The sequence below is a fragment of the Vicugna pacos genome, chromosome 13 (assembly GCF_048564905.1).
Source record: "Vicugna pacos chromosome 13, VicPac4, whole genome shotgun sequence".
Classification (NCBI taxonomy): Eukaryota; Metazoa; Chordata; class Mammalia; order Artiodactyla; family Camelidae; genus Vicugna; species Vicugna pacos.
Window position 1 is genome coordinate 47,888,562 of NC_132999.1, and position 120,744 is coordinate 48,009,305.

Sequence of the window (120,744 nt, forward strand, 5' to 3'; positions counted from 1 at the left end):
ACACTATCACAGCCTACCTTGGATTGCTTTTTTCCATGTACATGTCTTATCTGATCCTTTTGGTTATAAGCTCCTTGAGGGCAGGGTTCAAATCTCAACATCTTTGTCTTCTGCCCTATGCTACCTACCACAATGTCCTGCCAATAACATGCCCCAGTTGACTAAATCTTCCTTTGAATTGAATTTCCCTCTAAATTCCCCTCTATTTCAGATTCAGCTTTCATTTTTAAAATCTACCCTGTAATGTCAGTTTAGATCAAACAGCTTTACTGGCATTTCATTGGCTACAGAATAAATGTCAAATACCTAGATTGACATTCACTATCTGCCAAGATCTGCCTCAGTTTACCTTTCCAGACTTATAACCTGCCACCTCCATGTTCCTTGGTTGGTCTTCAAGTCTTTCTGTCTGCAAATCTCTGCCCACTAAAATCCTACCCAGCATTCAATGCCTTCATTAGTGATTGTAGCCAGAATGAAGGCTTTAAAATACCCCATTCTGCAGAAAGTATTGCTTCTTCAGCTCAGCTGAAAATAATTTCTCCCACTCTTCAACACTCTAACACATTGTTTAAACCATCGGCCTTCAAATTTAATGCAGCCTTCTTATCATGTCTGCATGTCTTACCCCTTCCCTCCAACTAACAATGGAATGTTATTGATTGCTTTTGCAAAGTGAGGAAACCTGAGCTCAGAAAAGTAAAACTTCGTGTCAAGGTCATACAATATTTTCTTTTGACTGTGCCAAGACTGTGTCAGTGCTCCTTGAAGGCAGGAACTGTGTCTTATTGTCTCTGAATCCCCCACTGGTATGTAGTGAGTCCTCAGGAAATATTTTTGAGTGAATGAGTATGAGTTGATTTCCTCTGTAGAATGACCCTTTAGAATCTTCAAGGAAGTGACTAAATCATTCCTAAGGCTTCACTTGCAAAGTTAGTGATTTTGTGAAAAGCAAGAGCTACTGAAATTCTCATTAGATAAGCTTTTGTGACCCAATCTTCATGAAAGGAAAGCTCAGAAGAGGCACAGATACTGCTGTTTACTGGGCTTCAATAATAGCCCAGGATACACCTGTTGTCTCATGTAACTCTCACCACATCCTCATGAAGTAGGCATTATGCCCACATTTGACAGATGAGGGTACCGAGGTTCATGAGGTATGTTGGTCAAGGTCAGAAAGCTTAGTAAGATGTTGAATAAGGATTCAAACCCAGTCAGGAATGACTCCAAAGCAGAAACTCCACTGCACCACTGTTGAGAAAAGGCCTTGAATATGTAAGAAGCAGGCTGGTACAAGGAACTGATCTGTAAAGCAGAATTCAAATATACTAATTAGGAGTGAGAAACATGATTGTCAAGTGGCTATAATTGATGGGCTAGCACATCCCTCTTTATAGAACAGCCTCCATGAAAAGCCAAATTATCATTAAAAGGTGGCTGGGGCAATTGGAATCTGAGCAAAAGGAAGGAGTGAAAAGAAGATGAATCATTGAACCAGCTCCACTCAGAGCAAAATTGCTGGTTAGGGCTCTGGCTTCCGCCCTCTCTCTTTCACTCAGTAAACTTTTATTGACCATCTAGTGTGTACCAGGCACTGTGCTGGGCTCTGGATATCCAGTGGAGAAGATTCCAGCCCAGCAAGACGTGGCCAGGTGACACTGCCTGGACTTATTCCTCCCCTCCCCCACGCCTTGTATTTTTGGCTCAGGAAAGATCCACCTCCTGTTGCCATACTCTCCACTCTTGCATCAGCTATGTTGAGACCACTGATTGGCCAAAGCTTTTTCTATTCCTCAATCACATCCCAGTCCTGAAGATACATCTAGACTGGTTTTGAAATATTCTTGAGGTGGCTTCAACTTCAGACCCTCTCACAGATTTTAACCCTAATGGGAGTCTCATTGGTTCTGTATTCATTCTTCCTGAATTAATTTTCTGATCCCAAATTCTGGGATAATTTTGCCATAATAGAATAATCTTGTACCCTGATCATTCCTGGGGCTATGATTTATCAGCCCAGATATAATTTTCTGAGCTCTTATTGTTTGGCCGCACCCTCCCATCCCATCTCAGAATATAATTTCTGCCTTGGGGGAATTTTAGGAAAGAAACCCAACTCCAGCTGATTTATTTAATATAGCTAAAGCAGCCTCAACTTCTGTGGCTCATTGACACATTCATTCATTTAATTACTCATTAAGCAGGCATTTGGCTAGGTGCTGAGAGAGGTCCTTCTGGCTGACAGGTCCTGAGCTGGCAAGCTGTAGGAGCAAAACTGAAACTGTCTCCAGGAGTTCTGCATTAGGGGGTATAACAATCACAGACTCAGAAAACAGAGCCAACTATCTCCTAAGAATACTGCCCAGTACTCAGGCAACTAGAGCGCTAGTTTTTAGCTATGTAACTCAAGTGAATTTTTTTCAGCTCTTAGAATCTGTTTCCACATCTGTAAAACAAAGGAATCGAAATTAGCTCAACCACTCCAGAGGCACTGTGGAAAAAGCTGGTGTTGGGCAATAAATATAATTCAGGTCCGTCGACTGTATACTGAGCACAGAAAGCTTCAGGTTTCAAAAAGCTCACCTCTCTTAATAAATAAGTTACAAAAACTGAGGAGCTGGGTGCTTTTGGATAACTCTCCAAGAATTCCAGTTTGGCTTTGTCGGCTGTGAGCCCTCAGCGCACCCTGCAGGCAGGACCCTGTTATAGCTCAGAACAGACTGGCGAAAGGGTGCATTTTTGAGTTTATAGGATTGTCAGGTCCCGAAAAGAGGCCAGGCAACAGCTAAGTAAAGATTGTGTGGTTGCTGAGGATATCCCCGAGGCCAGTAGGATCCAGACCAGGCTTACTCTCTCGTCTTACAGGCAGGAAGCCTGATGTCCAGAGAGAAGGCATTTACTCAAGGTCCCCAGGACGTTGGTCAAAAAGCAGAATCTAGAACCTTGAGGTCCAGGCCCAGTCCAGGGCAACTTACACCGTAACGGACTGTCCCAGGAGCCTCACATTTCCAGAAAGAACTGTCATTGCTCTGGTGTTCTGCTCTCCCTCTCTTCTCCTCTCCTCCACGCCTAGAGGCCCCATATATTCCCATTCTCAGGCAATCACCCCGAGGCCTGCCACTAGAGCAATGCCCCAGGGCCTTGCTTGTTCCTCCTGCTAATACCCTGGAAAGACATTCGTACCCCTACCCCCCAGCCCCCCCCAAGTTGACCTAGTAAGCAGGATATCGGAATTGAAGGGTCCAGTGCTAACCCTTTATAGCTTTGTGAACCTGGGCAAGTCACTTCACCTCTCTGAACCTCAGTTTCCTGCTGTGTAAAATGGGGCGGTAACGTTTACCTTCACAGGGGCTATTGTGGATGAGAACTAATGTATACGAATCAGTTAACAAAGCTTGATTCAGATGAAGTGCTCAAAGAGCTGTAATTATCATTTAAATTGTTACTGTTGTTCTCATTTTAAAGTACCTAGCTCAGTTGCTGGCAGATAGTTGGGTGTTCAAGAAAGGTGGTTATAACCATTAAATTTTAAAGTTTGGAGCACGAAGTCTAGCATTTAGCAGGAACTGAATAAACGATGGTTCGTAATGTTGTCTTTTTTGACCGAAAGGCACCCCGTACGTTTGCAGTCCGAACATCTCTCCTGAGCAAAAGCTGCAGCCCTTACTTCTTTTCGCTCAGCAACAGGCTCCTCTTACGTAAACCACGGTGGCCAATGAGCAGGAAGATGGGCGGGGTTATCTGGCAGCCAATAGCAGCCGGCAGTGGTACGTAGGCTAGGCCCAGGCTGGTTTCCAGGCTGGTTGGGGAAGCTAAACCCCGAGGCTGTTTGCGGGGCGGGACGTGTTTCCAAATTCTCCTCGCTCCGGTTATCAACTGGTTTCTGATTGGTGCAGACTGTGGCGGCCCGCCCCCACCTCTGCCCGGTGCCGCCCCTGTGGGAGGGGGTGTGGACTTCCCCGTATGCTTTTCTTTTTTTCCGCCCCTTTTCCTTTTCTTCCTTTAATGAACTGTTTGTTTTAGCTCTTGTTTTCCCCTTTCCAATTATAAGTAACATATATTATTGCAGAAGATTTGGAATACACAGAAAAGTATAAAGGTACGAAAGAAATAACCCGAAATGATATTTTTCCCCTTTGTATATTTAATGTTTTTCAGGCTTTCTACCCTCAGCTGGTATAACTCCTGTTCATTGTTCTATTTCTGTGAAAGTGTAAAACTGGAAGCAAACAAAAAGCTCATCAAAGAGGACTGGTAAATAGATTCGTCGTCCACACAATGGAACATCACTCAGCAAAGAAGCGGGAGGTAGCTCTCCGTGCTGTATTGTAGGTGCTCTAAGTGAGATGAAAAGATGTGCTCGATTTAATACTAGGTTAAAACAAACAAACAAAAAAACCAAGTTGCCCAGTGATACATTTAGAATGATGTCATAGACATGTACGTGATGAGAAGCAACAAAAGTCTGCAAAGGTACAGTTTGCAACTAACTGGATCCAGTTACCTGTGGGATAAAGGGATAATAGAGAAATTTTAAGACTTTGTATACTATATGTATTTAATAATTGTTTAAAGCCAAGACGTATTATGTTTGTAACTTAAAAAAAAAAAAAGAAACCCTTTAAAGAGTGAGGGAGGAGGAAATCCCTTCAAAATTCTAATCCTACCACTAAGAGAGATTCGATGTTAACATGTTGGGTTTTTAAAGTTATATATATTATATAATATATTACTATTATATATTTATTCTTTAAATTATGTTTATATTAATAGTATATAAATTATGCATGGTTGTGTAGCCTGCTTTTTCCACTTGCATTTCTTTATAATTTTCAAAATATAAAGTATTCCTTAAACATAATTAAAAAATTCATAACAACATGTGATTTTACCAATAGGTCATGTTGTTTTCAGTAATTCTTTTTTTGATTGTAATTGGTTTATAATATTATATAAGTTTCATGTGTACCACATTGCAATTTGATTGCTGCATGTACTATATATAGCATGCTCACCACCACAAGTCTAGTTTCCATCTGTCACCGTACAGTTGACCCTTTTTACCCATTTTGTCTTTCCCCTATCCTTTTTCCCTTCTGGTAACCATCGATCTGTTCTCTATACCTATGTGTTTGTTTTTGATTTGTTTTGTTTGTTCATTTATTTTATTTTATTTTTTAATATTCCATATATCAGTGAAATAATGTGGTATTTATCTCTCTCCATCTGACTTAATTTCACTTAGCATAACACCCTTAGGTTCCATCCATGTTGTTGCAAATGGCAAGATTTCTTCTTTTTTATAGCTGAGTAGTATTCCATTATATATTTATACCAACAGACCCAATGGTGCGTCAAGTGTAAATGGCAGATAGGGATGCTGTTTGGAGTCTTAGGCAGGCCTCTACAGGTGAACTGTAGGATAGGCCCTTGGGATTTGGGGGCAAGGCCCTGCCATCCCCTGTGGACAATTACTCTTCTTTTGAGAAAAAGCTCTTGGCTTGCTATTGGGCCTTAGTAGAGACTGAATGCTTAACCATGGGCCTCTAAATTAGGGTACTGTGAGAACTGAAATGCCCATCATGAACTGGGTGTTTTCTCACTCACCAAGCTATAAAGTTGGGCATGTACAGCAGCACTCTATGATCAAATGAAAATAATATATATGTGATCAGACCTGGGCAGGCCCTGAAGGCACAAGTTACTTACATGAAGTGTCCCAAATGCCCATGGTCCCCACTCCTAAAATAGTAATCTGTTTCCAAGCCTACACCTGTGGCCTCACGGACAGTTCCCTAAATCAGTTGGCAGAGGAAGAAAAAATTCAGGCCTGGTTTACAGATGGTTCAATATAATATGCAGCATTATAGCCTCTTTCTTGGATACCCCTGAAGGCAGGGGTGAAGAGAAATCCTCCCAGTGGGCAAAACTTCAAGTGGTGCAAAGTTGTTCACTTTGTTCAGGAGAAGTGGTCAGAAATGCAATTATATACTGGTTCATGGGCTGTAGCCAATGGTTTGGTAAGGGAGTTGGAAGGAACATGATCAAAAAATTGGTGAAAAGAAAATTTGGGGAAGAGGTCTGTGGATGTCTCTGATTGGGCAGAAAATGTGAAAATATTTGTGTCCCATGTGAATGTCACAAGGGGTGATGTCAGCAGAGGAAGATAATAATTAAGTGGATGGGATAACCAATTGTGTGGATACCAGTCCATTTCTTTACCCAGGCACTCCTGACATCACCTAGTGGGCTCATCAATGAAGTGGCCATGATGGCAGGGATGGAGATTATGCCTGAGATGGAGATTATGCCTGGTCTGAGCAACATGGACTTCCAGTCACCAAGGCCCATCTGGCTATGGCTACTGATGAGTGCCTAGGGTGATCAGCCAGCCACCTCGTGGTGGGTTGATTACACTGGATCCCTTCCTTTATGGAAGGGGCAGTGTTTGGTTCTTACTGGAATAGACACCTTGGATACAAATTCACCTCCCTTGCATGCAGTGTTTCTGCCCAAACTACCATCTGTGAACTTACAGAATGTGTTATGCATCAGTATAGTATTCCACACAGCATTTCTTCTGATCAAGAAACTCATTTCACAGAAAATGAAGTGCAGCAATGGGCCTATGCTCATGGAGTTCACTGGTCTTACCATGTTTCCTACCATCCTGAAGCAGCTGGTTTGATATAATGGTGGAATGGCCTTTTGAAAACTCAGTTATAGTGCCTACTAGGTGGCAATACCTCCCAGGGCTGGGGCAAGGCTCGTCAGAAGGCTGTATATGCTCTCAATCAGTGTCTAATATATGGTGCTGTTTCTCCAGAAGTCAATATTCACAGGTCCAGGACTCAAGGGGTGAAAACAGGAATGACATCAATCACTATATCCCTACTCACCCAATAGCAAAATTTTTCTTCCACTTCATATATATATGTTTTTTCTCCATATGTATATGATTTGTTCTCTTCTCTCTCATTCTCTTCTCATGTAACAAAAATGTACTGACATTTTATCCTAGTTTTAAAGTATTGTCAATTTTACATAATAGTATTTAACTTTTGCGATATCAAGGAGAAGAGTAAACATCCTCAAAGACTTTTTCCTCTTCTAGGGAAGGGATTAGCGTGTTTCCAGTTGTTCTGTGGAGAACCCTGACTAACACATGGGGAGAATTCGATTTCCAGAGTCACCTTGTTATAATGTCAAAAATGTCTAGTTTTCAACAAAAAAATTACAAGGCATAGAAATAAATAGTAAAATATGTCCCATGCACAGGAAAAAAAAAACTTTCTCTGAGGAAGTCCAGACGTTGGACTTACCAGACAAAAGCTTTAAATATTATTCTTAAATGTGTCTACAGAGCTAACGTAAACCATGGATTAAAAAACTAAAGAAAACCAGGAGAATGATGTCTAAATAGGGAATAGTGATAAAGAGATAAAAATTATGGAAAGGAATCAAACAGAAATTCTGAGAGGTAAAATATATAATATAATATACAGTGAAATAATATATAATATAAATTGAAAATTTATAATATATAGTATAAGATAAAAATTTTACTAGAGCAGATTTGAACAGGCAGAAGAATCAGTAAACGTGAAGATAGATCAATTGAAATCATTCAGTCTGAGAAGCAAAAAGAAAAAAATGAAGAAAATGAACAAAACCCAAAGGACCTATGGGTCATTGTCAAGCATATCAACATGTGCATTATGAGAGTCCCAGGAGAGAGGTGAGAGAAAGGACACAAAGAATATTTGAACCCACAATGGCAGAAAACTTTCAATCCAAGAAGCTCAATGATCTCCAAGTTGGATAAATTCAAATCCACACCTAGACACATTATAATCAAACTGTGGAAAGCCAGAGTCTACAAGAAAATCTTGACAGCAGTAAGAAAGACACACTTGTCACATACATGGGATTTCAATAAGATTAACAGTCAATTTCTAATTCAAAACCATGGAAGCCAGAAGGCAATGGGATGACATAGTGAAAGTGCTGGAAAAAACAAACACCTCCCCCTCCCCATCTGTCAACCAAGAATCCTATACATGGCAAAACTTTCCTTTAAAAACAAAAGAGAAGTTAAGATAAAAGCCAAGGGAGTTTGTTGCAAATAGTTGTGCCCTAAAGAAATAAGGAGGGTTCTTAGGCTGAAAGGTAAAGGACGTTAGATAGAAAATTCAAAGCCATATAAAGAAATAAAGAACACTGGTTTTGGTAACTACATAAGTAAATATAAAAACTAATACTACTGTATTTTTGTATTTTTTGTATGTGTGTTGCATTTTGTATAATTGTATTTTTGGTTTTTATCTCCTCTTTTAGTTTCCTATCTGACTTAAAAGACAAATACTGAAAATGGAATACAATACACAGGATACACAGCAGTGCATATTCAAGAATAGTGGAATAACCTGGGGTCATCTCCAGTTGTCCAGGCAAGCCCTACTGTCCCAACCTGTCCCATCTGGAGAAGGGAGCTAACAGACAGCTGAATATACTGTTACTGCAACTCAAGATTGTGGGAGCAGGAGTTCTGACTCAGCACAAACCTGGTTGTATGACCTTGACAATGTTACTCACAATTCCCTGCTTCAGTTGCTTTGGTTATAAAATCAAGCTAATGGTATGGACCTATTTACCAGAAATATCATGAGATTTAATAATTGTAAAGTGCTCCATAAATACAAATTGTTGTGCAATTGTTAAATATCTCATTACGTAAAATTTCATGGAAATCTTTTTTTTTTTTTTAAAGCACCCCAGTGTTTCTGACACAGATGGTTACAAAGCTGCTTAGATAGATCTGCTCCTGCAGTTCTCAGAGCTTTTCTGGTCCCTGTCTTTCCTGAGTTTTGTTAATGTCTTCTTGAGATTGCCTGTTCTTCCAGTAAATTACTCTTTTTCTCCTTAAGCCAGCTATTGCTGGTTTCTGTTACTTGTAAACAAAAAGGATTTTAACTACTGCAATAAACCAGTGTAGCATTTTCCAAATTGTATTCTGGGGAATGCTGTGTTCTAAAATGCTAATATGTTTTGTACAAGAATAATTCTTAACACTTTAAGTCCTAAAAATAGCATTCATATAAAGAACGATATTAAATATGTAGTTATTCTTATTATACTTAATAACCTGCCTTTATGAAAGCATTCTGTACCAGAGAATGCCAGCAAATTTCATGAAAAAATACTTGTAATACAGTTGTCCTTAAACTTCAGTGCACATTAGAATCACCTGGGAGAGCTTGTTAAAACATATTGCTGGGTCCCACCCTCAGATTCAGTAGGTCTGTGATAGGGCTTGAGAATTTGCATTTCTAACAAGTTCCCAGGTGATGCTAATGCTGCTGGCTTGTGGACACTTTAAGAACACCTGCTGTAGTATTTTCCAAATTCTAAGAACCACCTGGGGGTGCTTCTGGGTCCCAGGTGAATCTGTGTCTATGGTCACTGGTACCTATCACATAAATTATCTTAGGATTTTAACATATATTTGTTTCAAAAAGTCTATTTAAAATATTTAAAACATATTTATATCTTGCTTTTACTACAGCAGATAGAAAAATTAACCACAGGTATGTCCTAACAAAGACTACCATTTTTATAAAGTTCAGGTGGCCTTAAATCAGGCCACTCCAAAAATTCATTTAACCTTTTTAAGAACTCAAACTTGTGATTCTCCATCTTCAAAGTTCCAACTTCTTGCTTGTTTTATTTCATGGTCATTAGACTGATTTTTATTTACAATAAAATATATGACAAGAGCAGATGGTACACCGCTGTTGAAGAATCAGCTCCAGAACATCACTCCCAGTAAAATGACTGATTACAAGATGTCACAAAAATACTGTCTTCTTCAAACTTAAGAGATTTTGTATGCCATTTTGGGGGGGTCACAAAAATGCAAAAGGCAAGATGTTACTCGTTCCTCAACCAATTTTTAAACTTTTCAAATTTTATAGTGTTCTAAATTTTTTTTTTATAAAAGGTATATAACTTAGTATGACCATTTCCTGCACTTCACTTTTGAGATCGTTTTGTTGCTGCTGCTTGAATCTCAGCACTCACACCTTGAGTATCTATAAACGACCCGTCAGCAGCGTCATGAACAAGTTTTTTGGAAACAGCCATCAAGTGTCTGGTCTGTAAGGGCAGGGTCAATGACTTGCCCAAGCTGTTATCACTCAATGGCCCTGAAGATTTTTGTGTAATAGGGTCTTATAACAAATGACTCATCACCATTCTGGGGCAAAAGATCTACTGAACTGGTGAACTGAAAATGTCTTTCCAATGGCCCAAATGTCACTTGAAGGTTTTTTTTGTCTAGAGGAGTTACACCACTAGTTTGTACAATAACTTGAGTTAAACAAGACCTTAAAACCTAATTTGACTTAAGAGCATACTTGGTGAGGTAAAATATAACCTAAGAAATATTTCTGATTCTGTGCTAAGACTTGATTAGGGGTCAAAACACCTGGACTCCAACTCTCAAATCCCACATACTCAGTGACCACAGGCAACGCGATTTCTAATTTCAGCCCTCTCAACCTGCATAAGGATAATTAGAACAAGGACAACTAGTTCATATGAAGAGTTCTCCAATCCATTTTATAAATGCAAAATGGTGTTATTACTGATGGTGTCTTGTATTACACATTTTTCAGCAATCATTCTTCTGCTTTCTAGGCTGCTCTTGACCTTACACTTTGGACTGGGGTTTATGCTTTAAGCTTTCTCTGAACACCTCTTGACTCGTGTCAGCAGATAAGGTAAGGGGCCTTTCATTCCCCATGTCAACCCTCCCCCGCCTTGTTGCATAGTACTTGTCACACTGTGCTTTGTCTCCAAGTTTCCTACTCCAGGTACCCTGTCTGATTCATTTTAGCAGTCCAGTACTGTCCCCCTACCCCTCTTCAGATAAAAGGTATCAGACACAGTTCATTGATGACAATTTATTGTAATTTGTTGGCAGCACACAGATCGATATTAATTAAACCAGAACTATGTCTACATAGAAGTGGGCAATAATAGGTAGCCATTCTATGGGGAACTGTGTGCACTTAATCATCATCATGTTGTTTTAGTTTCTTGATTGCTTGCTTGTGCCGCTCAATTTCTTTCTGCAGGTGCTCAATCTCCTGATGATGATGAGAGATCTCATTTTCATGGTGTTTCTTCAAGGCTGCCAGTTGTTCTCTAGTTCGAGCTCTAGAAGGACACAGTGTCTCTGGGTTTAATCCTAATCCTTTACCCCAAAGAGTTCTCTAAGCATAACCTGAAATACCTAAGGCAAAGAACAGGAGTCCCAGTCCAATGGGAGTCTTGCTGGTCACCCTCTTCTACCCTCTCAAGCCCCGCTATGAAAAAACACTCCATCTTAAGATGTATAATTTTTAGGAGATGATCAAAGTGATTCCATTTTCCTGGCACTAGTGCCTGAAATTCCATCACTAATGAGCTATTCCTTTCAGATTCCTCTTTAAGTAGAAAGCTCCAGAGTGTGACTAAGACCCTAATAAGGGGACTTATTAGAACAACTCAGAAACTAGAATCCCTTTTGGGGGGAATAAAGAGCAAAAATAGAAGGGCGGGGGGGAGGGGCAGCATAACAAAGGGGATAGTTAAAGGACACGTATATGTACCCTGTCCCAGTTTCTCTAAGGCTTCTTTGCCTGAGAAATGCAAGGCCTACTGTAAAGGTCAAAATGAAGGGGGGAAAAAAGATAGGGTCTCTTACAGTACTTGGCAGTCCAGTTTAGGTCTCAATAAGAGATGATTAAAATGTTGGTTCGGCAACATATGGGCCTCAGTTCTCCTTATCAGTAAAATGTAGGAGGCCAATTAGATGGTCTCTAAGGCTTGTACCTTGTCTCTCTGTTATGGTAGGTGCCATGGTGATAATTCTTAAGAGTGAGCAAGAGAGGGTGGAAGTGAAAAGATAACCCAAGGAGAAGCAGAAGCAAGATTAGTTCCAAGCTGCTCCCCACTGTGGACAGAAGTCAGTGTAAGATTACTCAGGGTTTGCCCAGCCCACTCCATACTCCTAAATGCTAGAGAAATCTATCCAGCCCAGAAGCTGAACTGGGCTGGGCGGGGCAGGCCAAATGTCTCCAAGAAGCAGGGGAGAGGGGGGTTCCAAACATGAGCAGCTGCCACCAGCTCCTAGACCCCCTTGCACAGGCGAGTTGGGGAGACGTGGGGGTCTTGAGACGGGCTTAAGAGTTAGGGGATCCATCCATGTGGAGTTAGCAAAACTAAAGTCTAGGGTGATGGCTGGGTGAGGGCCGAGGGAATCAGGCTCAGAGGGTCTGCAAGTATTGGAACCGTCGGATCTAGGTACTCTGGGAGGAATCTGGGGGGCTTTTCGCATGACGCTGAGAGAATTCCACGAGTGGGGATGGTAAATGATTGAGGAAGAGTTGAGCCCTGGTTTGCAAGTTCTGGAGACCTGCAGGTGGAAACGGTTTGGGGGCTTTGGAACGATTAGGCAGGGCACTGGGAGCGCCCTATAAGTGGCAACAATTGGGCCCTTAAGCATTAGGTGTAATGGGTTCTGTTGGGGTTGGGGCGCCCCAGGACACCAGGGAGGGATGGGTGGGGTGATTGGCACTTTAAGGATTAGAAGGTTGTGAGAGATCCAGAGCTAGGATGGGGGTCCCGTGGGCCTCACCGGAAATATCGCTCCTCTTCAGCCTGCTCTCTTTTTCCAAAGGCCCCACCGGCGTCCCGGACAGCACCCTCGCTGGGGCGGACACTATCTGGCTGCGGAGACAAGACGAGGGCATTGTTTAAAGGGCGGAGGGGGAGACCGGATCCGCGCTCAGGGTTGGGACAACGGGCGATGCCGCCGGCGTACCCGATCCGAGCTGAAGCCTCGGCCTTGCATGGCCCAGACGCTCCACACGCCGAACCGCGTCCTCACCGCCAATGCCGTGGTTGCCATCGCTGTCAGTGAAGCACCTCTCCAGTGACCGGACGTGCTGCTCCTCCGTAGGCGCTAGAAGCGCCGCTGTCTAAACAGCCAATCGTTTCGCTGGAGAGGCGGGATGACCCTAGAAATAGCGAATCATAAGAAGGGGAGGCGGGGTTCCTGTAGTTCTCAGCGAATCCTGAGCGAGAGACGAACCTATTCTTAGCCAATCCCTAGCAAGGGCTCCAGGGTCAAAGGACTGGAGAAAAATAATGGAGGATAGTGGGGAAAAGCTGGAGCTGAGGGGCCGAAGCCGAGGTTCGGCTCTCGGCTGTATCAGAATTAGGTGCGGCGTCCACCCCTACCTCAGATTTCAATCCTAAGGTTATTATTAAACCCCCAAAGGAAGCTTTCCCTTTCCTGGACTACTAATGTCAATAAAATGGGCAATATGGGGGTTGGGGACGGCTATGTCCAGGATACGCTGACTTAGTCATTTATAGCTGGGAGAAAAAAAATTTTTTTTAACATATATGCATATGATCAATGTTCTTTTGTTGCATTGACATTTCAGTCTCAAGTCTCAGCTTAAACATCAGCTCAGAGAAAACTTCCCTAACTTTGTCATTCTATCATAGCTTCTGTTTAGTTCCTTCTCTCTTTTTGCACCTTTGATGTTAAGTTATCAGCGCCTTGATCAGTCAAGTAGGCACTGAATATGTATTTGCGAAACACATTGACATGTTATCAACTGGGCTTGATAACGGGACTTTTGGCAATGTGGTGCAATGAAGTGGAAAAGAGCATAGGCAGGAATCTAAGGAAGGCTTGCCTTGACCTTCCTTTAGCCATCTGACAAATATGAACAAGACAGTAGTGGCTTATAGGTCATTTTCTTTATCTGGGTCCAGTTTTTTCTCCTTTAGATGCGAGGGTTGGGCCAGATCTTATTCATGATTGTAAAAATATCTTCTTCGCTGTCTATAAAATTGTAGAACAGTTTTTATTGATCATCTTTTGGTTGGAAAAATACTAGCCTTGGTTTGTATGATTTAAATGGGAGGAAATGGCTGCGGGGTACATTTTCAAATGTTCAAAAGAGAAAAAACACAAAAGCAGGATAGGAATAATGATCACTTATAAGCCCACCACCCACTGATAATAATTTGGTGTGTTTCTACATATTTAAGTGCCATTCCTTCTTCAGAAGATCTGTTTTTAGTTCTCAGATACTGCTGTTTCTTAATTATCTCCTAGCTGGGTATCCAGTGGAGGGTCTTGCTGGATGCAAAAGATCCATCTAGGCTGTAATTTTTTTTTTAAATGTAAAATAATAAGCATTGGTGAGGATGTGGAGAAATTGTAGCCCTCCTACACGGCTGGTGGGAATGCAAATGATTCAGCGGCTGTGGAAAACAGCTTGGCAGTTGCTCAAAAATTTAAGTATAAAATTACCATGTGACTCAGCAATTTCATTTCTAAGTATATATCCTCCCCTCCCCATCCCACCAAATTGAAAACTGGTTCTCACACATGTTTATAGCAGTACTATTTCACAATAGCCAAAAGATGGAAACAATCCAAATGTCCATCATCTGATGACTGAATAAACAAGTTGAGGTATATGCATACATGGAATACTATTCAGCCATAAAACATAATGAAGTGATGGTATTTGCTATGCCTCGGATGAACCTTGAAAACATTATGCTAAGTGAAAGAAGCTAGGTCACATATTGTACAATTGCATTTATATGAAACGTCCGGAATAGGTAAATCCATAGTGACAGAACACAGATTAGTTATTGAGAGGGGTTGGGAAGAATTGGGAGGAACTGCTTACTAGGTGCCAGGTATCCTTTTGGGGTGATGCAACCGTTTTGGAACTAGATAGAAGTGGTGGTTGCAAAACTCTGTGAATGTACTAAAGACCACTGAATTGTTCCTTTAAAATGGTTAATTGTAAGTCACATGTATTTTACCTCAATTTTAAAGAGTTTACTTAGGTTAGACGTCTAGCTGAGCTGCGAGCCCTTTAAGGGTCTGAAGGGAGGGGGCGGGGCTAGAGAGGCGGGCCTGTAAGAACCACGTGAGGTAGCGCCTGCGCAGAAAAGTCACGTGGTGGCTGGGCCGGGGAAATGGCGGCTCCAGGAGAGAGCGGGGCTTCGGGTGGCGGAGGCAGCACAGAAGAAGCATTTATGACCTTCTACAGCGAGGTGAACACAGAGTGAGAAATAGTGGCACTGGGGCTACCCCACCTGGGGCTACCCACCCAGCTGGCGAAGGCAGTGGCCCTCCTGGCCTGGACCGTTCGGCGGCCCCTCCTGTCTGGCCTTGGGGGCGGTGGGTGGCTGGGGGTGTGTGTGCGTCTCCTGATATTGCTGGGAAATTCCCTTCGCAACGAAAAAGGGGAGGGGGTCCGACGTCTGCGGGGCGGCGGCCAGTGTGGCCAACGGAGTGCCTGGGCGCGCGCATAGTTCCCCAAGTCCGCCTTGTCGAGGGGCTGGGGGGGCTGGGGGGGGTTGCTGGCGCGGGCTGGGCTTTCCTGGGAGAGACTTAACCTGCTTGGTCCTCATTTTTATTCCAAACGGAAGCACTCTCTACTCTTAGTCCTCGGTAGTGAGTTGTATTAATAGTTTGGGTTTTTTTTTGCTGTTCATGAACGCTAGGCACTATGCATCATGCCAGGCAGGCATTATTTCCGTTTTACAGATGACAAACCTGAGGTTTAGGTAGGTGAAATAATTTGTTCTAGTTCTTATGACAGGTAACAGCTTGATATCATGTTAAGTGGGTAGTAAATTTGGTCTGAGCCTCGTTTACTGTAGCATCTCCAGCGCCTAGTAAAAGTTGCTCAGTAAATATTTGTTGTGTAAATGAATGAATAAATTAAAGAAAAGCTTACCTTTTGGGGTCAGAGGAGCTCGATTTGGATTCATGGAAGGTAGTTAATGACTGTGATTGAATTCTTCCAAGGCATTGATTTTACTGATCCTCAGTTTCCACGTATGTAGAACAGCAGTTAACATTAAAGCAAGAGTTTTCATGAGGGTTAAAGGGTTTAATGTATAAGAAAAGGTTTCATTAAATATAAAGTAAAAAAATCTTTCTAAGAGTCGAAAGAAGGCTGAAAGTGGACTTCTTTAAATTGGCATGGATATGAGGAATGGAGTTGTTCATATCCATGGCTGTGAGCTGCTCAAATTTAAGCACCATGTCACATTGATTTTTTATCTCTGATATTTGTCTTTTTTTTTTTTTTGGTGGGGAGGTAATTAGGTTAATTAATTAATTAATTAATCGTGATACTGGGGGTTGAACCCAGGACCTTGTGCTTGCTTGGCAGGCACTCTACCACCAAGCTATACCCTTTCCCTTATCTCTGGTATTTGTAACAGTGCTTGTTACATTGTAGTTTCTCCAAAATATTGAACTTAAAAAAAGGAAATGGGTACCTCCATTATAGTCTGTCCTTTTGAAATGACTAATTCACTTGAAAGGGTTAATGGGCTGGTATCAATTTATTGGCTTCTAACGAGGACTCAGCAATTATAGTGGAATTTGTTTTAGTTAATATTTCTTAGTTCAGTTTTTTTTTTTTAAAGCAATCCTAGTTTGTTTAATTGGAGGAGAGAAAGTGCCTAAAGGAGGACTCTTTAGTATCATTCATCCACTGTTTATTGAGCCCCTCATATGAACTAGTATACAGTTTAGGTCCTGGAGATATGGTAGTGAATAACAGAAAAATCCTGTCTTCATAGAGCTTGCATTCTATAGAGAAGGATAAACAAACAGATGCACAGTGTACTGTCAAGTGGTGGTAAGTGCTATGAGAAAAAAATAAGTCTGGGGAAAGAGTATGCAGGGGAATGGCATGCTGTTTTATAGAAGAGTGAAGAGGGAATACGCTGAGAAACATTAGATGCTGAGGAGGGTTGACTTTTGTGTGTTACTGAAATCCTTTTCAAATTCGTTTTGACTATGGAAATAAAGATAGTGTGCAATATACCAGAGATTCATTCCAACTAAAATTCCAACTCTGACAGTGGCACAATGGATGTTTTCCTGGGATTACCTGGTACTTGTTCTCCTTAGCATTGTCTTCAGGTCAGGGATTTTTCTGTTACAAGAGTCAGATTGGCAGAGTTTTTTGTTCTCTCCTATGTACTTTTCTAGTGTTGCTTTTAGTGTCTATTTCAGTGTAATTGTATTTTTCCTTTCTTAAAAAGTTGTAAATATAAGTGTGAATACACACAAGTATATTTTCCATTTATAGAGTGGAAGCTCTTTGAAGGTAATGGCTATGACTTATCTTTGAATCTTCTTGCTGCCTTTTCTGTAGTTAGATTGATGGGGTTAAAATTCTAGTTTACAAGTTGAGTGATTGGGAACAAGTCAGTTAACCTCTCTACGTCTCAGTTTTTTTAATCTGTGAAATAGGAATAGTAGTGGTACCTACCGTATAGAATTGTTGAGAGGAATAAACACCTGTTTTTATATTAAATTTCAGTAAATGATAACTGTTGTAATTATTCCTCAAAATGTTTAGCAGAATACCTTGAACATGTAGATACACAAATGTTTGCTGAACATGTCAGTGAGTAACTTGTTAAGATGACAATTCAGAGTTTGTTATTGAGCTTTGCTAATGAAGTTGTTATCCTCTTTGTTTTAGGTGAAACAAATAGAGAAGAGAGATTCAGTTCTAACATCCAAAAATCAGATTGAAAGATTGACTCGTCCTGGTTCCTCCTACTTCAATTTGAACCCATTTGAGGTGAGCTGCCCAATGTTGCTGTGACCTGTGACAGGGACCTTTACATAGCTGTAGGCAGGCTGACTTTGGAACACGTACCTAATTTGTACTGTGCATAGTTGGAATTGCCTGTGGGTGATTTTATTGTGAGCAGAACTTTCGTCTTTTAGTAACCCAAATATATATGGATTTATTTTCAGATGTGGAGGGGTAGCTAGCCTTGATAAATTTAGGGTCTTTGATTTACTTTGCTTGTTAAAACTTTTCTGTTTTACCACAGTGAAAAACCTCAAATCAAAAAATGGTCACAAGATTATAGGCAAGCAAATACACTTCTGGGTTTCCTTAGTTTTATAACTTTAAACATTTCCTGTTTATAGTATCTAGATTAAAAAAAAATTTTTTGGGGGGGGAGGTAATTAGGTTTATTTATTTAGTAAAGGTACAAGGAATTGAACTCAGGACCTCATGCATGCTGGGTGTGCACTCTACCACTGAGTTATACCCTCCCCCCGAACATTTCCTGATTATAAAAACACATATTTCTTACAAAAAAATTTGAAATATAAAGTAAAAATAGTCATGTATAAGCCCACCTAAGAAAATGCCTGTTTATGTTCAAACTGTTTTATTTAGAAGTTTTATTTAGTGGGAGAGGGTATAGCTCAGTGGTAGAGCAGCTGTTTAGCACGCACGAGGTCCTGGGTTCAATCCCCAGCACCTGCATTAGCAAACAAAATAAACCTAATCACCCCACCCCCACCCCATAAACAAACAAACAAACAAACACATGTTTTATTTAAAAACAGAGGGTCATGCATTTCATGCTGTTTTATTTATTTATTTATTTTACTGAAGTACAGTCAATTACAGTGTGTCAGTTTCTGGTGTATACAACACGATGCCCCAGTCATGCATATACATACATATATTCATTTTCATGTTTTTTTCCATTAAAGGTTATTGCAAGATATTGAACATAGTTCCCTGTACTATACAAAAGAAACTTTTGAAAAAATCTATTTTTATGTATAGTGGCTAACATTTGTAAATCTCAAACTCCCAAATTTATCCCTTCCTACCCCCTCTCCCTAGTAACCATAAGATTGTTTACTAAGTCTGCATGTCTGTTTCTGTTTTGTAGATGAGTTCATAGTGTCCTTTTTTTTTTAGATTCCACATATGAGTGATATCATACGGTATTTTTCTTTCTCTTTCTGCCTTATTTCACTTAGAAGACTTCGTGCTATTTTAAATGCTATATGGTTATATAAATTACACTTTTTAAAAGTAATTATTTCAGTAATTCCTTTATTCTGTGATAAATTGGTTTCTAATTGTTCACAATTGTAAGTAACTTTGAAATGAATACTGTTGCATCTTATAAAAAGCACTTATTGAGCACTTACAAAAAACTTTTCCCCCCACTTTTTTTATTGTAGTAAAAATACATAGCAAAATTAAACATTTTAACCATTTTTAGGTGTAAAGTTAAGTGGCATTAAGTATTTCACAGTGTTATGCAAGCATCACCACTTGTCATTTCTAGAAATTTTCTGTCATTCCAAATTTAAAACTCCCCAGTCCTCCTACCCCCAACCTCTGTTCTACTTTCTGTCTGTGAATGCCTGTTCTAGGTGCTTCATGTAAGTGGAATCATACAATGTTTGTCTTTCTGTGGCTTATTTCACTTAGTGTAATAATTTTAAGGTTCATCCATTGTTTCTATTTTTTCAAGAGAATTTTTCAAGAAGTTTTTTCACTTTAAAACAATTCAAGAAATTTTTCATTTCAAAACAATCTTTGATTCGCAGAAAGAAGGATTTGCAAGTACATTATGAAGACTTTGTTGAATTATTTGAGACTAATTTGTCAATATGATGACCCTTTTCCTGGAAATACTTTCAGGATATTTTTTAACAAACAACATTCTCCTACTGAACCACAATCTAACCATCAAAACCAGGAAGTAAACATTGGTACATTGTTACTATGTGATCCTCAGGCCCCATTCATATTAGCTAATTGTCTCAATATCCTTTAAAGCAAATGGATTTGGTCCAGAATCTCCCATTACATTTAGGTGGCATGTCTCTTTAGTCTCCTTCAATCTCCTTGACTTTCCTGACCCTGGCTTTTCTGAAGTTTACATGCCAGTTATTTTGTAGCATCTTTCTCAGTTTGAGTTTGATGTTTCTTCACATTAGATTCAGTTTATACAATGTTGGCAGGAATAGTGCAGAAGTGATACTGTGTTCTTCTCTTTGTAACCTGTAAAGTGGTAGGTGATTTTGATTTATCCCATTACTATTGATATTAACTTGGTCACATAAAAAGATGCGTGCTAGGTTTATTCATGAAGTTACTTTTTACTGTTTGTAATTGATAAATGTTTTGTGAGGAGATCCTTTGAGACTGTGTGAATATACTGTCCTTATCAAAGTTTCAGTGTATTCATTTGTCAACATAGACTTGGGGTTTCCTATTTTATTCAGTGGGTTATAATTCGATATTTATTGTGATGCTCAAATGTCCCAAATTTGGCCAGTAGGTTACTTTCAAGCCAGCTCCTGTCTTTTTGATATGTCTTCATTCTTTGATTATTGGGCATTCTTGTACTTTTCCTGACCCAGCCTGGTATTAACCATTTAATTGAGAAGATTTGATTCCTTTTAGTGAAGAATAATGGTATTTAGAAATCAAACATGGGTGCTCGGTATATTCAGTGCCACTGGAATGTCACTACTTCCAGACCCTGTTGTTAGATAGGACTAAGGAAAGGGGTGGGGGTTGGGGGAGAGGGGGGGAGAGAGAGAGAGAGTGTGTGTGTGTAAATACACATATTTACATAGAAGTTCAATCTAACACCACAGAGTTTACTCTAGGTTTTTTTTCTTTCCATGTTCATAGTTCCCTTCTCTGATCATGAGAAATCTGCCTTCCACTATCTTTAATATATATATTTACTTAATTGATCCTCCTGTATGCAGCTGATCTCCCATTGCCATTCCTTCCCTCGTGTAAATGCCCTCTTCACACTGCTTTACTCTGACACCACACCAGGTTGCCTCACTGTGCAAAAACCCTTCTCCCCACACCTGAACTCTAAACTCCCCTGCCAGGTCACCCTTTGCTGTGGGTATGTGGCTCTGGCTCCCTGTGGCTGCCCTCCACCCCCTGGGAGTTCTTTTCATGCCTTTTGGGCTCCAGCATCCTCCTCACCAAGCAGGCATTCTTCCTTCCCTGCTCTGGCTTTTGACACCCTGAGTCAGGCTGCCTTCTTCTGGGAACACCCTCTTCATCTTGGGCTCTGACTCCACAATTCTGGTCACGTGGTACGTGGAGAGCCTCTTCATTCTGCTCAGGTTCCAACTCTCTGTGCCAGTTATACTTGGGCTCCTGCATCCAAGTTGGGTTGCCCTGTTACTTTGGATGCCCTCCTACATGAGCATCCACGTCACCATGCATAGGCTTCCACACCCCATGCTAGGCCACTCTTTTGTGGAGATGTCCTTGTTTGGGCTCCTGTACCCTGTGCTGGGCCATTTTCCCGTAGTGGACGTTCCCTTTATCCTATTTGGTCTCAAACACCCTTTGGGCTCTACTTCCATCTTTCATGGGGATACCTTCCTTATCCCTCTTGGGCTCTGATGTCCTACACTGGGCTACCTTCCATATTGACAGTGTCATCCTGCTTAGGTTCTGACAGCTTGTGGCAGGCTGCCTGTCAATGGAGAGGCCCTCCTCATCCCATTTTGGAATTTATTTTGGGTTACCTTTCTGTGGATGCTCTCCTCACCCCATTTAGGCTTCAGCACCTTGTGACTGGCCAGTACTCCCTGTGTGGCTTTTTGTCTTTGTCCCAGATGGGCTCTGACACTCTGCTCTGGGCCATCTTGACTTTCCACCCAAAGTAGATGTGTACTTTGCCTAGCCCCACTTAACATGTTTGGATTGCATTCTTTAGGAAGAGAAGAGGAAGATAAAAGGTTTAAAGAATATTTTGATATGATTTGGTGAGGGGGAGATGCGTAGAGGGAGATAATATGTTTGAAAGGTGATAAAGAATTTGGCGGTATGTTCTTTCTGTTTAGTCATACTTTTAAACTGAGATAGTATGTACCATGAAAAAGGGACACATGAGCAAATAACTTACCCATTTATTTGTTAAGATAATTATTGTTTCTTGTGGAGATCTGATTATGAAGAGTAATAGATCATTGGGATCAGTATGAATGCTAGGATTTTACTGCCCTACCAGTTGATGTGGCCCTGAAAGTGGAACTCGTTACCTTGTAGCTCCTGTCCGGATTGTAGAAGTGTGTTTGGATGTGTAAAGAATATGGTAAGGTTAGGGGGAGGGTATAGCTCAATGGTAGAGTGCATACTTAGTGTGAACAAGGTCCTGGCTTCAATCCCCAGTGCCTCCATTAAATAAATAAGTAAACGGATAAATACATAAAATAAGTAAACTTAATTACTCCCCCTTCCAAAAAAAAAAAAAAAACCCAAACAAGTGAAAAAAAAAAAATAGAGAAGGCGTAAGATTGTGTTTGAGTGGGCAGGACTCCATGACTGTCCCTTAAAATTTTTGTCTTTTCTATTTTATACAAATGTGCTGGCTGCTTTGTAGGGTGGGTGTCATTGTCTTATAAAGTTGCTTTTTGACTGTAAGTCATAGTTAGGTGTTCCTAGCAATTTAGGAAACTTTCTGTTGTTTCATACAACAAGTATTGAGACATCTAGGTGAATCAGACTTTTCTAGGAAGGGAAAGTGATGCAGTAATAGCTGTTCTCTCAGCTGTAAGTTGATACATGAGTAATCTTCCTATTTGTCGTCTTACTGAGCAGCAGGTAGAAAAGGGAGAAATTAGCCTGGGACTCTGAGGGGTCTTATTATAGGAATCCTAATCCAGGGGCGTTTTCCCCCCTTCCTGCCATCTCTGCAGCTCCCTCTTTGGATACATTTCTAACCTTCAGCCATTATGCAACGTCTTACGTAGCCTACAGTTGTTCTTAGGTTAAAGGCCCTCTCCCACTTCTTTCCATAAGCTTAGATGAACCTGTGCCCCTGCTCAATCCTGCCTTTTTCATGTTCCTTTTTTCGATTTAACTTTAAGGCCCCAGAAAGCAGTGTCACAGACTTTGTATTCTGTTTATCTTCTTTAGCACGTTGGAAAGAAAGGCGTTTACCTGACAGGACTCTGGAGCTTGCACATTATTAACAGATCAGAGAGTTCAGTTATGACTTAAGAGTGAATTCTTCTTAGAAGCAGAAGATCCCAGAGGAGACTGTTGCCCCTTATTTGAGTTCAGGAACTTATAAATGCCACAGTCAAGCATTTTTGTGTGATGATTGATTAATTCTTCGAGATCCAAGACTGGGTTTTTCATTGCAATATCTCCAAAGTTTGAGACATAGTAGGCATTCAGAAAAATCTTCCAAGGATCTGAACAGACCTGTGTGCTTCCTTAGAGCCATGTCAGTAATATGGCATTTATCATTTTGGTAGGAATTACTTGTGGTTTGTCTGTTCCTTCCATTGTGCACCTTAAATTCCATGAGAACAATAGTGAACACAGTACATAGCACACACAACCTCTGGCACAAGTTTGTGCTGTATAAAGGTGACTTCTAAGAGATTTGGGCCACAGGTATAGACCTATTGTCTTCACTGTTTCGTGGGCACATATGGCACCTCCAACTCTCAAGATAGAAAATAAGTTGGATTAGCTCGCTTTGAAGGCACTCAGTGAATATTTGTTGCCAGTGATTAGTGAACATGAGCTACGACTCTTGGAAAAATAACTTTTGGGGTGTTTGTGTGTGTGTTCAAGCACATGTATGTATTTATACATACCTCTTCGTTTTTGCCAGATCATCTGAAAGTAAGCTGCAGACATTGATGCTTCATGTGTAGATACTTTAGTATGCATCTCCTCAGAACAAGAACACATTTCCACATAACCACAACACCATTACCACACCTTGGAAAGACAACATTACTGTAATTCAGAAACATCATATAGAGTCCACACCCAAGTGGCCCCAGTTGCCTAGAAAACCCTCAATTATAGCTATATTTTTTAAACCTGGGAATCTATCAAGGTTTATGAATTACATTTGGCATGAGTATTTCTAGCCTACAGCTTTATTGAGGCTTTTTTTTGTGAAGGTGGGATGATTTTCATCCTTTCACATTCATTTTGAACACCTTGTTGGGTTTGGTGGACTTTGGTTTGCTCCAATACATTCCTTTTTTCCAGAAGCAAGGAAAAGTAAAGTTCTCTGAATATTTGTGTATGTACAGTTACCTTCCTTTGTCTGTAAATCTTACATGGCTGCATTTTTCCTCTTGAGTGACTTTTTCACAATTCCTTTCCCCCTTGGGAAGGTGTGAGGAGGCGCACTCACTCTTGAAAAGTCTTTGTTTTGAAGTTCCCTCACCCCCGATTATATGCCTGGCATTTGAGAATGGGTGTGCTCTTGTAAAACCTTCAGAAGTCTACTGAATGCAGGGGTGATTCAGCTTCACTGCCTGCCAGTAACTCTGCTGCTGTAGGTGGGCTCTTGAATGTTTTGAAAGCTTGCTATAAACCTTGACAAGTTTTCCTAAGACCCTCCCTGTAAGCATCTGACTAAGCCTGGCAGATTACTTTTCAGTTTTGATTTCTCTGGTATGTATTTTCCATTTCAAGGTTTCTTTTTTTTTTTTTTTCTCTTTGCCTCTCTTGATAAGTGATCGTCAGTTCTTCTGGCTTCAGATGCACTTACTTCTGACCTCCGTCATCATTCCTTACGAGTGCTGCTCAAACTTTAATATGATTCAGTCACACTGATGGGGGTCCTACTCTTCTGAATTTCTAACAGACCTCACCTGCTGCCCTTCAGTACTTTTCTCTGGCCTTGGATACTAAGTTAATAATAGGTGCTGTGTTGAATCCATGGACTACACACTATAAAGTCATCTGGTTTAAATGTTTATCATATAATACTCCCTTCTTTTAAAAACTAATATGGTAATTAAGAAAGTTTCCCCTGCTTATTTGTCTTTGCATTTCTAGTGTGTAGCCGCATGTTCGGCAGGTAGTAGCTGCTGTGTAAATGTTTGGATGAATGTGTGTGTTTGTGGTGATGGGGTCGGAATCCTTCATGAGGAATGTCAACTCCAGGATACCCAGGGTTTGAGAAGAATGATAAAACTTATTTTTATGGTGATGGGGTCGGAATCCTTCATGAGGAATGTCAACTCCAGGATACCCAGGGTTTGAGAAGAATGATAAAACTTATTTTTAAAGCACTCTTGCTCAAAAAATACAGATTTCCCTCCATTTGGCTGTACCCCAGTTCTGCTGAGCTGGAATCAAACTTTCCTAGAGTGAGCCCCAGGCTTCGCGCTCAGGTTTCCACAGGCGATTCTGATGGCCATTGAGAACCATTGGGTCATGTAAATTATAGCTGTAAAGTGGGGCCAAGTGGGCATTTCTGGATTGAGATGAAAATCGGGTAGCCAGCCTAATTTTTCCCCTGTTGAGTTGTGCTATGCTTTTTCCACACTTACAGAGATGAGTTGGAGATGGGTACTTTTCTTAATGAATGAAGGAGAAATGCAACATTTTTCTCATGTTCTGGAAACATGTCCCTGGGTGTAGGATAGTTTATTATTTTTCTGATGGAGTGAAATAACCATGGTTTTAATTGAGAACCCTAGAACAGTATAGCTGTTACTCTGTTATTAGTTTACTCATTTATATTTCCTGAGCTTTTTTTAGAACTGTGTGCCAGGCTCTGTTCTAGAAGGCTGAGTGGTGTTCTAGATGCTCATTATAATATGTATAGTTACTGAGCACCTCTACATTTACAAATCCTTTTAATAATCTCTTACAGTTTTGATTTTGATTTTTTTAGGTCCTTCAGATAGATCCTGAAGTGACAGATGAAGAAATAAAAAAGAGGTTTCGACAGGTATGGTACTATATTCTTGTAATAGATGGAGTTTGAACCTTTTGAAAATGTATTGAACACATGATTCTCTTAGGACTTGCTTTTATGACTTTTGGGCCAAAATTTAACTTTTTTTTTTTTTTAAGGCTATGTAACTCTTAAGAGGGAGGCGTACAAGGTAGAATAGTAGAGCTTACTTGGAGTCATACTTACCAAATCCCTTGGCTTCTAGGAGAGAACATGTCAAAAGATTCATAACGTTTTTTTATTTTTAAGACCCCATTCGTCAATAATTTTATCTTTTGCAAACTGATACCTTGTTTTCTATAAAGAGTGCTTTCTGAAAGTTCTGTATGAATGGAGATCCACAACCTCTGATTCTTGCCCATTCTAATTAATAACTCAAGCTACAAAGTTTTATAGTAGCCTTTTAAAACACCCTTCCAGTTTTAACAGCTGAGTAACCCCCAAGCCCTTTCTTCTTTGAGTTGAATAATCATATTCCCTATAATGTCTTTGCAAAGTAGGTTTTCTGTATATTTCATGTCTTTTTTTTTTAAACTCTCCTCTTTCTTATGTACTTCATATTTTAATAGAGCTGACCGGTGCTGAATATAATTCTCAGCTCCTGCATGGCAGACTTTTTAATTCCAATGTTACACTTGCTTTTTCAATACAGTCATTGCCCCCACATTGCTGACTCATAATCATCTTCTGATCTGCTGTTAAGCCAAGGTGTTTTTTACCTTTGCCTACTCCGTCATTTCCCATTGTATAACCGTATAACTTTTTTTTCTTCCTGAGTTCTACTCTGCACTTACATTCAACTTTTTTCCCTTTTTCTGAAATTTCAAGTTTTCTGATGTAATACATTAGTATTCTTTCCCAATTAAACAAGCAGTCATTCAGATTCATAGTCAAAACTTTTAAATAATTTACATAGCTATACAAAGAACTCAATAAGAGTTCCTATTTAGTCATTAATAGGGCCTAGTAGTTGAGTGTGAGTGTTGGAGCTGTATGACTTGAGTTTCAGTCGTGGCTGTGCCTCTTACAAGCAGTGTGAACTCTGGCAAATTACTTTCAACCTTTCTGTGCCTGTTACCTCATTTGTAAAATGCGCATAATAATGGTGACTCCCCTTGGGGTTGTCATAAGGATTTGAATGAGTTAATACACATAAAACACTTAGAGTAGGTCTTGGCATGTAGTATATCCTCTTTATATGCTAACTGTTGTCTACGTGCGTTAGACAGTATGCTAAGTTCTTTACTTGCATTATTTCATTTCATCCTTACAGCAACCCAGTAAGATATACATATATACTATTGTCCCATTTACAGAGGCGGAAACTGAGGTAGAGATAGATTAAGTGAATTGCTCAACGTCTCACAGCTAGTAGGTGATTGAAGTCGAAATTAGAACTCAGAAGTCCAGTTCCACTAATGCTGAATTTAGCATTAGAGTCCCACTTGCTATCTGTTCGAACTGTTTCTGTCAGTTGGCAATGGTAGGTCAGTGGTTCTTAATCCTGGCTGTCTGAAAGAATCGCCTGTGGAGGTTTTTATTTTTTTAATTTTTTTATTATAAGAAATTTTAATTCTATTTTTAGAAGAATAAAGCAATGAACTCTCATATACTCATCATCTATGTGCAACAGTTTGCTTCATTAACTGTCTATTTTTGGCTGAATTGTAAAACAAATTACAGACACCACAATACTTCACCCCTAAGTACTTCAGCAGGTACCCCCCCCCAATAAAAACAGACAATTTCTTGCATAACTACTTGTCACACCTAACAACACCAATTTCTTACTATCACACGATACCCAGTCTGGCAGAGGTTTGAAAAGTACAGATGTCGGAGACTGATGAAGAAACTCTCAGGCTAGAAATAGACCTCTGTATTTCTGAAAATCTTCACAGGGTTGGAGCACAGCCTGAGGTGAGAGCCACTGCTTGGTATTAGAAGTTCTTTGGGGAAAGAGATGATACCTCATAACTGTTTTATTTTCTTGAGTGTTCAGTATAAGAAATATAAAAGGAACTTGGTACTTTTCGTTCCCTTCCCTCCCCCAAATTATCACAACATCCTCGTGATGCTAGGCTTACATTTGTTCTCAACTAAATGTTTTCCACCTGTGTGTCTGGTTACCTTTTGGTACTTGAATTTTGTTAAGGACCAATACTTCTGGTAATTTTATGATATTTTTTAATTTTTAAAAAATGCTTCTTCTGGCTGACAGTTTTTGGGGTAATACCTTAGAGCTTTTGGCTTTCTGGAGAGGCATGGTGCAGGCAAAAAGTTACTAAATGTTTCTCTTATTGACAAACCTAACTTTTCTCTTATTATAGTTATCCATATTAGTGCATCCTGACAAAAATCAAGATGACGCTGACAGAGCACAAAAGGCTTTTGAAGGTATTTGTAAATTTACCTGCTTCTAAGTAATATATTGTCAATGCTAGGGACTAACTGTTCCTAATCCTGGATCAAGAAAAAAAATGTTAAACACTTTTGTCTTCTGGTCATGAAGAAGCTGTGGTTTTCATTAGAACAGCTGTCATTTCAAAGCAGAATGTTGCTGTTTAGAAGTAGACCTTAAATTAACTTTGCTTTGTTAAAATTTTTATGTGCCAACAAAGACTGTTACTGCATAGGATCATTTTTTTCCTTTGAACATAAAAATAATTGAGAGTATTTGATCACTGAATTAAATCTTGATGCAGTGTATTTAGCCTTGAGTGTCTATTTAATTTTTTCCAAGGCGCTCAAGGAAAGTCATTGTTATAGTTGTATGTTTTTAAATTAGTTTAACAACAGTAAATACTTTAACAAAGAAGGGAATGCTTTTAGATGGCACAAGTCCATTTACACTGCCTGAGTATAGTTCAGACTTTCAGACGGTGTTTGCAGAAACAGTTAATTTCAATGTTTTGCATTAGCTGTGGACAAAGCTTACAAGTTGCTACTGGATCAGGAACAAAAGAAGAGGGCCCTGGATGTAATTCAGGCAGGAAAAGAATACGTGGAACACACCGTAAGTATTTATAGTGCTGCTGTGTTTACAGGAAGTATTAGTAAGCCTTGGGCACCTTGTAGGAGGGTAAATGTTAACACAGCAACGCCTGACTGGCATGACTGCTTCTGTGGTCTCCTCCACTTTGCTGTGGCGGTCATGAATAGTGCGTGCTTAAAGTTATCCTTGACCCCTAGAGCTCAGGACGAGGAGTGACTAGGACACTGCTCCTGCCTCTTTCCTTACCAGTCCCAGGTTGTGGAAAGAGGACTTTTCTTGCCCTGTCATCGCATATTGTTGTATTACCCCATTCTCAGTGTGGAAAAGTGGAGTAACCATGGTGCTACTTGACCCTGAACTTTTATTCTTGCCTCTGTTGTGGGGTTGAACCATGGGATTAAGAAAGGCTGACAAGGGGATATGAGTAGTTTAAAAAAAAAATAATAGGAGAAGGTACATGTCTGTATTAATAACAGGTTTGGGGAGGACTCAAATGAAATAAAGTCAGTTATAGCTGGCTTTATTTTTTTGTGTTACCTAAATCTCCTGATTGGTGGGAAATGTTAACGTAGCTTCCTTGAGGTAAGAAAGGTCTTTATTTTAATTTTTTTCATGCTGGGATAAGAATCTCAAGGTTGTTTATAAGAGCTGTTTCAGTTGGGAGTGAATATGGATGTAACCTTTCCTCTGGAGAACTGTGGAATCAGAGACAACTGTATAACCAGTAATAAAAATGAGTCCAGTTTAGGTGAGGAAAATGAGTAGAGAGAGGAGACGGACTGCCATAACGGTATCTTGCTGATTGTGTGTTGGAAATGGCATCTGAGGGTCAAATTCTGGTAGAAATCAGAAAAGAACCTGCCAGCTTGTCCATGAATTATTGTGGTGGTTACCCTTCCTCTGTATTTTGCCTGTAAAGAGCCATCCTCAGGCTTTCAGACCACAGGGTGGCAGTAGGGCCTTTCTGAGCTTAGAAGGCACATGGCTTTTTGCTGGACTAAATGGTAATTTAACGGAGTAATGTCATTCTTGTGTGAATGGGTATATTTATTTTGGGGGAGGAATCTCAATGGTGGCCAAAGTGATAAAAACATCAGTTAATGTAATGTGAAAATTACTGGCTTAAGAAGGTTTCACAGTGAAAATTATCCAGAATGCAGTTCTAGAAATGCCAGAAAACAGTGATATCAATGCCACAAATTCTGTAGCTTCTTCTAAAACTTGACAAATATACTTCCTTGCTATAAACACATAACCACAGGCTATGAAAAATAAATCCATAATTTGTTCAGTGTATCAAAGGCTCTTTGGATCTGGCCTAGGATCTGATGAACTGGGGACAACTCCCCTGCTGGTCCCCTTGTGTTGGATTTTGGGTGAGGTTAGAGTAAGGACTCCTGGTTCCTAGTTTTCTTTGATTGCATTGCTGTTTTGGAGGGGAGGGAAGAGGCTTATCTTTTACTCACTGCAAACTTTTTGTATACCCATAGAAAAGTGCACATAGCATTTGTGTGCAGCTTAAAAATGGATATTCTCAAAGTATGAGTGCTCATTTTTTGATGGAAAAAAATTCTTTTTTAGGTGAAAGAGCGAAAAAAGCAATTGAAAAAGGAAGGAAAGCCTACAAATGTGGAGGAGGATGATCCTGAGCTGGTAAGTTAAACGTGGGAAAAGGCACTTCATCTTGTGGGACTGGGTTCAGTACTTGGGTGAAAGAAAGGGAAGCCTAAAGAATGATGCATATGTGCTAGAAACATTTTAATTTAAAATATTTAAATGTATATTCATTCACCTTTTTGAAAATTTTACATTTTTTTGGACATAGAGCTGTGGCCTTTTCTTCGAGGGTGTGTCTGGTCATTGGAGTTCACAGATGACTTTATTTTATAAAACACAAAGCATTATCTATAGTGTCTAATTTCTTTTGATGTGCATTGAAAACTTAGGTACCTGTGAAGCAAACCAAGAGCAAAATCCTAGGTTCTTTTTTCAGTCTTTTCCAGATGTCTCACCCGCAGTTATTTTTAGGGACTTAATGTTTATTGAATCTTTCTAAAGTATTCCACTTAGTTTTAAAAGAACCAACAAGCATTTATTTTAATAACCACAATCATCAATTTCTGTGATATTTACACCACATAAGTACACTAGTCATTGCAACTGGGATAGGCAGCTTTGGGAGTAACCACAAATGACTCTGGGTGAGCAGCTGTCTACTAGCCGCGGGTACTCACTGTGCTCCAGGCAGTGATGTGCTGCCAAGAAGTGGGGAGCATCGGGTAATCCCAGGGGTTCTTCAGTGGAGGCTGGTTAAGAGGGAGATTTTACTCACATATTTGTGTCTGATTGCCTCACTAGCTTAAAAAAAATATAAAGGCATATTAATCTTGCCTCAAGTTAGGTCAATAAGTAACCTATCCGCATACTTACCTTTTTTTATTTTTTTAAAGATTGGTTGAGGAGATGCTGTCTTGCTAGGGAAATCTCCTATCAACTTCTTCCTTCTGTGGTTTTACTTACAGTGTCTGGTGTTCTCTTCTGTGTAGAAACTCTGCTTGAGAACTATTATGTCATCTTTTCCACTAGCCACCTGTTTTGGGTTTACTCCATTCCAGTATTTTAGTTTTTTCCTCCTTAGTCCTACTTTCTCTTCTCTTTAATTATACTTTTTAGTCTTTTCTGAAAAACCTCTTATAAATACTCCTTGGTTCTCCTAAGTTATTGAGAACCTTAACTTTTTTTAGTTGTCTTTTTTCCTGATTACAAAGAAACATATGCTAATGATAGAAAATTTGGAAAAGGCAGGAAAATATAAAAAAGTAAAAATCACCAGTAACTGTTCATCTAGAAGCTTTTAAAACTATTGAAATATTCATTACAGATTCTTTCACCTCTTTGACATGTGTCCTTATTAGGGACTGGAATTTGTCAGCATTGCTTTCATTGAATAGTGCCTGGCAGGTAACAGTATTAAAGAGAAGTAACAGTAATTTACTTCCCTTTTTCTTCATATATCACTCTTTGCTCCAGTGTCTCTGATTTTAGCAAATAAACCCCATGAACTTAATGTGATGGGGTTTTTTTTATTTCTTTATTTAAAATACTTCATATTTGGGGGAAAAGTTTTAAAGATAGAGTTTTGTTTTCTGTCTAATGTTATATTATCTGTTTCTGCCAATGTATGAGTTAGAATTTAAGTTCAACTGCATACAACTGAGACCCCAATTGATGGTGGTTTGAACCAGTTAGTGACTTTATTCTCTCTTGTTTAATAGTCTTTGAGAAGGTGGCTGCTGGTGTGGCAGCCCTGGACCATGTGTCATTCAAGGACTCAGTGTCCTCCTTTCTGTGGCTCTGCCAACAAGTGCATTGGCCCCATCCTCACAGTACAGGATGTGTCATCAACTCAACACGTGTTCAAACAGCAGGGTTAGAGGAAGGGGGCAGGAAGGGACAAGTGGGCTCCCTCTAAGAACATTCCTGGAAGTTGCTACATCACTTTTCCTGATAACTCATTGGCTAAAATTTAAGTTACATGACTACACCTAGCTACAAAGAAGCCTGGGAAATACAGGCTTTTATGCTGTATGGCCACGTGCTTTAACAAGAGGTTTTACAAGACGGGAGATAAGGGGTTTTATAAGATAATGGGGCATGGATGGGGGACATCTGCCTGCCCTGCCATAGTCAGTAGACACCTGAGACTAGTCTGCCTGACAGCAGCTGCATAGCTCTAGTGTCTCGCTTGGTTCCTAGCACAGAGTAGTTAGAAAATATCTGTGAGAAGAAAATGAAAATTCTGGAGGAAAGGGCCCTCTAGAATTTCAGTTTTTTTTTAATTGGTACTTTTTACTAGCGCAAGTTTCTTCTGTATCATTCACATGGTGAAAGTGGAAAGATCGCATAGGCAGATGTGTTATTTATCTCCCAGGAGAGAGCCATCATCATTAAGTGGTTCTCTCGGAAGATTTTGATTTAAGTTGCTGGTAAAATTATTTACCTTTTTTTGTTCTTAATTTTTTTTTTTTGTAGTTCAAACAAGCAGTATACAAACAGACCATGAAACTCTTTGCTGAGCTGGAAATTAAAAGGAAAGAGAGAGAAGCCAAAGAGATGCATGAAAGGTATATATCAGTATCTTTGTTTAAGCCATGTCTAAATGCCTAGATTAACCAAGACAGTCTTTGGAGATTTTCCTGATGAAGGAATTTTGTTGTACATCATTTAAGACACTGTCTAAAATAGTTACCTGAAAGAGCCAAATTTTTGAGTCACTAGGGTAAGGAATTTTCTCTTACTTTTGGGAAATATTGACTAGGCCTTAGGGAGTTTATAATCAAGAGTGCTGTATGTTTTCTTCCCAATTTCCTGGAGTGAAGTAGGCAGTTACTGAGGCCAGAGCCTTTTGTGTGACTAGTGGCTACAGCTTTGGTGAGGGTGTAGTATTGTACAGTGTAATTACTTACAAAATGTTTTGTGTCCTAAAGTGTGATTGATTTCCCTTGCTCATGAGAAATCTAGAAGTTAATTTAGTTTATGTATTTTGTATTGTTGCTTGGTGTTTAGCAATAACTGGGTCATGTTAGTTAAGGTTGTGTGAAATGTCCTTGTTTTAGTAAAGGGTTTTGTCCAGAGAGTCTCTTGAGTAAGAACCTCTGCTGTTGTAATGGTCAGTCTACTGAAGTAGGTGGCCTAGGTCCTGGAGACAGCTCTGTCATGGACTGAGCCCAGAACCTCCGATTAGTGTCGGCTGGGCTTTTATGACCTTATCTGTCTTTCTCTGTAACTGGGGTATCTGTATCTTGCCCACAGCCCTCCTTATGGTCTCATCTGCATGTTTTACAATGAGACATTCATGAAGAGCTTTTAGCCCTTTCCAGGCAGACAGCCATCCTTGGAGAACCCTAGGGAGCTGACTTACTTTATACACTTGCTTCTGTGGGGAGATGCCTAAGTTGTGTGGTTAACACAGTCTCTAAGTATCATATAAATCCCATGGCCTGGTTTTCCTCCTAGGAAGCGACAAAGGGAAGAAGAGATTGAAGCTCAAGAAAAAGCCAAACGAGAAAGGGAATGGCAAAAAAATTTTGAGGTAAGTTTCCAAGGTGGCCAGGGGCTCTTATTCCAGAGTAAGAAAACTTCCCAGTGTGGAAACTTGGTTCCCAGGCATTCCTGGGGCTGACTGGGGCTGACGAGGAAATGGCTTATGTGGGGAAGAGCGGGGGGTTTGGAGAATGAGTCCTGGCTCAGCCGCTTTGATACTCTGTAACCTTGGCAGCGGTGTGATGGACACAGCGGCCACGTGGGCTCAGGGACAGTGTACATGTAATTTCGGGGGTAACCTTGGAGTAGTGCCCTACTTAGTAGAAACTGAGGTTCTTCTGACCCCGGTAACCTGTCTGTGGCGGGATTTAGGGCTTTTGAACTTGATTCCTCTTTGACATTGTGGTTATATCCTTCAGGGGCTCAGCCCATTTCCTGAATTGGGCAACATTTGGTCTTCTGTAAGATTTAGGACTCAGGTAGGGATTGGCTAACCAGAATTGATGGCTTTGTTTCTGTCCCACTGTGTGTATGCAAAGAGAGAAAATGAGTGGTCCCCTCAGTGAGACGGGGGGACACTGGTGGCCCTCCCAGAGCAGCTGGCTAGGCATTGTGCTTGCTTTGCGTCTCCATCCAGGTTTTAGAGGGCAGGAGGAAGGTGTAGGGGAAAGAGAGGCTATCCTGTGGCTAGCCACGTGGCTTTGAGAAAAGGATTCAACCTCTCTTAGCCTTGGTGTCTTCACTTATGAAATACCAGTGGCACAACACACCGCAGTCAGCTTTTTGTGAGGATTAGAAACAGCGTGGCTGAATGTCTAGCCCAGACGTCCCCCAGCACACGGTGGCCTCCTTGTGATGAGTATTACTCATCTTGTCCTCCTTTTCGGCCTGTGGCTTATCCTGCCTTCTGGCATGACCTTTCCCTGGGCCCATGGAAATGGGAGGAAAGCTCTGCTCTGTTGTGCTCTTGGGTTATTCCAGAGAGCTGGGCTGGGCTCCGGGGGAGTGGCAGAGTGGGCTCAGGCCCTTCCTCTCCACTGGTTTCCTCACCTCAAACCTCTTTGGTGCTTAGGAGAGTCGAGATGGTCGTGTGGACAGCTGGCGAAACTTCCAGGCAAATACGAAGGGGAAGAAAGAGAAGAAAAACCGGACCTTCCTGAGACCACCAAAAGTAAAAATGGAGCAGCGTGAGTGACCACCTGGGGTCACAGCCACAGAACCTTCCCTCAGCTGTCTCCCCTCCTGCTTTGAAGGACTCATTCTTTCCTCCCATTTTCCCCCCACATAGAGTAGTGTTTGCTTTTTAGTCCATTTTGTTTTCAATACAATTTAATATCAATCAGAGTAATTCTTTTGTACATTGAAATGAGGGGCTTGGTTTAAAAAAGAAAACCTTCCCCCACCCCGACCCCTAGAACAACCAGGACTGGAAGGTGCCGCCATTGGTGCTGCCTTCTCTTCCCACAGCCTGTAACTTAATGTTTTGTACTTCACTGGATTGTGATGGTTAGAAACTTCATGTATAGTTTGTGGAAATCATCCAATTAAACGTATTGCTTAAAACGGTGTTGCCATGACTTCAGACAAGCCTGGGCCACCTTAGGAAGCCCCTTTGCTTCAGTTGCTTGCTTCTGGGTGTGGCATCCTTCGAAGCTCCAGATCAGATGGGGAAGGCAGTGGGCACACAGCAGTCACTCGATGCCCTGACATCCCGTGGTGTTTGGCTCATGCTTCCTTGTCTGACTGACCAATCTGCGTGGCATGAGGCTCCAAGCCACCCAAACCTGTTCACTTTCCAAAGAGCTGGCCACCCACCATCCAGTACCGTTGTGTCCTAGCCTGTCTGCATTTGTTAGTGGTAATATTCTGTATGTGTAATAAATTTTTATACCCTAACCACTGCTGGACTCTTCCTCAGGTATTATTCGAGGGTGGGTCTCTTGTCCGGCTTGGCCCAACCGCAGTACACTTTGGAGTTGGACAGACCTGGCTTCCAACCACTCCTTTGCTGAACTTTAGTTTCTTCATCTACCAATGGGAATAATACATCACTGGCAGCTTTGAGGGAGGATTAGCTGTGGCATATATAAGGTAGCTACCATAGTGCTCAGTGGGTGTTGCCAATATTATTTCTGCGTGAAATAAAAATACTGATTATTTTGAGGATTAAATGAAGTAATGTACGGAAGCACCCCACTTACAGTATGTACTCCAACGTCCCGCTGGTTGGAGAGACAGGGCCAGCCCTTGGGAGGGACGTAAGCTGAGAATGGAATGGTGACACCTAGAATGTGAAGATAGAAGCTGGGTGACTTGAAGCTAGACTTTTACAGTGTTTTGTAGATGAGTAAAGAGGTACAGCGAGCACAAAGTCACAATGTCTTGTAGTGTCAAGGGATCCTGCAACTTTGACCTGCTTCTCTACGGGATGAGACAGAGGCTTGGGTGTCTTACTGTTCTTCCAAGTGCAGCTGAGCTCGTCCAAACTGCAGGTGAATTAGACCGCAGAGGGTGGGCAGGTGGGGCTCTAGATAAAACCCAGCCAGAGCAGAGAGAGGGAACCCTTTAGTCACCCTGTGGAGTGACACATGTCGTGAGGTAATGCTGTGAGGAGTGACACCCACCTCACTCCACACACACACACACGTGTGTGTGTGTGTGTGTGTGTGTGCGCGCATGCACTAGTGTGCACGCCCACCCCTTCCTTAAAGGTTAGGTGGTGGTCACGGTTCAACTGTTTGCATCTCATGAGGGCCAGGCCCTGTCTCTGCCCTCAAGGAGGTTGTGCCAGCAGTCAGCTACAGGTATGCTTATTTGTTCAACAAATACTGGCTTAGGAATAAAATGGTGAACACCGCGGGGCCCCTGCTGCCTGCCTCACAGCCTCCTGGGGCACGTGAGCAGGTGAACCACTGCAAGGATCAGGAAAGTCACGATTCAGCCACTGCTCCAAGGAGGGGGCCCTTGATCCTGTTCTCAGCAGCCAGGGAGTGTTTCCTGGATGAAGTGACCTTTTTAAAGTTGGAACCCAGGGGCTGACGCGTCAGGAGTGTCTTCAGCTGCAAGGAATAACTAGTAAACAAGTGAGGGACTGCTTTCTCACATGAGCCTGGTGACAAGCAGTTTCAGGTATTGTCCATGGCCTTAACAGCACCACCATGGACCCAGGCTCTAACTCGGCTTCCTCTCCATCCTCTCAGGAGGGCTTGCCATCTTTTAGCTGCAGAGTCTCAGAGAAGGTTGTGGTAGCACCACACTTCGTACCAGTTGCCAAGCAGAAGTCATCTAGGAAGCAAAATTTTCCCTAAGGGGCATCACTGACCACAAAATGCGTGATATGGCCACCTCTAATTGTAAGTTTGGGAAAACAAAGGACTTGCCCCTTGGGACCAGGCACCTACTGTTTCCAGTAGACTTGTTGGCAAGGAAGGAGGAAAGGAAGATTGTCTGGCATAGGTGGGGTAGGACTTGAGGGTAAGATGTTTCGGAGGGAACAGTGGGTGCAAAAACCCAGAGATAAGAGCATAGCCTGTTCATGGAATTGAACATCACTTACCGTGCCTGGAACAGAGAAATGGGGGGAGGTGAGACCAGGAAGATCAGAAATCATACCAAGGAATTTGGGTTCCAGCCACAACATGGATGGACTAATGCCTTCCCATTTCCTTACTGGCACCCATTTGCCACAGGCCCACCTGGAAGGTCAGCAGTGGTCCCAGCCCACTCCCATAACCCTGCCCAGAGCAATCTTTTCAGCAAAGACCTGGCCCCTGAGAGGGGTACGCGATGGGCATTGAAGTGAGACCACGTTACTCAGAAGCTTCCAGGCCGGGGCTGTGGTTGTGGCAGGCTGTCCAGCCCCTTCATCGGTGAATAGGTCAAGGGGCTCCTTGGGCAGGAAAGGCTGGCTGGAGGGGCGCCAGAGCTCAGAGAAAATGAAAGCCTGGATGAGCCACTTCACTCCTCTTCCTGCAGTTTACTGGGAATGATGGAGTGGAGCCAAGCGTTCCCAGCACCGCCCACCATGCTGCTCACTGCCCCCTGTGGGGCTACTGAGGGCCCAGCCAGACAGGTCGGGCTCCGTATCTGGCATTTAGGCCAGAGACTTTAACTCAGCCCCAGCCTCCTCACCGGTAAAGTGGGACTTGTACCTTTAAAACAAGATGTAACCACCGAAAGCATCAGTCATCGCCTTTGGCAGTCCAGACACCCGCACACCCCTCCCCACCCCTTCAACCTCCGGTTTCTGTGGCTGTGGCCTCTCAGCAGCTGTCTGAGGCCACTGCAGCCAGGCCCCAGTGGAGGTCGGAGTGTGTGTGAAGGCGGGCGGCTGCCGGTGAGTCTGGGCCTGCCCTGGGGTGGAACCTCAGTGAAGCAGGATTCACCTTTCTCCATTTCCTTCTCCCTCTCCTCAACCCTCCCCTCCATCCCAGCACATCTGCTTCACCTGCCCCCTTGCTGGAGTTCATCTGTGCTTCTCACGGTTGGATTTGGGAATAGTGGGGACGTTGGGCCCTGAGTAATGGGGAGAGAGGTTGGAAGGGGTGCGGAGTTACCTTACTGAATGCCTGCTCTGCCCCTCACTAGCTGGGTAATCCTGGTGAGTCATTTTGCCTCTCTGGGTTTTAGCTTCCTCCTTTTTGGTACAATGAAGGTGAAAATACCTCCTCTGTCCCTGTTCCAAGAAATCAAAAAATTCTGTTTATCATAGAAAGAACAAACCTTGCCAATGGAGGCGACAGGCCTGCATTTGGCGTCAGGCAGACTGGAGTCTTGAAACTTCTCTGAGCCTCAGCTTCCTCATCTCTTAAATCTGTTGCTCTGAGGGTTACAGAGATCTGGCTGGCACAGACAGCGTGGGCAAAAGTGGGTACTCCTCCCTGTCCCCTCTTCCGGCAGGGTGGTTCCTGCTCCAAGAATTGGGTAGATGAGCAGAGGATAGAGGACCCCTGGGAAACTTGTTAAAAAGACATTCTCTGGTCTCTCTGAAGATTTGGATTCAGGATTCAGGGTGGAGACAGAGTTGGATCTTAATTTTTCCTTTAAAAAAATTATTTTATTTTTTAACTTTATGCATTTATTTTACAATATCATATTTTAAAAATTAAAGTACAGTTGATGTACAATATTATATGTTACAGGTACACAACATAGTGATTCACAATTTTTAAAGGTTATACTCCATTTATAGTTATTATAAAATATTGGCTGTATTCCCCATGTTGTACAGCACATCCTTGCAGGTTATTTTATACTTGATAGTTTGTACCTTTTAATCTTCCACCTCCGTCTTGCCCCTTCCCTCTCGCTCTCCCCACTGGTAACCACTAGTTCCTTCTCTGTATCTGTGAGTCTGTTTCTTTTCTGTTATATTCACTAGTTATCATATTTTTCTAGATTCCTTTCATGTAAGTGATACATTACAGTATTTGTCTTTGTCTGGCTTATTTCACTTAGCATAATGTCCTCCAAGTCCATCCATGCTGTATACCACAAACTAATACAATATTTTAAATCAACTGTATTTCAATTAAAAAGAAAACAAACAAACACTCCATTTAAAATATGGGCAGAAGAACTGAACAGACATTTTTCCAAAAGAGGAAATGCAGATGGCCAACAGGAACATGAAAAGCTGCTCACCATCACCAATATCAGGGAAATGCAAATCAAAATCACCATGAGACCCCATCCCACACCTGTCAGAATGGCCATCATCAAAAAGAACACAAATAATGCATGTTGGTAAGGATGTGGAGAAAAGGGAACCCTTGTACATTGTTGGTTGGAATGTAAATTGGTGCAACTACTATGGAAAACAATATGGAAGTTTCTCAAAAACCCCCAAACAGAATCACCATATTGCCCAGCAATTCCACTCCTGGGCCTTTACCCCAGAAAAACAAAAACGTTAATTCAAAAAGATACATACACCCCATGATTAACAGCAGCACTATTTACAATTGCCAAGATATGGAAGCATCCCAAGTGCACATCAATAAATGAATGTTTAGAGAAGATGTTGCATATATATGCAGTGGATACAACTCACCCATAAAAAGAAGGATATTTTGCTCTTTGCAGCCCTTCATTCAATTTTTTTCTTCTTTCTTTTTTTTTTTGTTGCACTTCAAAAAACAGAATTTTATAACTGGCATAAACATTTCCATTGCACCAAAAACAACAAAATACCTAGAAATAAACTTAACCAAGAAGGTTACCTATATTCTGAAAACTGTAAAACACTGATGAAGGAAATTGAAGATGATACAAAGAAATGGGAAGATATTTCGTACTCTTGGATTGGAAGAATCAACATGATCAAATGGCTGTACGACCCAAAGCAACCCACAGATCCAATGCATCCCCTGTCAAAACACCCACGACATTTTTCACAGAACTAGAACAATTCCAAAATTTATATGGAACCATAAAATACACCAAATTGCCAAAACAATCTCTTGTAGGCTTTTTTTCCCTTTTTCATCTTTTTGTTCTCTTTTCTTATAGTTTGATGACTAGAGAAGTTCCTTTAACATTTGTTTTAAAGATGGGTTAGTGGTGCTAAATTCTTTTAGCTTTTGTTTATCTGTGAAGCTTTTGATTTCTCCATCAAATCAGAATGACAGCCTTGCTGGATAGAATATTTTTGGTTGTGAATTTTTCCCTTTCATCACTTTAAATATATCGTGCCACTCTTCGCTGGCCTGTAGAGTTTCTGCTGAAAAATCTGCTGATAATCTAATGGAAGTTCCCTTGTATGTTATTTGTTGCTTTTCTCTTGCTGATTATAATGTTTTCTCCTCCTGCTTAATTTTTGTCAGTTTGATTACTATGTGCCTTGTGTGTTCCTCTTTGGGTTGATTCTGTGTGGAACTCTCTGCGCTCGGACAGTTAGACCTTAACAAGCTCTTGGGTTAACCCATCTGGCTTCAGTCAGGGAGAGCCAGTCCACCAGGAGGTAGGGGGAAGGTAGGGCCTGGGATTCTGACAGAGATGCCCAAATCCTCGCCCTTCACCTGTGACTCAGTGCAGGTAAGCAGAGCTAGGAAGAGCCCAGAAGTAATGAAACTCTCCTTGCCCAGTCCTGGTGGCCTCTGGACTCCCTCCAAGCCTGTTCTGGAATGTGGGCCTCTTGCTTTGGAATAACCTGGATGCTTGTTAAAAATTCATTTTCTGGCCTCAACACTGGCACTGATGCATCAGAATCTCTCAAAGTAGAATCTGAGAACAAAGAACATGTTTTTTTTTTCTTTAGTGGAGGTACTGGGGATTGAACCCAGGACCTCATGCCTGCTAAACATGCACTCTACCACTGAGCTATTTCCTGTCTTCCTGCTTTGTTTTATTTTGTTTTTTTTTTTTAAATCTTCATTTTTAATAAGATCAACTGAGTCTGTTGTGGAGAAAGGATTTGACCCTCAATTCTGGGACACAAGGCAGGAACTTGGGTAAATAAAGTGATTTTCATTTACTGAGTTCCTGTTAAGTGCCAGGCGTCAGGCGTAGCACAGGGAGTCTGTGTGGCTGTTACTGACCCAGGAAACTGAGGCTCAGAGGCGCCTAGGGAGCTCCAGCTGAAGACCAGAGGTGGCAGTCAAACCCTGGTCTCCTGGATTCTGAGTTGATATTTGACAATGTCCACCTATGCCAGGGGCCCAGTTTGCTTTTCTCTGTGGCCTGACCCCTCTGCTTCCTGCTAAGGCGAATCAGATATTTTGGGGAGGCGGGGTAGAGGGTGGAGGCGGACGGAAGTGGTAACTCTCAGCACAGAACACGCAACATTGGAGCTCCAGGCAGAGTCCTAGGCTTTGGCAGAACGCTGGTCTTTGCTGTGGTCAGACTAGGCAACTCTCAGATTAGGGGCTCAGGAGGGCAGGGATGGCTGCATCTCCCCTCACATGAGGGTGGCTTCAGGAGGCAGAATAGTCTCTTTCCTGACAGACTGGGCATCCCTGAAGGCAGGCTGTGTCCTCCTTGGTTCGGGGCACATGTGGGCAGGCTATGTCATATCTGCTGGACTGTGGCTTCCTGTGGGCAAGACAGGGGTCTCTTCTGAAAACAGCTTTGAGTCTTTTCCAGCAGTGTGGGGCTCACTGGAGTCCTCCCACTGAAGCTCAGGCTCCTGAGGACGGGGCTAGGAACTTCCCTAGGTCAGGGCGCAACTCCGCCTCAGACAAGGGGCCCAGTTCCTCCCCTCTGTCAGCCCAGGCCCAGCCCTTCCTCTTGGGAAGGACCAGCCCAGTGTTTCTGACTGAGCTAATGTGCACAGAGAGAGACTCCCTGGATGGATGTGAGTATTCCTGGTGACCTTAGGTTTGCCTCCCACCCCGTGCCCCGCCCAAGTAGCTGCCTTCCTGGCCTTGTACCCTGAGCATCCAGCAGAGCCTGCAGGCGGACTCCCCTAGTCCTGTATCTGCTCAGGAGGTATTGGAGCGTAAAGTGAGTCACGCAGCTATGTCTGGGCGTGCCTTCTGCCTCTTCTCCACTCCCTGTGCCACTTCCTGAGTTCTCTGAGAAGCCGTCCAGGAAACATGCTCTTGGCGGCCCCCACCTTCCCCTCAGCAATCTCTGTCACCTCCTAGATCACTGTCCCTGCAGTTTCTCAGGTAAGAGGTTGGTGGCCTGGGTGAGAGGGTCAGGTTTGGCTGCTTTGTCTGGCTGCTCTGCAGGGTCCTGGATGCTGCTCAGGCTCTGGAGGGGTCCGCAGAGCTGGATTAGGTCTGATCTCCCTCCCATCAGCACCCTTCATGGACGCCCAACCCCTTCATCACTCACAGACACGGCACACATCCTTTTACCCCTCAGAGACATTGAACATATATAGTCACCAACATATGTGGCATTCCTTCCCACACCTGATACAAAACACACCCTCATCACCCACAGACACAGCTCACGGCCCTTCACAAATAGACATCACACGACAGACCCTCAACATCCACTGATCCAACCCATGACCCATCGCTACGCACAATGCACAAACCGTCACAATGGACACGATACCCCCTCATGTGATGTATATTGCTACTCACAGGACGAAACACACATCCTTACAGACACACAACATGTACGATAGCACTGATGCACACAGCACATGAACAACTCTTGCAGCAGGCAATAAGCCCAGACATGAAAGACCTTCCACTCACTCACGGCAAACAAACCTATTTTATGTAAGCTCACAAACCTCCCCTGCCCCACATGCACACACACGCATCAATGCAACCGCACATACATATCATAGAAACTCCTCACACACTTAAATAGGCCTCCAAGATCCTTGGGTGGTACTGTTCAGCTGAGTCAGGGGCCGAGGCCCAGTCAGCAACACCATCCCCACTTCTCACCTCTCCCCTTGGGCCCTGCTTGTGCACTGGAGGGGCAGCCAGGAGCAGAGCTAGAGGTCCCGGCCACATCATGGAGCGTGATGAGAGGGGCCGCCTCTTCTAGCTGTCTGAGTGCTGCTTCCTAATGGCCCTGGGACTCGGCACAAGCTGATAATAAAAAAGCTAGCTAGCGCTTATCACGTCCTACTGTGGGTCAGACATCATGCTCCCTGCTCTTGTTAGCATTATCTTATTTAATTATGCAATCCTCTTCTGAAGCAGAGGGATACTAGTCTCCTCACTTTACAACTATGTTTTGGTGTAGGCTCAGAGAGGCTAAGAAACTTGCCCAATATACCACAGCTAGGAGGCCACAGTGGGATTTAAACAAAGGTAAGTCTGACCTCAGTCTCCACCTCTTCTTTTAATTTATCTTAAAACCTTTTTATTTTATTTTATTTTTATTAAAAAATTTTTATTGACGTGTAGTTGATTTACAATGTTAGTTTCAGGTGTACAGCAAAGTGATTCAGTTACACATGCACATGCATATATATACATTTTCTTTTTAGGCTCTTTTCCACTATATGTTATTACAAGATATTGAATGTAGTTCCCTGTGCTATAAAGTAGGTCCTTGTTGTTTACCTATTTTATATAGAGTAGTGTGTATCTGTTAGTCCCCAACCCCTAATTTATCCCTCCCCACCCTTTCCCTTTGGTAACCATAGTTTGTTTTCTATGTCCGTGAGTCTGGTTTTGGTTTGTAAATAGAATTTGTATTTTTTTTTTAGATTCCACTTATAAGTGATATCATATGATATTTGTCTTTGTCTGACTTACTTCACTCAATATGATCATCTCTAGGTCCATTCATGCTGCTGCAAATGGCATTATTTCATTCTTTTTTTATGGCTGACTAATCACCCATTGTGTATTTATATATATCATGTCTTCTTTATCCAGTCATCTGTTGATGGACATTTAGGTTGTTTCCATATCTTACTTTTTTTTTTATTTTTTAAAGTGGTAACAAATGAGCAAGCTAAAAGTTCAGTAGATACAAAAGAACGCACAGTGCAAAGGCTCCCTCCTATCCTTGTTCTCCAAGCACCCAATTTCACTCTTGGAGGGCACCCACGTTATCCCTTGGAGACCTCTCTTTTGACTGTCACAGAGCACTCTAGAAGTGAGAGTTCCAAGCACAGTGCCCAGACTCCAGGGGCTTCCCATGCCCTCCGCATGCCCAGGCATACAACCAGTTGCCTCTCTCTGCCCATATGAAGAGCAAGGCCGGAGCTCTAGGGCTCCACCCAGCCCAAGTCCTAAGTCCTCTCCTGCCCTAAACCCTCCAGGAGACCCCTGCCCTTGAGTCCCCCAGGCCTGGACCTTCTCACCTTTATCTCACTGCTGGGGATGCTCGCCACACCCCTAAGGCTTCCTTACAGGATCCAGCCACAATGAGGGGCCCCCCTCTTAGAAGCTGGGGGAGGGGAGCAGTCCTTACTGCTGTCAAAGGTGCGCCCAAGCTGGACAGGGAGAGCAGGTGGGACTCAGCCCTGACCAGAGGAGGGAGAGGACGAGGGAGAGGAAGAGGAGGGAGGAGAAGGAGGACTAGCTGCCAGGCACTGTCCTTTACAGACCTAATTCCATGGGAGGTTGTGGTGTCATCCCCACTTTACAGAAGTAGGCTTTGAGACTCAGGCGCCCATCTGTTAAGTGATAGAATTGACATTCAAACTCCCAAAGTCTGAAGAAGGATGAGTAAATGAGAAAGAGAGAGAAAAAGAGTCAGAGAGAGAAACTGAGGTTATGAGGAATAAGAGAGGTTTCGGTGCTGCCAAGCCATCCCGGAGAGGCTCTCAGAATGAACCTGCTGCCCAAGTGACTTACGGGCTCTGAGGTCTCTGGTTTGGGAGGAATCCCCCTCCTGTGATTCTTCCTATTCTGTTCCTTTGCACCATTTGTCTGCCCTTGTGCTTAGTGCAAACACCCTCCTATCTTTTTATTTTTTATTTTTATTTTTTAATGGAGGTACTGGGGATTGAGCCCAAGACCTTGTGCATGCTAGGCAGGCGCTCTACCACTGAGCTACCTCCTATCCTAATTACTGGAACTTTGTAGTAAATCTTGATCTACTAGGTGACACTTACTTGACTTCTCATTCTCCAAATTATCTTGGCTAATTTCAGGCCCGGGTTTTATATATATAAATGCATGTTACAAATTCCTGTGCACCTACTTCTTGCTGAATTAAATAGATTATTGCAGATATAATAGAAGCCTCCTGTGTATCCTCACTAATCCTGCCCTCCACTCCCTGAGGGTAACCATATGTGAACTTGTCTTTATATATTGATGCATATGTATTGTGTCCACCAGTAATAATAATGTTTTAAAGTTTTAGGAAATAGTATCATGCTATATTTATCCTTCTGCAACTTGCTTTTTAAGTTTAGCATTGTGTTTATTGTCCATGTTATTACATGTGGCTCTGTTCGCTTTAACATCTGTACAGGATTACATGGTAGAAACATACAAATTTTAATATTTCCAGTGTGTACCTAGGAAGAAGTTGCACATTTTCAACTTTCTTATGAAATTAATTTCCAAAATGGTGGCGCCGTTTGTAGCCTCGTTTTAGCAGTGTAATAAGAGCTTCCATTGTTCTACATCCTCGGCAATACTTGGAATTGGCAGGCTTTCATTTCTTTCCAGTCTGGTGGTTGGTTGTTTTAATTTGAATTCCTGATTTTCTGAGACGTTGACCATATATTTATGTTTCTCAGCCTTCAGGCTTTTTCCTCTGTAAATTGCCTACTCCTTCCTTTACCCATTTTTCTATTAGGCTTGTCTTATTGTTATTGATATGTAGGAATTCAGGTTACGTTATGCCTAAAGTTTCATGATACATGTTTTACAAATATCTTTTCCCAGTCTGTGACTTTTCTCTTTACTATTTTTATAGTATCTTTGAATGTACTCAGTTTTAAACTTTATATGGCCGTATTTATCCAGATTTTCTTTGTTACTTGTAATTTCTATGTCTTAATTTAGAAAATTTCCCTGACCTTAGATCATAAAGATATTGTCCTCTATTTCCTTCCAAAACTTTTATATTTTGCTTTTCATAGTTAGGTCTTTATGCAGGTTGGAATTTAATTCTGGATGTGATATAAGATAAGGATCTAATTTTATTATTTTTTTTCCCTTAATGGATAGCCATGTATCTTGCACCAATATCTACTCCTTTTTTACTGATCTGTAATGGTAACTCTGTCATATGTATTATTTCCATATGTATGATTTCTATTTGTTTTTTTAAATTGAAGTATAATTGACTTACAATGTTGTGTTAATTTCTGGTGTACAGCATAGTGATTCATTTATATATATATATATTCCTTTTTATATTTTTTTTCATATGGACTATTACAAATAGATAAAAAACAAGGGCCTGTTGTATAGCACAGTGATCTCTATTTCAAGAATATCTATTCTGTTCCTCTGGTCTGTTTTCCTGTCCCTTTGTTAGTACTACCCTGTCTTACTACTGTAACTTAATAATAAGACTTGATAGGGAAAACTCTATCCCTATGTCCCTATTGTTCATAAATTCAGACTTCAAAAATTTCTTGGCTAGGCTTGGCTCTTTGCTTTTCCATTTGGAATTTTAGGATCAGCTTGTAAAGTTCCTTGCAGAACTCTATTAGGATTTTTTAAAAAAGTGCTTTACGTATGCCATTTCCCCTCAAGCTTTACTGAGATGTGTTTGGCAAGTATAATTGTAAGATCTTTAAAGTGTGCATCATGGCGATATATGTACACATTGTGAAAGGATTCCCACTATCTGGTTAATTAGCATTTATTGGGATTTTGATTGGACTGGCACTGAATTTATAGGCTAAATTGAGGAGAACTTACATCTTTATGATATTGACAGTCCCATGCATGAATGTGTTACATCTATCCATCTAGTTCTTGTTTAATTATTTTTCAATGATTTTTATAATATCCTCCATCAAGACCTCGCACATCTTTGGCAAAAAAAATTGCCAAGTAGTTTTCTTGGTATTATAGATTGGGTCTTAAAAATGACATTTTCTGTTTATTGCTTCTTTATAGGAACATGATTAATTTTTATTGTTGATTTTATATCCAGAAGTCTTGCTGAAGTCTTTTGTTGATTCTAATCATTTGACCATGGAATTGCTTTAATTTTCTGTGTGGACAATCATACTGCATGTGAAAATCACAGTTTTGCTTTTACTTTCCAAACTTCATAACTTTGGGGGGGGCGGAATCCCATATTCTTCACAGCAGAATAAGGTACTTACAATTATTCTCAATTTGCAGGTTGTGGAACTGAGGCTCAAAGAGGTGAATTGGCTTTTCCAAGTTCACACAGAGAGTTGGTGGCAATCAGGATTTGAATTCAAGTCTCTTTGATTCTAAAACCCCTGCTCTTTTCTCTGTGGTATTCTTCCTCCCACATTACCCTCTGTTTACAGATGAGAAAAGGACTGCTCACAGAAGTGAAGTGTCCACGTCAATCCGAGTGAAGGACAGCTCGAGAGGGCAGAAAGAAGTTAATAAAGCCTTTATAACGGCTGTCCAGGACTGAGATAGGGTTTAGGATATCTGGACTCTAATTCTAGTTCTGCCACCTACCAGCTATGTCACTTTCTTGCTCTAACCTCATTCATTCATTCAATAAACTTTATCAAGGAGTGCCTGCAATGTGCCAGGCAGTGTTACAGGTAATGAGATACGGTGATAAACAAACAGACAAATCCCTGCTCTCAAGGAACTTACAGTTCCACTGGAGAGACAGATAATAGCAAGGTAGATAAGTAAAATATATGATATGTTAAATGTCATAAGTGCTGTGGAGAAAAATAAAGCAGGGTAGGGGCCAGGGCATGTCAGGGGATGGCTACAATTTGTTTGGGTTATTAGGAAAGACCCCACTGGGAAAGTGGCATCTGAGTAACGACCTGAACTCTGGGTGTCTGTGGGAAAGTGCTCCACGCAGAGAGAACAGCAGGTGGAAAAGCCTGAGGCAGGAGTATAGGAGAGGAGGAAGACCAATGCAATTAGAGGTAGGGGGAGGGCAAGAGGTAGGAGATGAAGTCAGGTCAGGTCTCTACAAGGGCCTTGTGGGCATTTTAAAGGACTTTGGCTTTTCCTCTATGGGAGATGGAAGCCACTGGAGAGTGTTGAGCAGAGGAATGATGTGATCTGACTGATGTTTCATAGGCTCAACAGCACTGCTGTGTTGAGAACAGACTAAAAGGGGCATGAAGGTGGAAGCCGGGAGACCAGTAGGGGGAGCCACACCAGATGAGAGATGGTGGTTTGGACCAGGGCCATGGAGGTGGAAATGGTGAAAAGTGGTCGGATTTTGGATACATTGACGGATAGATCCATCTGTCAATCATCTATCATCATTGAAAGTTTAAAGTAAATTTATTTATTTAATTTAAAATTTAAAATAAGTTTATTTGATGAAGGAAAAATGAAGATATCTTATAAGCCCAAAGAAAAATACCATATGATATCACTCATACGTGGAATCTAAAAAAATAAAAAAGAAGAACTAGTGAACTCACCTACAAAACAGAAACAGACTCGCAGACATAGTAAACAATCTTATGGTTACTGGGGGGGCGAGGGTGGGAGGGGATAAATTTGGGAGTTCGAGATTTGCAAATATTAACTACTATGTATAAAAATAGATAAAGAACAAATTTCTTCTGTATAGTGCAGAGAACTATATTCAATATCTTGTAATAACCTTTAATGAAAAAGACTATGAAGACGAATATATATATATATATATATGAATGACTGGGACATTATGCTGTATACCAGAAACTGACACATTATAACTGATTTTACTTCAATTAAAAAGTATATATCTTATAAGCCCAAACATAATGTTACTCTTTAAATAAGCAATCCACTATTTTCCTGATAAGATTCCCAAAAGATGTTTTTAGGCCAACTTGTATATATAAACTCTTTGGACTATAGGTGATATAACCCAGAGTTTCTCAACCTCAGTGTAATTAACATGTTGAACCAAATAAATTTTTGTTGTAGGGACTGTTCTGTGCGTTGTAGGTTGGTTCGCAGCCTTGCTGGCCTCTACCTGCTGGATGCCAGCAACACCCTGGCCCCTCCTCCCCTGCCAGTTGTGACAACCGAAAGTGTGTCCAGATATTGACAAATGTCTTTGGAGGGCAAAGTAGCCCCTGTTGAGAATGACTGGTACAGTCAAATGTCTACTTACAATATTTAATTTATTTCAGTTACATCCTTAATCATTTGGGGCAATAATTTACTATTTTATAAATAATACATCTTTACATCCTCAAATTTTTGAGACTAATTTATTCACACCCTTTATGTACATTATTGATGTCAGCATCTTTACTGTTACTGTTCTCTTCTGTCATTTAACAGAATATTCCAGGTTCCATCATTTCTACTTCCGTTTACATGGTATGAGACACAGCACCTAACATCCTGATAAGATGCTATCATAGGAAAAATTCCAAGACACAATTATTCATTTTATAACGTTGGGACAGTTTTATTTTTCATTGTTGCTCTCATTTTTAAAATCTAAACAAGTGCTGAATTACTTTAAAGAACAAACAACAAAAGCCCCTTTCTTATAAAAAGTTAAAAACACATACAAGAGTGCACTTAATGGTGTAATGGCTCCCCATTGACTATCAGCCAACTTCAATAATTATCAACCCATTTTTTCAATTGAAGTATGTCCCCTATTATTTTGAAGCTATTCCAAATATATAATTTCTTCTGTAAGTATTTCATGTGTATCTCTAAAAATTAAGACTTCTTTTTAACATAACTATAAAATCATTAACCTAACAATCAACATGAATTCCTTAATTTAATTAGATATCTAAAGTGCTCAAAGTTCTGATTGTCTCAAAAATTTTTCTTTCTGTTTGTTTCTTTCTTTTGCTTCTTCCTTTCCCACATACCCCCCACCCCCACCCCTTTCTTTCTTTCCAGTTTGTTTGAATCCAGATCCAAAAAAGGCTCATAGCAATTCAGTTGCTATGTCTCTTAATTCTCATTTAACCTGTAGGTTCTTCCATCATCTTTCTCCCTTGTAACTGACTATAATTCAATTAAAAATAAACAAATAAAATATCCTATAAGCCCAAACGTAAAGTCACTCTTTAAATAAGCAATCCGCTAATTTGTTTGTTGAGGAACCAGGCTGCTTGTTCTATGTTTGTTCTACTGTTCGAGTTTGCTCAGTGTATCACCATGATCTCTTCCTTTTCTATCTTTCTTATAAACTGGCAGTTGAACTTGCTGATTCTGTTTCTGTTTCCTTGGCAAGACTATTTCAGAGGTAGTGTTGTGGATTGGGCACATACAAATACAACTTTAATAGGAAAATTTCCAAATACACACACAGAGGGGGAAGAGTAGAATAAATTCCCGTATACTTGTGTTAGTTTCCAATAGCTGCTGTAACAAATGACCACAAGCTTGACAGCTTCAAACGACACGTATTTATTCTGTGACAGTGCTGGAGGCCAGAATTCCCAAATCAGTATTAACAGGCAATGAGTCAGCCCCGTCACGCTCTCTCAAGACACTAAGGCAGAGTTCGTTCCCAGCCTCTTCCTGTTTCCGGTGGCTGCTGGCATTCCGGGTTTGTGACTGTGACCATTTTGCCTTCTCTTCTGTTTCTGCCAAATTTCCCCTGGCATCTCTTCCATACAGATGCTGGTGATTTCATTAAGGCTTACTGGGATAATCCAGGATAATCCCCCTATCTCAAGAGCATTGATTTAATCATACCCACAAAATCTTTGCCATATAAGAGCCCATGTACAGGTTCCAGGGATTAGGGCCTGATACTTTTGAGACCCATTGTTCAGGCTCCTACAATACCGATTCCCGAGAGTCAATATTTTGCCTCTCTCTCTCTCTCTTTCTTACCTTTGTTCCTTTCATCCTTCCCTTCCCCTTCCAGCCTTCCCCTTCCCTTCCCTTTCCTTCTCTCTCTCTCATTTTACTGTAATATTTTCAAACAATTCCTTGTAATTTCATCCTTAAATATTTCCATATATATTAACATTTTCTTATATAACCACACCACCATTATCACCTAATAAATTTAACAACAATTCCTGAGAACCATCTAAAATCCTCTGCATATTAAATTCTCCCTGATTTTCTCAAATATGTGTCTTGGGTATCTTCTGTTTTCCCCTCCAGATTTACTCTCCGCCCTTCTTCACTCTATTTTGTGTCCTCTTGGAGGTTGATTTGTGTGGACTTTATTGTCCATCTCCCTTGCTTCTGGTTGGGCTCAGCCAGTGGGAGGCACTGGTAAAACATCAGAGGATGGAAGAAGAGAGAGATTTGGGTGTTTATTTCCTGGTTCCCTCTCTGCCTAGTCATTGAAGATCTGCTGCAACTTCCTACACAAGATCACGTCTCTTGTCAGGCAGCCCTCTGTAAATAGCTACTCTCTTTGGGTCCAGGAACTGCTCCCTCTCCTCAGCCCTTCCGGTGAAAAGGGCATCCCACTCTTGGCAGCCTTGGACTGCTACACTATTCCTTTTGGTTCTCTAGCCCTGCCCACGTCTCTTCAAGAAGTCCTTTCATCCTCAGATTGCCCCCATTGACTGTGCCATCTCTTTCTAGGACCCTAACTGATACATGGTCAAGGTCACTTTTTACAATTGATTGCGTTGATCCAGGTTCCCAACAAGACCCACGGGTTGCATTTGATTTTTATGTCTCTTAAATCTCTTTTATGTTTGCTTTTGGTTTTGTTTTTTTGGGGGGGGAGGTAATTAGGTTTATTTATTTATTTACTTTTTTGGGAGGAGCTACTGGGGATTGAACCCAGGACCTCATACATGCTAAGCATGTGTTCTACCACTTTGAGCTATACCCTTCACCCCCTTTAAGTCTCTTTAATCTAGAGATTCCTAGATTAAAAGTCCCCTCCCTAACCCCCCAACCCCCACCATGGAGTTGGTCTGTTGAAGGAACTAGATCAGTTGTCCTGTAGAATGTCCTTGTCCCACATTCTCAATTTGGCTGATTGCTTCCTTGAAAAGTCTTCTAATTTGTCCCTCTGTTGCCTGTATTTGCTACAAACTGAAGGTTGGTTCTAAAGGCCTGATTAGATTCCGATCTGAATATATTTTAAAGTAGAACTGACAGATTTGCTAACAGAATGGATGTGGGGGTGAAAGGGAGGAGTCAGCCTCAGTTTCCTGTGAATAATGATTATTCCAGTGAATAATGATCTCTGCCCACCTGCCCTGCTTCTCGATAATCTCAGAGAGGTACTGAAAGGCAGCTGCTCTGTGCACATGTGTAAGGGACTGTTGAAAAACAGGCATAAGCCTAGTGTTGAGCCAGGGGTCCTGGAGTCTGTGGTCAAACGGGGGCTGGTTGATCCTGGAGGTCCCTCCATGTCCCTCCTGAGTGTGGCAGCTGGAGGATGGCTGAGAAGGAGAGGTCAGTCTGGGGAAAGAGGATCTGGGTTGGAGCAGAGCTAGGACCTTGGCTCAGATGGACAGTTGCACAAAGGTTGAACGTGATGAACAGAACATGTTCTCGCCTCTCAAGGCTCAAAATGCCTCCAAGGGAGACCAGGAGGGATGACCTGACTGGGCCTTTTCAAAGTCCCTTCTGGGATGCCTGGGCCACATCTTGGGGTCTGAGGAGAGTGTGTGTAAATGAGAACGAGGAAGGAGGTGACACGAGGCAGGTGTGAATGAAGGGGTGGCACCCGAGTTTATGAGTGTGCAGGTGAGGGGGGCACATAATTGTGACTGAGTGTCTCCGCATGAGGATGTGTGTTGAGTGTACTGACCGTGCAAGTGTTGTGCACATAGTTGGTTTGAGTGTGTCTGCCTGGGTGTGACGGGGTGGAGCTGGGGGAGGGGGGTAGAGTTTTGGTCCTAGTTCATGAAGGCTGAGGCACATGTTAAAGGTGGTTTGTCCTCTAAGGTTTGTTTTTGGCTCTGATTAGAAACAGAGGTGGGGTCCCAATGAACAGGAGGAGGCTAGTCCAGAAACCCAGGCTGGAGCTGAGGCTGGACCCCGCGTGGGGAGACAGGAGCCTGTACTCCTGGATCTACTTGGCACCTGCCTGGCTGAGGGACCTTGGTCCTGTCTAGACCTGTTTTCCTCCCCATGTAGGAGGCTGTTGGATTGGCTGACATCTGAGGGACTTTCTTCCTTAGACAGTGTCCGCTGCAGTGTCTAGTGCTGGAGGGGCTCAATAAACGTTTATTGGTTGAATGAAGTAGTGGATAAATGGACTGGAAACTGAGGCAGGGAGCTCGGGCCCATCCCTCACTGACATTCATACAAAGCCTCCACCACTGGACTCACACACACAAGCTCAGTCACAGACTCACCTATGTTCAGCCCCTCAGTTGCCCACACCTACTCACCCTCACCTTTTCCCAAGAACTTACTTGCTGCCAAATTCCTGCTCAGGGTCTCAGGACCCTTCCTCCCTCCCAACCCCACCCCTGCACGCAGGGCTCTGTCCCCACAGGTTCCTTGGGCTCCCTGCTCCTTGGTTACCGGGGACGCCCAACCCAGACGTGCCACTGACCATAGAGCTGTTCTGAGTCCCTCCCTTCTCATCCTTTTTATGGTCTGTCTCTCCCTTTTCCTTTCATTTTTTTCTCTCCTGCTGATGCACACACACACACACACACATGCACACGCAGCCCTTCCCACTGTCCATCTCATCTTTTACTCTTTTAACTCCCTTGGGTTTTGTCCTTGTATCTCCTCATTCCTCTCGTGCGCTCTCCCTCTCTCTGTGTTTACATCTGTCCGTCTTTCTCTGTGTACGTGTCTCCCTCCACCTCTCATTCCCCCTCTGATTCCCTCTCTCTCTTACTCTGTTTTCTCACTCGCATCTCCTCTCTCTTCCTCACTCTCCTGCTCGGAGTCTCTCTCTTGAGTGCACGCTCTCTCCCTTCTTGCTGTCTCCCTCTCTGCTTCTTCTTCTCCTCCCCAGCTCCCAGCACTGTGGTCGCAGCCTGCCCCCTGCCCTGCCTCTGTGGGAACCCCCCTGGGCAGTGCCCAGGGCCTGGGTGACCCAACTCGGAGGTTCCCCGGGCATCTGCTGGAGGGGCCCTGAGGTCACGGCATTTCCTCCTAGGGGTGACTTGGCTTGATGCACTCTGCTTACTTCTGCAATTCCAGATAGCACTGAGGCTGGGGCTGCGGACAGAGAGCTCGGACCTCACAGCAGCGGCTGCTGCCCTGGCACAGGTAAGGGGGTCCCAGTCCTGGCCGGGCAAGGGGAGGCCCGTGAAATCATCCTCAGGAGAACAAGGCCATGCCCTGGGACTGCGCCTAAGCAAACGGGTATTTCTCTTTTTAAGGGACTGTTTTGACATCTTCCTCTGGCCCAGAGGCTCTTGTTTAACAGGAATTTCTCGTCATCAAACTTACCCAGGGAATCTGCTCCCCTCATGATCAAACTTTTCCAGGGAGTCCACTCCCCTCTGTTTCTCTGAGGCGAAGGCAGTGCTGATGTGACCTCACGGACCTCACTGGGAGTTGGTGATGGTGATGAGAGGGGCTGCCTAGATCTCAGTGATCTCGTGCTCTTTACTAGCTGTGCGGACTTGGCCACATCACAGCCCCTCTCTGTGCCCCAGTTTCCTAAATTGTCGAATGAGGATAATGCCATCCCCCTAGCAGAATGGTCGGGAGAGGTGAAGGGTCTGGTACAAGGCAGGGTATTTATGAGCTCACTAGCTGCTAGATTTTCACAGCGGGTGATGAAGATAAATGGGTTGTTGGTACAAAGGCTCACAACCCGTTTCCCCCATCAGGCCCCAGGTGGTAGGGACAGAGCACAGGCTGGTACCCCCGGTCCTTTGCTGGCAGGAGGTCTTGATGTGGGCACGACGAACTGAGGTTGCTGTCCCGACACTTGCTTACCTGTGAAGAATGAGGGAAGCAGCAGAGTCTCTCCCCGAGCATTCAGGCAGCTCTGATTTAACTCTGACTGGATATGCAGCTGTGTTCCAGGTGGTTGGAGGGTGTGTGTGTGTGGGTGTGTGTGTGTCAGGAGGTACGAGGGAAGCAAAAGAAAGAGACGTCCTGAACTTTAGGCACTGACAACCCAGCCAAGGAAAGACGTCTACTCCAGGGGCAAAGAGATGGCCGTGGGCCTGAGGTAGGCACCAGGGATTTGGTATCAGCTCTTGCTTACTGTAAGGAGGAGGAATTGGTTTGTTCCTTGTTATAATCTCACCCTTAGCACAGAGTTTGGCATGTCATACAGTCTTGGAACGTGAACTGAGTAGTGGATGATAAAGCAGTATGTTGTACTTGGAAAAGGATAGACAGCAAGTCAGAGACCCAGCCTCGGGTACCAGTTCTGCCCCTGAGACTGCTGTCACCCTGGGCAAATCCTTTCTCTTCTCTGGGCCTCAATTTCCCCATCTGTCCAAGGAAGATTTGGGTGAGGGATTCACAGTCTATGGTGCTAATGACAAAATGTGTTTCTAAGACTGAGTTTCTGTTCCTGACTGGTGTTGGGATGGGAGAGGGGTGTGATGAGAGGCTGGGATCCTGTTTGCTTGTTCTTTTATAGGGAGACATTTGTGTCTCCATCCCAGGCCTGTGAACAAGCCCTTGTTGAGGGGAAAGGGATCCTTCTCTTTTCCAGTGACAGCCCCTCCTTTCTCACCCAGGTCCCCATAGGTCCGCCCAGGAGGGGCCACAGCTGAGCTATATAGCCTGGCGTGCCTCCTGATGGGTCCAGGGAGAGCGTGTCTGGGTTAGGAGTGGGGCCCGTTCCCCAGTGTGGCCGTGTCTCTGACCAGCCGCCATCGGGGTCCTTGGCAGCAGGGTGGGAGGAGAGAGAAGCCTATAGTGTATCTCTGTGTGTCCGTGCTAGTGTGGGGTGGACTGGGGAGTTGGCTCTGGCTATATCTTCGTGTGCCTGGGGCATGCCAACCTGCGGGTGGGCCCAGGGCAGCCCAGCAGTTCCCAGCAGCTGATCGTCAGCAAAACCAGCTGAGAAGTTGGTAGGCCTTCTTTCCCTCATGTCTTCAGCCAAAGAGAATCCAGAGCCTGTGTGTGTGTGTGCGTGTGTGTGTGTGTGTGTGTGTATGTGAGAGAGAGAGAGAACATGTAGGGGGCGGACCACCACTCAGCAGCCCCTCCCCACCTCCCTAGTTCCACAGGCAGGAGACCCTCAGGGCCTCAATTTGGAGTGGAGCTCAGCAGACTGATGGACAAAGCATGTGAAAAATTTGTGCAAATCCGTGTATACTTTATAAAATCTGCTTCAATTTCCCAAGTGCTTTACTATTTACCAAGCTCTTTATCACTCCCCACAATTTTCCTTTTCACAACAATGTTTGAGGTTTGGGGTAGGGTTTGGGTGAGGGGAAGCATCGTGCAGATAAAGATCCTAAGGCTCAGAGCTGGGAGGAAACTCAGTCTCAGTGGTGGGTGGCACTGCTGAGGCCACAGTCTGGACCCTCTGATCACAATTTCTATGATTTCTCTTTAGTCACTCTTGGTTGCTGCTCCCAAAGGACGAGAAATGGCTGCTTCGGTACACGACTGATTCATTTGCTTATTCATCAACAAACATTTTCTGAGGGGGAGGTTGGAGATCACAGTTACTGAGCAGGAACCACGTGCATAAATTGCTTCATTCTGTACTTACGACTGCCTGGTGAGGAAGGTTCTATTATTACCTCTTTGCAAATGAAGAAAAGGGGGCTGTGAGAGCCAAAGATCAGCTAGGAAAGAGCAGAGCCAGGTACAGATCTGGGTCTCTGTGGCCACAGGACCTGTGCCATGTACCCTATGTTTTCCCGAAGGCCAGACCCTGAAGATGTTGGAGTGATTCTTGGTATAACCAAGGGGCGTGCCCCGTACTGGGGAAGCCCAGAGGAAGAAGTGCCTCCCCGCTCCCTCCTCCCTGCTCTGGCTGACTTCCAGGAAGCAGGGTGCAGGGGGAGTGGTTTGGGGGTGGTGACTCATAGACAGATACTATCTGGGCATCTGGGAGCCAGAAGGAGAGACCCAGACCAGGCTCAGGGTCCCCCAGCTCCCCAGGGATGTCCTAGGCCAGCTGAGCGGAGACTGAGTCTCATCAATGTGATATCCATAACTGGGATCAGGTGGGCCCCAAGTGAGAAGGAAAGTTGGGAAACTCTGGTACACAGGCCACCCCTGTCTCTGGGACCCTAGACCCTGTCCCTGATGTCCTCCTAGACAAGGAGCTCCATTCGTCCACCGATCAATGTTCCCGGCATGATGCTAGGGTCCTTGTACTGCAAACTGTGGGGAGCCTAGTGCAGATTCCCCAGAGGTCAGGATCCTTGCTCCCTTAATTTACCCCTCAAATTCCTCTGCTTCCTGGACAAATGGTAATGAAACCACTCCATGAGGAGACTGTTCAGAGAGTATGAGCAGCTTGGCCAGGCCAGGACACAAATATCAAGCAACAGGAGAGGTCGAACTAGGAGGTCACTCGTTTATTGAACACCTTCTATATGCCAAGCTCTTTAGGGATTTTACAGCTTTCAACCTCAGAGCTATACTGTGAGGTCAAGGTCAATATTATTTCCATTTTATACATGCAAAAACTAGGATTCACAGAAGGGAAATAATTAGACTACAGTGTTTTAGTGGCCCCAGGGAATCTATGGACTGGGGGTGGCTGAGGCTGGTGTGAGAGGATTTGGAAGTGAAGGATGAGGGACAGTGTGACTCTGTGTGTGTGTGTGTGTGTGTGTGTGTGTGTGTGTGTGTGTGTGTGTGTGTATTGTCTGAGCCCTCACATCCAGGGAATTCCCAGCCTAGAAGGAAAGATAAATCAACAGCCATTAAAATGCACTGTGATATATTCTGTTACGGGAACCAGAGGCGGCACCTTTAACTCTTTCTTGAGTAGAGAAGTAAGACTAACAGTAGCCAACATTTACTGAGCTGTTATTAGGGATCAGGCAGTTTCTGTTTAATCCTTACAACAAACCTATAAGATAGGTAATATTATTATTAGGTTTTTTGTTTTCTTGTTTTTTTACAGATGAGTAACCGAGGTTCATGACAGTGAAATTGTCTTGGGTGAAAATTAGCTGATAGCATTTTTGCCAACTGTCCTTAGCTGTCATAGAAAGATGTGACTGGTTCCCAGAAGCTTTCAGGGTTAATAATATATCTGGAAGCCTGACATAGGTGGCATCAAGCTGGAGTAGCGTGATGTGAGCTGTTGCAATGACAGCGGGGCTATTTTGAGAAACATTTGATCTGATCTAATTGGCAGATTGTCTGGATTTCCTGTAGATTCAACTTTTTAGAGCTATTGATCATGAATATCATATATTATTCATCGAATCTTCACACCAGGCTGGGGAGATATGTGCTTGGAGTATTATGGGCTCCATTTACAGGGGAAGGACCTGAGGCTTAGAGACTGATAAGCTTGACCAATGTCATGAAGCCAAGATGTGACAGAGGCAGGATTTGAACTGAAGTTTGTCTGACTCCAGAGTCTGTGGTCTTAACCACTGTCCTTTCCAAACACTTTATATCTTTCATCTCACTGGATGCTCACCAAAACTCTAGAGGGAAGATGTGTTATTGTCCCCATTTTATAGATGAGGACCAGAGAGGGGTAGCAGTTTACCAAATGTCACACAGCTATTAAGTAAAACAGTTGAGACATCTGATTCCAAATAAAAACTACACAATGTATTTTCAAATCTGCTATCTCTGAGGCCCATTAAATTTTTTTTTATTGTGGTAAGAAAAATATGTAATGTGAATTTACCCTCTTAACAGTTTTTCAAGCATTATTAACTATATGATTGGCACATGGTTGTACCACAGATCTCTAGAATTTTTCATCTTGCATAACTGCATCTCTATACTCTTTGAACAACAGCTCCCTGTTTCTCTCTCCCTCCAGCCCCTGGCCACAACCATTTTACTTTATGTTTCTATGAATTCGATTAGGTACTGCATGTAAGTGGAATCATTCAGTATTTGTCTTTTTGTGATTGGCTTATTTCACTTATTAATATCTCCAAGTTTCACCCACATTGTAGCATATGATAGGGGTTCCTTCCTTTTTAAAGCTGAATAGTATTCCATTATACATGGATATCATGTGTTTTTTTTAAATTTTATTTTATTGAGTTACAGTCAGTTTACAATGTTGTGTCAATTTCCAGTGTAGAGCACAATTTTTCAGTTATACTGTTTAGCCATTCATCTGTTGATGGACATTTAGGTTGCTTTTACCTCCTGGCTATTGTAAATAGTGCTGCTGTGAACAGGGGCGTACTAATATTTCTTCAAGATCCTGTTTTCAGTTTTGGGGGAAATACGGCCAAGGAGTGAGATTTCTGGATTATATGGTAGTTCTATTTTTAATTTTTTGTGGAACCTCCATATTGCTTTCCATAGTGGCTGCATCATTTTATATTCCCACCAACAGTGCCAAAGTGTTCCAATTTCCCCAATTCTCACTAACACTTGTTATTTTCTGCTTTTATGATTGAGGCCCTCCTAATGGGTGTGAGATGATATCTCATTGTGGTTTTTGACTTGCATTTCCCTGATTAGTGATATTGAGCATCTTTTCATATGCTTGCTGGCCATTTGTACATCTTCTATGGAAAAATGTCTTTTCAAGTGTTTTGCTCATGTTTGAATTGTTGTTGTTATTGGGTTGTAAAAATACTCTATATATTCTGGATATTAACCCCTTATTGAATATATGATTTGCAAATGTTTTCTACCACTGTGTAGGTTGACTTTTTACTCTGATTGTTTCCTTTGCTATACAGAAGTTTTTAAGTTTGGTATAGTTCCATACGTCTATTTTTGCTTTTGTTACCTATGCTTTTGGTATCATACCCAAGTAATCATTACCCATTCCAATGTCATGAAGTTTTCCCTCTATGTTTTCCTCTAACAGTTTTGTAGTTTCTAGCCTTATGTTTAGGTCTTTAATCCATTTTGAGTTAATTTTTGTATATGGTTTAAGATAAGGGTCAACCTTCATGCTTCTGCATGTGGATATTCAGTTTTCCAAATGCCATTTGTTGAAGAGACTGTCCTTTTCCCATGGTGTAGTCTTGGCACCCTTGTCAAAGATCTTTTGACTGTATATGTGAGGATTCTTTTCTGGGCTCCCTATTCTCTTCCTTTTGTCTATGTGTCTGTCTTTATGCCAGTACCATACTGTTTTGATTATTGGACTTTGTAATATGTTTTGAAACCAGAAAGTGTGAGGCCTCCAACTTAGTTCTTCTTTCTCAAGATTGTTTTGGCTATTGGGGGTCCTTTGAGATTCAATTTTTGGATTTTTTTTTCTCAAAAAAAATGCCATTGGGATTTTAATAGGACATTGGATCTGTAGATCACTTTGAGTAGTCTGGACATTTTAACAATATTCAGTCTTCCAATCCATGAACACAGCATGTCTTTCCATTTATTTGTGTCTTCTTTAATTCTTTTCAGCAATGTTTTGTAGTTTTCAGTGTGTAAGTCTTTTGCCTCCTTGGTTAAGTTTATTCCTAAGAATTTTATTCTTTTTGATGGTATTGTAAATGGGATTGTTTTCTTAATTTCTTTTTCTCTTAGGCTCATTTAAAAATCTTTGTTTTACCAATGAGAAAATAGAGACTCAGAGTCATGGGGTGAGTTTAGTGTTTGAACCAAGATTTGCTTCCAACTTCAGTGCTGCCTGGCAGGAGTGAGAAGGATACAGAACAGACTCCCCCACACCCCTCCACCCCACCTTTGCCCCATTCAATTCCCAACTTTGGGAAGCACAGGTAAAAGCAGGGCCCCAGTTCAAAGGCATCTCTTCCCTGGCCTTGCAGCATCTGAAGAGCCTATTCTCAGCCCATAGTATAGATCTCTGAATGGGAAAGTTGGCCAAAGACTGGTTTACTTCTTGCAGCAGCCACAGCTCAGCCTGGAAGAGACAGGATGGGCCTTCGAGTTCAAACTCCCATCTGCCGTTTCCCAGCTATGTGACTGTGGACAAGTCTTTTCTCTCTCTGACCTCACTTTCTTCCCTGGAAAAATAGGCATTTTGTAAAACTCACCTTGCAAGTCTGATCTGAGGAGGAAATATGACCATGGGTAAGAAGTGTCTATACATTTAATTAGTAAATGATGCCCAGTGTCCTGAGCTTCGGTGGACTGGCACCAGCTCTCCTCCAGTCATGTCCTCCCTCACAGAGCACAGAATCCTGGGATCCAGGAGCGAGTGCTCAGTGGGAGCCTGTGTCCTTTCCACACCCCAGGCTTGTGGGACTGCGAGGAGCTGTTAGTACATGGAATGTGCATGAACTTGGACGTGACTGATTTATAGCTTATAAATATTTAGACATTTGTACTCTTGACCTCAAATGGCCCCACAAATCTGGGGGCCAGTGTGACTGGTAAACCCAACTTCCCAACCCACAATCTTCACTGGGGAAGTAACTAGCACATACTTCCTCCTGCCCAAATCCTGGTGGCCCCTCCTCTCTGACTGTCTGGCTGAGGATGGAAGCCCTTCCTCCAGGTCCCCTAGAGGCTGGGATTGTTTCCAGGAAGGATGGGAATGGGAGGCAGTGTGGGGGTTGGGGCTGAACACTCTGCAGGGCAAAGGGTGGGAGATCCAGATGGCAGAATTCTTGTCTCCATGAAGATTTATGGTCCCCTAGGCCACTGCCAGCTAAGTGCTGGGCCTGGGCCTGCTGCCTGGCCTTAGCCCATCAGGGAGCCGTGCCCACACATTAAGCTGAATGGTATGACTCCCTCCTCCTTCTTCCTCCAAATGCTCATTCCCTTCCTGAGCTGTTGAAAACTTTGTTGGCATTAGCCTGAGGCCCTGTCTGGAGCTGGCAGGAGGCCAATATGTGGGTTAGAGCCCCTGGGGTCACTGGCAATCCATATTCCCCTCTCCTGGCTTCAAGGGCTGGCCCAGTCATGAGAGGGAGTCCTGGCCATTTGTGACTACTTTGCAGGCTTATATTTGGAACCATTGTTAGGTTTATAAGATTTTGCAGTTGAAGAAACCGGCTCAGAGAGGTGAAGTCACTTGTCCAAGGTCACACAACAAGTAAGTGGCAGAGCCAGGGATGAACCCAGGTCTTTCTGACTCAAGAGGCCTTCTCCCCACCCTGCTATGCCTCCCCTAGAGAAGCTGGACACCTTTCCTTCATACCAGTTTCCTCTTAATAATCGGCAGGGGCTTGATCATTCATTCATTCATTCAGTCAGTCAGTCCCCAATGTCTGACACTGAGCATAAAGAGATAAAAAAGATCTAGTCCCTGCCCTGAAGAAATTCCCAGTCTGCCAAGGAAACAGCCACAGAAATCAATACTTACAACATATTGTGTCAGTTGCTATGGTGGGGGTTGAGTACCATGGCAAACCAAGAAAGAGGCAACTCTTTCTGCCTGGGGCAATCAGAGAAGGCATCCCAGAGGAAGCACTCTTTAGATTGGGTCTTAAAAAATGAGTAAGATTTTGCTGGATAAAGCAATAGGCAAAAGGTGTCCTCAGTAGGGGTAACAACTTGTGCAAAGGCACAGAGGTTTGAGGAAAAATAGAGGTTTTAGAGAAGTTCAGTGTGGCTGAAGTAGAGGGCAAGTCATAATAGAGGCTGGTAGAAGGTGAGAAGGGAAAGGAGCTTGCACTTGGTCCTGGGCAATAGGGAGCCATGGAAGGTGTTAGATCAGGCAAGTATGTGGCTGGCACTGTGTTGAGGCACAGCACTGCTCAAAATTCAGTGCACACATGAATCAGCTGGGAATCTTATTAAAATACAGATTTTGATACAGCAGCTCTAGGGTGAAGGCTGAGATCCTGCATTTCTTACAAGCTCACAGGTGACGCTGATGTGGTCCCAGAACCATAATTTGAGTAGTGAGGTTGTAGAGGGCTCACTCTGCCTGTCTGGAGGCTGCTCTGGGGAGCAGGCTGCCACTGGTGCTTTTATGTCACTGGAGAGATCAAACCTCTACCATCTTCTTGGGTCAGCCTTCTTGCAGCCGTCACAAAGGAGTCAATCTTGTTGGTTGCTGGATATTTGTTCACTCGACAAAGGTTTATCATGCTCCTACTCTGGCCAAGCTTCTGCTGGGTGCTGTGGATGGAGAGAGGAACTGGAAATGCTGCTTCTCAGTCCATGCCACCACCCTCTTTTGCCTCAGAAATAGTCTCTCTGCTTTCATTCCTGTCCCTTACCATCTATTCTCTGCCCAGCAGCCAGAGAGAGTCAGATCATGTTGCTCACCCTGCTCAGTGTACTCCAGAGGACCTCTGATACTTAAAGAATAAAATCCAAACTCCTTATCGTGGTGTAGGAGTGATTTGGGGCTCTTGCCCTCTGATCTCATCCCACTCTTCCCATTTCTCCAAGAACACACTGACTTTTCAGTTCCTTGAACATGATATGTTTATTTATTAGCTCAGAATATGATGAACTCATTCCCACCTCAGGGCCTTTGCACATGATACCCTTTGCCTGGAATACTCTTCTTCCAGATTTTCTCTTGACTTGTTCCTTCTCACTTTTTAGATTTTAGCCAGGAGAAGATATAGGTTTTGCAGGACTCTAAAGCTTGTACAATTTTGGGCCCCTCTTTGAATAAAAGATACCAAATTATACCTATACAATTGCAAACAAGGCCTAGGTGGGGGCCTTGAAGCTTAAACTTCATTGGCTTCATGGTAAATCTGCCTCTGGTTTCATTTATATGTCACCTCCTCTGAAGCCTTTCCTGGTCACTGTATTTTAAGTAGCCCCCTAACCAATCATCCTCATGTCACTATTTTTATTTCTAGTATTGAATTCATCACAGTTTGAAATTATCTTGCTCATTTATCTCTCTATTTTTGTCTGTCTTCTTTGACTAGATTGTAAGCTCCTCAAGGGCAGGAATCTTGCCTGTTTTATTCCTGCAGGGTCCCCAGCATTGTGCCTGGCACCCAGCAAGATGGCAGGTGAATGAAGGGACACGGTCTGTGCCCTCCAGGCCTAGTGGCAGGAGCATGCACACAGGCAATTTCAGTGGGATAAAAAGCTCTGAGCTTTGGGAGCCCAGAGGGTGGGCACTTAACCGGGCCTTGGGGGGAGGGGGCAGGGAGTGAAAGAATTCAGGAGGCTTAGAAAAAACTACCTGAAGAAGAGGAAGTCTGAGCAGTCTTGAAGGATGAGCAGTAGTTAGCCAGGCAGAGAGAGGGGGGATGTCTGAACGAAGGCGTGGATGCACACGCCCCCAGATCTGGAGGAGACTTGGCTGGTTACATTTTGGGTGATTTCAGGGGTTCTGCTGATGCTGGGTACCTAGTCTGGGATGAGGGCCAAGGGAGTGGGAGTCACATGGGGACTTGTGATTGGACAGAAGGTGGCAGAAGTAGGAAGAGCCTGGGTAGTGGGTACTGGAGGCACCAAGGACAAGGCTCTGGGCCAAGGAAGAGGGTCTGCGCAAGACTTCCCCCAGCGATTCTGGTCCTGTATCTGGAAGGAAGAGGCCTACCTCTGCGGGGCCTCCTGTGTGGGCTGGGTGGACTAGGGAGGCTCTGGGGTCGAACACACCTGAGTACACATTGTCACAGGTTGCGTTCCTGGGAAACTGACTCTTCCTTGAGGCGTGTTTTTCCTGGAGTATTTTAAACCCAGATATTGTGTAATCTCACCTATAACTACTTCATATGATAGATAAGGAATTAAAAATGTAAAAACATATAACGAATATATCACAATTACAACCTCACAAAAGTAGCATCAATTTCTTAAATCCATCTAGGACTTTGGGTTTGCATTCTCCCAGTTGCCTAACAAATTCTTTTTTTGACAGTTAGTTTGAATCAGGATACACACAAGGTCCACACACAGCATTTATTTACTCAACTGAGCTGTTTTTAAAAAATCGAAATATAGTCAGACAACTGAACTTCTTGACCAAGAATTTGACATTCCACTTCCTTGCCTCTTTCACTCCTCAACAGATGCTTCAGAAACTGCTCTCCCCCTGATCATGGGGGAGAGGTTTCCAGGGGGCCCAAGGCAATGTTGTCTTTTCTGTCTGCATTGTATTTGATCTCTCTGTGGCTTTTCACACAGTTGGCCACTTGTTCCCTAGCTTTTGAAACTTTCCTCCAACATGGCACTCCCCTGGTCCTCCTGCCTCTTCACCATCCTGTCCCTGCCTCCTTCATAGGTTTCCCCTCCTCCTCAGACTTCTCTTTTAATGTTGGGCTCTTTAAGGTTTAACCCTGGATCTTCCTGGCTGTTTCTCAGGCACTCCACATGTCATACGTCCTCCGCAGAATTCACCTTCCCCACCCCCACACTCTTCCTCCTCAGGGTCACTTTCACAAAGATGGACACCACCCAGCTCCAATCATCTGGGCCAGAAACCTGGTGATCCTTGACTCCTCCCTTTCTCTCAACCAATAACATCCCATGCATCACTAGTTTTGTACATTCGACCTCCCAAATAATTCTCACAACCATCCATTTCCATCCACTCTGCCATGGCCCAAGCCTCCTTCGGCCCTCCAGACAATGGAAGTTATCTCTTTGCTGTCTCCCTCCCTCTAGTTTGATGCCCTTCCGATTCATTCTGTACACAGCAGCCATACTTATCTTCCCTAACTCCAGATCTGGCCTTGTCCCTTCCATGCTCCACATGCTTCAATGACTCCCCATTTTTTGCAGAATCAAGTAAAAATTCCTTTGGCCCAATATTCAAGACCCGACTTCAGTTGACTGATGTTTACTTTGTAGGTCCTGTCTCTCCTCACCCCACCCTCCCGCCCCCAGTAAGTTTTAGCCAAACTGAAGGTCTCAGTTTCCCTGAGAACAAGGTACCTCCTCTCCTATTCTTCCAGGCCTCTTCCTCTTTCCCAGCCACGTCAGGCTAACTCCTTCTCTCCCTTCAGCAGAGGCAGGAGTCGTTCTGGACCCTCAAGTCTGGGCTAGGGGCACCGTCTCAGAATTACCCTGACGTCTAGAACCTCCACCATCATAACATTTATCACTTTCCTGAATCTCTGTTTTGCAAAATAGTCTGTGAGCTGCTCACTGAAAGCCAGAGACTGGGTCTGTTTTCAGAGGCCTCAGGGCCCTGCCCGGGCCTGCAGCAGTGAGCGCTTATCCAGGGAACGCATGGATGAGGAACTGAATGGGTGAGTTTAGCTAACCTGTGTGTGTGCCCCACTAACGTGGTGAGATGATTTAAAAAAAAAAAATTAATGCCCCCCCCAATTAAAAACCATGATGAACAAAATATCAAAATTTTAAATGAAGACAAGATCATAGTATCTGTCAGGGCCATATTAGAGCCTGGGGCAAAAGGGAAAATCAGTGATACTGATTTTGATTCTTTAAAACATTGCATTAAAATATTATTTATCTTGATTACCGAGGTTTTTTGCTCTCCTTTAAATTTTGCACCCAGGTGAGCACTTTGCAAGCCTTACCCTAGCCTGGTCCTGGTGGGAAGACTCTCTCAGCAGGCCTGGGAGGGCATGGCACAGGGGATGGGGCCCCGGAGGATGTCTTGGGTTGAGTCATCTGAATGGAGAAGATAGTTTCTGGAGGACAGTTGTCCCTACCCCACTGAGCTGGAGCCTAAACCCAAGAAGAGGAAGGGACTTACTTAGTGATGGGGGTAGGGGGTGGGGGTGGGGGTGGGAAGAAATGTGACTTCCTCAAAGGCCCAGAATGAGCACCACACACTGCCCAGCTGTGGGCTGCCTCTCCTCCTCTCAGGCCCCAGGAACAGGCTCCCCTAAGACATGTGGGTCCAGCAGGAGAAAGAAATAAGGCTAGTCCTAGATAAATGGGCATCTTAGACTCAAAGGAAAGAGGAGGGGAGGGGAGTGAGCTGAGATTGCGAAGCATCGAATATCAAATTTTCTGGTCTCAAGATCTCTTTATATCCTTAAAAATTATTGACAGCCCCACAGAGTTTTTATTTACATGGGTTATATCTATTAATATTTAGCCTATTCAACATTAGAACTAAGAGACTCTGAAACTTTTTGTTTTTAAATATAAAAACCAATAGTAAATTCATTTCATGGTAACATAAGTAATGTCTTTACTGGAAAATAGCTAAAGTTTTCAAAACATAAACAATTTAGGAAGAAGAGTAGCATTGATTTACATTTTTCTGCAAATCTCTTCAATGTTGAGTTTAATAGAAGACAGCTGGATTTTCATATCCGCTTCTGCATTCAATCTGTTGTGATATGTTGCCCTGGTTGAAGAATGTGAAGAAAATCTAAAAGAAGGAGTATTTCAATCTCTTTTGAAATAATTGATGATACTCTTTGATACTACATCAAAACTCCACAAATGGTAGTTTCTTAAAGGTCAGTTGCAGCGTGAAACATGAATCTTATCAATGAACTTTTTGTCATCTGTTAACACCGCAATGTGTTAGTCTGTCTTGCCCTTTGAATCTTTTACTTATGTGTAATTTTGAAACAGCATACTTTCCTCATTTGGAAAATATTGGCCCACTAAAATATGCAGGTCTTCCAAATATCGACCTTTCATTATAAGATATCAAAAAATTGCATTCATTAATATCACTAAACAAGCTCATCAGAAAACTCTTTAGATATTGGAAAGCTGTCAAGCTCATGCTGGCAAATACAAATTTTCCAGAAATTCTAATTTTCTCTTGAAAGTTCAAATTTTATCACTGGCAAACCGCCCCCATCATTTATTTTCCTTGAAGTGACAGGTTCACTTTATTTGTGTTTGAGAAAATGTCTGCCAGATAGTCTCTGAAAAACATAGTTTGTCCATCATTTTTTCAAATAATAGTGGCAATCCAAAAAACGGTTCAGCTTACAACTCGAACAAAGGCATTGGTTCTTTTCCTGAAGACAAGCACTGTACCCCAGTTTGCAGCAGAAGTGTACACGTGTTTTTCCCATTCTGATATACAGACTATTAAAAAGATGCGTACTTAAGAGTTAATAAAATAAGGGGAGGGTATAGCTCAAGTGGTAGAGCACATGCTTAGCACGCATGAGGTCCTGGGTTCAATTCCTGGCACCTACTCTTAAAAATAAATAAGTAAACCTAATTACCGCCCCCTGCCAATAAATAAACAAACAAACAGACTAACTAACTTGAAGAATTAATAAAGTGAATCATTTCCTTGCTTTATCATGGACATTTTCATGAGAAACTGGCTTTAAAATTTTTTTTCACATTGAGTGCATGGCTGTGAAAAATTTGACTTCTACGTCAGTGTGGTGTTTCTGCTTTGATTTGTGCTAAGGAGCCAGCAGTTTTTCTCACCCCTTTTATCATCAGCACAAATGTCAACACAGTTAAAAAAGCAAACAGTGTCTTGGTATTATGACAATTGTTTTGGCCTCACGGATCCCCTGGAAGTTCTCTGAGACAGTCCTCTCTTGTCCCTCATTTACATGGACCACCCTTTGGGAACTATTATCCTACAGCATTGGGATCAGATGGCAGGGCCTCCTTTAGGCGTGGAAAAGATCTCAGCTAGGTAGAAGCTAGCAATTTCGCCGCTGGGGAAGCAGCACAAAACTGGAGTTCAAATCAACTGTGTAATTCACCAGGTGATTTGAGGGTGAGGTTTTTGTTTTTAAAGGAATAGCAATGATTTATTGAAATAATGGAACCTACATCTATTTAATCAACATAGACAAACCACCACCACACTAAATGAAACAAAGAACAAAACTTTTTCTCAGTCATCAAAATTCCATTTACAGCCAGTGGTTTGTCTATGTGGTTTAAACTCATCTGTCAGTATCTATAGACTTCAAGTGTTTCTCCTGCCCTGGGGCTCCCTAAGGGATGGGTGTAAGTAACAAGGCTTTTTATCCATTCCTTTTCCTTCTCTCTCTCCCTCTCCCCCACCCCCCACCTCCATTGCTTTTGTTTATTGGTTCATGGTGCTGGGAATAGTGTTGAATAGACAGACAAGGTCCTCGATCTCCTGGTGCTCACAGTCAAGTGGGAGACTGGGAAACGGTCATACAAATATGAGTACGAGTACAATGGCGCTTAGATTTACAACGTACAGGGAATTTTGAGATGGGGCCTGACCTGGTCTGGGGTCGGTAAAGACATACTCCCTGAAGAAGTGATATTCAACTCAGGTCTGAAGCAGGAGTTGGAGTTGGCCAAGTAGACGTGGGGTGTGGACAGGGAAGAGTGTTGAGGGTAGTGGTATGGGTATGGGAGGAGGCTGAGGCAGGAAAGTTCTGGGTGGGTTTGAAGACCCAGCTGGGAAGTCCATTTTGAGTGGAGCCTTGTGAGAAGGTGGCACAAGATGAGGGTGGAGTGGCAGCCTGAGGGTCGGGGCAAGGGCCGTCAGGTGGCCTTTTTTCTTCACTTTCTGGAACCTACCAAGCTCTTTCCTGCTTCAGTCCTAGACCCGTGGAGAGCCCTCTGCCTGGAACGCTATTCCTAGGCTCCTCTCTCAGGCTCAACTGAAGTGTCACTTCTTTTCTTTTCTTTTTTTTTAATTTTTATTTTGGTTGGGGGAGGTAATAAGGTTTATTTATATATTTATTTTAGAGGAGGCATTGGGGATTGAACCCAGGACCTCGTGCATGCTAAGCATACACTCTATTGCTTGAGCTATACCTTCCCCCGAAATGTCACTTCTTTTCTAAGTAGATCCCTTTTCTATTCTCCATGCCAGCACCCTATTCTCCTTGTACAGCAACTGTGTTTGTTTACACTGCCTTTGTCTGGCTGCCCTAGGAGACTGGGAGTTCTCCTGTGCTTACAGTGAGGCTGACATGTTGTAGGTGCTGAGATACGTGTGGGATGAATGTGTGAACAAACAAACGAACACAGAGCTGGATTTGAGATCCTGGCTCCATCCTTTAACCTTGAACAAGTCATATAACCACCCTATACTCAGATTCCTAGTCTGTAAAATGAGGATTTTACTTCCTGTCTCAAAGGGCTTTTGTGAGACTCAAGTGAGGTCGTGTATGTGGAAGCATCTAGCAGGGTGCCTGGCTGCAGAAGAGGTTCTTCTTAGTGTTAATTGTCTTCCTTGCTTCTCACTGCCAATTCTGGGCTCCTTTCACTGTGCTGTGACACATGATGAGCCTTACTGAATCTCATCTGAGTCTCTTGACATCCTTTCCTCCTTGGCTGCAACACAAACATGAGAGGGGCTTCCAGGCTCATGTGATGGCAACAGAGTGAGAGGGACAAGAGGGGAGGGGAGGGAGAGACTGATTCTGATGGAGAGTGGATGGAGGCAAAGAACTATTGAAAAAGGACCAGACTTTGGGTAGTGGGATTACGGCAGTTTTAATTTTCTTCATTATACAACTGACTCTTAAACAACTGAGGGGTTAGGGTCCCAACCCTCTGTGCAGTTGAAAATCTGCTTATAACTTTGCAGTCGACCTTCCCTATATGGGTTTCCAGATCTGTGGATTCAGCCATCCGTGGATCTTGTAGTACTGTAGTATGTATTTAATTTCTTAAAATCCACATGTGAGTGGACCCACACAGTTCAAAACTGTGTTGTTCAAGGGTCAACTGTACTTAAACAAACAAGAAAACCCTTTTTTGTTTTGAAATAGTTTTAAGCCTCCAAAAAAGTTGCAAAATAGTACAAAGAATTCATGCATGCCCTACACCCAACATTCTCTAATGTTAACAGTTTATAAAACCATAATACAATGATCAAAGTCAGGAAACAAACATGGCTACAATATTATCTGAATTGTAGACCTTATTTGAACTTCACAAATTTTCCCCCTAATAATGTTTCTGTTCCGGGATACAATCCATGATGCCGTATAGCATTTTGTTGTCTTGTCTCCTTAACATCCTCTGATCTATGACAGTTCCTCAGTCTTTTCTTGTCTTTCATGATCTTGACACTTTTGATCATTTTGTAGAATGTCTCTCAGTTTGAGTTTGTCTGATGTTTTCTCATGACTAAGTTGAGATCATGCATTTTTGGCAAGAATACCATGAAGTGAGGTTGTGTCCTTTTCAGTAACAGGGGTACATGATGTTGATGTGTCTTACTAATGATGATGGTACTCTTATTTTTTTACATTCTTTTTTTTTTATTGAAGTGTAGTCCATTTACAATGTTAGTTTCATGAGTCCAGCAAAGTGATTAATGATGTTACTCTTAATTGCTTGGTTAAAGTATAGTCTACTGGGTTTCTCCACTGTATACTTTTCTTTTAAAATTCTATTTTAAGCCAGGGAGGGCATAGCTTAGTGGGAGAGCACATGCCTAGCACGCAGAAGGTTCTGGGTTCAATCCCTAGCACCTCCATTAAGGATAAATTAGTAAATAAGCCTAATTATTTATAAACCTCCCCCTCCAAAAATATTTAAAACATTTAAGTACTAAAGCAATCAGTGATCCTAAAATATTCAAACAAAAAAGAAAAAGTATAAAGTAAATAAACATCCCACCAAGCCCACCTCAGAGGTTACTCACCACTTTTTGAGGTGTATCCTTCTGGATCATTCTCTGTATCATACACACATATATCATGGTGTCATACCAACTTTTTTGTTTTGTTTTTCTTAACAATGTTATCCAGGGACAACTTTCCTCATCAGGACAATCAGATCTAACTCATTGTTTCTAATGACTGGCTGCTCTTTCATTCTCTGGGTGATCCTAATATACTACTCTGCATTTTCCAGATTTTGTATGAGCACATGAATTAAGTTTTAACCTAGAACATTTTACCATCAACATTTTTGTTTCAAGTGTCATCAGTAGCAAAATATTCAAATGTCAGAATATTAAAAATTTTATAAGATAAAATTTTCATATATTTCATCACCAGGAGTAGATTATCTAAAACTTTAAGTCATGACAAGCTCAAGAATAAAAATAAATTTTTAAGTGGAATAGGAGAAAAAAACTGAACTGCGACTGGTTTTACTGAATCTCAGATACCATTCACTTTAAAAACACACCATTATTTAATGTAGGAAGAAGAAAAATTAATTGGAAGATGCCATCAATTTTAAAGTTTTTTCAAATATGCAAAATGGGCGTCTCAGAATTGAGTAAATAAGATAGTTCCTTGTTGGCCCTTCGTTAACCAAAATTCCTGTGTGATCTTCCAGGCGTGAGCAGGATCCTATGACCAGCTGCCCCTTCCAGCCTATGGTGATGGAGCCAAGTGATTCCTCTCGTGTGGACTCTGAGTTTCGATACACCCTCTTTCCGATAGTTTACAGCATCATCTTTGTGCTGGGGGTCATCGCCAACAGCTATGTGCTGTGGGTCTTTGCCTGCTTGTACCCTTCCAAGAAATTCAGTGAGATAAAGATCTTCATGGTGAACCTCACCGTGGCCGACCTGCTCTTCCTGGTCACACTGCCCCTGTGGATCATCTACTACTACAACCAGGGCAACTGGATTCTTCCCAAATTCCTGTGCAACTTGGCTGGCTGTTTCTTCTTCATCAACACCTATTGTTCAGTGGCCTTCTTGGCTGTCATCACTTATAACCGCTTCCAGGCAGTGACACGACCCATCAAGACTGCTCAGGCCACCACCCGCAAGCGTGGCATCTCTTTGTCCCTGATTATCTGGGTGGCCATTGTGGGTGCTGCATCCTACTTCTTCGTATTGGACTCCACCAACACAGTGCCCAACACGATTGGCACAGGCAACATCACACGCTGCTTTGAGCATTACGAGAAGGGCAGCGTGCCGGTCCTCATCATCCACATCTTCCTCGTGTTCAGCTTCTTCCTTGTTTTCCTCATCATCCTCTTTTGCAACCTGGTCATCATCCGCACGCTGCTCACACAGCCGGTGCAGATGCAGCGCAATGCAGAGGTCAAGCGCCGGGCACTCTGGATGGTCTGCACGGTCTTGGTTGTGTTCATCATCTGCTTTGTGCCTCATCACATTGTGCAGCTGCCCTGGACCCTGGCTGAGCTGGGCTTCCAGAACAGCAGCCTCCATCAAGCTATTAATGATGTGCATCAGGTCACTCTCTGCCTCCTTAGTACCAATTGTGTCTTAGACCCCATCATCTACTGTTTCCTCACCAAGAAGTTCCGCAAGCACCTCAAAGAGAAGTTGTACAGCATGCGCAGCACCCGGAAATGCTCCCGGGCCACCACAGAGACGGTCACCGATGTGGGCATGTCGCTTAACCATATCCCTGGCAGTTCCCTCAGAAATTAGTCCCTGACTGTTGGGGCTGGGCACAGAGGCTTATCCTCCTTGGACATCATGGACTGACCTGGGGAAAGAAGGGGTGTCTGCTGTGGTCTGGGCATGTCCTCCCTGGTCACTGGTGGCCTATTAGGTATAGAGGCTCTATCACCAAGGTAGGGATGGTGGCAGAGCCAGACTGCTGGAAAATCCAGAACTTTAGCTGCCTTTGGACACATGCCATGATAACCTTGGCTGCTACCCTCCTCCTGAACGCCTGAGCGCCTGAGCCTGATAGCTCTGGGAGGGATGTCAGGGCCAGGGGCAGTCCCTGTGGACAGACTCGGAGCCACCCAGTTTAGCCTTCCAGGGCAGCAGTCCCAAATGAGTATGGCCTAAAGTTTTGGGCAACCACTCCTTTTATCACTAAAAAGGCTGAGAAGGGGTTTTGGGAAAGGGATGCCCCCTTGACTGTGTGGCACTGCCTTTGGGACAAACTTTTGAGCGAGGATGATGCCACTCGGTCTCCATCCACAGGCACAAGGTCTTTGTGACATTTCTTAGGGGAAGTGGCTTGGTGGGACCTTCTTCTGACTCATGCAACAACCTGTCCTGAATGGTGACCAGAGAAGAGAAAATATGTGTAGACCAAAAGCTAAGATGGGGAACCTGTCTCCGGAGGCAGATGTGTCTTTCTGCACAGGCCTGGATCAGTTCTGGGGCAGAGGGTGAGACACAAGTGCTCCATCTTTCCATCTCAACAAGGGACCCTGATGAAATAACTCCCCAACTGTGGGTGGGCAAAGGATCTTCAAAGCCACATTGGGGCCATTTGGGCCACTGCAAGGCCCACAGGCTTCCACGGGAAAGGACGCTTAGGCTGAGAAGTGCCAGCGGGTGGGTGAGGCCTCCAGAATGGAACTGTCAGCTCTTCTCTCCCACCTCGATTTCTAGGCGGCCCCTCCGGATTTAGTTTCCAGGAGGTGAGAGGAGCATCTATAATCCCAAGGGCAGGCAGGCGCTTTGGACTCTGGGCACAGAAGAGAAGGGAAAACTTCTCTTGAGGATCTCTAGATGCCTGAGCCTCCTTTTGCTCCCTGAGTGCCTGCAGTGTGAACTTGGCAGCCTCAGGCCCAGGGGCTTGGAGGAACCTTCCCTGCTTTCCAGAAACCTTCCTGCCTTCCAGCAAGTGTCCCCACAAAGCCAGGATCCTTGTTTCCTGCTTACTGGGCTGATTCTGATAAATGCCTCCAAATGGACTGGTAACCTGCTTAGGTCTGGGATGGTAGCCGTGGGCTGGACTTAGCGGATGGTGACTAGGTGAATAGTGCAGCGTACTTGAACTTTGGTGTCCCACAGACCCAGGTTCAAGTCATGGCTTTGTCACTTCCTACTCAGGGACTGGGAGCTGAATTTCCTACCTCATAGAGTTGTTATGAGGAGCAGATACCTCTTGGTCAGGGCGACTGCTCATCCCATATTGTCCCTTTTTCTGAGAATTTGTCCCCTCTCATCCTCTGACAAGAGCTAAAGGGATAGAAGGTGAGCATCTGACTCTTGTGGTCCAGTTCTCTCTCAGGAGTAAGCAGCAAGATTCAGGGATGCTCTTTCAAGCTCTGTAGGCCACTTGCCTGAAGACATAAATTCTGGAGGTGTGTGTGTGTGAGAGAGAGAGAGAGAGGGAGTGTGTGTGTGTGTGTGTGAGAGAGAGAGAGAGAGAGAGAGAGAGAGAGAGAGAGAGAGAGAGAGAAGAGAGAGAGAGATGTGTATTTGTGGCTGGCAGGGGGTAGGTATCTGCATTAACATAGTAGAGGAAATAGCTCTGCTCAGAGAGGAGAGGGAGATGTGCAGAGCAAGGCAAAGACCAGAGAGGGACCACAGGGACCTGGAGAGAGGAGGGAGTGGTGCTTCCAGGGCCTGCTGGCTCTCTTCCTCCTGGCCCAGCCCTTCTCAGAGCTCCACTTCTGCACTCCTTCCTTTGGGTCCTTGTGAGATTCCCCTGTTAAGATACATGCCCTTACTTCACTTAAGCTGATTTGAGTATCTATTACTTGCAACGAAAAGAGCTCTGAATGCAATAGATGCTCATATGCTGACGCACAGTGTTTGTTGAATTTCAGTTGTTTGTATACCCCCTCGTAATTTTTGCACTATCCGTGTGTCATCTGTCTGTTTACTCAATAAATATTTTTCTTGAAATCAAGTCACTTTTAAAAACTTAAAACTATTTAGTGTCTACATCTATCAAGATTCATCAAATTGTGCATCTGAAATACATGTAGTTTACTGTGCAGGAATCACACCACAATAAATGTGTTAAAAACAAAACAAAACAAAACAAAACAAAACAAAACCCTTAAACCTATTTAAAAGGATGCTTTAGGACTAAATTGTAAATGAAAATGAATGCCACCAGCCACGTGTAGAAGGCAAACATAAACATAAAGCATAACTGTTAAAATCAAAATGTTTTTGGTGTCCTGTGTACAGTCGCCTCCTATGCCCCGCTGACTTGTACACCACACTTTAGGAAACATGAATGGAATGTATGTAAACACAAACAGTCTGCACTCAGTAAGTGCTCAATAAAGAGACAGACAGTTCCGAGATGGTAAATTGTGACTGCCCCATCGCTACTCTCAGAATGTTGCCCCAACACACAGGCCAGGGCCTCACAGGCCCAGGGCCCAGAGGAGTAGGGGCAGTATGTTAGGTTGCAGCCCATGCTACGTCCCTGCTGATCTCATCACTCTGAATACAACCACCTTTACTCCTCCGTGACCTCTGCCTGGTTTTGATCTTCTCAGATGCTTTCTCCTCGTTTTAACCTAGCCCAGAACACCTCCTCCAGGCAGCCTTCCCAAATTCTTCCATACAGGGTAATTGACCAACAATATTTTAGGTCTGGGAGGGTGCAACTTTTTTTTCATACCTTAATAACTATTGAAGTTTATCCATTTCAATGTATGTCTTTCATACCCTGAGGGCAGGAATTGAATCTTTTTTTTTAACTGAAATGTAGTTGAAGAAACTGAATCTTCATCATCAGTGTATCCACATTTTTCATACAAAGCCTAGACTTGAGCTCTGTCTGTCTCCAAAGCTTACTGCTTCCCCAGGGTGTAGCATAAACAGGAACACTGACACATACATGCACTTCATTTAAAAAGGGTTTAGGAAGATTCTTTAGGGACAAACGAGGAAGGAGTTTAATGTATATTCATATTTTAAAGAAAGATGTCAGGGATTTTCAGAGGATCAGAACACTTTGGAGCTGGGAGGGTCCCATCTCTTCATCTTACTAAGAGAAACATGGGGACTCAGAGGGGCTATGTGATTGCAGAAATTACACAGGGGGAAAGTACCGGTGTCTCTCGCTTCTTGCACAGGATTATGGCAAAAGCTGAGCTGTAATTCTTTCAGTGAAACACCACCAATCAGGATTTCCAAGCCATCTGCACACTAAGAAGTTTTCCTGCTGCATTTTCCCCTGATCTCAGTCTTGACCCCAGGGAACTACCAGTGATCTCACTTAAACAACACTGGCTCTGGTAAGACCTGATTCCTTACCTCATCCAGATCAGTCATAGACACAAGAGTAGTAAGTGTAGGTCACAGTTGACTAGAACTGGGCACACCTGTGCCTATTTTTCTCATCTATGTTGTATCTGTGCTTGAGCCCTAAGGCCACAAACAGATTTAATAAAAACCCTTCTAACACTTGTTTTTTGTGCAGGCTTGGTATTTCTGTAATACAAATCATGTTTCCTCTGACATCCTACGAGAAAGCCATCCTCTCTACCTCACCTACCCAGTCATCCATCCATCCAGCCATCCATCAAGATATCCAGTAAACACCTATGTAGTACCTATTTTAGTCCAGTAACTATGCTAAGTATGTTTTTTATCTACTGTCTCTCTGTAACCTCACACCCTCCTTGAAAGGTAGGTGTTTCAGTCCCCATAGAAATGAACAAAATAAATAAGGATCCGAGCTGACCGAATAAGACAGTGGATGCCTTCCAGGTACTTGGTACAGAAGGAAAGGGGCTTATTTTTTGGTGAGCCCCAGATATTTGCTTGCCACTTTCACAAATCTTATCTCATTGAGTTCTCACAACCACTGTACAGAATTGGTATTTTCATGCCCACTTTACAGATTGGGAAATTGAGGCTCACAGGGCTCCAGTGATTTGTAAGGGCTAGTAAGTGGCGGAGTAATATTCAAACCTAGATCTGTCTTAGTAAATATGTGTCCCTTTCCTTTTCTCCTCTCCCTGCATGGCTGTTACCTCGTCAAGCCCCTCTAGGCAGTGTTCTAGCTTTGATGTGTGCAGGGTAGGGGAACTTCTTTAGGGGAATAGCGGTTGATGAGGGCCCTGCCTTGCTGTTTCCAGCTTCCTCTTTGAGGGCTCCTGTGCTCCCCATACCAGTGGAAGCCCCAGCAGCAATGACTTTTTTTCTGGACTGAATCTCCTGTGGTCAGCTAGGGAGGGTGCTCCTGCAGGTGGCTGGTGTACATGATGGGATGTTACGAAGAACTTCTGAAGCCAGAGTGTCATTGTCACTGAAGTGAGAAGGTACACCAAATGGTCACCTGGAGCCTGACAGTTCTGCAAGAGGAGGGAAAGGGGTGAGTGAAACCGTGTAGCAGGCTCTGTAAAAGGAACTTCATGTCATTACCTATGGATGGAACTGACTCCTTTCCTGAATTACGTTTTTCCCCAGGGATACTTATGGTTCATTCCCTTGCCTCCTTCAAGACTTTGCTCAAATGTTCCCTTCTCAGTGAGCTCTGTTTTGACCACCTCATTTAAAACAGAAACTGAGTGAGTGAAGTGTTTCCCAAGTACACATTGTGAATGGTTGGGTCATGTCCAAAGGTCATCCACTTTCCATTCCACCACATTGTCCTCCTCTGTAGATATCCTTCATGACACAGGATGTAAAGGCCCATATCAACCTTCCAGATAAGAAAAACAAGCCTCAAGGAAGAAAATAACTCCCTGCAAACCTAAGTCCTGGACCAGAGGGCTTCACTGGAAAATTTTACCAAACATATAAAGAAGAATTTATACCAATCCTCCTCAAATGCTTCCAAAAGACTGAAGAGGAGGGAACACTCCCAAAGTCATTGTATGAACCCACCCTGTCATCCATCACCTGGATACTCAAACCAGAGAAAGACAATACCACAAAGAAAATTACAGGCCAATATAGATGAATATAGATGTAAACGTTCTCAACAAAATGTTAGCAAACGAAATCCAACAAGGCATAAAAAACATAATACCCAGGACATTTTTCACAGAACTAGAACAAATAATCCTGAAATTTATATGGAATCACAAAAGACCCAGGATTGCCAAAGCAATACAGAAGAAAAAAAATGAAGCTAGAGGAATAATCCTCCCAGACTTCAGATAATACTACAAAACTACACTAATCAAAACAGCATGGTATTGGCACAAAAACAGACATATGGCTCAATGGAACAGAATAGAGGGCCTAGAAATAAACCCACACACTTATGGACAATTAATCTTCAACAAAGAAGGCAAAAACATGTGATGGAGGAAAGACAGTCTCTTTGGCAAGTGGTGTTGGGAAAGCTGGACATCTGCATGCAAGTCAATGAAGGTAGAACACACCCTCACAACACACACACAAATAAACTCCAGATGGCTTAAAGACTTAAATATGACATGACACCATAAAACTCTTAGAAAAGAACGTAGATAAAACATTCTCTGATATAAATCGTAGCAATATTTTTTTAACCTCCTTTTTGCAAGGTGCTTCTCTTGTCCATTTTTTCCAACTGAATGCATGTTCTTTTCCATCACCATTCTCTAGACCCATGTCCCACAATAGTTCTTATGCATTCAATAAATGTCTTTGATTTTTATGTATCCTTTTGCAAAATGTAGCATTATTTTCTGTGCATATTCATTTAAAATTTACATAAAAGACATGATTTGTATAAACTGGGGTATGGACCTCATTCTGTGTTTCATTTTTTTCCCACTCAGCATTGCTTTTACAATGCAACCATGCTGACGTGTATACACCCAGTTCATTGATACAAACATCTGCCTGATCCTGTGTTGTGTGCATCTACACTGTACTTACCTATTATTCCTCTGGCAATGGACACTTAGTTGACTTCAACTCCCTTTTCTGCAAACCATGCTGAGCCTTCCAGATGTTCCCCTGTAGACCAATGCAAGAATTTCCCTGGTATGTGTACCTAGGGGTGACAGGTCTAGGTCATAGGCTACATTCATACTTAGTTGGATGAAGAGCTGCCAGATCACTTCCGGAATGGCTGCGCCCATCAACACTCCCACCCATAGTTACATGAGTGTTTCTATTTCTCCTAATTTCCATCCACACTTGGCATTGTCCAACTTTCAAACTGCTGGTAAGTGTGAAGTAAAATCTTGTTTTTAGTTTGGATTTCTCTCAAATTACTAATGGATTTTTCATCATGTTCTTGTTAGTCATTTGAGTTTGAATGCAGATAATTCCACCTCCAAAGCCTGCAGTGTCACATAGTGATCAATAAAGTGGCCTTTAATTTCAGTTTAATTTCAACTTCTGATTCCACCTAGTCTGTGATTTCACCTTGCTGGGGCCTCTGTTTCTTCATCTATAAAATGGGAATAATTTTACTGTCAACATAATAGGAAGGTTTTGAGGATTTAAAATTGCTTTGAACAGTGCCTGGCAAGGAACAAGTACTTAGCAAATGCTATGTCCTGTTCTGGCAGATTATGTTGTTCTCCACACAGTCTCCTTTTCCACTCTAGCCCACAACCCCATTGAACTCAGGTTCAGCTGTTTGCCACTCAAAAATCAATACCCAAGAGAGGCAAATGATGGTAGAAAGAAAGTCGTTTTTAATCAGAATGCTGGCAATCTGGGGAGATGGTGGCCTCAGTGTCTGTCAAAAACCGTCTCTGAAGAGTCTGCTCAGCCATGAAAGTTTTTAAAGGAAAAAAAGGGAAGTAATCTCGGTAAATCATTGAGATGGGGGTCAGAATCATTCCCATCCCCCCTGCATGCAGGCTTGTCGACTTCTTGTGATCTTTCCTTAGATGCTATCTTGTTTACACAGTTTGCTCACAAGATTACTGAAGGGGAATCTAGGGAAGAGAACTGGTCATCCGTTAATTACTTAGTCTTCATTTCTACTTCTTTGATCCTTGAAAGAGTCAACAGGTTAGACAAGATATTGTGTGATTTAAAGATTTGAAAGGTGTTCTTGGACTGGAGATGAGTACAGCATGGGGGTGTCTGGTTGAAGGTTAGTGACAAGACAAAAAGGGCCTCCTGCAGAGAGCCCTTTCCTGCAAAGAGCTCTTTCCTGCCAAAAGCAGCTTATAAATCTCCACTTGTCAGAATAGCATTCCATTTCTGTGGGATCATGGGCAAAATTCTGTCTTCTGGAAACTCTTCATGCTGACATAGGGCATCGTATTCTGAGAGTGGAAGATGTCAACATGGGTCTGTAACATCTCTTTGCTGATAGTTGTGGATAAATGGTAAATGGTTACATATATGGGCAGAACAAACCACAATTATCTTGATGCCTGCAAAGATATAGATTACTATGAGCAATAGTGTTAATCCCATTCTCTTAAGGCCAGTTCTTGAACTGTGCCAGCCATAGATTCATTTTGCTCAAGATGGAGCAGCGTCTGCCATGGCTGCAGTCTGGTCATCATACAGTTAGCTTTCTCCCTCTGGTGGCACTTTCAGTGTCTGTAAAACACAGAAATGTGCATCAGACAGTGAGTCTGTGACTCTATTGTCCTCATCATTAGCTGCTTGAGCCTGCTCTTTTGTGACTCAGGGAGGCCTGGGAGACTTCAGCTTTTCTATAAATGAGAGGCAGGCTGTACGGAGGGACCTTTGTACTTGGACAGGGGGTTTGCAGGGTTCTGCTCGGTTCCACCATCTCCTCTGCCCCTTTTCATGAAATTCATATAGCATATTTGTATTGCATATTCTTAAAAATTTTCCTTACAATGGTGAAAATGTAAAACAGAAGTTAAAAACAAGACAACAGACCCCAAATGGAGTCAATTATGCTAATCTCCAAGTTACCAAACCAAGACCTAATATCCAGCTTAATTACAGTTTTAGCCTCTCCCAGAAAGGGAATCTTGAACCAGCCAATCTGAAATTACCTAATCAGCATGAGTGAGGTTATCTACCTATAAACCCCTGCCTTTCTTGGCCCCATAAAGGAAGGTGACCTTGCCTCAACCATGTGCTTTTTGCTGGGAAAACTTCCTTGTCCCCGTTCCCTTCTGCCTATAAAAATGCTTCATTTGTACAGCCCCTCAGAGCTCCTTTCTGTCTGCTAGATGGGATGCTGCTTGATTCATGAATCACTGAATAAAGTCAATATGATCTTTATTATCTACTCAGTTGAATTTTGTCTTTTAAGTAAGAGGAACAGAGTGTGAATTAGTGTGGCTTTCTTTTTATTTAACTTCCTAGATCATTCTAAAATACATTTAGAGGGAGTTTTAAGAAGAATTGCCACATGCATGAATCAGGGGATTTTGGCCTTTGGAAGGAAATAATGAATCAATTTCTCAAAAGAGAGGATGGGGCATTAAAGGACACTATCAACAGCATTAAAAGGCAATCCATTGAATGAGAGAAATTATTTCCAAATCATATATCTGGTAAGGGGTTGATATGCAGAATATATGAAGAACTCCTACAACTCAACAATAAAAAAACCCAACAAGTTATTTAAGAAATGGGCAAATGATTTGAACAGACATTTCTCCAAAGAAGATATACAAATGGCTAATAAGCCCATGACAAAACTCTCAACATCAGTAATCAATGCAAATCAAGACCACAATGAGATGAAAACAGAAAATAATAAGAGTTGTCAAAGCTGTGGAGAAATGGAATCCTTGTGCATTGCTGGTTGGCAGATTAAACAGTACAGCTGCTGTGGAAAACAGTATGCAGTTCCTCAAAAACTTAAACAGAGAATACCATATGACCCTGTAGTTCCACTTCTGGTTATACACTCCAAAGAACTGAAAGCAGGGACTTTAAAGCCCAAAGTTTGTAGCAGCAATATTCACAACACCCAAAGGTAGAAGCAATCTTCAGTGTTTGTCAAGGGATGAATGGATAAACAAAAGTAATACAAACATACAATGGAATATTATTCAACCGTAAAAAGGAAAGAAATTCTGACACATGCTACAATATGCATGAACCTTGAAGATAGTATGTTAAATGAAATAAGCCAGACACAAAAGGACAAATCCTGTATGATTCCACTTGTATGAAGTGCCTAAAGTAGGACATACACAAAAACAGAAAGTCAAATGGTGGTTATCAGGACCTGGGGAGAAGGAGAATGGGGAATTATTGTTTAATGGGTATGGAGTTTCAGTTTGGGAAAATAAAACATTTCTTGAGATGGATGGTGATGATCATAGCACAGTAATGTGAGTATACTTAGTGCCACTAAACTGTATGCTTAAAAATGACTACAACAGTAAATTTTGTGTTCACACACATTTTACAAAAGGGAAGGATGGGGTAGGAAGAAGTAGGGTGAGGAGAAATTCAGACTCCCAAAGGAGCTCGTCTCACAGTGGATCCATCATGTTCAAGGTGGTTGCCTGTCATGGATCCAACAAATTCTGCTTGCATTACTGTGTGTGAAAGAGTTTAGCCAATAAAATTCTATACACATGTGCTATTTTTGGTACATGTGACCGTTTGAGGCAGGGAGGTCTAGTGGAAAGAGAATGAGTGTCCTTCTTTCACTCCACCCATGTTTAATGACTGCCCATCATAAGCCACACTCTGCCACACGCTGTGGGGACAAACAAGATGAAGGTTCTGCCCTGGTGCTCTTCCAAGTGGCAGGCAGATGTGTTAAAAATGCAGTCAAGCGTTATGTTTTCTGCTCAGTGGTGAGAGGGCCAGCTCATCCTGGCTTATGAGTCCACTGTGAGTGTCTCCTCCAAACTCTGCATTCAGACATACCACGTTGGTAGCTTGAAATCAGCTGTGTCGGGAGTATTTACAATCCAGAAATTAGCAAATGCTACAAATCTTTTGAATGTCAGCTGTCACTGGCTATGTGATTCTGGGCAGATCACTTCACCTCTCCAGCCTCAGTTTCCTTATTTGTAAAATGGCTCTAATCAACGTCAGTTCTTTTCTCTCTCCCAGGAAGAGGATAATCGGACACTTGGAATGCAGCATTGGTTGTTCTTGGATGGCAGGACTCCTGTCTCTCCTCAGATTAACTGCTGATAATGCTACCTCATCTCCTCAATTGGCACCAATGTTGCCCCAGGCTGGGGGCTGTCCAGAGAGGGCAGTAACTGCACAGACACTTATTAATTATCCTGTGGCACTAGGGAGAGGGAGGGCTGGGCTAGAAATGGAGGAGATGATAATTGCTCTGCACAGCTCATTGTTTCATTGCTTATACTTGATCTCATGGCCTGATGATGGCTCTCAACATCACGAGTGTTTCCAACAAATGAATTTTAACTACAGCAGCAGTCAAAGATTGTTCAGCAAGGCAAGCTGGGGAATGGGGAAGAACTTTGGCCTTGGAGTTAGATCTAGATTTGTCCCCCAGTTCTGTCAGCACTAGTTGTTAGGTCTTAGGAAACTGATTGCCTACATCTGAGCCTCAGTTTTTCCAATTGCAAAAATGGAGATGATGACAACTACTGCACAGATGGGTCAGAAGGTGAGGGGGAGGTAATAGAGAGAAAACCATTTTGTACTCTGGCAAGGACCATTGGAGTTGCCATCGAATGTGAGCGGTTAACTGTGGCTGTATTGCTGGTTACCTAACATCTACTCTCTCTGTATTCCAAAATAGAAGAACTCTTACTTAATTTGCAGTAACAGTGCATCTAGCTTAAAGATTACATTTCTTTACAGCTATGGGTAGCCAGCCTTGTGTCTAAGTTCTGGGCAATGAGATGTACTTGAAAGAGTTGATAGGACTTATGGAAATGTTACTTCAAGGTTATTGACTCAGCTAAGTGAGCCTCTTCTGTCTTTCCCTCCTTTTTCTTCCTGCCTGGAATTTGGTGCTCCATCTTTGGCCTTGAAGTGACCTTGAAAATGGAAGCTATTTGCCACAATGGTACGACAGAATGAGACAAAGAGCCTGCGTATTGTACACGGGCATGATATTGGTGGAGAATTTTTCCTGCCCTCTACTGCCTACCTCTGGACCACTTTTATTTGAGAGAGAATTAAAATTCTCTTTTGTTTAAGTCTCCATTATTTTGGATTTTCTGTTACATGCAGCTAGATGTAACCTATATGAATATTGCTGGATGGAGCTGTGGGAGACATAAGGGGAGAGGTATTATCACTTATTGAGCACTTGCCATGGGCTCAAGTGGTTTACACATTTACATGGTTTCAGTGTTCCCACTTGACTGCTCAGCAGCATTTGACTCTGGTAACCATTTTTTTTTTCTTAAAACTCTCTCAGCCTGGCTTCTGTGACCTCACATTTTCCTGATGTTTGTGGGGTCTCTTTTGATTGTCAAGCGACAGAAATCTTGACTTCTACAGGCTTCAACAACAACGAGAAAAGAAGGTATTGTCTCAAGTAACTCTGTAATAGTTCAGGGGTCGCTGTTTGGACCCAGTCCAATAGAGGGATTCAAATCATCGTATTAGGACAGGAGTGACATTCAAAATAACAACTGGCATCACATTGTCATTGACCCTCAGAACAGACACCAGAGGGGGTGTCCTGGAAATCCCCTGCTGGTCCTGGCATTAATTCTTTAGTTGCTGGATCATGGGGAGGTCCTGGGATTCCAAAGGGTCACTGGGAGGAATTGGGGGAAATCACTCCTATTCCCAGAGGTTCTGGGCAGCATTTACTTTCTTTTTGTTGTTATTGTTTTTGGTGGGGGAGATAATTAGGTTTCTTTCTTTCTTCTTCTTATTTTTAATGGAGAAACTGGAGATCAAACCCAGGACCTTGTGCACGCTAAGTATGCACTCTACCACTGAGCCATACCCTACCCCCTCCCTCCGTGGGCGGCATTTACTTACCAACAGAAATATTTCAACAGTAATCAGCCATTCCATTGCGTACCAGATGAATAACAGGCTTGGATTAGGATCTGATTACTTTTCCCCCCATGTCTCAGCTGTTCTATTGCATGTTGAGTCAGTTCTCAGGCTTTCTCCCATGGTGGCAAGATGGCTGCCAGTGACATCCAGGGCTACATTCTTCCTCATTCACATTCAGCAAAGAGGAGTGAAGCTGTTTTCCACAGCAGCCCTAAATAAATCTTGAGATTAGCATAAATCCTGAGATTTGCTCCGATTGGGCTGGCTGAGATCATATGCCCAGTCCTGATTGATCAATGTGGCTGGGGTGGGGTGGCGGTGGTGGGGTTAGGAGGGGAATGGAATGGGAGACTGGCTTAGGCTATGTCACCTACCCCACCACTGGAGCTCCAGCTTGGAGTTAGTGTCTTTGGAGTATTTAGGCTTAGGGTGAGGCTTTTTTCCCCAAAGCAAAATTGGGGTACTGTGTCAAAGAAGGGGCATGTATTGGTTTCCTCTTGCTGCTGTAACAAATTACCACAGACACAGTGGCTTCAAACAACACATTTTATTCTCTTTCAGTTCTGGAGGTCAGAAGTCTGAAATGGGTCCTATGGGGCTAAAATCGAGGTATTGGCACAGTTGTGTTCCTTTGGGAGGTTCTAGGGGAGAATCCCTTCTCTTCCTTTTTCTACCTCCCAGAGGCTACCTACATTCTTTGGTTCATGGCCGCATCATTCCAACTTCTGACTGTGTTACATTTCTTTCTCTGACTCTGGCCCTCCTTCCTCTCTTTTATAAAGACCTTTGTGATTACTTTGGGACCCCCTGGATAATCCAGGGTAATCTTCCCATTTAAAAATCCTTGACTTAATAAAATCCACAAAGTTCTTTTTACCATGTAAGTTAGCATATTCACAGAGTCCAGGGATTAGAACATGGGCATCTTTGAGCCAGGGAAACAGGGTGAGGGGAAGGCATTCCTCTGCCCACCACAGAGTGGATGCTGGATGGCAAAAGAAACAAATGGCTATTATCTCTGCTTTACTGGCCACCTCTCTGACTACTGTTTTGTATCTTTTGCAGATTCATCCTCCTTTACCTAACTTTAAATATTGAATTTCTCAAGTTTCAGTGCTGGAGGAGGCTAACAGCTCAGTGGTAGAGCACATATTTAGCATGCACAAGGTTCTGGGTTCTATCCCCAGTACCCCTGTTAAAAAAATAATAATAAAATAAGTTTCAGCTCTACATGTCTTCTTGTTCTATATTCTCTCCCCAAGCAAGCTCACTGAGTCCAAGGCATAATAAAAATGTGACAATGAGTGTGTATATGTCTTCTTGTTCTATATTCTCTCCCCAAGCAAGCTCACTGAGTCCAAGGCATAATAAAAATGTGACAATGAGTGTGTATATGTCCATGTATGACTGAAAAATTGTGCTGAACACTGGAATTTGACACATTGTAAAATGATTATAAATCAATAAAAAATGTTAAAAAAAACCCAAAAGCTATACAACAACAACAGCAACACACAAAAAAATAATTACCAACTCTAGTTACATATCCACTTCTCCAGCCCAAACATCTGAGTCCAGACCAATTTATCTAAATGCCCACTTGACATCTCCACTTGGCTATCTCAGTAGCCCTCCAAATTCAAATATCTAAAACCTTTTGTTCAGACCCAGCCCTAACTCAGCAAATGGCACCGCCATCCCTCCAGTTATGGCAGCTAGAAACTTAGACAATCATCCTTAATGTCTATCCTCTCCCTCCTTCCAATCCAATCCTTGACTGAGTCTTTCAGTTTTACCTCCTTGATCTTAAATCCATCTATTTCTCACAATCTACTCACTTACCACTCCAAGCCATCACTTTTGTCTAAACTGTTAACTCTTCTTTCCTGGACTTCTGCACTGGCCACCTAAACTATTCTTTTGGGACCATTATGATCCACTTCCAGTTTGTTCTCCATACCATTGCCAGGGTTATTTTTCCAAAATGCAAATCTGATCACGTAACTCTCCCAAACAAAACACTGGCTTTCCATGGCTGTTAGGAGAGAGATCAAAAACCTTCCCATGGTGTCTAAGGCTTTGCAGGGTCTGCTCTCCATCTATTTCACTAGACTTGACTCCCATCAAGATTCTGTTTGTCTCATTCTCTGTTTTCCCCAAACTTGCCACGTTCTCTCTCATCATTTAACCATGGCATATTCTGTGAAGTCTGCCACCTCTAACACATCCTTCATATCCCCCATGAACTCTTCTTTAACCTGCTGGAATAGATCAAATTCTCCCATCATTGAATTCCATTACTGACTGTGTAATTCACCTAGGTAGTGCTAGCACAATTCCAATTTTCCGTTTACTTGTCTGCTCATTTGATTAATACTTGTTCTCCTCAATAGAACCACTGCTAGTCTGTAAGCTCCAAGGGAGCAAGGGCTTTGTCTGTGTCTTAAATCCCCAACAACCCTGTTCTGCAGACATTTCATGTCTTTTAAAAACACAGATGCACGCGTTCATTTTCAGATCAGGACGCTGAGATTTGTTCCAAGTTCATACAGCAAGCAGAACAGTAAATCCCAAATCTGATTTCAAAACCTGCCCTTTCTTCTTTTCACTCTGCTGTCCTTTGAGATGGGGGAAGGGTTGGGATTGTGCCATTTCTGGCTATGCAGCTTTAGAACCCTCATTTGCTTCCTAAAGTCTTTGAAAATGGATCTGAAAAGGCTGACAGTTTGCCTGACCTTTCAGGGTGGAGGGAAGTTCTTCTTTTCCTTTTCTTCCATTTATATCTCTGTTTCTTTCCTTCCTCTCTCACTCTGTCTTTCTCCTTCCTTTCCTTTCTTCCTTCCTATTTTCCAAAACATGCACAAAATTCCTGCTCACTGCCAGACTCTGTTCTGGAAGATGGTGATACAGAGATGAATCAAACAGAGTCTCTGCTCTAAAAAAGCTCAAAATCTAGTCTGTTAGAGGTCTAGGTCAAGTAAGTAAATTCCAATCCAGTATCATTTCTTCCTCTGTAAAATGGGCATCATCCTTACTACACCAGAGTTTTTGGATGCAAGTAACTGAAGCTGACTCTTTTTTTTCCCATTGAGTTATAGTCAGTTTACAATGCTGTGTCAATTTCCAGAGTAGAGCATAATTTTTCAGTTATACACGAACATACATATATTCATTGCTGCATTATTTTTCACTGTGAGGTAACTCAAGATCTTGTATATATTTCCCTGTGCTATACAGTATAGTCTTATTTATCTATTCTACATATGCCTGTCAGTATCTACAAATTTTGAACTCCCAGTCTGTCCCTTTCCACTCCCCTCCCCACTGGCAACCACAAGTTTGTATTCTATGTCTATGAGTCTGTCCCTGTTTTGTATTTATGTTTTTTTTTAGATTCCACATATGAGTGATTACATATGGTATTTTTCTTTCTCTTTCTGGCTTACTTCACTTAGAATGACATTCTCCAGGGACATCCATGTTGTGCAAATGGCGGTATGTTGTTTTTCATGGCTGAATAGTATTCCATTGTATAAATATACCACTTCTTCTTTATCCAATCATCTGTCGATGGTCATTTAGTCTGTTTCCATGTCTTGGCTATTGTAAATAGTACTACTATGGACATTGGGGTGCAAGTGTCTTTTTGAAGTAGGGTTCCTTCTGGATAGATGCCCAGGAGCGGGATTCCTGGGTCATATGGTAAGTCTATTCCTAGTCTTTTGAGGAATTTCCATATTGTTTTCCACAGTGGCTGCACCAACCTGCATTCCCACCAGCAGTGTAGGAGGGTTCCCTTTTTTCCACAGCCTCTCCAGCATTTGTCATTTGTGGACATTTGAATGATGGCCATTCTGACTGGTGTGAGGTGATACCTCATTGTAGTGGAACTGACTCTTGAATGAAGCTTGTTGGAAGGCCATTGGATGGATCTCAAGATTGAAAGGAAAACAGGAGAATCAGACTCAGGGAATAGGAGGGCCAGCAGTTAATGGAGCCAAGTCCACACTCTAAGAACTAGCTTGTGAGGACAATGCCACTGGCACTGGCACTGTCCCCACTGTTCTTCTGTCTTTGAGACTGTGTCCCAAGATTCAAAGACCCATGTGGGAGCATCCCATGAACCAAGCATGGGTGGGACACCTGGCCAGACTCCAGCTGCCTAAATGTAGGAAGAGGAAATAATTGTCCCCTTTCAGGGCAGAATAGGGGTCAACACTCAGAACTTTGACATTGTTATTCTCATTTCCCTGTGGTTCTTAGGTGGCATCAGGGCCAGAAAACCTCTTGGGAGGTCATCTATTCATCAAGACCCTGAACAATGATCAGCTGCTAAGTAGTGGGACTGGGACTTAAATTTGGGTCTAGCTGGCAGAGTAGCAGTTAGGGTTCTTGGCTGCAAGCAACAGACACCACCTCTGCCAATTTTCAGCAAAAAAGAATTTATTGGAGGGATGTGGATGGACTCAGGGAATGTATGGGTAGCTGGAGATATTAATATCTACTTCACGGGGCTGTCATAATGATTAAATAAAAGTGCAAAGAATAATACCTAATACATGGTGAATACTAATCCAAGTCCATGGATTCCAGGTCACAAAATTTGGATCCTTAAAATTAATACCCCTTCCTCATCCCCACCCTCTCTTTATCAGGAAAAGCACACTTCAGTGAAATGTTGATTCCATGCAAAAAATCTGAACTAATACCATTTTCCTCTGTGAAATGGAGAAAGTTAGGAATCTTGAGTTCTTAGAGGGGTAGTGAGGATGAAGTTAGATGAGTAAAACCATCTGTTGTCATGCAAAATTATTACAGTATTACTGATTATATTCCTTATGCTGTACATTACATTACATTCCCATGACTTAGTTATTTTATAACTGAAAGTTTTAATCACCTTCACCTATTTCGTCCAACTCCCTATCCCTCCTTGGAAACTACCAGTTTGCTCTCTGTATCTTTAAATCTGTTCTGTTTTGTTTTGTTGTGTTATGTTTTTTAGATTCCATATATAGGTGAGATCATATGGTACTTGCCTTTCTCTATCTGACTTATTATTTCACTTAGCAAAATACCCTCTAGGTCCATCAGTGTTATCACAAATGGTAAATTTCATTCTTTTTTATGGTTGAGTTATATTCTGTTGCATATCTATCTATCTATCTATCTATCTATCTATCTATCTATCTATCTATCGATATTTCTTCTTTACCCATTCATCTGTTGATGGATACTCAGATTGCCTTTATACCTTGGCTGTGTACATCTTTAAGGATTAGTGTTTTTGTTTTCTTTTGGTAAATACCCAGAAGTGGAAATGCTGGATCATATAGTAGTTCCATTTTTAATTTTTTTGAGGAAGCTCCATACTGTTTTCCATAGTGAATGCACCAATTTACAGTCTCACCAACAGTGTACAAGGTTGTCTTCTGCATCTATTTGCCTTTGGTTGGGGTAGGCAGGAGGGTGATTCCTCAGAGAAGAGTCAGCTGTTGTCGTTGTCATTGTCATTGATCCTACCCTTTTCTCCTGTGGGGAAAACAGCTGTGGACACAAAAAAGGCCATAAAGTTGGAGGATGCTCCTGGGGACTCATAAATCCATGGTGCCTTCTCCTTCTGCTTCTGCCGTGTTGGCCCTTGTCCTTGACTGGGATTCTGTCTCTCTTTCCCTTTGTAGTTCTCCACTTGCACATGAGCATAGCTTTAGACTTTGCAGATTACCCTCCTCTTAGTTGCACTAGTCAAGCATCTGCCAAGGGCACACCAAGAGCCCCATCCTTCCTGGGATTCCAGACCTGGGACTGCTTGACTTCCTGTCCTGGAGCTGTCACTGGAGCTGGGTCAGTGTCCCCAGGATTCATCTGCCAGACATCCTCCCCACCTCTACCAGCCCAGCATTCCCCATCCCTGAGTCTACTACAGTTGTTATATTTTGAATCTCCATCAAAGAGAGCTTGGGCAAAGAGCCTGGGTTCCAGAATCAGACACTCTGGGCTAGGTGGGATTATGGGCCCATTGTCACTTACTTGTTGTGTGACCTTGAGCTGGTCACCTCCCTTTGCTGAGCCTCAGTTTTCACACCCACGGAAGAAGCTAAAGATCCCCTTTCTTGGTGCTGGAAGGACCTAATGAGATGACCTGTCTATATTCCCTCATGGAGGCTGAAGAAATGGCCACCCACTGCCCCTCCGCCACACAACTTTGTAGAAGGGAAAGGAGTTTCTTATCATCATTATTCTTCAACTATTTAAGTCACTCCTTGCTGAAGCTCTTCCTAAGCCTCTTATCAGATCAAGATATCAGCAGCATGCCAAGGGTGTGTTCTGGGGACAGGAAACTGCAGTGGAGCAGAGCGTCACTAAAATGAGACTTAGCAGAGGCAGCAAGATGCAGTGGTGAAACATGTGACCCTGGGGGCGGACTGCTTAGGTTTCAACCCCAGCTTTAACTCTGCTGAGCTATGGGTAATGCACAGTATCTCCTCAGCTTCCCCATTTGGTACATGAGGGGTAAAACAGCATGTGCTGCCTAGACTTGTTTTGAGGATTAAATGAGATAATCCCTGTCGTGTATAACATGGGGCCTGCCCCAAAGTAAGCACTCAAAACACCTTTGACACTTAAGTCATTTTAAAGTTTTTGCTACTTTATTTTTTGTCCTTTATATGATTTAATTAGGATAAAATTCCAGGGGAGGAATTACTGCCTCTTAAAATAGATTGCCAAATTGCTCCCCTGCAGAACTCTTATTAGTGCTAGTTATTTCTCAGTTGACTTCTGAGAATTAATTATTTCCTCCATAAATAATGATGTTTTTTAAATAGTTTATTCCATGATTATTGGTCTATTCAGAATTACATTAGATTGGAATCATTTTTGCAATGTATTCATCCAAAAAAATCATTCAGGCATAGATGGTCAAATAGATTGTAAAAAAGGAATGGTACAAAGTGAAAAAAAAGAAAGAAAAAATCGATTGCCAGATCACTTTGAAAGGGGCTGAGCTCTTTTAAAAGGGCTCCAGGCTGGGCTCCCGCGCCCTGTTTGGTCATTGGGGAGGGAGTAGGGGGAGGGAGGGGGAGAGACTGGGTGGGGAGGGAACAGGCAGCAGGAGTGATCGCCCAGTGGACTCTGTTAAGCAAAGGAGCAAAGCGATGGCTCTCACCCGCTCAACCACCCTGTGGTTTGGGGACCCGTGGCGCCGCTTCCTCCCCTGGGAATGACAGGACTCGCGCCACGTGTCTGGGTGGTGCCGATCCTGGGGGTGCTGCAGGTTAGGGCTGCTGAAGGCCGCTGTGGAACACACAGACCCAGAGCAACTCTAAGCACAAAGAATGCTGTCTCTAGGAAACTCCAAAGCTAACCTGACAGAGAAGATCCCACGAATGGCTTTCAACCACGCAAATCAATCTTTCATCAGCGCAGTGAAACTATCAACCACTGGTTTCCTCAGTCTCAAAGAATGCGATAGTCTCCACCTTGAAACCCACAGCGACATCCAAAATGACAGCACCAGGGGTCTCAACAAATATGATTTCCACTACCTTAAAGTCTACATCCCAAATTACAAATATTTCGCAAAACACATCCTGACTGTCAACATCCACCATATGTCACAACCCACTGTGGTTCCATGACATCTGCTTCTTCATCAATAATAATTTTAGCAGCTATTAATTCTAGAAACAATAAAGGATCAAAACCTGATATTGGCAGCTTTCTTGGTGGTATTGTATTTATACTGGAAATTTTACCTCTTCTTTACATTGGAGGCAAAGTGTGTTATTCAAGAATTGTTAAGAAATGTTATGAACATGGCACCATCATTTAAGGGTATCCAAGAACCAATGGAAAAAAGAAAGATTGATGCAGCCCAATTAATTAATTTTGGTTTATTCTTGAAAATATTATCAACAGGCCATGCATATAATGTACAATGTCATTTATGAATATGTAAAGATTCTTCATGATTACTAAAGGTAAAAAGGGTTCGGCTGGGTTTTTTAATGAACATTTGGACCATACAGTGAATGCAATGGTTTTAATAACTTTTAGAAAATATATAGAAAGACAAGTCCTGTCCCATTTTTCTCCCTGGTGTTGGTCACAGAGGGCCAGTAAGTGAAAGACATCGTCTCCAAAGGGCAGGATGCCATCTGGGCATACAAATAAGGAGCTTGTCACAGCAATCAGGACTTTGAGTGTCTTTGTTGCTTGCACAAAGAACTTGAGTGCTATTAAGAGCTGAATAAATATATATGTATATATTTACTAATGCCACAGCAGATATTATATGAGTAAACCAGATTTTAAGCATAATTTTAATTTGTATCTCTTCAGAAAACAACAATATTTTATATGTTTTAAAGCTTAGTACTTGGTTTAGAAACAAAACAAATCAAAACAAATCTAATAAACCCAGAAACAATACCTGGACTTAGCACTGTTAGAGAGCCGTTAGAGAACCAGTATTTTTGAGAGCTTGTTTGTAGGTTCTATCAGGGGAGTGCAGCTACTCATATACCCTTGACTGAGAAGAACCGTCCTCCTCTGTTGGGGATGGCCGTCCTCTTCTACTGACCGAGTGCTCAGCTTCGGGAGGGACGCACATGGAGCGGTGAGGGAGGAAGGGGACACCCGCCTAGCCAGCCAGCTCAGCCAAATCAACCCTGGCGATCAATGAGGTGACAGATGTAGCAGCCAGATCGCCCTCCTATCCAGAGACCCAGTATTTTTATCAATAGCTTCTTTTGAGATTTCAATGGCCATTTATATAATTATCTTTTTCCTGTGTAACTTCAGGAGCATGAGAATATTTTTAAAAACCTAGTTAGTATTAAATAATAAGTTGGATCATTTGCTACTGTGAGAACACTGTCACCACTAGACATTGCTTTATTTCACACTCAGCTGTTAATTTTCTTTTTAGTGAATATTTTAAAGAGCCATAGGGCTGCTTTCTATATCTGGAAATGTTTGATGTAATGTAAACACACCTAAACTAAAATGAAAAAAAAAAAAGCCTGTTATATGATTTGCAAAACAACACTTAGAACTCTGAACTATAGATAAATGCTGTGTTTATCATCCAGAGATTGTGGGGCTCCCCTCAGACTACTAAACTTACAGGATGAAAATGCTGTATTTTCATGCACTGTCGATTTTACTTAAAGGTTTGGAGAAAGCATTTCTGTACTAAAACACCAATGTATTTTGGAATAAATTCTTACGAAGTTTTATAGCTGGATTTGAAAAGAATTTAAGTATAGTTGATTTACAATGTTGTGTTAGTTTCTGGTGTACAGCATAGCGCTTCAGTTATACATATATATTCTTTTTCATATTCTTTTTCATTATAGGTTATGACAAGCTATGGAATATAGTTCCCTGTGCTATACAATCGGACCTAGTTATCATTTATTTTGTATATAGTAGTTTGTATGTAAAGGAGGAATTTTTAAGACAGGAAAGCAAATCACACCAATTTCTGATAGTCCAAAAATTAGCTAAGAAGTCCTAATGAATATGCACCTACATTTAATAGGAATTAAATGTGATTCTTGTGATCAGCTTTTGATTTTCAGAGAATGCCATATGTCAAGAATTTTGATATAAAAAGGCCATTTCTACTCACTGTACATTATGGCTTGATGTGATGAATATGAGTGACAAAAATTATCCAAAATACAGATATGATAAGATGTACATGATGAATGCAGTATGGAGGAAATACTATGAAACACCTGTGTTTACATTAGTTTGAAAAGAGATGTAAGTGATAAGTAAGTTGCCCCTACTGTCTTTCAACTACCGCTTTCATTTCTTTGCAAAATATACTTAAGATATATTTTATCGTAATGGGGGCTTTTTAAATTTAACTTGTTTTGTCTCCTGCATTTTTGATATTTCAGGACTTCAGGTCAATAAGAACTTTGTGTACAAACCTGAAATTTTCTTCAATATGTGTTTCTTTAGCACTTTGAAGATACAAAACATTTTAAGTACCAAATATCATTATTTGCCTTTAAAGTTTCCTATGCTTTGAATTGAAATAATTTGATTATCTCTTTCCTCTGTGTATAAGTTGTATAATTCGTTGCTTTCAAATACCATACTTCTGGCTGTATAGCTCAGTGGCAGAGCATTTGACTACAAATACTATACTTCAATACAGCTAATTTTTTTTTGTTATCTGCAAAAATTGAGAAAAACTGTGATGCAAAGCAATATATCACTTTGGAGCACATTTCCTAAGCATCAGTTTATCTTCCTAATTATATTTAATTAATGTTCAATTTTGTTTGTATTCTTTAAGAATATATTTACTGGGAGATAAAAACAATCTAGGTATATGTATAAATATTCGGCAGAATCCAATCTATGATTTTAAAAAATTTCCTTGGATAATTCATAAAATGAATCATTCAAATACAAATAAATGAGAGCTCACAGTATATTATAGTGATAATTTTGTATTTTTCAGAAAAAAATGTAATTTTTATTATAATGACCAGCTTTTGGTATTTCACTGTTACTGAAATCTATTTTTAGAATAAAATTGTGTTCTCTATATTAAAAAAAAAACCTGCTTTCAAAGAGCTATGTCAGTTACAATGTCACCAGCAAATTGTGTAAATACTCATTTTGTCATATCTTTTCCAGCACTGATCATTGTTAAGTTTTTGTTACTATCTAAGGTGCTTCATAGTTGATTTCATTTTTGTCCCTTTCACAGCATAGGTGACCAGGGTGTGCCAAGAGTTTATCAGAACTGAGGAGGGATAGTTTCTTTGAAGAGGGAACTTAGAAAAAAACATATGCACACTTAGTAAATATCTTGAAAATTGCGGATGTTGTTCTTCCTGTCAACTGCTGCTACTTCTCTTTTCTGAGACATCCATTTCTATATATCTTGTTCAGTTCCTTTGGCTTTGACACTTGTAGATCTGGAATGTAGAAGTACCCTGAATGGTGATGATGAGTTAACAGCTTGAGATAAACTTTCGATGGAATTTCAGATTAATTTCTGTGTCCCTTTGGGCATGCATTTTCTCATGACAACTTTCTAGTTCAGAGGAGAAGCTTAAATTCCTCTACAAAATTATTGAAGATGATAAGACTCAGTTTCTTCATCTGTAAAATGAGGGGAGGGGAGCTGGGATGAGGTAATCTCCAAAGAGCAATGTCATGGGTCTGCAAAGACCTGCAAGACTTGGTTGGCAAAACATGTCTTGAGAGAAGGAGGATTTAGAACAGGCAAGAACAGGCAACATCATGATTCTCAATGGCCTGCTTGTTCATCCCAGGAAATCATCAGATGACAAAGAATTAAGAAACCAAGTAAAGGGAAGTGGAGCCAGAGCTGACCAGAAGCCATGGAGTCACTGTCCTCTATCGTGTCCTTAGAGTTACTGAGAAGGCCTCTCACTCTCCAGGAGCTAAGAGTTCAAGCTAATTTTACTTAACTTCCCCAAAATTACTGTTTTATTCTATTTTAGCAGCCCCTTGCTTTCTTCCTTCATTGAATTTATCATTTGCATTATTTTGCATTCTTCTCCTTTGGCATTTTTACTTGTTACTGTCTGTCTCCCTTACTAGAATATAAATTCACTGAAGACAGGGAATACATCTGCTTCATTCGTTATTGTTTCTGGAAGATGCTAGATGTTCAAGAAATAGTCATGGAGTGAAAGATGACCCTAGTGGCCTGGAGTGGTAGGGGACACCCAGGCTGCCAACCCTTGGGTTACATACATTCATTTCCTTTCTAAAAATGTAGTTATGTAATTGGTAGAGATGGGATTTGAAAACAGGCAGGCTTTGGTGAAGCCATTATAGAAAACAGTATGGCAATTCCTCAAGAAACTAAAAATAGACTTACCATATGATTCAGCAATCCCACTCCTGGGCATATATCTGGAGGAAACTCTAATTCGAAAAGATACATGCACCCCAATATTCATAGCAGCACTATTTACAATAGCTAAAACATGGAAACAACCTAAATGTCCATTGATAGATGACTGGATAAAAAAGATATGGTATGTTTATAAATGGAATACTACTCAGCCATAAAAAAGGATAAAATAATGCCATTTACAGCAACATAGATGGGCCTGGAGATCGTCATTCTAAGTGAAGTAAGACAGAAAGAGAAAGACAAATACCACATGATATCACTTATATGTGGATATCACTTATATGTGGATAAAAAAAAAAAGACACAAATGAACTTATTTACCAACAGAAATAGACTCACACGCATAGAAAACAAATTCATGGTTACCAGAGGGGAAAGGGTGTGTGATAGGATAAATTTGGGGGTTGAGATTTGCAGATACTAACTGCTATATTTTAAATAGGTAAACAACAAGTTTATACAGTTTAGCACAGGCAACTATATTCAATATCTTATAGTAATCTATTATGAAAAAGCATATATGTATGACTGAAACATTATGCTGCAACTAGAAACTGACACAACATTGTAAACTGACTATACTTCAATTTAAAAAAAAAGGAAGAAGAAGAAAAGAAAACAGGGAGGCTGACTCCTGAATCCATATGCTTAGCCATGAGGCTTTGCAGCTGTGTAAAGGAAGACTGTGCAGACATTAAATCCATGTGGCGAAAGAACATGTATTGATGGGAAAATATTCACAATATGTTGGTGAGTGGAAGCATCAGATGAAACCACACAGGGTTATTGAGGGGATTAAATATTAAATGAGCTAATAAGTATAAAGCACAGGAAATAGTATCTAGTGCATGGAAACTTCTTGTTAGGAGTTGCCAAAGTAGTTAGTGAGCCATCCTTCATTCTCAGTATTTCTTTTTTCTTTTTTCAGTAGAGGTGCTGGGGATTGAACCCAGGACCTTGTGCATGCTAAGTATGCACCCTACCACTGAGCTATTACCCTCCCTGCCATCTTCTGTATTTCTTATGGAGAAGTCAGTCTCCGGCGCAGTGCTGAGAGACATCCTGCCATTGAAGAACTGCCTCCCGGGCTTGAAATAATGTATGCTACTCCTCTCCACCCCTCTCCCTTCCCACCCTGGGCTGGTAAGATGGTGGGAACAACAGTACAGACAACAGCTCTCTCCAGAGATAGCTCTTCATCAAATCTTCTTCCCCTTCCACATTCTGATCACCTTTTAACATCTTTGATCTGGCTGAGAGGTCTGAAAGTGGTAAAGCTGGTTCTACACTCACCCTTTGTAACATCTATGTAGGAGGTAGCCTCACATTGATATGGTATCTATGTTCTGTCATCTCAGTAGAAACAGAGGCAGGGAAAGTCCCCTTATCAACATCCTATTACATGTCGGTGATTTTGACCTTGGGTTCTATGAGGACCTTGGTCTCTCATAATAAATTCTCCCCTTTTAGTCATTTGAGCGAGTTTCTTCTACTTGCAAACATGGGATTGCTGACCAAGGTACAGGTCCTAATGATCTGAGCTTGGATAGGGTGTTCCTCCTGAAGTGGGCAGAAGTAAGAGGAGCCAGAGCAGAGAGTCTGAGTCAAAACCTCCCATACATTCAAAGGCCTGAAATAGGGCAGGGAATGGAAGCCAGAGTTAAGCGTCAGGACCAGGGTCCCAGAGCTGAACTACAATTAAAGAGGGGAAGGTTGAATTCGAAGTGAGGTAGTGTCCTGGTCCACAGCCCACTCCTGCTTTTCATGATTTTCCTTTTGGACTTCGTAGCCTGTGATGTGTAGTTGGCTTCAAGGTATAAGGTCAGGGATGGCAGCCACCAGGGCCTCTGGAGTGGGATTATAGAGCCAGAATATCTGACTCTTGGGTCAGCTACCAATGGCTTTGTCCAAAATGGTGCCAATTAGCCCTGCCATTAGCCATGTGTGAGCATATCAGGGAGTATGAAGGTGCAGAGTTACAGGTAAAGGAGTGCCCAGGATGTCCCAGGTAACTTTATACCTTCAAGGGAAGGACCAGCTGCAGGTGGAGAAGCTGAAATAAAAATAAGTAGGGGAAGGCAAGGCACTCACCGGCAGCCTAGCGTTCCTGACATTCCTTTGGCTTTGCTGCGCTGTGGATTCCTGATTCCTTCTTCTTGATTATCCCGTTCCCGGGATGTGTTCTTTTTAGGTTAGACTTTTTCTAATCACACCCCTCTCCCCCTTATCTGCTGGCCAGTCCTGCATGAGGAAAGGGTCACTGGTTCCTGCCAGTCTTTGCCTTTCCAGCCAGGAGTGCTTCCTTTGAGCTGCTGAGTCCACTCTGAAAGGCCTACTGGATTCTACCTAAAGGTTCTATCTGGCCAGGGCACCCCACATCTTCATCTGGTCTCTTAACTCTTACTGAGGCAGGATAACAGAACAGTTAAAAGCATAGGATCTGGAGTTAGACTGCTTGGGTTCAAATGCTGACTCCCCCTGTTATGAGCTAGTAACTCAGGGCAAGCTACTTTACCGCCCTCGGTCTCAGTTTTCTCTTCTGCAGAATGGGGATGAGAATAACAGCATCTAATTCATAGAATTGTCAAGGGAATTAAACAGTTCATATAAACAAAGCCAGGGATACTAAACTAACCACAAGAGTGAGATGGACAGTCCAGTCTTTTTAGGTGGGAAAGACTCATCCCACCTAAAATGCCATTGATGCTCCTGGCTGAGATACAGGGGCTAACAGCATGGGACTTGAATGCCTGGGTTGAATCACAGATCTACCGCTTACTAGTTTTATCATCTTAGACACTTACTGAACCTTCTGTGCCTCAGTTTTCTCATCTGTAAAATAGGAGCAATGATACGATTTCTAAAATAAGAACAATGACAGCCTACTTCATAGGGTTGCCCTGAGGCTTCAATGAGTTAATATGTACAAAGTTTTTAGGACCAGGCAGAGAATATAATAAGCTTTACATTTTAGCCACTGTCACTATTATATGTTCCCCGTATCTGACATTTTTGTAGGCATAACTGCAGGTGGCATGTGATATATCACAAGCATTTTTCTCACAACATACAATAAATCTTGGCTTCCTTTGAAAGTTCTCTGGGACTTGAAATACTTTGACATTTTTATTTTATTTTACTTTTTATTTTTTTAAGGGTGGGAGAAAACTTTTATTTTTTAATTTTTCAACATTTTTTATTGATTTATAATCATTTTACAATGTTGTGTCAAATTCCAGTGTAGAGCACAATTTTTTCAGTTATACATGAGCATATATACATTCATTGTCACATTTTTTTCTCTGTGAGCTACCAAAAGATCTTGTATATATTTCCCTGTGCTATACAGTATTATCTTGTTTATCTATTCTACAATTTTGAAATCCAAATACTTTGACATTATTACTAAGAGAAAACATTTTCCTAACACAGAAAATGAAACTGGTATGTTCCAGGTAGTGGTGAATTAGACCAGCCTGAAGAGCCAAGGTGTCAGGGATGGTTCAGTTGCAAATAATAGATTCTTTTTCATACACTAGCCTAAGGAAGAAAAACATTTTGGGGGAGGAAGAAATGGGGGAATCTGGATGAACAGTCAGGAGCAGGAAGTAGACGGGTCTCATGAGGAACTAGAACCAGGAACTGGAAGCTTCTAAATAGACCCAGACTCCCACTCTTGGTCATCACTCCCTCTACCACTCTCCTAGTCCTAGCCATCATCAGCTCTTGCCTGGATGGTTGCGACATTCTTTCTGCTTCTCCCCTTGTCCTCCTACGACCCATTCTTCATACAGCAGTCAGAGTGATATTTTTAAAATGCAGTAAGATTGTGTTGTTTCCCTGCACAAAACCTTTCAGTGGTGTCCCATTATACCTGAGGGCAGGAATTCATCCTCTATCCCTGGTATCCCTCTATATCCCTGGCTGTGGCACATAGTAGGTGCTCAATAAATTTGGGAATAATAAATAAATACAGGGATCCCTGCATCCCTGTCCTCTGTATCCCCTGGTCCTCTGTATCCACTGCTATATCCCTGACCATGGCTCATATTGGTGCTCAATAAATTTGATTGGTTGAATGGATATGCACCAGGATTCCAGGCCTAACCCCTTTCTCCTTCTCCCTTTGAGACTATGGGGTTTCTTGTTACTCTTTTTGAGACTTCCATGATTCTCTCTCTGGTTTCTCAGCACCACCCACCATTCAGCGGCACCAAGTCACCACTCAGCCTGGAACTCTGTCACCTCTCAGCTTCAGCATCACCTGCTAACACATCCCAGAGTCCTAATTCCAAGTTTCTGGAAGAGAGAAGTTGACTGGTGCAGCGTGGATGGAGGTGGGGTGTCTACCCCTGTCCATTCAGTTATGGCTGGGGACTGCTGAATCCCACTCCTGTGGGAAAGGCATTTTTAGAGAAGAGGAACGTGAGGTGACAGGCCACTCCCTAAATTGTGCACTACATTTAGGGCAAGGCTCAGTTGTGGGGAATCCTCTGTCCTCAGGGAGTCCAGCACTGGGTTTGGGTGGGCAGTTCTGCCTTGTCAAGAAGATTCCAAACAGAATCCAGGATATGAAGTAGACAGAATAAATTAGCTACAACTTTTTTTAGCTATAATTTTTTGGGGGGTAGTAATTAGGTTTATTTATTTATTTTTAACTATAATTTTTGTTGAACTATTGAAGCACGTGCCAGGCAGAGTCTAAGAACTTTATAGGTATCAACTCTAGGTATCAAAGCATACAGTCCTCCCCAAAATGCTCTGAAGTAGATACTATTATCCCTATTAAACAGATGAGGGAGTGGAGGCACAGAGAGATTGTCAGTGACGGTGCCAGAATTCTAAGCATCCCAACCCCAGATTGCACCTGTCCTTTCATCACCTAAACAATATAAGGATATAATACCCCTCTCACAATGAGGAAAATGCAGTGCAGAGAGGTTAAGTAAAAGATGTACTCAAAGCTGGCTGGCTGCAAAGTAACAAAGTCTTGACTGCAATTGATCTACAGCCCTTAGATCAAACTTCCTCCATCACCCAGCCCACTACAGTGAAAAACAAACAAACATACCAGCCTGGTTTAGATTTATTTTACATACCATACAATTCACCTATTCAATGTACAATTCAGTGGTTTCTAGTATAGTCACAGATATGTACAACCATTATGGTCAACTTGCCACTACCACTTAATGATAACTCCATCCCAAAGTGGGGAAGTGATTAGCCAATGGTCACACAAGAGTAGACAGCAGAACCTGGGTCACTTTCCCAGCCATGGTGAGAATGCTTCTGGAAACCCCCATGTGAATAACTATGTGTGTCAGAAAAATGTCTTGTTGTGGTGTGATGGCGTGGGGCAGAGCTGGGAGGAGACAGCACGAGAAAGCCCCTACCCCATGGAGACCGTGACTGTCCAAAACTGAAATTCTGGTCTTTGTGACCTCCTCTGTCCAGGCAGACAACCTCTTTCCTTGCTTATCTCCTTTATTCCTTTGACTAACACTTACGGTCCTTTAAGACTCAGTTCAAATATCTCCTCCTCCAGAAAGGCTTCCCTGATTCATAATCCCAGGCTGGGCTAAGTGCTCTGCCATGGTGCCTGGTGGACAGCTTTCACTATCACAACAGTAGAGCTCCTCTCTGTCTTGGCTTTTCTACCTTTCTCAGGCCCTGCAATGCTAAGTGTATGGACTTTGGAACTAAAAAGGCATGGATTTAAATCCAGGTTCTGCCATGTCCTAGCTCTGTGACCTTGGGAAAGCACATAGTAGGCCTTCTAAAAATTCTAGTTCCTTTCACCCTTTCCTTCTGGTTCTTGGAAAGTGCCTATTAAGCTTCAGTTTGCATTAGAATCCCAGTGTCCTCATGTCCAACAGCCTTCTGGGATATGGCAGACAAATTTTTGCTGCTCTGACTGTCTTCCGATGGGAAATCATTCCTCCTCCCCCAAATTCAGCTCAGTCCACGTGGTTTGGGTGGTCCTGAGCCCAAGTTGCAGGGGTGGGCAGAAGACCCCAGGTTGGCCAATCCAAGGTCTATGCCCTTTGTTTCCAGTGACTGGTCCAGGGATAGGGACAGGCCTGTGACTTAATCAGAATCTCTTCATGAAATCTGTCATACGGACATTTGAAGAAAGATCTCTCTTGTCTCTGTTTCTGTCTCTGACTCTTTCAGCATGAGATACATGGCATACCAGTAGCCATCCTGCTGCCTGTCTGAGAGTGAAGCAAAGCAGAATCAAATAAACTTGAAAGATAGAAGGAGAGTTCTGATGGCATCCTGGATTCAGACATGACTGAAGTCTCCTTGGACTCCTGTTTTCTTTAAGCTCATCTAGGTTGGATTTCTGACATTTGCAATCAAAAGAATTCTGACCAACGTGCATGGTTTCACTTTAATACACAAACAGGGTAGCTGCATCTACAGTGGCCCACAGGTAAGCCAACAAACTGCAGACAGCAGAACAGCAAGAGGAAAAGAACCTCTGGCCCCTGCTGACACCATCAAGCTGCTGAATTAACCAGCCCTGAAGCCGATCTAATTTGGGAGTTCTTGTTATGTGAAACAATCCAATTTCCTTATTGTTTAAGTAATTTTGAATTTTTTTTAATTACATGCAGCCAAAACCATCTTTAACTTGGTCTCCAGCTCTTTCCCCCTAATTCCTGAGATTTTAGCAAGGAATTGAGCAGACCTGGGGCTCCATCCCCCAGGAAACTGTTTATTTGTCACTGTTACTCTTGCTCCTTTGGTCCCATTTTTTCTCGCAGGTCCTCTCAGCCCCTACTGGACACATTACTGATTCCTTCATTCCTCCAAGTATCTCTAACACTTAACAAGCTATACTGGGGCTTCAGGGAAACAGAGGGAAAAAATTCAGCAGTGTATATGCATCAACTTAAAATTATCTGCCAAGAGGAATGTCTTCCTGGCTGTGCCCCTGCTTGGGAATCAGCTTGCTACTGTCTCCTCTAGCCTCTCTCTAGGTTCGTTCTAGTCCCAGCCATCCCTCCAAAAATTTCTCTTACTCTGTAACGCAAAGTCTTTTCTTCTCTGTTCTAGACCCCAGGCTGAACCTCAGGCTGAAGCTGACCCACTGAACATTCATTAAAATGCCCTTTGAAACAAAGGACCGAGTATACTTGAAAATCACAGGGTTTTTTTTTCCTTTAACAAAACTAAGTTCTTAGACTGGGCTCCCTTCTCACTAGTTGTGGGGAAGTTAAAGAGACTATTATAACAAATAATTCCCCTTCTATCTCAAGCAATCTTCCAGGGATTATGAGACTCCCACTCCCCTGCCTGCGCCCACTTCTAGCTACATAACCACTAGTTGCCCTCATGTAAATATACATATTTTTAATAACAATTTTATCTGAGATATAACTCACATATCACAAAACTTACCACTTAAAGTGAATAATTCAGTGGCTTTTAGTACATTTGTTCAAAAGGTTGTGCAACCATTGTTACTATCTAATTTCAAAATATCTTTATCACCGCCCCAAAAAAACCCTGTACCCATTAGCAGTCACTTCCTATTTTCCCCTCCCCCAGCCCCTGGCAACTATTCATCTTAACGACTGATCTTAAGGGAAAACATTCAGTTTTTCGCTATTAAGTATGATACTTGTGGGAGTTTTTGTAGATGACTTTATCAGAGTGAGACAGGTCACTTCTATTCCTAGTTTGTTATCATGAAAAAGTATTGGATTTTGTCAAATGTTTTTATGCATCTATTGAGATAATCACTTTTTTAACACCATGTTGCTATGTTAAATCAGCATATTGGTTTATAAGCTCAGGTGGGCCTCATGTTAAAATTTGATAACAATTCAGACTTACACAACTATAGACTTGGTTTCTTAGGTTAACAATTTTTTTTTCCTTAACAAAGCTTTTCTGATGGTTGTGTGCATATAAAATATAAGGCAAAAATATATGTTTAGACTTTATAGAATCTATTAATGTCAGTCTCCCTGCAGCTGAGAAAAGCTACAGCATGCATGATGACATGTGGCTCTCGGCAGTGGCCTAACTGGTCAAAATGGGCCTCAGTGGGAAGTCTACTGCCTCCTCCGGGCTTCTGTAAGTCACCAAGGCAGCTGTGGAATTGACTGCTGGCCTGTAGGGGACAGGAGTCTCATCTCTTGAGCAGAAAACTAGAATGAGGTTTGAATAAAGACAGTGATTCACAGGAGTCCACCTGCTATCCACCCCAGCCCACCCTCTGGTCTTTTATTTTCTTTTTAAAAAAAACTCTCTCTTCTGGAACTTTCTGTTTTGAGAGGAGAAGTTGCTGCAGCAGATCTTGCTGCAGATGGAGAGAGTTGTGCATTCTGCTGGGCCAGTTACCACTCTGAGGACATCTATTTTTGTCTGTCCAACATTCCTTCCTTTGGGGAACTTCCCTCCCACCCCACCCGCACCCCACGTGAATACACAGGGCTGCCAATCACAGGACTCTACCTCTCCGACCACAGGAGAGACTCAACTCTCAGTTGAGTAGACTTTCTCAGGACTTTGAAACCTTGAGTGGAGACTCTTGGGGATGGAAGGTAGTTGGAGCTGATTCATTTGATGTGTTTACCCTAGAGAAGTGGTTCTCATATGTGGTCCCTGGACCACCAGCATCAGCATCTGGGAACTTGTTAGAAATACAAATTCCCAGGCCCCATGCCACATCTACTGAAGCAGAAATTCTGGGTGTAGGCCCCAGAAATCTGTGTTTTAACCAGTCTTCCAGGTGATTCTGACCTAGGGAAATTAGACGTTTCTGCTAGTGGGATTCCCAGAGCTTACCTGGATCTTGTCTTTTCCTGGAACTTGCCTGTCAAGATTTTCCTTAGATTCTTTCATCTCCTCATTGTCCTTCTAATAAATTCCTTTTTTGGTTTTGTTTTATTTGAGAGAGTCAGAATTGCCTTCTGTTGCCTGCAACCTAACCTGTTGATGACCCTCTCACCTAATTCATAGCTACACAGACCCTTCTTGAACCATGGGTGTCCATGCCATACACAGGCTGCACTGCTCAGCTTCACCCTGGTCTTTGTATTTAGCTTCAGTCCCAGCCATATTAACTCCATTCTAGGCCAAAGCAGAGCCCAGCAAGGCTTTTGATCAAGCTCCATCAATATCCTGTCTGTTAATAGTTCAGGTGCCTCCCCCAGTATTGCAGGCCTTTGTATCTTCCAAGACCTCTTCAGAAAAAATCTCCTATTCCTGCACTTATTTGATTCCTCTCTTTTCTCATCTTAGCCCTCAACTCCCTTTTTAGCTTTAATGACAACTATTAGCATATAATGCACTATGTTTTTTCTATTAGTTGGAGAGCAGAATAGCTGTTTTAATAAAAGGATTCAAAAATACAGGATACTTCAACAAAAAAAGTATATCTTGTCTAATAGTTGTTGTTGTTTTATCTCTTTAAGCATATGAATGGGTCAGAGTGAGTCCAGAGGTGAGTCAGTGGCTCTGCTCCAGGTGGCCATTTAAGGACAGAGGTCCTTCTATCCTGTTGCTCTATGCTCTCTGAGGACAGTATAGAAGTGAGCTCCCCACCACTACATCCATATTCCCAACCTGTGGGAAAGGGGTGTAAGAGGAAGTAGATGGCTAACAATTTCCCTTCAGGATATGATGTAGCAAAAGTAATGCTCATATCAACTCTAGTCACTTTCCAACAGTGAGTACTTGCATGGTTGCACCCAACTAGCTGCAAGGGAGGCTGGGCAGCCATATACCCTGCTAGTTCTTGGGGTGAAAATTGCTTTGTTACTAGAAGAAAGATATGATGGCTAATGAGGACAACTAGCAACTTTTTCACATTTTCTATCCCTGAGTTTTATATTCATGTGTTGAAAGCTCAGATGCCCTCAGGGACTAGCAGATGATTAACTGAGTAAAGCAATCTGGGTAGAAGACTAGAATGAGTGAGGTGGCTGTTACTGTGACAGAATGGGTAGCAACGTATCCTGTCAAAAGGGGACAACAGCTAGTTGTCTACCCAATGTCTCTGTTCCCTTCTTTGCTAACAAACCTCCAAGTTTGTTTGGGTGGTTGTGTCACTAGGGCATACATCATGATTTTCTAAACCAATCATAAGATTTCTGTTTCTAATATCCCCAGCCTCCCTTGCAGGTGGGAATGTTCGTGTAAGTCAGCCAATAAAAGTTAGGGAAGTATAGTGGGGGACTTCTGGGAAAGCTTTTGCCTTCCTAGTAAATAGTCAGCCATGACTAGAGCTTCCCCTTAACTGTTCTTCCTCTTTGAATATGTGTGTGATTCCTAGAGCTGGGGCAACCATCTTATGACCATGGGGGTGACAAGCATGAGGGGAAAACCAAAAGAACTGTAGTGATACTGAGCCAAAGAGAACCAAGGCCAGAGGCTGCCTACATCCAGACATCTTGTCATGTCAAAAAAACCCCATAAAACCAGGAACACATACCTGTTTGTTTGAACAATTTAAAATTGGTTTATCTGAACCTCGTGGCCATTCAAAACTGATTAAATCCTTCCAGACTTTTTCTATGTGTATATTTACTTTGTAAAAATATGAAATACATACACTGCTTTGTAACCCACTTTCTCAGATGTATAATAATGTACAATATTGTACAATATTAAAATAATTTACACTATTATAAGCATCATTTACTGTCATTTACTATTGTTCAACATTTTCAGTAACTCCAGAATATCCATTGTCTGACTGTAACATAATGCATTTAATCAGTCCTTATCACTGGACATTCAGGGATTTTAAAAGTTAGTTGGTTTTGTTTTTGAGGGGGAGGTTTGCTATTGAAAACAAGTCTATAGAACATCCTTGCAACTAACTTGTAAATTTCTGCACATATTCTTGTAAGTACATTCCTGATTATTTCCTTAATTTTCTAGAAATTGAAATGACTGGATAAAAAGGTAATAAACAGTGTACTCTCAAGTAAAATGGTACATTTGCCTTTGGTTCCATTTCTGCTACACTGAGTAACCACTCATTCATTTGTTCATTATCTATTCACTTAACAAGCCCAATAGGCCAGTGCTAGGCACTCAGGAACACTAAGAAGTGAGTAAATTGTGGTCCTGTGCTCGTGATGGACTGGCAGGAAAATAGACAGTGACAAGATGGAGTAGGTGTGACAATTATAGGAGGCGGCTTCTGACAAGGTTCCAGATGATGCCACCTCCTGATATTTATGAACTGTAAATAATGTATGTAATTCCCTACCTATGAGTATGAGCTAGACTTAGTGAATTGCTTCAAATGAATGGAATATGACCGGATCGATGGGGTGTCACTTCTGTGATTAGGCTGCAAAGGACTGTAATTTTCACCATGCTAGCACTCTCTCTCTTGCCCTCTCATTTGCTTGCTCTGATGAAGCCAGCTGCCATGCTGCTTGATGGAGAGGCCTACATGGCAGGGAACCAAGGGAGGCGTCCAGCCAGCAGCTCTTGAGGAACTGAGGCCTCAGTCCAACAGCCTGTGAGTAACTGAATCCTGCCAACAATCATGAGAGCCAGGAAGCAGATCTCATCCTGCTGAGCCTTAAGATGAAACCATGCCTGGATCACAGTGAAATAATGTGTGTGGTTTTAATAAGCTACTACAGTTGAAGAAATGCGTCATGCAGAAACAAATAATGCACAAGTGGAGTGGTCCAGATAAGCACAGTGTATGACAGGTGACAGGTGACAGTTGCACGTGTGAAGGTGAGACACCAAACAACTGCGGCGGGGAGGGGATGCATCTGGTAAGATGTCTGAGATGAGGGCTAGTTGGCATCGCATTTTGCAGGCTAAAAAGGCATTTGTTAGGAGAAGAAGGGAGAGAGGGCATTTCCAGGCAGAATTTGCAGAACAATAAAGCTTTGTGACCATTTCTCAAACCTGTTACCACCTGACTTCTCACAGTGCCGCGGATTAGAAGCGATTTTACTTGATTAGAGGTGAAATCAACAGAGCTTAAGCTTCAGAACTTCTCACCTGCACATAACCCTTCAAAGCCAGGAAAGGCCCCAGGATATTGTGGTAATACTTTTGCATTCTTTTTCTTAAAGCAATCCCCTGACTTCAGGCTTCTGCCTCAGTGGACCCTTCTACTGCTCTGCCACTCACTCCTCCCACTCTACAGAATCGACTTACTAACACTGTATTTTTTTGTATTTTGTTTGGCTTCGTCTCTTTGGAAATGGTTTCTCAGCAGCCCAGCCTTCCCCTCCTGCCTTCACTTCCTTAACCTAAACAATCTAGCTTCTGTAGTCTTTCCTCACAGGCCCTACTCTCTCTTTAATCATTTTTACTGCAGTCTTTGAAGTCTCTCAGAGTTTTCCTTTAGGTAGTGGTGCCCAGAAAGGATGTGTTTTTCCAAGCAGCAAGTCTGGCTCCTAACCAAATGGCATCTGAGCAGGGCCACTTTGGGGCTGGCTGTGTCTGAGGACAGCCTCTCCTTTGTTTTGCCCCACCCTCAACTGCCGAATGACTAAGGTTCAGGAAATAAAAGGAGTGACTAAATGAAAGGTAGAAGGTGCAATAGGAGAGAGGGAGCCTTGCTGTTTCCTTAGGAATGGGACCTCTCTTTTCCGATGCTGATGGCAGTATTTCAAGACAGTGATGAGGGAAGGAAATTTACATTATCCATGCTGACTCTGTGCCAGGCACATGAGCTTTCCAGCCTCTAGCTCATGGAATCCTCACTATATCCCTGCAAGTTAAGAACTAAATTTTCCATTTTATAGCTGAGGAAACTGAGCTTCAGAGATGTGAAGTAGCACGCATGCCTCAAAGCCAGCAAGTGCAGGGTCAGGCCCAGCTGCCCTGAGGCCCAGGCTCCAGCCCCACCTCACAACTCCCCATCCTTTATTGGTTCTCTCAGGGGCATAATATCTACATCCATGTTCTAGGTGGGCACTGCAACAAAACTCCACCTGGAAATAAGTTTAATAAATGAAAATATCAAGAAGACTAAATTCTTGTTTCTGGAATATCTGTCAAAATGAAAAAGACCCACTAGTATTTCTTTTTCTTTTAGACTGGGAGCCCTCCCAGAGTTTGGAGTCACTGCTAGACAGAAAAATAAAAAAAAAAAAAAAAGAGAAGGCAGGAGATTTAGACCCCAAACCAGAAATTTGGGGTTGAGAGGCTGGACAGACTACAGCGTGGAGATAACAATGAAAGCAATGAAAATAACAACCATTGTTTATCAAGTGCTTATTAAGCTGCACTGTGCTTTCTATAGGTTAGTGTATCTCATGTTCACAACCCTACTATAAAGGTAGGGCTATCATTCTTAATTTTAGGTTGGGAGCCTGAAGATGAAGAAATTTACACACAAGTAGGCAGTGATGACGCAGGGACTTGAACCTAGGCGTGTTTGGCTCCAAAACAATTGTTTTTAGCCATTAGGCTTTACTAAGTCAAGGAGAATGGGAGCGGAAGAAACCTACTTCCTGTGGATGAAGTTAATATGGCAAAGTAGGGGTTAGCAGATGCCTTTAACTTGGGACGGTGTGGCATAGAGGTGGCTAGGGCTCCCCCAGACCCAGTTCTTGTGGGTAACAGAGGTTAAGGGACCGTCGAGAACCAGGAGTTGAGTGCTGTGGAAGGTGTCTGTAAGGGAAGCTCCTGGGTCCAGAGTGGGTAGAGAGAAGCAAAGTTTCTCAGCATCCATTAATGTCTCTCCTGATTGGCTCAGGACCTTGAAGGGGAGGGGCTTAGGCCTCTGGGATGCTGAGCTGAGGCTGGACCCGGAAGCTGGAGCTCACTGGCCCTTCTGGAGCTACTGCCCCAGAGTGCTGTTGTCACACTTTTGAGTTTTGGTCCTGCCCCTCCTCATTTGGGGATTTCGAATTAGAGATTTAACAATCTTGAGCCCCAGGTTTCTATAAAGTAGGGATAATCAGAGTATATATAGGCAAATAACATACAATAATTTTGCCATTGGGAGAATTCAGTGAGGTGATGGACATGGACTAACAGTGCTTTGAACGGCGAATGCTTGGTAAATGGCAGCCTTATTATTGCGAGATTCCATCCTCCACTGAGCAGTTGACGCTTTCCCTGCTTTCAGCTTAATTTCTGTCCCATTGCCTACTTCGGTAGTAAAGTGAGACCTCATTCCAGGGAGGGAGTAAATTTAATAGCTGTCTCACTTTTCGTATGTTCAAACCCTAAATTTTTTTCTTCTTTTTTTAATGGTTCACAGCTCATTTCACAATTGTCATTTGTCTCTGGCCTGGAAGATTTTAACTGTCATATAAAAGCAATGGATTTTTCATGCTAGGAATTGTCTCTGTGCTGTTTCTCTGTGGGTTTGTTTTTTCCTTTTCTTGTAGACAAAACCTTGGATTAGTGTTAAAATGGTTCACTGGTTAAAAACAGTGACCAATTCTGGTCTTTAATACAACAAAAACAACGATATTTTATTGGGAAAAATGGGATAGCTCACTGAAGCAAAAGCTAAATGTCAAGCCTCAGAAAAAGCACACAGGGTAGCTCTGGGGATCTAGGGATCAGGAAGTGATGAGCAGTATCTCTAGGCACCAAGTGTGACTTGTGTTAATCTACCCAAGGTTAAATTCTTACAAGGGAGCATTTAATTGACCTGACTTAGGTTGTGCACCTACCTCCTTGTTCAGGGAAGGAGAGGGCACCTAGATTGAAATTTAGAATGAGTGAGCATACACTGGGGGAGGCTAATGCCCAGAAGGTAAATGGAGGTGCTGTTAAAGAAAGAAGGTTATGTTGCTGGGTGAGTACAAACAGCAGGTGTCCTCTATAAATATTCTTCTCCCTGTGGTGAAATATCAAGATTCTGGATTTTTCAAGTATTCTTAATTATGCAGGATAGTTGAAAGAATAAAACAGTGAACACTCATATCTCTTCATCTAAATTCAACAACTGTTAACATTTTGCTACATTTTCTTTAATTTCTTTCTGCATTAAAAAAAATTTTGTGAACTATTTGAAAGCTGCAGACATCATGGCCCTTTAGCCTTTAAAGACTTCATGTATGTCCTGAGGATAACAATAGTCACCTACATAAACGCAATACTGTTACCACACCTAAGGAAGTTAAATATTCCATACTGTCTTCCAGTTGCAAATTCACATTCAAATTTCCTTTATTGATAGAAGAATATACTATATATATATTTCAAATCAGTATCAAATAAAAATTCACTCTTTGTACTTGGTTTTAAAATCTCTTTATTTTCTCTTTTTTAAAAATGTATTTATTTATATTATTTATTTTATTTTCATTTAACTCTTGTTGGGGGTGGTAATTCGGTTTATTTATTTATTTATCTATCTATCTGTTTATTTATTTATTCAACAGAGGTTCTGGGGATTGAACCCAGGACCTTCTCCATGCTAAGCATGCACTCTACCACTAAACTATATGCTCCCCACTATTCTCTTTTAATCCAGAGCAATTTCTCTACATTTTTGGATTTTTCATGTCATTGATATTTTAATCTAGACTAATTGTTTTGTAGAAAATTTTACATTATTTCCTCTTAAATTTTTTTTTTCAGTAAAGTATTTTTCATTGCGTTAAAGTATACATAAGAGAAAATTTCCATTTAAACAATTTAAAAATTGTTTGGGGGGAAGTAATTAGGTTTTTACTTTTTATTTTTAAATTTTTTTTGTTGTCAGGGAAGGTAATTAGGTGTATTTATTTATTTAACTTTTATTTTTTAATAAAGGTACTGGGGATTGAACCTAGGACTTTGTGCATGGTAAGCATGAACTCTACCACTGAGTTATACCCTCCCCCCCCTTATTTATTTATTTTTTAATGGAGGTACTGAGGGTTGAACACAGGACCTCATGCATGGTAAGCATGTGCTCTACTATTGAGCTATACTCTCCGCTCTTTAACCATTTTTAAGTGTACAATTCAGTGGCATTAAATATATTGGCAATGTTGTACACCATCACCACTATTTCCAGAATTTTTTCACCATTCCAAACAGAAACTCTGTGCCAAGAGATCATAACTCCCCCTTCTCCCTCCCCCCAGCTCCTGGTAACCTTGGTAACCTCTACTTTCTGTCTCTATGAATTTGCCTGTTCTAGGTGCCTTATCAGGTGGAACCATACAGTGTTTGCCCCTTTGTGTTTGGCTTATTTCAAGGTTCATCTATGTTGTAATGTTTGCAAGGTTCATCTATGATGTAGCATGTATCAGAATTTCATACTTTACGTTACTTTTTAAAATTAATTTGTTAGAGTCTTACAGTTATTTTTTTTATCAGGTAACTTTTTCACATGAAGGAACATACTTAGGTGTATTACCAAATTTAAGAGAATCTTCTAGACTTTTATATCCTTCAAGTTAATTAGATCTAGATTAGTGAGATCATAGAAACGGGGTTAGTTTATCACCAAACTGAAATAAAATTAACATTCTATAACTAACATTGTTGGGGGAGGGAATAGCTCAGTGGTAGACTGCGTGCCTAGCATGTACGAGGTCCTGGGTTCAATCCCTAGTACCTCTGTTAAAATAAATATATAGAAACCTAATTACCCCCCCAAAAGAATTAAAAAAATTGTTCACAGCTTTAAATGAGTAACCACTGTTTTCTACAACATTCTTTTTAAAAATGTAGTTTTCTATAGCAAGAATTATTAGCCTCAGGTTATATGTAAATACTTCCTGGAATTATTAAAACAAATGTTCCAAAATTATATAAAAGCTCTTTGTCTTTTTAATTAAAAGACTTAGTCTATTTTTATAATGATATAATTAGGAATTCATTTATATCTGTCTTAAACTTTATGGTAACTCCTATGCTAAAATTCACTAGCTCTCTTTCTTATCTTTCTAAACAAAGGAGAATGGATAATCCAGTGCTTAGCATTCTCTAAAGCACTTGGATTAATAGCTTCTCATCTTCTCAAGTTTCCTGATAAATATCAGGACTTTAGGATTTATTATAATTTTTTTCTGTATCTCTAAGCTCATAAAAGCTTCAGAGTATACCTTCTTTATATCCATTCTATTCTGATTTTTAATCTCTTATATAGATATGTATCAGGCATAATTCTAAGCACTTTACATGTATTTAATCTTCATACAGCCCTATAAGGGCTTCCTCCTTCTCCTTCTTTTTCCTTTAAGTGTATTTTAAAATCTCCATTTTAAAGGGAAGGGTATAGCTTAGCATGCAAGAGGTCATGGTTTTGATCCCCATTACTTCTGTTAAAAAAAATCTAGTTATATCCACCCCTGCAAAATAAAATAAAATCTCCATTTTACAGGTGAGAAAAATGAGGTGCCAAGAAATTACTTGACCTGCCCAATGTCAGACAACAAGGGGAGAGCCAGGGAGTTCTGGGAGAACAGACACAATCTGTTTCCACAGTCCTTGTTCTTAATCTCTATACAGTCCACTATGATGGGGTGAGGGGAAGAAAGTAAACTTTACAGATACGTATAACTTAGAAATTAATAGTCTTCTTAATCCTACCCACAAGAAATATCCATTGTTTTCATTTTAAATCTAGCTACAGAATACAAATATCCAGTTAACAGCATTCTTACGGGAAGGTGCAGCCAAAATTAAAAGCAAACATTCATCCATTATCTGGTTGGCAGGAAACCTGAGAGAGACTTCCATGTGATCCAGCTCAAGCTCTCGAATTGGACAGGGATAAAGGGTGGGAATAACTCAGGTTAGTTGTGGGAAGCTGGCAATGATCCCCACCTAAACAGGAGGGGAAACACAAGTAGGAACAGGGGGCCAAAGTGGGTGAGATTAATGTTAAATAAGGTGAAAGCAGGGGCAGAAAGCAAGTAACCCCAGATGAGTCCAGCCAGAAAGGATGACCCAGCACCAGTAAAGCAAGGGGCTGGTCTGGTCTTGTGTTGCCCATGAAGACAGTCCCAGTTAGGTGGACTCCCAAGGCTGTGCCAAGACAGCTGCTACTGGACATCTGTGCATGAAGACACTGTCTCAAGTATGCTCATCAAAACAGAAAAGCATCCTAGTAGGAGAGTGTTCGACACTACAGAGGTATGACCATGAGTGGGAATCAGGCATCCAGAAATGGTTGAAGTGGGGGCCATTATACATAGTACAAGAATGGATATACATGATGGCCTAAGCCAGCGGTTCTCAACTGTTTTGATTTCAGGATCCTTTAACATTCCTAAAAATTACTGAGGACCCCAAACAGCTTTTGTTTATATGGGTTAAAGCTATTGGCATTTTCTCTTTTAGAAATGATAATAGAAACTTTAGCAATAAAGAATACACCAGCAGCTATTCCATTACTCATCAGAGCAATGACAGTACCGCAGAGTCTCTAGAAAACTCCACCACATTTCTGAGAGAATAAGAATGAAAAATGTAAAATAACAAATTAGTGTTATTTTAAAGTAGTTTTGATTTCACTTACTTCCTATAGCATCTCAGAGACCTCCATACTTTAAGAACAACTGGTCTAGATAATAGTGTCTTAAATTTGTGTAGTACTGTCTAGATTACAAAGCTCCTTGAATTAGGAAAGGTATTCTTATTCCCATTTTATAGCTGAAGAGCACACTGCTGAGGAGCAGGAGAGGGATTCAGCTGTCCTGCTTCCAAAGAGGTGAAGCTGAGATAGCATCTCAGCATTACTGCTGCAAATGAACTTCTCAGGTATCCCATGTTCCTGAGACTTGGTCTCTGCTACGACACTTGTCATTCTACTCTTGGCTTTCTCTCTACCAGAGGCCTGGTCATGCTCACCCTGCCCCTGGAAAGCTGTACAGCTGCCTGGGATTTCAGACTGCCTGGCAGGAATTAAAGGCAAGAACATCAGATGCTCAGATTTCCATGTGAGGGCATCTAACGTAATCATCAGGTAAACATGGAAGGGTCTACTTAGAAGGCAGATAGTGGGAACTGGGTATTTCAATGTTACATTCACACCTTCTCAGTAAGGTTTCATCACAAGAAACAAAAATCATTCTAGGTGTTTAAGGCAGAAAGCAATTCATTTCAGGAAATTGGCTGCTTATGAAATCGTAAATCATTGAAAATCTGGGGGAAAAGGGATCAGAGGCCAACTCTGGAATTACTGATTTTAAGAACATACCTCTATCTACAACTACGATTCAGGGGTCAGAAAGCTAGAATTGGGTAACTCTGCCTTGGCAGCCACTGTTGCCACAACTGCCTTTCCAACTTGTGGAGCTGGAGACTAGAAATGGAGAGACTTCTGCAGGAAAACCCCATGACTCAGTTATGACACTACTGGCCAGTAGAAACAGCCAAAGTGCAGGAAAATGGCCTTTTCCTCATTTCCACCTTGTAAATCTTACCCAAGGGCATCTAATTGGCAATACCTAGTTTTCACCCAGAAGCCCACTTGTAAGGGAGCCTGAGAAATGCCATCTTTAACACTCCCACTTCTGCAGGATAGAACGCTCACTAGAAGGAAGTGGGAACGGATGTTGAACCCCAACTGAGCATACTCAACACACAAGATTTCTGACCATGCATTGATTGGAATGTGAGCTTCATGAGGACAGAGGACAGTGGATTTTGTCTGATTTGTTTTGTGCTGTGTCCTCAGAGCCTAGAATATTACAAATTAGTCACTAAATAAAGAGGTAGATACACATCAAAGTAAGTGTTTCCTCAAGAGCTCTTTGGGTGAACATCAGAAAGGTAACAATAGTGGCAAGAGGTCCAAGTTACTCTGACAGTGCCCAGGATCTACGTTGCCTTCCTTGAATCACTATAAGTTAGCTGTCTGACTAATCTGACCAACCAATGAGGATGGAAGTATGATGCTGCATCAGTTTCCAGGCTGCCTTAAAAGAATGGCCAGCTTCGGAGACCTGTCTCTGCCATGTAAAAAGTTGAACTCCTCTGATGGAGAGACCATGTGGGGAGGCTCTGAGACTATACAGGGGGCCAGCTAAACCCCGCCTGTCAGCCATTCCCATCAAGTGACAGGCACATGAGTAAGGCTGTGTTGGACCCTCCAGACTAGCCTAACTGTCAGTTAGAACATTACCAACTAACTCTGGGTGATGCCATATGGAAAAAAAGAATCATCCATCTGAGGCTGCCCAAATTCCTGACTCAAAACTTGTGAGATATAATACAGTGGTTCTTTTAAACCACCAAGTGTTGGGCTAGTTTGTTCCATAGAAATAGATAACCAGAATGCACTTCAAGTGTGATCTTAGTGAATACAAAGCTGCCTGCAGTAAGGATGCAGAAAATGTTCCATGTATATCTCATGTAGATTTCCAGGGTTATAGTTTTAATCCTGTATGGTGAGGTGTCCTGAAACACCTGAGTTTTGTTCAAGAATCATTCTCTCTAGAGCAACAGATCTTGGATGTTGCCAAATGATACTGATTTGTTGAGGGGGCTGGAATAAAAACAGTATCAGTAACCATGTGGAAAAGATGTCTGTTAAAGTGAAAATAATACATTTAGGAGACTGGAAATGCTTTGTGCTAAAGATAGCAATGGTTATTGAACGTGTAAATTTGGCCAAAACTGTGAAAAAAACCTATAATAATCTCTATGCAGGGCCAGTTAGGCATAAAGTGACCCACATATTTATTACAGCAATGACTAGATTGCTACGAGCTCTTTTTCAAAATTAATTAATTATTGTGGTTAAAACATATCACAAAATTTACCATCTTAACCATTTTTAAGTGCACAGCTCAGTGTACATTTAACAGTAGTGTTAAGTATATTGACATTGTTGTGGAACAGAACACCTAAATCTTACCTCATAGAATTGAAAGTCTATACTCATTAGACAACAATTCCTCTTTGTTCCCTCCCTCCAGTCACTGATATATTTATGAATTTGACTTATGAATTCTGATAGATACCTCAGATAAGTGAAATTATATAGTATTTGTCTTTTTATGACTGGCTTATTTCACTTAGCATAATGTCCTCAAGGTTCATCCATATTGTAGCATGTGATGAGATTTCCTTCCTTTTTAAGGCTGCATAGTATTCTAATGTATGTGTATACAATATTTTGTTTATCATTCATCTGTCAATGGATATTGGCGGTGCTTCCACCTCTTGGCTATTGTGAATAGTGCTACTATAAACATGGCTGTGCAAATATCACTTTGAAACTCTGTTTTCAATTCTCTTGGCTATATACTGAGAAATGGGATTTCTGGATCATATGGTAGTTTTATCTTTAGTTTTTTGAGGCACTACCATACTGTTTTCCCTAGCAGCTGAATCATTTTACAATTCCACCAACTATAGGTTGCTTTTAGAGGTGTAACTGTCATATCTATAATAAGATATTGCCTTAAGTACAATGGAGAGATCAACAGAAACAAAACCCAGGTCATTATCCTTCAGATACATCAATCAGGAGAGTTTAAGCTGATCACTATTTCAAGACACTGATCATACATTCACTATGTCTTTTTAAATGATATATGTAATTTAGAAACCTTATTTTTAGACAGTTTTAGTGTAATTGGGTTTGTGTTTTGATTTACATTTTGACTTTTGTTTAGAAAGACTTAGCTATAATATTTTAGGACTATTTTAATAACCTTTCTCTTGTGTTAAAATTTGGATGCATTATAAATCAATAAAAAATGTTAAAAAATTGAATGCAATGTTTCAAATCTATAAAAAATATATATAAAAATATCTGAGTAGTTACAACTCAGCATCAGTAAAACCATAGTTTGGGCATATTTCTTTAGATCTGTCCCCAAGAGTAGTGCAGTAGGGCAGGAAAAAAAAAAAACTCCAACAAACATTTCCACTCCTGATGACCATGACAGCAGCAAGCAAGAATGTCTGAAGTCAGAGAAAAGAAACCAGTAAGTAAATGAATTCATACTTGCTCTTCCTGTAGTTTGAAAGGAATCATGGGCTGTGAAGTCTTGCAGACCTGGATTCAAGCCCTGGGTTCAAGTTGCTTAACTTATCCCTGCCTCAGTTTTCTCATCTGTATAATGGGGATAATCATAACACTTCCCCAAGATTGCTGAGAGGATTAAAAGAGAAATAAGGGCACTTCTATATCTACTAAGTACATAGTAAAGTGTCAAAAAATATTTGTAATTACTTTTTTGGTTTATTGGGCACCTCCTATATGCCAATCACCCTTCTAGTGCTGAGACTTCAGGTGTGAACAAGAGAGATAAAGACCTGATTGGGGCTTACTTCCAATGACAGACAATAAATAAACAAGGTAATTTCAGATAGCAATAGGGACCATAGAGAAAAGGTAAGCTATGAGAAGGGAATGCAGGAGCTACTTTAGTCATGGGAGGCCTGTATGAAACCTTCAGAGGTGAAATTTAACTGAGATTAGCAAAAAGGAACTATTCATTGGTAGCTATGGAGAAAAGTGTTTGAGAGAGCAAGAACAGTATGTGCTTAGGCCATGAGACAAGAAAGCTTTGTTTGTATAAGAAGCAGAGAGAAGAATAGGATGGCTCTATCTGAGGATAAGGGAGGCTGGAAATGACATCTGAGAGTAAGGAAGGGCAGGCCCAAGAAGGGCCTTGCAGCCCATAGAAAAGAGCTTGGGCTTTATTCTTAAGGGATTGTAAAGAAATTGGAGGGTTTTTATTGCTATTAGGTACAGTACTCTTTGCTTGGGGGAGAAATTTGTGTGCTTTCTTGCAGCTGTGTTTTAGAATAATGTGCATGTATATGCTTTAGGAGTAAGTTTTCTGGGAATACCACTTTGGTTACTCATGGGCTCCCCCTGGTGGTGTTGGTGGCTAAACATACATGGTTTTAGATAAGCAATAGCCAAGCAAATAAGCCATTGACCCCAAGGCAAATGAGCAATTGATCCTTTTAGTCAACAAACATTAACTGAATGCCCTCAGTGTGACAGGCTCTGTTCTACTGCTGAAATGCATCTGTGAACAAAACAGACAAACATCCGTGCCCTCATGGAGCTCACATTCTGGTGTGTGTGCGTGCGTGTGCCCGGTCAAGAGGGAGGGAGAGATGTTAAATCAACTTCACTTGCAAATTTTTGGGCGGGATAAATGTTATTATAAAAAAAATTAAGTGAGGGAACTGGGCTGGAAAGTGCAGGGAGGGTTGTAGTGCTTCAACTTTAAATGTTGTGTCCGGAAAGCTCTCATTAATAGGGTGACATTTGAACAAAGATGTAAACGAAGCGACAGGGTGAATGATGCAGTTATCAGGAGGAAGGGCATTGCAGAGGAATCATCAAGTACAAAGACCCGGAGTCTACGCACAGTTTAGAGAAGATTAGCAAAGAGGCAATGTGACTTGAAAGGAGGGATAATGGAGAGAGTAGATGAGGTTATTTGTATTGGAAGGTATCAAATCTGAGGGTCCTGTAGGCTTATGTAAGGATTTTGGTTTTCATTTGAAATAGGAATCCATTTGAGAAGGAACCTGATCTGATTAAGGTTTTAACAGGAGCCCACTGCTGCTGTGTTACTAGATCGTG

General features: G+C 42.0%; 3 protein-coding genes across 7 annotated transcripts; 2 read left to right on the forward strand and 1 right to left on the reverse strand.

Annotated features, from left to right (window-relative positions):
• Positions 1 to 10,949: 10,949 nt before the first annotated feature.
• ATP5IF1 (ATP synthase inhibitory factor subunit 1) lies at positions 10,950 to 13,033 on the reverse strand. The gene is made up of 3 exons (XM_006196867.3): positions 12,869 to 13,033; positions 12,683 to 12,774; positions 10,950 to 11,220 (listed from the first exon to the last, which is right to left on the reverse strand). The coding sequence occupies exons 1-3, from the start codon at positions 12,953 to 12,955 to the stop codon at positions 11,073 to 11,075; spliced, it is 327 nt and encodes a 108-aa protein (XP_006196929.1). The 5' UTR covers positions 12,956 to 13,033; the 3' UTR covers positions 10,950 to 11,072.
• Positions 13,034 to 15,016: 1,983 nt separating this feature from the next.
• On the forward strand, positions 15,017 to 35,584 carry DNAJC8 (DnaJ heat shock protein family (Hsp40) member C8). Its single transcript, XM_006196866.4, has 9 exons — positions 15,017 to 15,138; positions 17,598 to 17,699; positions 25,588 to 25,644; positions 27,981 to 28,047; positions 28,572 to 28,666; positions 30,227 to 30,298; positions 32,678 to 32,769; positions 33,662 to 33,737; positions 34,761 to 35,584. Exons 1-9 carry the CDS (start codon positions 15,061 to 15,063, stop codon positions 34,881 to 34,883), a joined length of 762 nt encoding a protein of 253 aa, XP_006196928.1. The 5' UTR covers positions 15,017 to 15,060; the 3' UTR covers positions 34,884 to 35,584.
• A 2,358-nt stretch (positions 35,585 to 37,942) lies between these two features.
• PTAFR (platelet activating factor receptor) lies at positions 37,943 to 75,440 on the forward strand. Of its 5 annotated transcripts, XM_072974978.1 has the most exons (4): positions 37,963 to 38,024; positions 43,343 to 43,410; positions 54,265 to 54,333; positions 72,193 to 75,440. In XM_072974978.1, the coding sequence occupies exon 4, from the start codon at positions 72,209 to 72,211 to the stop codon at positions 73,265 to 73,267; it is 1,059 nt and encodes a 352-aa protein (XP_072831079.1). In that variant the 5' UTR covers positions 37,963 to 38,024; positions 43,343 to 43,410; positions 54,265 to 54,333; positions 72,193 to 72,208; the 3' UTR covers positions 73,268 to 75,440. The 5 variants fall into 5 exon arrangements, with proteins under 5 accessions (XP_072831081.1, XP_072831079.1, XP_072831078.1 ...); XM_072974977.1 differs by lacking the exon at positions 43,343 to 43,410 and having other exon boundaries at positions 37,981 to 38,024; XM_072974979.1 differs by lacking the exons at positions 37,963 to 38,024; positions 43,343 to 43,410; positions 54,265 to 54,333 and adding exons at positions 55,207 to 55,249; positions 56,597 to 56,764.
• Positions 75,441 to 120,744: the final 45,304 nt, after the last annotated feature.

What these genes read in the sequence shown, in the direction of transcription:
- ATP5IF1 (XM_006196867.3), bottom strand. Translation starts at nt 12,955, where the DNA reads ATGGCAACCACGGCATTGGCGGTGAGGACGCGGTTCGGCGTGTGGAGC. An exon ending in GAGGCTTCAGCTCGGATCGG is followed by an intron (nt 12,775 to 12,868) that starts GTACGCCGGCGG and finishes TTGTCTCCGCAG; the next exon opens with CCAGATAGTGTCCGCCCCAG. An exon ending in GAAGAGGAGCGATATTTCCG is followed by an intron (nt 11,221 to 12,682) that starts GTGAGGCCCACG and finishes GTGTCCTTCTAG; the next exon opens with AGCTCGAACTAGAGAACAAC.
- DNAJC8 (XM_006196866.4), top strand. Translation starts at nt 15,061, where the DNA reads ATGGCGGCTCCAGGAGAGAGCGGGGCTTCGGGTGGCGGAGGCAGCACA. An exon ending in AAGAATACGTGGAACACACC is followed by an intron (nt 28,667 to 30,226) that starts GTAAGTATTTAT and finishes ATTCTTTTTTAG; the next exon opens with GTGAAAGAGCGAAAAAAGCA. An exon ending in AGGAGGATGATCCTGAGCTG is followed by an intron (nt 30,299 to 32,677) that starts GTAAGTTAAACG and finishes TTTTTTTTGTAG; the next exon opens with TTCAAACAAGCAGTATACAA.